General features: G+C 42.1%; 2 protein-coding genes and 2 pseudogenes across 7 annotated transcripts; 3 read left to right on the top strand and 1 right to left on the bottom strand.

The window, feature by feature from the left end:
- The first annotated feature begins 36452 nt into the window (after nucleotides 1–36452).
- MOSPD1 (motile sperm domain containing 1) lies at nucleotides 36453–61317 on the top strand. 2 transcript variants are annotated; one of them, XM_072744620.1, is made up of 7 exons: nucleotides 36510–36633; nucleotides 38384–38613; nucleotides 50077–50334; nucleotides 50445–50520; nucleotides 52207–52424; nucleotides 57301–57462; nucleotides 59695–61317. In XM_072744620.1, exons 3-7 carry the CDS (start codon nucleotides 50181–50183, stop codon nucleotides 59724–59726), a joined length of 642 nt encoding a protein of 213 aa, XP_072600721.1. In that variant the 5' UTR covers nucleotides 36510–36633; nucleotides 38384–38613; nucleotides 50077–50180; the 3' UTR covers nucleotides 59727–61317. The 2 variants fall into 2 exon arrangements, with proteins under 2 accessions (XP_025838957.1, XP_072600721.1); XM_025983172.2 differs by lacking the exon at nucleotides 38384–38613 and having other exon boundaries at nucleotides 36453–36633.
- A 936-nt stretch (nucleotides 61318–62253) lies between these two features.
- On the bottom strand, nucleotides 62254–139522 carry LOC112907855 (PABIR family member 1-like). Of its 5 annotated transcripts, XR_011998284.1 has the most exons (9): nucleotides 139401–139522; nucleotides 138982–139168; nucleotides 132727–132805; nucleotides 108124–108167; nucleotides 107948–108002; nucleotides 99411–99502; nucleotides 69963–70085; nucleotides 66615–66774; nucleotides 62254–64302 (listed from the first exon to the last, which is right to left on the bottom strand). XR_011998284.1 is itself a non-coding variant. In XM_072744621.1 (7 exons), exons 1-6 carry the CDS (start codon nucleotides 139411–139413, stop codon nucleotides 99416–99418), a joined length of 465 nt encoding a protein of 154 aa, XP_072600722.1. In that variant the 5' UTR covers nucleotides 139414–139522; the 3' UTR covers nucleotides 62254–64302; nucleotides 99411–99415. The 5 variants fall into 5 exon arrangements, 3 of the variants coding, with proteins under 3 accessions (XP_072600722.1, XP_072600723.1, XP_025838966.1); XR_011998283.1 differs by having other exon boundaries at nucleotides 62254–66774; XM_072744621.1 differs by lacking the exons at nucleotides 66615–66774; nucleotides 69963–70085.
- Nucleotides 87223–87600, top strand: LOC112907861 (ubiquitin-ribosomal protein eL40 fusion protein-like; annotated as a pseudogene).
- LOC112907854 (annexin A2-like) lies at nucleotides 121318–124232 on the top strand (annotated as a pseudogene).
- Nucleotides 139523–144179: the final 4657 nt, after the last annotated feature.

The raw sequence follows: 144179 nt of genomic DNA, 5'->3' as shown, positions 1-144179 counted from the left end.
TCATTCAAGTTATTTCCAAGTTGTAGGGCCTTCTACCAGAGCACCTATTCAGTTACAACAAATCACCCTTCACCGGTATAATTTTTTTTTAAGGACAATGTGATTATTATCATCAATGCGAGAAAAAAGATCCAGGATTGTTCTGTGTTTAAATATTAGAAGCTACTACTGCACCAACCAAACCAAAAATGAGGTTACCTATACGTATACCAGGTACAGCCCAGCCCGCCAATGAAACACAGGCACAGGACAACCAGCCAATGATACCCAGGCACAGCCTAGCCAGCCATTGAGAGAGAGGTACGGCCCAGGCAGCCAATGAGCGACAGGCACCGCCTACCCAGCCAATGACAAAGAGGCACGGCCCACCCAGCCAGTCAAGGAGTGGCACAGCCCAGCCAGCCAATGAGGGAAAGACACCACCCATCAAGCCAATCAGAAACAGGTGCAGGCCTGCCAACGAATGAGAAGGAGGCACAGCTCAGCCAGCCAATGAGGAACAGGCTCCACCCAGCCAGCCATTCAGAGAGAGCCACATCCCAGCCAGCCAAGGAGAGAAAGGCACTGCCCAGAAAGCCAAGCAGGGAGAAGCAGTGCCCACTCGGCCAATCAGAGACAGGCACGTGCCTGCCAGCCCATGTGAAAGGAGCATGGACCAGTCAGTCAAGGAAGGACAGGAATCCCCCCCACCACAACCAATCAGAGAGAGGCATGGCCCATCTGGCTATCAGGGAGAGACGTGGCACAGCCTGACAACCAGAGAGAGGCGTGGGCAAGCCAGCCAGTGAGAGACAGGCACCACTCACCTAGCCAATCAGAAAAAGGCATGGCCAGCCAGCCACTCAGATAGAGGCAAGGCCCCACCAGCCAATTCGGGAGAAGCACCGCCCACCCAGTCAATCATAGAGAGGCACTGACCAACCAGCCAATGAGTGAAAGGCACCACCCAGCCAGCGAATCAGAAAGAGCCATGGCCGAGCCAGCCAGTCAGGGAGAGGCATGGCTCCACCAGCCAATGAGAGACGGGCATGGCCGACCCAGCCTAAAAATCATTGGCACGGCGCAGCCATCCAGTGGCGAACGGCGCCACCCAACCAGCCAATCAGGCACAGGCACTGGCCAGCCAGCCAATCAGAGAAAAGCATGGGAGTAGCCAGCCCAACAGGGAAATACGGCCCGGCCAGCCAATCAGAGAAAGATATGTCTAAGTCAGCCAATCGGGGAGAGGTCCAGACCACCAGCAGCCAATGAAGGACAGGAATCGTCCAACCAGCCAATCAGACACAGCCCCTGCCAAGCCAGCCTGTCTGACAGGGGCAAAGCCCCGCAAGCAATTAGAAAGAGGCACTGTGCAGCCAGGCAATCCGCAAGAGGCAGAGGCCAGCCAGCAAATGAGGGCCAGGCACTCCCATCCAGTCTATCAGAGAGAGGCATGGCCCAGCCCGCCAATTCCAGAGAGTCACAGGCCAGCCAGCCAAGGAGAAAGAGGCAGGGCCAAGCCAGCCAATGAACGGGAGGACGCAACCAGTCATTGCGTAACAGATATCTTCCACCCAGCCAAACAGATAGGGGCACGGGCCAGGCAGCCAATCAGTGAGGGACAGGCATCACCAGGCAGCCAATGAGAGAGAGGTATGATTCTTCCAGCCAATAATTGACAGGCACAGCCCGCACAGCCAATTGGAGAGGGACAATGTAGCCAGCCAATGAGGGACGGGCACTGACCACTCAGGCAATCAGGGACGGGCAATGCCCAAGCAAACAATCAGCGAGAGGCACGGGGATAGCCAGCCAATGAGGGAGAGGCATGGCAATGACAGCCAATGAATGAAAGGAACAGACCACGGAGCCAATCAGAGAGTGCTACAGCCCAGCAAGCCAATCAGAGAAAGGCAAGAGTCAGAGAGCCAATGAGGGACAGGCAAGGGCCACCCAGCCAATCCAAAAGAGGAATGACCCAGTCAGCCAATGAGAGATAGGTGCAGCCTTGGCAAGCCATGAATGACAGGCTAAGACCTCCCAGCCAATAAGAGACCAGCACGGCCCAGTCAGCCAATGAGGGAGAGGCAAGGGCGAGCCAGCCAGTCAGAGAGGGGCATGAGGCAGCCAGCCAATCAGGGAAATGCGCAGCCCGGCGAGCCAATGAAAGACAGGCACCGCCCATGCAGCCAATCAGAGAGAGCCATAGCCAATCCAGCCAATCAGAGGAGGTACGGGCAAGCGAGCCAATCAGAGACAGCCACGGGACAGCCAGCCAATCAGGGGCAGGCACCGCCCACCCTGCAAATCAGAGAGTGTCACCAACCCTCCAGCCAATGAGGGAAGGCACCGCCCCCCTCAGGCAATCAGAGAAAGGCATGGACGACCTAGCCAATCAGAGAGGAAGTGACATTCAGCCAATGAGGGCACGGCCCGGGTGCAGTACCTCTCTGAGACACCGGAGGGCGCGTTGGTCTCTTCAAATGGGCCGCTGGACTCCCTGCTGGCGAGAGGACCAAGGAAGGGCGGCGGGCGCGTGGACCAGGACTGGCGCGTGGATGAAAGGCGGGTGCCTGGAGGAAGCAGAGGAGGCACATGCATGGATGGAAGACGCGTGGAGTGCGCAGGGACGCAGAAGGGAGGAGGGCATGTGGTGGGAGGACGGGCGGTAGACCCGGGAACCGAGGATGGGTGGCGGGCGCGTGGACAGAGGACTCGTGCCAGGGCGGGGGGGCGCGTGGACAAAGGACAGGGGCGAGGAAGAAAGATGGGCACGTGGATGATGCACAGGCGGCGGGCGTGTGGGCGAATGACACTAGGGGGGAGCGTGGACAGAGGACGGGCAGTGTGCACGTGGACAGAGGCTACCTGGCCTGCCCCTGGTAGCCTGACTCCCTTGCCGCAATCCGAGCGATCCGTCTGGGCCATCCCAAAGCCCCGCAGAACGCGAGCACCCTTCTGGGCACCGGGACATCCTGGTAGAGAGCGCAGCGAAGCGCACCCTGACAATCTCAGGAGCACGCTGGCTGCCTGCGGGGACAGGTGCGCCCGGGGAAAAAAGTCTGCGGGATCCAAGGGGCGGACGAAACCACAAACTGTCACTGGCCCAAGTCAGGTCTCCCTGAGACAATCAAGAAAACAGAAACGGCAAGTAAGGGGGATCCCTGGGTGGCGCAGCGGTTTCGCGCCTGCCTTTGGCCCAGGGCGCAATCCTGGAGACCCGGGATCAAATCCCAAGTCGGGCTCCCGGTGCATGGAGCCTGCTTCTCCCTCTGCAGGTGTCTATGCCTCTCTCTCTCTCTCTCTGTGACTATCATAAGTAAAAAAAAAAAGAAAGAAAGAAACGGCAAGTAAGAGTCCAAGGGCTTTCAGTCTTCGGGACCAACCCATACAAGATAACACACCGGTTGTGTATCTCCTGGGCCAGGAGGGCCAGGAAGTGCTCAGACACCAAGGGGCCTAGGACCCGTTCCAGGGTGCGCATCTCAGGCCGAAGTCACTGACGCTTGGCAAAGCTCCGGGAGCCCTTTGACACTTTCCCTGGGGCCCAGCGGTAGAAGACTCAGGGGCAGGTGGGAGGACATCGGGCAGCGCTGGGCTGGGCTGGGCTGGGCTGGGCTTGGATGGGGGCAGCTCCTGGCTGAGGGTGCACTAAATGTTGGGCTGTTGCAATGAAGAGCCCTTTGGCTCCTGGGAGCCCAACCCGGAAGCCAGGGCCAGGTTCCTAGACCTCGGGACCCTGAACGCGCCCCAACTACCCCCATCCAAGGAGCCTGGCACACCGAACAGGCGGGCGGGAGATATTAAAATGCAGGTACAGGCGGCAGTGCCCCGGGATCAAAGTCACAGCCCATTACCCCAGGTCCAGCCCCTGAGGGGCTGTATCCGAGGCCAGGGCTTCTATGGGTCCGGGCAGAGAGGCTCCCGCCCCCCTCGACCCGATTCTGCTCGCGGTTGGGAGGCCCCATCGCAGGCGGCTGTCTCCTCTCTGCCCGGGACCCACGCACCACTAGGCCCTGCTCCCACCAGGGAAGTAGCAGCAGCCCTCAAGTCTGGCGTCCGGACGCCAAGGGCTCCAGCCGGGGACCAACGCGTGCACCACTTGGCCTTGGCCTCAGTGACAGCATCTGCTGGCGCCGGCTCAGCCTTGAGGGAAAAATGGGAGCCCAGCCGCGGGGCGGGGCGGGGCGGGGACTGGCCCAGCCCGGCCCCGCCCCGGCCCGCCCCTGGGTGGCGAGGCCAACCCCAGCGCCCACGAGCCCTCTGCTGGCGGCCCAGGGCGGAGAGGAGAGCACCGGGCTAGCCAGGTGGAAGCTCAGGTGTTCAAGGGAAGAAAGTAGGAAGGTAGCTCAAGGCCACTGGGACCCGCCAGACCAAGATCAGAGGCATCAGCCCAGGAGAGCTTATGAAAGTGCCAACTGTCCAGCTCATGCGAGATGCGGTGCGTCAGGGTGTCGGGGTGTCGGGGTGTCGGGCCCCAGAGACGTGCAGGGCCTCCCAGGAAATTCTCCGTGCACTGGGACGTTTGACAATCAGCGACCTGGGCGGAAGAGTCCAAGGGGGTCCCCAGCGCTCCGGTTCCTCTCGGGTAGACGGCAGAGAAGGCCTCGCTAGGATCAAAAACGGGGGATGTGCCACCCAGGCAGCCCCTGGGCTCTGGAAGCGCTTCAGACCGGAAACGGGGACGCTTCCGAAGCGGCAGGAGGCCCGACCCACGTCAGCCTGGTGCGGGGCCCAGTCGGCGGGGCGGGAGGCTCAGGGCCTGCCAAGGAGCTGGATGGAGTCCGCAGGGCGGGCGGGCACTACTGGCCTGGCAAAGTGGTGCGCCCCGACGCAGTACCTGTCTGAGCCACAGGAGGGCGCGTGGGGCTCTGGAACGCGGCAGGCGCGGCTCCCCGCGCGCGTGCCTGGACCAAGGACCAAGGCCCCGGGGCGGGCGCGAGGACGGAGGACTGGCACGTAGAGGAACGATGGGCGCGTGCACCAAGGACGCGTGGCGAGCGCGGGGACAAAGGACACGCGGAGGCGCGGGGACAGAGGACAGGCGCGTGGAAGAATGATGGGCGCGTGGACGAGGCACGGGCGGCGGGCGCGAGGGCGAGCGACACGTGGGGGGCGCGTGGCCAGAGGACGGGCGCGTGGACGGAAGACGGGCGGCGGGTGCGTGGACCAAGGACACGCGCGGCCCGCCACTGTCCCGCCCGCCGGACTCCCTGCCGCCGCTCCCTGCGCCCCAGGCCGGGCCTTCCCGAGGCTGTCTGGGGCGAGGAGCGCCCGTCGGGGCCCTGGGACATCCTGGTGGGGAGGGAGCGCGCGCGCGCGCGCGGGGCCCTCGCCCGCACCCGCACCCGCACCCGCACCCGCACCCGCACCCGCACCCGCCCCGGCGCCCCGCGCCCCGCGCCCCGGTGCCCCGGCAGCTGCCTGGTAACCGGATTTTGGACGTTCCCGAGACGCGTCGCCCTCGCTTTTCCCCGAGTGCGTGCCCGCTTTGCACGCGGCCTTCTTTTCCCGGGGCCGAGTGAGCGCGGGCTCGCTCAGGCGTCTTTGGGGAGAAGCTGCGAGAGCTGCTGGCCCGGCAGGCCGGCCGGCCGCGGTGCGTGCAGTGAGGTTGCCCTGCGGGAGAGCGGGTGGAGGGACGGCCCCGGACCATCTGGGCCCTCCCTGGTGGTCGTGCTGGACGCTTGGGGCCCGTGTGCGGAGGGCTGCCAGCTCTGAGGCCCAGCACGGTCAGGGCACGTCCACAGCCCAAGCGGCCCGCTTCCTGGATGCCTTGGAGCCGCGAGGAAGGCTCGGGGCTGAGGGCGGGCGAGCAATCCCCCTGCAGGAGCGCTTCCTCTGGGCCAGGCCGGCCTGCTGCCCGTGGCTTCCGTGCAGCTGCATCCGCCGCCGCGGGAAACCTGGGGAAACTGGAGGCTCAAGGTTCAAGGAGAGACACTGGGCGTCGTTTGAGATACCTTCCGCGAGGTAGGGGGGGGGAGGGCAGAGGTGGAGCGGCGGGCGGGGCCTGCCTGAGCGGCTCAGTCGCTTGAGCTTGGGATTCTTGGGGTCAGCTCAGGTCCTCAGCTCAGGGTCCTGAGGTCAGGCTCCCGCTCAGCCGGGAGTGCGCGCTTGGCAGTCTCTCCCTCCCTCTCCCTCTGCCGTCCCGCCCTCCCTCAAGGGAAGAAATCATTCTTCGTCCAAAGAAACTTGCCCAGGGATGGGGTGGGAACAGCGCCGTTTTCCAGGACTGGGCAGGAAGACTCATGAGTCGTTTTCTGTTTCATCCCCTCCAGGGACGAGGCCGGGGACCCCAGGGCTGTGAGCAAAGAGAGGGAGAGCATGTGGGGGGCGCGGGTGGGGGGCGGTAGAGGTCTCGAGACCTGTGCTGACGTGCACGTGACCACCCCTGTGTCCACCAGCGTGGCCCCAGACGTTGCCCGAAGAACCTTTGGATGTTGGTACACGTGAGCATTGCAAGGGCTATCCACTCTAGCCGGTCGCCATAACCCTCTGGCATATTCTGTGTGACCTGGGACGAGTTAGTCAGTGCTCCTGAGCCACAAGCCTCAGGCCCCTCCTCTGTACTCCGGGCATGATCCTAGCCCCCACCTCTGAGCTTTGGGTGAGGCCTGGGGCACCTGACCTATGCATAGGAGGCTCAGAGCAGCACCTGGACACAGCAGGAGGAGCGTGATCTGATCGGTGTCCTTCGTCCTTCACGCAGCCCAGGTGGCCGGTGGCCCACCCTGTTGCGGTCTGTTTTTCTCTCCCCCGAGGGAGCCCCGCATGCCCTAGCAGGAGGCGGGTCACGCTGATGCTGGCTGAAGGACGAAGGACGCGCACCCCTTGAGCGGAGAGGCACGAAGGCTTGTGGATTTGCAGCCTTTGGAGGCATGGCTGCAGCTATGATGCCCGTGGCGGAAGGTGACCGAGGGTCACTCAGGGCCACCTGGACCTTCAGGGTTGCTCAGCAGAGCTGTGAGCGCTGCCCCCCACTTCTTCGGTGGCCCGCCTCTATACAGAAACGGAAGGCGGCGCACAGTAGACTGGCAGTGGGGTTACACGCCACCAGATGGATAGGGCTTCGCTTAGGGGGTGGGGTCCTTAGCCTTCGGCCCGTGGAGTTTCAAAGCCGAGCTGTGCCGTAGCACTTCCTGCCATTCCGTCTCTAGAGCACTTGAAATGTGGCTAGTGGGAATGAGAAACTGAATCTTTCGGGTTAATTAAACTGAAACTGCCACATGGGACGTGCACTATCGTATGGGGCAGCACAGTCGTAGAGGGTCCTTGGATGTTCATGAACATCGTGTAAACCTTTGGCGTGGGATGTGTGTGTGTGTGGCGTGCGTTTCTGGGAAGTGAGTCCATGGCTTTCATCAGCTTCTGCTAACTACCAAAGAGGTCTGGACCTGCAGTTTTATGCCTTTGGTGCGGTTGCTCCTTCCTGCTTTTTCCTTTCCTTTGATGTGGGTGGCTTCTCGGGATGAAGTCCTATGTTTTTGACTTCTTCATAGTGTGCTAGGAACCCTAGCCCAGCGGTCACTGGTGTCAAACTGAAACTCTCATACAAACTGTTTAATTTTTTAAAATATTTCTTTTCTTTATTCAGGAGAAGGATGAAGCGACCAGTAACAGATTGAGAGAATTGGAAAAACCTACTGTTGCATGTCTTTCCTTTCTGTTACCCAGAACACTCACACTTTCTGAAAGCAGAGACGGTGTGGTTTTCCCCTAGGTAGCAACTGCATCTGGAACCAGCTGGGTATCCTACAATTTAACTCAATTATGACAGCATCAACCCAGAGATGGCATTATATCTCACGGGTTAAGGGCTAATACCTGTAGGACTGCTCCAGTCCCATTTCAGATACTAATAGCAAGTCCAGCAAATCACCTGTGCTTCTGACCATTGGTTTATAAATTGGGGATGCCAAAGACCCCTCTCCTTGGGTTTGACTAATGTGCTAGAGTGGCTCATAGAGCATACGTTCAGGTCTGGGAGAGTCATGGTGAGCACAGTGGCTTCTGTCCCCCTGGAGTTGGGGTGTGTCACCCCCTCAGTATGCAGATGTGCTCACCAACCTGGAAGCTTCCCTAACCTGCTACTATTCGGGTTTTAGGGCGGCTTCATCACATAGGCATGATCAATCAGTATCTCCATTTCCAGCTCTTCTCCCTTCTCTTGATGGAGGTGGAGCTGAAAATACCAAGCTTCCAATCTTGGCTTGGTCTTTCTAGACCAGCCCAGATCCAGGAGCAGAACCAGAGTCCTCTCATGAGAATCAAAGATATTTCTAGTGCTCAGGAACTTCCAGAGCCCTGTGTCAGGGACTGGAGACAAAGACCAAGTATGTATTTCTTATTATAAATCACAATATCAGAGAAAGAGAGAGAGATTCATCATAAGGAATTGGCTTACATGATCATAGAGGTTTGTAAGTCCCAAGATCTGTGAGTTGGCAAGGTGGAGACCCAGAAGTGCTAACGGTTTAATTCTAGTGCGTGCACAAACGCCTGAGAAGAGGGGAGCCAAGGATAGAGTTCTTGTCCAAAGACCAGCCCGCTTGAGGCACAGGAAGAGCAGCTCTTCCAATTTGAGTCTGAGGTAGGAAAAAAGCCAGTGTCCCAGCTCAAAAACCATTAGGTAGGTATTTTTTATTGGTGTTCAATTTGCCAACATATAGAATAACACCCAGTGCTCATCCCGTCAAGTGCCCACCTCAATGCCCATCACACAGTCACCCCCACCCCCCACCCACCTCCCCTTCTGCCACCCCTAGTTCGTTTCCCAGAGTTAGGAGTCTCTCATGTTCTGTCTCCCTTTCTGATATTTCCCACTCATTTTTTTCCTTTCCCCTTTATTCCCTTTCACTATTTTTTATATTTGGGGTCAAGATTATAGAACCCAAACCAATCAACCAACCTGAGCTCAGCTTCTTGTTCTTAGATGCCACATCTAGGGGCACCTGGGTTAAGCGTCTGACTCTTGGTTTTAGCTCGCATCATGATGTCATGGTCGTGAGATCAAGCCCCACATCCAGCTCCATGCTCAGTGGGGCGTCTGCTTGGGATTTTCTCTCTCTCCCCATCCTCCCCTCTCTGAAATAATAGTATCAATGGCATATCTACTCAAAAACTTGGCACTGAAGCTCTGCTCTCGATAATTTGGTCCCTGTCCGCTCGTCATCTGCTCACGAAATAAGCAGTTCACGAGCACCTGCTCAATACCAGATACCATTCTAGATTCTGGAGGCACAGGAGTGATGTGACAAAAAGCTAATAGGGACTAGCTCATAGGTCTTGGAATTGACAGGCACAGAAAGCAGAGTGGGTGGAGGGATGGAAGTTGGAGTGGAACAGCTGGGACAGAAGGTGTAAGAAGTAGCATTGTAACCAGCTACCACCCCAGTGGCTGCTGGCTTAACAGAGCAGAAAAGTTACCTCGGGGGGGGGGGGGAGCCCAGAATGAGTACGGGGACGAGGGAGAGAGGCAGCACAGAGCCTGGGGTTCACTTCTGACCTCCCCAGTAGCCCCAGAATTAAAGAAGAAAAGAAAGCTGCACCCAGGGAGAAAGTGCACCAAGAATAAAGTTCACCTTGGGATGCCTGGGTGGCTCAGTGGTTAAGCATCTACCTTCGGCTCAGGGCATGATCCTGGAGTCCCAGGTTCGAGTTGCGCGTCATGCTCCCTGCATGGAGCCTGCTTCTCCCTCTGCCTGTGTCTCTGCCTCTCTCTGTCTTAATTTATGAAGAAACAAGTAAAATCTTTAAAACAAAGAATAAACTTCATCTTCCATTGATAATGGGGGTGTTGGGAGGATGACCCAAGCTGGCTTCTCTTCCCGTTACCCAAAGGGAAGCCTGCTTCCCAGGGCCCCCACTTACTTATACAGAGATGCAGTCAGATAGTCGAGAAAGATGATCTTGGGGTAAATGGTTCTATTCAAAGGCCCAGCTGTATCTCCTATTCATCAAAGTTCCCCAGTCATAAATATAAATGGCCAACCAAGGAACACCCAAGTATTTGAAGGAAACTGCAACAAGAGAAGTCTAAGGTGAACAAAGTAACATCTTGAAGGAAAAAAATAAATAGCTTGAAGGAAAGAGATCAAAGGCCTCAAAGGATCAAAATCATCTTTAAAATGATCCCTGGGATGCATGGGTGGCTCAGCGATTGAGCGTCTGCCTTCAGCTCTGGTCGTGATCCTGCAGTCCCGGGATCAAGTCCCACATCAGTCTCCCTTCATGGAGCCTGCCTTTCCCTTTTCCTCTATCTCTGCCTGTCTCACTCTGTGTCTCTCATGAATAAATAATTAAAATCTTTTTTAAAAATAAAAGTAAAAAAACAAAAAAAATAAAAATAAAATTAAAAAGATCCCTTATTTATCACCCCCAGAAAGATTAGAGAATATATCACATACATAAAACCAAAAAGAGCAATCAGAAAGTGAGAAAGTTCTAAAAAAATAAAATGAGAAAGTTGTCAGATAAATAATGATATGATTAGGAAGTACAATGAATAACAGGGTGCCTGGGTGGTGCAGTCACTCGGGTGTCCAACTCTTGATTTCGGCTCAGGTCATGATCTCAGAGTCATGAGATTGAGCCCTGCATGTTGGGGGGGGGGGTCCATGCTCATCAGGGAGTCTGCTTGGGATTCTTTCTCTCCCTCTGCTCCGCCCCTACCCCCTTGTACTCGCGCTTTCTCCCAAGCCTTTGTAGTTATATTATTATTACTATTATTATAGATTCCCACTTAAAGCGAGAATAATTAAGTACCTACCTCCTAGAATTGTTCTGGTAATTAGAAAAGAGAATGCAGTTTGGCAGGGTGTAATTGTTCAGTAAATGGTAGGAGCTATGAGCAGCAGTAGCAAGGTTATATCTAATGGGAAAAGTAGGCTGCAAAGCCAGCATGTCAAGTCAAAACCACATTAAAACTATTCCTGAGGGACACCTGGGTGGCTCAGCAGTGGAACTTGTGCCTTCAACTCAGGGCGTGATCCTGAAGTATGGGATCGAGTCCCACATCAGGCCCACTGCACGGAGACTGCTTCTCCCTCTGCCTATGTCTCTGCCTCTCTCTTTCTGTGTCTCTCATGAATAAATAAATAAAATCTTAAAAAAAATAACTATTCGTGAAAAGTCCTACAGATTTCCCATAAATCTCGCAGGCACACATGGTGAAATTTACACAAATCAAATACCATAGATGAGACATCTCTGGTTTATTAATACTAGGACGCTGGCTCCCTTCCGTGTCATCGACCTCAGAACCCTAGAATTTGCTACTTTCTTGTTCTCTGAGATGAAACAGACTGGAAGTTGTAAAAGGCCGACCATGAGAGTCCTTTCTATAGACGGCATGGAATTTTAGCATTGGAGACGTTCTGGAAGGGGTCGCCTCATGTACCGTATAGCTGAATATCAGAGTTTTGGATGTGAGTGTGCTACTTATAAGCCAGATGAGCCACTTACCCTCTCTGCCTGTCACTGTGCTCACAGGCGAGGTGACAGCCTGCCCATGCTGTCTGCTTTCTCAGATTGTGGAAAAGACCCTCCAAGACATTAACTATCACAGTAAGGTACCGGTAATAGCTAACACTTACTGAAGGCTAAGTTATCTCATTTAATTCTTATAATGCTCTTTATTTCTTTATTGTTTATTTTTTAAGATTTTATTTATTTATTTGAGAGAGAGAGAGTGTGTGAGAGAGAGACCTGGAGCAGAAGGGAAGGGCAGAGGGAGAAGCAGACTCCCCATTGAGCAGGGAGCCTGATGCGGGGCTCGATCCCAGGGCCTTGAGATTATGACCTAAACCGAAGGCAGATGCTTACCTGACTGAGCCACCCAGGAGCCCAATTTATTGTTTTTTTTTTTTAAGCTCTACATGCAATGCGGGGGTTGAATTCACAAACCCAAGATCAAGAGGTGCCCCGAATTCTCACAATACTCTCGAATGTGGTAGTGCCTGTAATTATCCCCAATTTACTCAGGGAGAGTCTGAGACTCAAAGGTCATGTAGAAGCACTTTGAGAACTTGAAAGTGCTCTACAGATGTAGTGGATGGCTCAGATGAAGACCCTGAGAGATAGAAATACCAATGGTATCTTGGGCAAACCTTATCCCTAAACTGGGCTGAGTTTTCTTATCAGTACAGGAGGAGGGTTGAAGTCTTTCAGGGTGCATCTCAAACTTCCAGGGCCTAAGTAAAATAGCCCGGAGGAAGGCCTACCACCTAGACACCATAAAGTAAAGTATTTCAAGACCAGACCTTGATGAAGTCACTCGTCCAGCTCTCTGCAGCAGCTCTCTGCAACCTATTAGGTTGACGTGTTGAAGCACACATGCCATCTCACCCATCGCCAAAGAGCCCCTTTCTTTGATGTTTCATTGACAGGCATGAATGCTTTGAAATGTTCTGCATATTTTCTCCTTAGAGCACAATAAAAGGACCAAGGAACGTTCCCAGGAAAGCCTGCTTAGTGCCGGATTACACTTTAATAATATATCCTTGGCTCCTTCGGAGCACCTTCCTGCAATATTTACTGTGCATTTATCTGCAAGACCAACAGGACACATTTATTTTCTTGTGTTTTAATTATAAACGTAACATTAAAATCAGAGAGAGAGACAGAAGGGAAGAAGGAAGGCACAGAGAGTGACAGAGACACAGAGACCCTCTGCTTTAACATGTTCCCAACATTTGTCATTCTGAGGTGACTCCTTCAGTCCTTGTTCGGCAGCTTCTAGATATTTCCACAGTTGATTTAGTCATTCCACAGGTATTTCTTGGGCCGTGTCAGGTCCTAGGCACTCAGTGCTCTAGGAACCAAATATGGAGCAGTGAGGGCCACAGAGTCCCACCCCTGCTTGCAAGCCCTGGGTCCATGTGCCTTTGTACCTCCTCACCTTTTCTGGGGGGTGGGGGTGAATAACATTATATCTTTTTAAAAAAGATTTTATTTACTTATTTTTAAAGAATTCATGTATTTATGTGTGTGAGAGATAAAGCACAAGCAGAAGGAGCAGAGGGAAAGGGAGAAGCAGACTCCTGCTGAGCAGAGACCCAGACGTGGAACTTGTTCCCAGGACCCTGAGATCACCACCTGAGCTGAAGGCAGATGTTTAAGCAACTGAGGCACCCAGGCACTCCTCCCTCCTTTTGAAAGATTTTAACATTGTATCTTAAGCATTTTTCACGTGTCTGCCTTCCAGCTGATTCTTAAGGATCTTTGATTTGGTTCCATTTCTCTGTTTTGGAGCAGGGTAGGGAATGGAAAATTATTTGCCATCGTCTTTTGCTCAATTCCATAACTACTTCCAGGTTTCAAAGGAGAGAGCAGTAGAGAGAGGAAAAGTCGCATGCAAGTTAGAAGTGAAAGAAACTAGTGACTCTTCTTTCTCATTTCTTTGCTCACCTGAAGCCTTGCCAGTGCATCATTTTTATTCAAAGAAACAACGGAGGAAATGGTACAGTGTAATAGCAGTGGCATAGAACACAAATTGCTAAGATAGGGTAATTCGACTCAGTGGTCAAGGAAGGCCAAGGACCCACGGCTGCATCGCATGCTCACACCAGTGATTGAAGAGAGGCCACCTTGGACCCTGGACATATCACTGAGGTAATAACAGCAACAAAAACAAAATTACAATAACAGGAATCCCCGGCTGGTCACTTTGCTTTTGCCAGTCTTCAACACCTGGACGGCAGTTTCTCAAATATGAACAATGTGTGGATGATTCCTTTTTAAAAAAATATTTATGTATTTATTCATGAGAGACACACAGAGAAAGACAGAGACATGGGCAGAGGGAAAAGCAGGCTCCCTGTGGGGAGCCCAAAGCAGGATTTGATCAGAGGATCCATGGATCGTGCCCTGAGCCCAAGGCAGATTCTCAACTACTGAGTCACCCAGGTGCCCCTGTGTGGATACTTCCCGTTGGATAAAAATTGCTTCAGAATACATTGTTGATCCTGATTATAATATTACTTAAATAGGACAGCCTGGGTTTCTCAGCAGTTTAGCACCTGCCTTCAGCCCAGGGCATGATCCTAGAGTACCAGATCGAGTCGCAAGTCAGGCTCCCTTTATGGCGACTACTTCTCCCTCTGCCTATGTCTCTGCCTTTCTCTGTGTGTGACTCTCATGAATAAATAAATATATAATCTCTTCAAAAATATTACTTAGGGGGGCAGGGCAAGAAGGCGGATGGGTAGGTTCCCCAACTCACCTGCCCCAAACAACTTACATAGATAACTTTCAAATCATCCTGAAAACCTATGAATTTGACCTGAGATTTAAAGAGAGAACATCGGAAATGCTACAGAGAGAAGGGTTTTCGCTTCTTACTAGTACAACTCATTTTTAGCCATTCTGCACTGAGCAAAATGACTAGAAAGAAGAACTCACCACAAAAGAAAGAATCAGAAACAGTAATCTCTGCCACAGGGTTACATAATTTGGATTACAATTCGATGGCAGAAAGCCAATTCAGAACCACAATTATAAAGGTACTGGTGGCTCTGGAAAAAGCAAAAAGGATTCAAGAGACTTCATGACTGAAGAATTTAGATCTAATCAGGCCGAAATTAAAAATCAATTGAATGAGATGCAATCCAAACTGCAGGTCCTAATGATGAGGGTTAATGAGGTAGAAGAATGAGTGAGTAACATAGAAGACAAGTCGATGGCAAGGAAGGAAACAGGAAAAAAAGAGGAAAAGGATGAAAAGATCATGAGGAAAGGTTAAGGGGAATAAGTGACAGCCTCAGAAAGAAAGATCTATGTTTAATTGGGGTTCCCGAGGGCACCGAAAGCAACAGAGGACCAGAAAGTATATTTGAACAAATCATAGCTGGGAACTTCCCTAACTTGGGGAGGGAAACAGGCATTCAGATCCAGGAGATAGAAAGATCCCCCCATAAAATCAACAAAAACCGTTCAACACTTCGACGTTTAATAGTGAAACTTGCAAATTCCAAAGATAAACAGAAAATCCTTAAGGCAGCAAGAGATAAGAGATCCCTAACTAATATGGGGAGAAATATTAGGTTAACAGCAGACCTCTCCACAGAGACCTGGAAGGCCATAAAGGGCTGGCAGGATATAGTCAGGGTCCTAAATGAGAAGAACAGCCAAGAATACTTTATCCAGCAAGGCTCTCACTCAGAATAGAAGGAGAGATAAAGAGCTTCCAAGATAGGCAGAAACTGAAGGAATATGTGACCACCAAACCAGCTCTGCAAGAGATATGAAGGGGGACTCTGTAAAAGAAAGAGGACACACAAAGAAATAATCCACAAAAACAGAGACTGAATAGGTATTATGATGACACTAAATTCATATCTTTCAATAGGAACTCTGAACATGAATGGGCTTAATGACCCCATCAAAAGGTGCAGGGATTCAGACTGGATACAAGGGCAATACCCATCTATTTTCTGTTTACAAGAGACTCATTTTATTTATTTTTTTTAAGAGACTCATTTTAGACCTAAAGACACCTACAGCCTGAAAAGGAAAGGTGGGAGAACCATTTACCATTCAAATGGTCCTCAAAAGAAAGCAGGGGTAGCCATCTTTCTATCAGATAAATTAAGGTTTATCCCAAAGACTGTGGTAAGATATGAAGAGGGACACTATATCACACTTAAAGGATCTATCCAACGAGAGGACCTAACAATCATAAATATTTATGCCCCTGAGGTGAGAGCTGCCATGTATGTCAATCAATTAATAACCAAAGTAAAGACATACTTAGATTTTAATACAATTAGGCTGGGAGACTTCAACCTGGTGCTTTCTGCAAATGACAGATCTTATTTTTTTATTTTTGTATTTTAAAATTATTTATTGGAGTTCAATTTGCGAACATATAGCATAACACCCAGTGCTAATCCTTCCAAGTGCCCCCCTCATTGCCCATCATCCAGTCACCCGAACCCCCCGCTCACTTCCCCTTCCACTACCCCTTGTTCATTTCCCAGAGTTTGGTGTCTCTCATGTTTTGTCACTCTCACTGATATTTTCACTCATTTTCTCTCCTTCCCCTTTATTCCCTTTCACTAATTTTTCTATTCCCCAAATGAATGAGACCATATAATGTTTGTCCTTTTCCAATTGACTTATTTCACTCAGCAAAATACCCTCCGTGTCCCTCCACATTGAAGCAAATGGTAGGTATTTGTCGTTTCTAATGGCTGAGGAATATTCCATTGTATACATAAACCACATCTTCCTTATCCATTCATCTTTCGATGGACACCAAGGCTCCTTCCACAGTTTGGCTATTGTGGACATTGCTGCTAGAAACATCGGGGTGCAGGTGTCCCAGCATTTCACTGCATCTGTATGTTTGGGGTAAATCCCCAGCAGTGCAATTGCTGGGTCGTAGGGCAGATCTATTTTTAACTCTTTGAGGAACCTCCACACAGTTTTCCAGAGTGGCTGCACCAATTCACATTCCCACCAACAGTGCAAGAGGGTTCCCCTTTCTCTATATCCTATCCAACATTCACGGTTTCCTGTCTTGTTAATTTTTCCCCATTCTCACTAGTGTGAGGTGGTATCTCATTGTGCTGTTGAGTTGTATTTCCCGGATGGCCAGTGATGCGGAGCATTTTCTCATGTGCTTGTTGGCCATGTCTATGTCTTCCTCTGTGAGATTTCTGTTCATGTCTTTTGCCCATTTCATGATTGGATTGTTTGTTTCTTTGCTGTGGAGTTGAATACGTTCTTTATAGATCTTGGATACTAGCCCTTTATCTGATAGGTCATTTGCAAATATCTTCTCCCATTCTGTAGGTTGTCTTTTAGTTTTGTTGACTGTTTCTTTTGCTGTGAAGAAGCTTCTTATCTTGATAGAGTCCCAATACTTCATTTTTCCTTTTGTTTCTCTTGCCTTCATGCATGTATCTTGCAAGAAGTTGCTGTGGCCGAGTTCAAAAAGGGTGTTGCCTCTGTTCTCCTCTAGGATTTTGATGGAATCTTGTCTCACATTGAGATCTTTCATCCATTTTGAGTTTATCTTTGTGTATGGTGCAAGACAGTGGTCTAGTTTCATTCTTTTGCATGTGGCTGTCCAATTTTCCCAGCACCATTTATTGAAGAGACTGTCCTTTTTCCAGTGGATAGTCTTTCCTGCTTTGTCAAATATTAGTTTACCACAGAGTTGAGGGCCCATTTCTGGGTTCTCTATTCTGTTCCATTGATCTGTGTCTGTTTTTGTGCCAGGATCACAGTGTCTTGATGACCACAGCTTTGTGGTACAACCTGAAACCTGGCATTGTGATGCCCCTGCCTCTGGTATTCTTTTTTCAATTCTTCCCTGGCTATTCTGGGTATTTTCTGATTCCACACAAATCTTAAGATGATTTATTCCAACTCTCTGAAGAAAGTCCATGGTATTTTGATAGGGATTACATTAAATGTGTAACTTGCCCTGGGTAACATCGACATTTTTACAATACTAATTCTTCCAATCCATGAGCATGGAATATTTTCCATCTCTTTGTGTCTTCCTCAATGTCTTTCAGAAGTGTTCTGTCGTTTTTAGGGTATAGGTCCTATTTGCAAATGATATATCAGATAAAGGGTTAGTATCCAAGATCTATAAAGAACGTATTCAAGTAAGTCAATCGGAGAAGGACAAACATTATATGGTCTCATTCATTTGGGGAGTATAAAAAATAGTGAAAGGGAATAAAGGGGAAAGGGGAGAAAATGAGTGGGAAATATCCATGAGGATGACAGAAAATGAGAGACACCTAACTCTGGGAAACGAACAAGGGGTAGTGGAAAGGGAGGTGGGTGGGGTGTTGGGGTGACTGGGTGATGGTCACTGAGGAGAGTACTTGAGGGGATGAGCACTGGGTGTTATGCTATATGTTGGCAAATCAAACTCTAAAAAAATACAAGAAAAAAGAAGAAATGGCAAAAAAATATTACTTAAATATATGCTAATGAAAAATGAGACAGCCTCCTTTTGCTTATAATAGTGAAAAAACTATAAAACCAGAACAGTTTTGCATATTAAATGCAAACAACACCACAAAATCAATAAAATTCAAAATCACTACCATTCACTTGATGAATCATGTTGTCTTGCTGAAACTAAATCACTTTCCCCAAGTGAATATTGGTATGTGCCTTATTTAAACACTGCCTCCGAATTAACTATGATATTAGCTGCCTTGATTTGAAGCAAATGCATCATTTATCCTTAGATCTCTGTATTTTCTCTTGTATCCGAAGCATTGAAAATGGTACACTTTGTGTTACTAGAATTGAAATTGAGATGCAAAGTTTGAAGCTGAAATTTCATGACAGAACCGTCGACCCTTGAACAACACAGGGGCTAGGGGCACCAATTCCCGGTACAGTATAAAATCCACATGTAACTTTTGACACCCCCAACTTTAACTGCTAATAGCCTACTACTGATGGGAAGGTTTCCTGAAAACAGGAAGGGTCGAGTAACACATATTTTGTATGCTCTATGTATTAGGTATTGTCTTCTTAGAAAAAAGTTAGCCAGAAAGTAGAAAATGTCATTAAGAAAGTCCTAAGAGAGGGCAGCCGGGGTGGCTCAGCAGATTATCACCAGCTTCTGCCCAGGCCACGATCCTGGAGAGCCGGAATCGAGTCCCACATTGGGGTCCCTGAATGGACCCTGCTTCTCCCTCTGCCTATGTCTCTCTCTTTGTGTGTGTCTCATGAATAAAGAAATAAAATCTTTTTTAAAAAAGAAAGGAAGTCCTACGAGAGAGAAAATACATTTCCAGCATGGCACACAGTGTTTATCAGGAAAAAAATATCTGCGATAAGTGGATCTGCGTTGTTCAAGGGTCAAATGTACTTGGTTTTAAGGTGACCTATCACCCAATGCAATTCTGGCATATGACCTGAAGACCCCCTGTTTGGAAATGCTAGCGCTTAAGAGCCTAAACTCTGGAGTCCAGCAGATCTGAGTTGTTAACTTTCTACTCACACAGATTATTCAACCTCTCCATTCCTCAGGGTTCCTTGTCTCTAGAACACAGATTATAATAATAGTACTTTAATTTCTTCAGCGGAGACAGACACCATGACCCACTTTCTAGACATGCGTGATGCAGAAGCCTGAAACTGGAGAGACACCTCAGAGCGGCTCTAACGTATTTCAGAACTCCTCTGTGAACCGAGAACCACACAGAGTTGCACAAGTAGAAAAATAAAAACAGTTTCTCTGGCCTCCCACCCTACCCTACCGGTACCTATATTTACTGTTCTGGCTTTACGCTTAGAGAGGGAGTGGGGACTGATGGGGCCTGAAAAGAGAAATAAGTAGCAATCCAGTACACAGACATTGAGAGTCAGTTGAAGCCAGGCCACAAGACAGCTATTTTTATCTGAAGCCCACCAATATGGGCATGCTTTTTGGCCTCCTGGCCTGGCATGAATCCCTTGATTATTAAGGCCCCCAAGGTTGAAAATAGCCTAGCCACCTGCCAACAGTTGGTATATTTTTAGGACCAGCAGGATTGGAAACAGGACTCTGTATGCTTGGAACTTGAGCCAGGCTCCTGAGGGGGGGGGGGTCTCTCACCTCCAGTGGGTTGCTGGGTTCCGAGCTCATGGATCAAATCCAGCAGCCAGTCACAGAAGACGAGAGAGAACTCAGAGAGGAGCACATCAGAGTAGTGAAAGGAGGTGAGTTTTGGTTGTTTTGGTAGAGAGAATACACGGAGAAGAGGGTGAGTAGGAGCCCATAGCTGGAGGGTATTTGGATAAAGCATGTAGGAAGGTTGTGTAAAGGGTAGGACCACATAACAAGCAAACTTCACAGTCCTAGACACTTCCTCTTTTTTTAAGATTTTATTTATTTATTCATGAGAGACCCGGGTTGGGGGGCGGGAGAAGGAGAGAGAGAGGCAGAGACACAGACACAGGGAGAAGCAGGCTCCATGCAGGGAGCCCGACGTGGGACTTGATCCCAGGACTCCAGGATCATGCCCTGGGCCGAAGGCAGGCACTTAAGCACTGAGCCACCCAGAGATCCCCCACTTCCTTTTTTTTAAAGGCTAGTTAAAATTGATCTTATTGTCTGTTAACAATATCTCAAACAAAAATCTCATTACATTTGAAATGATCCAAATACTGTGTATTTGTCAAATTATAACAGACAGATCTAAAGATCTTGTTCTCCGTTTCTTCTTATCTCCATCTCACTGAAGACAAAAATTAATTCCGGGTGCCTGGGTGGTTCGGTTGGTTAAATGTCTGCCTTTGGTTCAGGTCACTATCCTTGGGTCCTGGGATTGAGATTGAGTCCCACATCCAGCTCCCTGCTCAGCAGGGAGTCTACATTTCCCTCTGACCCCCAAACTCTGCTTGTGTACCCTCTCTCTCTCTCAAATAAATAAATAAATAAAATCTTTAAAAAAGAGAGAGTGACATTAATTCTTCTTGTCTCACTGTGGGTCTCACTCTCTTCCTTCTGAGTGATTTATTAAAGTCATTCTTCCAAATCAACATATTCCTCCTAAGCAAACACACTTAAAAAACAGAAGGCCTTGGCAGCCCCGTGGCTCAGCGGTTTAGTGCCGCCTTCAGCCTGGGGTGTGGTCCTGGAGTCCTGGGATCAAGTCCCACATCAGGCTCCCTGCATGGAGCCTGCTTCTCTCTCTGCCTCTCTCTCTCTCTCTCTGTCTCTCATAAATAAATAATTAAAATCTTTAAAAAAAAAAACAGAAGACATGAATAAATGAGAGAGCAGGACAGGAGGCCCTCACTTAATCTGGGAGACCAAAGCATTTCCAAGAAAGTAATACTATTAAAGCTAATTGTGTGTAAACGTTCATAGCAGCTTTATTTGTAATAGCTGCAAACTATAAACAGGAGAAATGTCCATCAACTTCCGAAGGGGTAAATGGGCTGTGGTGTGTACATACAATCAAATGCTACTTGGTAATAACAGTGAATAGACTGGGACACCTGGGTGGCTCAGTGGTTGAATGTCTGCCTTTGGCTCTGCTCATGTTCCCAAGATCATGGGATCGAGTCTTTCATGGGGTTCCCTGCAGGGAGCCTGCTTCTCCTTCTGCCTATGTCTCTGCCTCTTTGTGTCTCATGAATAGCTAAATAAATAAATTAATAAATAAATAATCTTTTTAAAAAGAAGGTGGATGGAGGAATGGGAGTAATGGAGAAAGGCAAGTTTTGTTCTTTATCCTGGAGGAACATGCAAAGGTATCGATGGGTTTTAAACAGCAGCGTGACATGATATTTGTTGCTGTGAAAGATCACTCTGCTTATGGAAAATAGAGTATAGAGCTGAGAAGACAGGTAGAAGGATATGGCAATGGTCCAGATTCGAGGTCATACCACCTTGAGCTAGGGCGGTAGGAGGGGATGGGATGAGGTGAATGGATTTAAGGTACGTTAAGAAAACAGAATCAATAGGATTTGGTGATGGATTGAATTCAGAGGGTGAAGAAAAAGGACAAAACAAGCCAGATGATGGTGTCATTCACCAGGATCAGGAACACTACCAGAGGACCTGGCCTGGGAGAGAGGATTATGAGTCTGATTTGGGATGCGCAGAGTGAAACGCCTGTAGGATGGGCAAGGGTAGATACCCACTGGTCCGTGAGCTATGTGGGCCTGGAGGTCAGAAGGAACACAGGGACAGGAGGCACAGGTCTGGGAATCAGCAACATAGAAATGGTAAACGGATCAACCATGCCAGGCAAGACGACGGTGTTTCTCTGCTCCATTTGCTCTCCCAATCCCTGCAATGGCAAGTTCACACTTTCTCCACCTTTTTCAAACCTTCTACTACCCCTGCTCAACCAACAGGAACACACCACCCCCATCATCAGCTGAGCCCCAGATCCCAACCTCTTCTCCTGAATCTTGCCCATGATTCTTTCTCTCTTGTGTATCTTCACTCAGTCCCTCTGGGTTTGCTCCGTCCCATCATCATTGATACACGCTCAAGCTTTTCACATGTTTAGAACAATGATCCTTCACCCTACTCCCCGCTCCTCCACCTATTATCCTGTTTTCTCCTTCATTGTTAAACTTTTCCTGAGAGTGGGTCTATTCTCACTGCCTCCGTTTTTTTTCCCACTCACTTCTCAAACAACCTTAACCTGTATTCCACTCCCACGATCCAATGAAGTCTTTCAAGAAGGTTGGCAGGACTTCCATGTTCCTAAATCTAATGGGTGTCTTTTGATTGTGATCTTCCCTGATATCTCAGATGCATTTGTAACAGTAGATGGCAGTTGAGAACAAAGGTGGTTCTCTTAAAGTTCCAGGCTCTCACCAGTCATTTCTAAGAAAAGTATCTGACAAATACTCAAGTCTAGATGACCAGATTTCGTGTGTCTTCATTTCAGGTGAAAGTGGAGGTCCATGAAAAAAGCAGCTAGTTCAGTTTATAACTCCACTGAGCATGTTATTTTTTTATTTTGACACTACCATCAAACTTTTTTAAAAAATTTATTTTGGTGCTCCCTCCGTGGCTCAGTGGTTGAGCGTCTGCCTTCAGCTCAAGTCATGATCTTGGGGTCCTGGGACCGAGTTCTACATTGGGCTCCCTGCATAGAGCTTCCTTCTCTCTCTCTGCCTATGTTTCTGCCTCTCCCTCTGTATCTCTCATGAATAAATAAATAAAATATTTTTTTTAAAATAAAAAGATTTTATTTTTAAGTCATCTCTACACCCAAGGTTGGGCCAAACCTACAGTCCTGAGATCAAAAGCCATATGCTCCACCGACTGAGCCAGCCAGGCACCTCTGATGTAGGGTATTGGTTAGGTCTCAGAGCCAATGGCCAAGAAAGAATTCTTGAGATGTCTGTGGTGCAAAAAGGTGGCTTTATGAAAGCACGGGGACAGAACCTGTGGGCAGAAAGAGCTGCACTAGGGTCATGAGGAGAGGCCCATTATAGATTTTCAAGTTGGGAGGGAGTGATGGATAGTACAAGCCTCAAAGGCATTTTGGAAAGGTTTCTAGGACTTTGAGGGGGCTAGCTGTTCTTGGGAAAGGTCATTTGTCACTGTTTAGTAAAACCTCAGTTATGAGACCCTTCTTCCAATGCTTCCAATGTATATTGGTATGTCATATACTTGGGGGATGATTGCCAACATGTATCTTGTGGCGGTAGAGATAAAAGAAGTAGAGATAAAAGGAATTTCTATATGTTAAAGTAGACTCACAGGGTCCTTGGGTCAGGCTAAGGTCGCCTTTTGCCCTTAGCAAAATGTCAACATTGAAGCAGCTGAGTCCCCTAAAGGGATGTTACTCTGCCTGTTTCAAGGACTTGTCAATGGGCTGTAGGGAGTAAGAAATCTTAATTTTTGCATTTGCCTTTGTTTCCCACATCATCTCTACCATCATACTGAAGCAGGAGAGCGAGGTTCTTGTCTCAGAGTCAAAGAATGAATCTCTCAGACAAAGGAGAGTGAGCAAAGCAATAGAAGTTTATTAAGCAAGGATACAAAGGAAGCTCTCAGGAGTGAGAGGGGACCCAAAAGAGTTGCCAACATGGCCCTCACTGATAGTCTTTTATTTAGAACCGGCCCTGGAGCTTGTGGTCTGCACATTCTTGTGACATCTTGGTCTGACTAAGGACTGGTGATAACATCTTTAATGGCTCACTTTTAAGGGTACTGGTCATTTTTTGTGGTCACAATGTGCCTGCCATAAAAAGACCCCACCTCTGAAGCCCAGGGTAAGGTGGTCTTGTTTGTTCCCTTAACTCTGATTTCCTTACACCTCAGCGTTTCTGAGATTTTTGGTGAGCCTGGTCACATAGCCCCCTACTTGAGCCTAGTCACATAGTCCCCTAGTCCCCTAGTCCTCCCTCGCTCCCTAGCCTTGTCTGGCCCTTACTCAATACTTTTTCAGACAGAAGTGCTTTACGCATACTTCTGTTTTGTTACATGGAATATTGAAAAGACCTGTACTTACGGGTTGAGATTTAATAAGATTAATACTTCTCACTGCTTCTTTTTTTAAGAGATTAAAAATTTTTTAAAGTAATCTCTATATCCAACATGGGGCTCAAATTTACAATCCCTAGATCAAGAGTCACATGCTCTACTGACTGAGCCAGCCAGGCACCCTGCCTCACTGCTTCTTCACGTAAAAGTGAATTTGTCTTTTGTCTTGAAGAGTGTGGTGACAGGGATGCCTGGAAGGCTCAGCGGTTGACTGCCTGCCTTTGGCTGGGGTGGTGATCCCAGGATCCGGGATCGAGTCCCACATTGGGCTTCCTGCGGGGAACCTGCTTCTCCCTCTGCCTCTCTCTCTCTTTCTCTTTCTCTCTCTCTCAGTCTGTGTCTATCATTAATAAATAAATCTTTAAAAAAAAAGAGTGGTGACAAAAAGTACAATGACTATTAGTGCAGCCTAATGCCACTCCCTAGATTCATGTCAGGGCACCAGCAGGTTTATCCACCAATGCTTTTGCACCATCATTGAAAATGTCCACACAGGAACAACAACAATAAAAATATTATTATGCAAAGGGTTTTGACCCTGTGGGGCCTTGGAAAGGGACCTCCAGGGACAACAATTGGAAAATCATCCCTTTAGATTCATCAATATTTACCCCTACCCTGATGAATCACATCCCTGAGATGTGGATAGTGGGAAAAAGTGGTGTTCTGTTGACATGGAGGAGGAACCAGGTCATGCTGCAAGTGTCAAAGAACAAAAACTCAACTGAGTAAATTCAAAGACGTAATTGAATTCCTTGAGTTATTTATGAATAAGACAGCATCCCTTCTAGTAAAAAGAAGCATGCTTAGAGTAGTTATACAAAATGGAAGGCTTTTATAGGTAGGAATGGGGTGGGAAAAGGAAGTTATTGGTAAATGAAAAAGAGAATTATTTTCTGGAAAAGTCACTTTTCCCTAAAGGGAAGGGTAGGGGTCTTATCTATGGTGCACATTACCTCACTAGAGCTGATCAGGAAATTCCAGACTGATTGGTTTAAACCTCCACTCTGAAGCTGCAATTAGGAGTTGAGTCTTAGGGCTTAAAGTAAGTGACTCCATTTTGGACCTTGGGGCATTTGTTTCTATTTAACAATAGCCAGTCAAAGGTCTCTTCATTCTCAAAACAAAGTGGATTTAGTGGGATAGTTAAGGGGGGAGATGGCATGATGAAAGGTTTGAATTCAGGTAAATTTTGCTGATTACAAGGGTTATCTAGAGTATAACCATTGGAGTGGGTGGCTGAGTGAAGAATATGGTCTTTGGAAACAAGGAGATCAAGGATAATGAGTGGGTTGACCGCGTGGACATTGAAGGCCCCTGGATAATGGCAGCAGAACTTAGAGCAGAAAGGAAGACTAAAAGCCTGTTGTTAGAGTCTGCACTGGATACAGAAGAGTGGATAGAAGTTCAATCAAACCAGGGACCAAGATGGGGAAGCATTAGCACAGCAAAACAGGATGAACTTGAAAGGAAGGAGTAATGGTTTGGAAGTGGTGTTCCTCAAAGTGAAGGACACTAACCCTCCTCCCATCCTATAGAATGTGGGGTGTTGAGAGATGAAGTCAACACTATTTGAGCAGGCTTCAAAGGAAATGGTGTTCTCAGAGGAAAATCAGATTTCCATTAAGGTAAGGAGATGGAAAAATTGTTCAGAAAAGATGATGAGGATATAAAGAAATGTGATGATTATGTAGCAGCCATTCCAAAATAGGCATGATGGAATTTTTTGGTTGCTGAGACAAGAATAGAACTTTGGGTAATGAGAAAAAATGGACTTTTATGGTGAGAAGTATATTTGGGAGATCGAGGAGCAGGAATATATGACTAGAAGGACTTAGAATTGGGGAAAAAAAGAACTCTGAAAATAAGCTTGTAACTACCCTAGACTTAGCCCTGACAGCCTCTGGGAGTAACAGACTATAAAAATTAATGGAGGGAAACTTCACTAAAATGGACTGGGGAGGCTCGACATGGAGAGCTCTCCACCCTACCACTCCTCTCAATAGCAATCCTGATAGGAAGAGAAGATCTTGCACACATACTATCTTTCTATGGCAGCAGGAGAAAGGCAGGCTTTCCGCCTCCCTCGGCAACAGCTCAGCCAATGAGAGACAGTCACAGCCCAGCCAGCCAATGAGAGAGAGAGGCACAGCCCAGCCAGCCAATGAGAGTGAGGCACAGCCCAGCCAGCCAATGAGATTATATCTGCAACTACCAGTTTACTCCAATGAACTTCTTGTTTACAACAGCCCTCCCAACTCCCCCACTCCCTCTATTAAAGAGCCTTCCTCTACTTTGTTCTCTGGACTTGCTTACGATTTTACTGTAGTTTGATTGTTCCAGATTCCAATTGCCCTCTATTGGGGAATAAACCAATTTTTTGCTGGCAAAGTATCTGGCAGTGTATTTTTTAGGGTAACAATGTAGACCTCCAGAATTCAGCCTAGATTTGGGAGGAAAGGTTATGAGGTAATCAAGTCTTGAGGATACTGGGGCAGGATGGAGCGGGATAGTTGGGAACTAACCATCTTGTATTCTGTTAGACCATCTTGTATTTTGTTAGACTAAAGGACACTTCCCTTGTTTTGGGTTTTTTCCTTCCAGACAAAGGAGTATCTGCCTGGAAGTACGCATAACCATACCTCTTAAGAGATGGAAATGCTTCCATCTTTGACAGGAACTTCTCCAGGTTCTAACAAGCTCATTCGAGTTATTTCATGTTGTAGGGCCTTCTACTAGAGCACCTATTCAGTTACAACAAATCGCCCTTCACCGCTATAATTTTTTTTAATGACAATTAGGTTATTATCATCAAGGGGAGGAAAAAGAGCCAGGATTGTTCTCCATTTAAATATTAGAAGACGGACGCCTGGGTGGCTCAGCGGTTGGTTGAGCGCCTGGGTGGCTCAGCGGTTGGTTGAGCGGCTGCCTTTGGCTTAGGGTGTGATCTGGGAGTCCCAGGATTGAGTCCCACGTCGGGCTCCCGGCATGGAGCCTGCTTCTCCCTCTACCTGTGTCTCTGCCTCTCTCTCTGTGTCTCTCACCAATCAATAAATAAAACCTTTAATAAATAAATAGATAAATAAATAAATATTAGAAGATACTGCACCAATCAAACCAAAAAATGGGGTTTGTCACCTATACCTAAATAATCTCTATAGTTTTTTTTAAAGATTTTATTTATTTATTCATGAGAGACAGAGAGAGAGAGGCATAGATACAAGCAGAGGGAGAAGCACGCTCCATGCAGGAGCCCGATGTGGGACTCGATTCTGGGACTCCAGGATCACAACGTGAGCCGGAGGCAGCTGCTGAACCACTGAGCTACTCAGGTGCCCCTGTCATGATGTTTTTAAGGTGTGACATGACTCCAACGAATTACTTCCACAGAGGTCAGTTTTACCTAAAATGCTGCAGCACTGATAAATGACCTAAAGGCATGGACCTGGTTAGAGTTTCTTTTGAGTAAATTACCCTAGCAATGTTTTCTTGCCTATTTCCAGAGGCTTACTAATGTGGCCACAGATGAGTAGCACTAGTCCCAAAACTCCTTGGTCCTTTGCAACCACAAAGGGACAGGCAATCATGGGCTCTCGATCACTGCCAAGACTGTACAGTTACGCAAGCTTATGCAAGCTCAAATACGCACTGGCCAATCAAAGTGTACTTTGATGAAGTAATCACTTGTACTTTAGTTTTTATGAGTTCAACACGGTTTTATTTGGAGGTTTTGCTTCAAAGACGAGGAGCTTGTTTGGGTGTGCGCAATCTGATTAAACCAGAACTGGCTTCTTTTTGATTTTAAGATTTTATTTATTTATTCATGAGAGACAGAGAGAGGCAGAGACATAGGCAAAGAGAGAAGCAGACTCCATGCAGGGAGCCTGATGTGGGATTCCATCCCAGAACTCCAGGATCACCCCCTGGAGCCGACGGCAGACACTCAACTACTGAGCCACCCAGGCGTCTCATGAGCCATCCAAATGTCCCCAGAACTGATTTCTTAAACATAGAGTTTAGGTGTTTTAAATGTTGGCTTTAATTTTTTTGGTGAAGTTCCTGACCTCAATATACATCTCACCTCTGATTGATTTTACCGCAAATGCCAACATTAAAAAGGACTTTGTAGCGTTAGATAAAGAACTTCCACATGTATATAATCACACTCTCATTTTACAGATAAGGAAATTGAGGCTACAGGAGGCTAACTTGCTCAAGTTCACACACGGCTAGTAAGTGGCAAAGATCACAATTTAACTCAGATCTGAATGCTTCTTGTCAATGCTCTTAACATCTGCATGGCAGTATAGTGTACCTGCCTTTGGCATTGGACCTTTGGAAAAATACTTAAAACTGGATTACAGGGCTGTCACTTTTGAAGTAGGAAATCCTATGGGTTGAAGTGAAGTCTAATTATATACAACCTCCATCTTAAGTAGCTGTTATTGCAAGATCCCCCTGCCATGGTCTTACTCATCCTGATCATTAAAATCATCTGCGCCTCTGTGATGACATGTTCCCAAATGTGCCGTGGTGTGCATGCTTACCTTGAAAATGTGGTTTTCAGGTATATTAACTTTGGTCTGCCTTCCAAGTTTGCCCATGAAATGAATTGATAAGTAGGTGAGCGTGATGAGTTATACATCCTGGAAGCTTAATGAAATTTTAGTGCTGCCCCTTGGCCTGTTTCTTCAACAGGGTATCCCCAAAGTCTAACTGCAGTTTAAAAAATAGAAATATACTTTAAGGAGCACCTACCAGATTCTCATAAAAATCCCAGGTCGGTGGTGCCACTGATGATATAGATGCAAGGAGTTAATTGCGAAGGGTTGAGTCATCCAATATCCCAGCATTGGAAAGAGTGAGAAAGAGTGAGGACAGCAGGATAGCAGGAAGCTACTTAGAGTATGATGTGGAGGGTCTTCATGAGAATCCCTAAAATTTCCAGGAAAGTTACCCAACTTAAAAATGGGAAATGGTGAGCCTCATCTGGGTTTGATGGGGGACAGAACCAAAGTGGCCCTCACAAATGTCAGAGAGTGCAGAGGTGCTAAAGTATGAAGGGCAAAAGCATAAAAATGCCCTGGAGAGTACTGAGCAGAAGGTGGAATCAGGGCTGACCCAAGCCAGTGCCTGGGCTACACCACCATAAGGTATATGGACTGCCCTTGTGTTTTTGTGGTCCAGTTGACCAGTCTCAGTGGCCTGGGGTCTTTCTGTCTTTCTTTCATCAGCTCTCAACTTCTTCATAATAATTATCATGTCCCGAGTGCCTTCGATGTTGTAGTCTCTTTTCAAGCATGGCATTATTTCCTCTCTTCAGGCCATCATTTGAAGGAAGGCTTTCCAAAGGATGGATCCGAGCCCAGGGAAGTTAAGCAACTTCCCCCACTTTCCACCTCTCATGACTCTATGCTCCTTCCCATAAACCACACTGCCTCACACGCCCTGTCCCGTAGTCCTCTTCTATAGTCAAAAGGAATTCCTGACCTTTGCTTCTTTCCCCTGACCACTGTGCCTCGGACCATCTTCCTGTTTTGGTCAGTTTTCTCCAGGGTGGCAAATAGCCCTCTGTAACAGTGCTGTAACCCGACAGATGCAAAAAGTACAGGTGCCCTGGTTACCACAACAGAAGGTAACAACCATCCTGGGCTCTGCCTACAGGCTCACTGAGGCCACCTCAAGCTCCTGGAGCATTAAAAATGCTCCCACCTAAAGAATAAAACAAAACCATTCATACAGAGTGGTGACATCTAGCCAGCAATCCAGTAAATGTTCTCCACTAATTGGCAATTTAGCCATTTTTATTTTTCTAATATGGGTCATTGGGTGAAGTGGGTGAGAACTACAGAACTGCATTTCTGTGGTTGATTCTGTAAGTTTGGGCGACCATCTATTGGGATGTTGACCAGCTATTTCTGGCCAGGCCTGCCACAGACTTGTGGTAGTCCAGCCACCTCATTGTACTGATGGATGAGTTTTGAGGCCCAAGGGGGAAGAAAGGGTTTGCCCAAGGGTCATAACGGCTAATTGGAGGCACAATGGAAATCAGTTCCTTCTTTTGCAAAAAGTAGGAAATTCAAACCATCTCTCTTCTCTGCCACCAGATGCCTGCTATTATGATTCCTATTATTTCCCCCAAAAAATGAGCTATGGCAAAAATTAATTCCTTTTTTAAGATTTTATTTATTTATTCATAAGAGACATACAGAGAGAGGCATAGATATAGGCAGAGGGAGAAGCAGGTTCCCTGCAGGAAGTCCGATGTGGGAGTTGATCCCGGGACCCCAGAATCACGTCCTGAGCCAAAGGTAGATGCTCAACCACTGAGCCACTCAGGTGTTCCCAACAAGAATGAATTCCAAAAGGAACAGCAAAAAAAAAAACAAAAAAACAAAAAAACAAAAAAAAAAACCACACACACAAAAGGAACAGCAATGCAGTATGTCTGAAGAGTCTAGACTTAAAGACACGACCTCTGATACCTTTGTAGGCCTGGGTTCACCACGTGTCCGGTTTGTCAGCTGATGAGAAGCCAGTTGAAGCTGTGTTGATGTCTGGGCCCCTGTCTCAAGGTAATGGGAGAGCTCAGCAATAGTACCCACTCCTTTCAGAAGTCCCTTCTCCAACTGACCTGGGATCACAAGGAGCAAACGTGTATAAAGGCTACGAGAATATAAAAAATAGTGAAAGGGAATAAAGGGGAAAGGAGAAAAAAAATAAGTGGGAAATATCAGAAAGGGAGACAGAACATGAAAGACTCCTAACTCTGGGAAACGAACTAGGGGTGGTGGAAGGGGAGGTGGGCGGGGGGTGGGGGTGACTGGGTGATGGGCACTAAGGTGGGCACTTGATGGGGTGAGCACTGGGTGTTATTCTATATGTTGGCAAATTGAACACCAATAAAAAATAAATTTATATAAAAAAAAAGGCTACGAGCAATCACTTCTCCCTGGGCCCTAGTCCCAAGGCTGTCAGCAGGGACACCTCGCAGACAGCCTCCCTCCAAAGGAGCTAACAGGGGCTCTACCAAAAAGAGGGATCATTCACTTTTCAGTAAACTACCGACCCATGACCCTGCATGGCATGAGGCAATGACAGGAGGATACAAAACTGACCTGTGGTTGCCCTGGGTGTGCTTCCCAGTCAAGCAGGTGAAGCAGACAGTCGATAGCTTCACAGATCAGCTCAACAGGAGTGCTTCCATCTAATGCACCAGGTGCAATGCTACTACTCCGGGAAAATGGGGATGGACAAGACCTAATCCAGCCCTCATGGTTGCCTTCAACACAAACAGGAAAACAATGATGATAACAGGGTTTACCTGTCTCGAAAGAGGTCTGCTTAGGAGGGGAGGCAACTCGGCAGACAGGGATCTAAAGGGAGCCTTGGTCACGAAAGGACTGCACCACCAAGAAAATCCTGGGAAGCCACCAGCTGGATTGAGAGGGCAAAGGCCTTAAAATGAAAGGTTAAACACTCTTTGTCTGGCCAGGAAGTCAGATGCTCGCCAAGCCACCTAGCCTCAAGCCAGTTTCTGAGAGCTTGGGGCAAGGGTGAGGAACTTCAAAGGGAAGGTTTTGCCTGAAGGGGTTGCAGACTACAAGTTGTGACGCAGACTGGGATGTGTCCTCCTGGAGTGTTCTCCAAAGTTGTGCTCCCATGGTGATACCTCCTTGTCCTGTGAAGGCCTTTCCAGAAAGAATCTTTTTTTAAAAAAAGATTTTATTAGAGAGAGACTAAGTTAGCACAAGCAGGCAGAGTGGCGGGCAGAAAGAGGGAGAAGAAGCCTCTGGGCAGGGAGCCCAATGTGGGACTCGATCCCAGGACTCTGGGATCATGACCCAGGCCCAAGGCAGATGCTCAACCGACTAAACCACCCAGGTACTCCTACCAGAAAAGGTCCTAAACAAATTCACTCTGATAGGTGAATGCCTTTTTTAAACTGGAATGGCAGTGTCTCCCAGGCTCGCCTGAAGTTAAAAATCACCTGTGTCCTTCCTTTTTTCTAAGATTTTATTTATTTATTTATTCATGAGAGACACAGAGAGAGACAGAGACATAGGCAGAGGAAGAAGCAGGCTCCGTGCAAGGAACCTGATGTGGAGCTTGATCCCAGGACTCTGGGATCACCCCTGAGCCGAAGGCAGATGCTCAACCGCTGAGCCACCCAGGTGTCTCACCTGTGTTATTCCTTAATCATGCTGTGGACCTTGTTTTTCTCCGGTGGGATATTGTGAGTCAGAATAAGAAAAATATGAGTGGTCTTCCACCCCAGTCCTGGCACAGGGCTCGTAAAGCCTGGAATTTCCCAAGCGATGAGAGTGGTAAAGGTGGCTTGATACTTATAACAAACCCCCATCATGTAGGGGCTTATGTTAATAAGGTAATCTAGGGGAAAGCACTAGGATGGGGACTACATGCCAGGGGAGCTAACCCTGTGATTGGAAGTTTGAACCTTTCAGTCCTGCCCCACAGACCTCTCAAGATGAGAGAGGCACTGGAGGTTGAATCAATCACCAACAGTCAATGATTTAATCAACCATTGATGCGGGAGAGCGAGGTTCTTGTCTCACGGAATCAAAGAATGAATCTTGCTCAAAGGAGAGTGAGTAAAGCGATAGTTTATTAAGCAGCGATACAGAGGAAGCTCTCAGGAATGAGAGGGGTCCTGACGGGGTTGCCACTGGGGGCTTGTAGGGTTGGTCTTTTATTGAAAGCCAACCAGGGAACCTAAATCCTTTTAGCTTTATTGATAAGGACAACTAAAGACTAGTGGTAGCATTTTTAAAAAATACTTTATTTATTCATGAGAGACACAGAGAGAGAGAGAGAGGCAGAGACATAGGCAGAGGGAGAAGCAGGGCCCATGCAGGAAGCCCAATGCGGAACTCAACTCCCGGTACTCCGGGATCATGCCCTGAGCCAAAGGCAGACAGACGCTCAACCACTGAGCCACCCAGGCGTCCAGAGTGATGGCATTCTTTTTTTTATTTTTAAAGATGCAAGAATTCTTTTTTTTTAATTTTTATTTATTTATGATAGTCACACAGAGAGAGAGAGGCAGAGACACAGGCAGAGGGAGAAGCAGGCTCCATGCACCAGGAGCCTGACGTGGGATTCGATCCCGGGTCTCCAGGATCGCACCCTGGGCCAAAGGCAGGCGCCAAACCTCTGCACCACCCAGGGATCCCGAGTGATAGCATTCTTAATGGCCCATTTCCCTGTTAGGGTCCAGTAATTCTCTATTGGTCGCAGTATCTGTTATAACAAAACCCCACTCTGATAGCTAGGACAGGACGGTCTGGGTTGTTTATCTCTGTTTTCCTTTCATCTCGATTTTTGTGAGCCTGATCCTATGGCCTCCTACTTATCTCTTCCTACCTATCCCCACATGTCCTTTACTCACCATGCCTACGTAATGAAGCCTCCATAAAAACCCAAAAGGAGGGAGTTCAGAGGGTTTCCAGGTTGGTGAACCAGAACACTTCTACATGTCACCATGCTGGGCCTCAAACTCCAGGGGTCACCATGCTGGGCCTCAAACTCCAGGGGAACAGAAGCTCCTTTGTTGGGGGACCTCCCCTTATGTGTCCTTTCACATCCTTTTTAAGAAGCTGGGAATCTAGTGAGTAAACTGGTTTCCTGAGTCCTGTGAGCTGCTCCTGCAAATTAACTGAACCCAAGCAGGGAGGCATAGGCACCTTTGATTTATAGCCAGTTAGTAAGAGTATAGTAGGTAACAATCTGGACTCCCAATTGGTATCTGAAGCAGAGGACGGTCATAGGACTGTACCCTTACCGTGGGGGGATCTGGTGCCATCTCCAGGTAGATAGCGTTACCCTTAAAAAATAAAACTACCTATTATTTTACCAGCAAACAGGGGACTTATTCAAGAATAGCAGAGAATTGCAACCCAGGAGAATCAAACTACAGCAAAACCATAGGTAAGCTTAGAGATGAACAGGACAGTTGTAAACAAGAAGTCCATTGGAGGAAATTGGGAGTTCCAAGTATTGTGGCTTCTCAGTGGCTGAGCTGTGACTGCCTCTCATTGGCTGGGCTGTTGCCAGGGGGAAGAGGAAGTCTTCTTTCCTCCTCCAGGCTCAGTAAAGCAGTAACCATGCGCAAGGTCCTTCTCTTCCTGTTGGTTCAGTAATTCACTAGGACTCGTAGGGTTTGAGAGCCACCCCTGCCCAACCTCCTGACTCCATTTTACTGAGGTTTACCTGTATCGATTTTCACAATAGTGTCAGGATTGAGATGAATTGTAGGACAGTGTCAGAGAATTGCTTTGGTGGTATAGAAAAAACCTACACTTTAGAACTTTTGGAACTCAGGGATCCTGGGTGGCTCAGCGGTTTTGTGCCTGCCTTGGTCCCCAGATCGAGTCCTGCGTCCGGCTCCTTGCATGGAACCTGCTTCTGTCTCTGCCTTTCTTTCTCTCTCTCTCTCTCTCACATGAATAAATGAATAAAATCTTAAAAAAAAAAAAGAACTGCTGGAGCAGAATCTTAACCTGGAAATGTTTATTCAATGGGTCTGGGGAGGTTCCGGGAATGTTTCTAACAAGGGCTCCAGGTGATTATTCCCTTCAGGCAAATTTGGGAACCATGATAACATTACCCCAGGAATTTGCAATGAAGGCTCTGAGTCCTAATGTGGAATCTCAAACACACATACTAAGTAGTAGAGTGTAAAGACTTTTAATAATAAAACAGACCTTATGTTTGAAGAGCATCCTATAGTTACATTATCAAGTATACTATAAATATCACCACATTAGAACCTCCTAAAAGCCTAGTAAACTGGGTAAGCCAAGGATTCCTGTCCCTATTTTAGGGGTGAGGAAACCTGTCAGAGTGTAGTTTGTAATATAATTGGAGAAAAAACAAATATGTATTAAATGATGCAAGAACAACATAAAGCAAGATGCCTGATTTTGAAACGAATACTGTGTAACACAGCATACAAAGTCTGAAGGTATATGGGGCCCAAGGGTATAGCCTGAGGCAAATAGGAGCCCAAAACCTCCCAAAGGAGGAGATATTTCTGCCTTGGGAAACTCAAGTCATTTTCTGTGTCACCATGAAATCTGTCTACATTGGATTTTCATGTGAACTGTACCAGTTACATTTTCCACAACCACATATTATACCACAAACCAGTCTGACCTGCAAGGTAAGTACAAGCTTTGGGCCTTTTGCAATTGCAATGCTCTGCTGTCTAACCAGTTTGTTTGCAAAGTGACATGTGGCTGGGTCAAGATGATGTCCTAGTGAAGCCTTGCCTAGGCTCCTTTCTGGGCCTACTTAGGGCTCCGGATACAGTGAAGATGAAGGATTTCATTTCACCCAATTATACTGATGGCCTTTTCTGGATTAGGCATCGTGCTGGCAGCTGTGGGTCACTTTGAGGAATTCACTGTCTAGGTAGGAGAGAAAGGAAGACATAATACACAACTGGTCATTAAGTCAGGAAGAATTGCAAAGCAGAATAAGCAACATTCTATGGTGATGGAGCTGGAGGTGATAGTTCTCGTGGAAGATCCTGGAAGGTTTATTGGAGGACGTAGCATTTCCACTGGGCCTTGAAAGATGGGTAGGTATTCCAAAGACAGAAAAAATTCCATGAACAAAGGCATCAGAAGCCTGAGCCCAAGGGCGATCTATTGGCAGCCCATTGCTCATGTGGGGCAACCAGGGAGAATTCTCTGGGCCGTTCAGGGAGGGCACCTGTGGCAGCGGCAACTTACTCTGCCTTTCTGAACAGCATTAACTTTTAATTCTCAGTATCCCATCTTTAATGATATTTCAAGGAGCCTATGAACATTACAGACAGTGCGGCTTCCTTTCAAGGGGGAGTATTTGGGGCCAGCGTTGTCCCTGGCCCCATTGCCTTCCAGGGATGCCTAGTATATTGGGTTAGAGTATTGGGTGCATCATAAAGGGATTACAGAGGACCTTTTATACTAGGCTGAGGGGCTGTAGGCACTTCTGAGGCATCCAAAGGTTTTAAGTCGAACAGTAGCAGGTCACCTTTACGTCGTAGATAAATCCCTCTGGTTGCCGTCCGGGAGATGAGATGGTGTGGGCAAAGGCTGGAGTGGAGGCAGAGAGCCCAACCAGGAGGCCACAAAAGTCATGGGGCCTATGCTGAGCCTGCGGCACTGAGGAGGGAGTGGCGAAGGGTGGGCAGTAAGAGGTGTCTCAGCGATAGAATCGGCCAGCTCCGGGTACTCACTGCCTGTACTTGTGTGCGCGCCGCGTGCACGTAGGGGAGGAAGAAGGGGGAACGAATGGAAGGTGCTGCCTGACAAGTGCAAAGAGAGATGACCCTCAGCGTCTCCGGTCTCCTCGAGGGGAGGCAGGAGGAGAGGGAGGGGAGAAGGGAGGAGGGACGGGCCCTGGACAGCAGGAAGAAGTTTGGAGCACAGAGGAAGAAACCCGAGAGGCCAGGTGGCAGGCAGGAGGCCCCGCCCCCGGGCCCCGGCCCGCCCCCCGGCTCCGCCTCTTCTCCCTCTTCCTACCCGCCCCCAACCGCAGCTCATCCTCGAGGGCGGGGAGAGGTGGCATTTGAGTCCTCCGGTATCCCAGCAGGCAGTGCAGCCTAGAGACGCTGACAAAGGACCGGAGGAGCAGTCGCAGCTGCTTTCCGAGGAGCCGGTGTTGCCGAGGTGAGAGTCCCCCTCCCCCCGTCCCGTCACCCACTTCCTCCGACTTCGGGAAGACGTGGAAGTTACGTTACCGGGAGACCCCGCGCAAAGAACGAGCCGTACCCAACCCCCGAGCTGGGCTCTGTGACTGGCAGCGGGGCTCGGCGGCGCCGGGCTGTGGGTGGAAGGTGGGGAGCGGGCAAGAGGGAGCCGTCTCTGCCCCATCTCTGACTGTCAGCTGCCCCGCCGCCCGCGGAGCCCGGCCCCAGGGTCCGGCCGGCCCGTGCCTGCCTTTCTCGTGCCCAGGCGGAGGCAGCGGGCTCGGGATCCTCCCGGTGCCCGCCCGGCAGAGTTCGGTTGCCCCGGGGATGAGACTCCGGGGACAACTCTTTGGCGGATGTGGCGAGGAGGGCTAGGGGAGGGAGGCTGACTCCCCCTTCGAGGTGTCACCGTCCTCGCCCTAACTCTTCCTTTCCCCAACCCAGCCAGTTCCTCCGGGCGATCAACTGGAAGGAGATCGGTGGGGCTGGAGCGGGGCGTCCCGGGATGGCTGGAGGGAGGTGAAAGTGGGCTGGAGAGGGGGAGCGAACGACTTCGTGGAATAGTGGCGGGGGGTGGCGGGGAGACGTGGCCTGCATCCGTCCCCCTTCCTGGACCTCCGCACGGATCCTGATGGTTGCACCAGCTGCTCGGCTGTAAACAGGCTCACATGACCGGTTTCACATGGAGCCGGCCGGTATGGGGACGAAGGCTGGAAAGGCTGGGCCCCAATCAGGTGGAGCTCCAGTTCCAGGACGGACCGTTTGATACTCCCTCTCCTGCCCTCCAGCCCTTAATCGATGTTCTGCGGTTTCCCCTCTGGGTAAAGTAACTGACATCTGCCCTCTCTGACAGAAGTCGCTTTTCTGCCCTGGTAGAATCCAAGAGACCTCACATCGGGGAGCGAGAGGGCGAAATATTAAATGAAAATGGCCCCGGATTTTTGACCTTTGAGGGAAATAAGAGATGGACGCAGACCTGGAAAATGGGATCCTTTGGATCTTGCCTAAAAAGCAGTCCTGTTCTGTTGGAATGCGTTGCATTCTTAATGTGAATTCCAGAGAGGAGAGGAAAAGTCTACTTTTTTTTTCAGCAAAGGCACACCTGGAATTGAATATATTCTCATTGACGAAAGCCTTGTCCATGTTTCCTTTAAGTACTTGGAAATCTGCCTATAAAGTGCTATATACAGGATATTGACCAGGGAGTGGACACCAGCTTCTAGGTTACCTATGTATTTGGTAGAAAGCAGTGGGGAGTTTGGAAAACAGGAAACCGAGCCACATGTGTCTTTCAAGTTGTTCATGCCTACATACCCAAACAGGATACCAGATAAAGTAGTTTCTGAAGCATTTCTAGAACTCTCAGAATACAAGGTTTACTCAAATCCTGGGATATTTGAAAATTTGGAGTTTCTCAAATCTGTAAGGAGTAGTGGTGATAGAGTCCCTTTACATGTAATATATAATTAGATGTAATGGACAATATTCAGTATAAAGTCAGCCTTTGTATAAAGTCAAAATAGCTTATAAAATAATGCATGTGTCTCCCCTTAAATTGTTCGTGCACATTTTCTTCTCCAATTTTTTATTTTTAATTATTTTCTCCTGAAGCTTTGACATTTTAACTCTAATCTTTCTTTCTTTCTTTCTTTCTTTCTTTCTTTCTTTCTTTCTTTCTTTCTTTCTTTCTTTCTTTCTTTCTTTCTTTCCTTCCTCTTTATTTCTTTTAGAGGGTAGGGGCAGAGGTAGAGGGAGAGAGAATCTTAGAAAGGTTCCATACGCGGCAAGGAGCCCAAGTTGGGGCTTGATCCCACGCCCTTGAGATCATGACCTGAGAGCCGAAATGAAGAGTCAGATGCTTAACCAACTGAGCCACCCAGGTGCCCCTTAAACTCTAATTTGTGAAAAGAAGTTAAGAAACTACAAGAAAAGCTTCCCCATCCTGTAATAGCCCAATAAAGTAAGTTATTTGCTACTCTTCTTTTTCTGTTTTTAAAACGTTTAAAATGGAAAATAGCGGAATTTTAAATATTGTCTAAAATTTAAATGAGATTATCTGTGTTGCTCTGAATCTTGTTTTGCCATCTTGTAGTATTCTACAGAATCTTGCCCTGCAATAAATAGATGAAGTGATTTACACTTTAAGGCCCTCTGTTTCCTTATCTATAATATGAAAGTTTTGTTTTAATCTCCAGGGTCCCTTAGAGCTCTCAAATTTCATAAAATAGTGCAATAATTGATTGTGAATTATTCTTGGACAAAATAAGGTGGTCAAATAGGCCAAGTTATTGGTATCAGCTGGAAGAACATGCCATGCATAACAGGAAGTATCCAGAGTCCTAACAGAAATAGGGATTGTGCTTTACAAAATTCTCATTAAGTAAATTAGCCAGATGGGTTGACCTGTACCCCTCTCATCTCCATCAGGAAATTGAAGATTGCTTCAGCTAAATCCTACCTCCAAAATTAGAACAGTTACGCCTGACTTTCTTGGCCTTCAGGGCATAGTACAGGGTGATTCTTTTCATTCATTCCAGCTTCTTCCTGAATTAAGTGGGCTATGTGATCAGTGATGAAGTGAGGAGGAAGCGAAGGCTCTAGCATTGAGTCTTACCTTGGCAGTTTCTTGGTAAGATCTCCAGAACCAATGCCTTTTTTCTGCTCTCCAGCATTTGAGATTTGATTTTGCCAGCACATCCTCAAAATTGTATCAGTGTCAAGGTTTGATTCAATCTAACCAAACTCACAAAAGGTTATTATGTTAATATGAATGCCTGTTGACTAACTTCCAGTGAGAAGTAGAAGCTGACCAGAAGATTCAGGGGTAAGCCTGGGCACCCCTTGCTTTTGACACTGGAAACACAGACGTTGTGCTCCATCTTGCCTTCTTTTTCTAGGGACTGTGTAGAACACTCCTTCCTTTTTTTAAAAAAAATTATCCATTTATTTGACAGAACACAAGCAGGGAGGGGGAGCAGCAAAGAGAGAGGGAGAAGCAGACTCCCTGCTGAGCAGGGAGTCCCATGCAGAGCTTGATCCCACTGGGATTGTGACCTGAGCCAAAGGCAGACACTTCCCCACTGAGCCCCCCAGTCGCCCTGGAACACTTCTTTCTTAAAACACCTAGTGGTTGATACCTTTGACAAGGTTACAGCTTTTATGTAAAAACCCTTTCAGTCACACTTTTGTATGGATCTATCTATCCTACTCACCTGATTGAATCTGGGCCACCTGGAAAACCTCTCTAAAATCTGTTTCCTTCTGTTCCTCTTGACTTCATCTAGGCCCTCATTCCTTCATGCCACATTGATTCAAGACTTACACTTGGATTTTACTGTAACTTCTCTGGAGTCTGGTGGTGTGCTTGACTGGTCAGCAGCAACCAGTTTCCTACTTCTAGATCTTATCCAGTCCGTTCTGGGCCTAAGACCTCTCAGAGGTTTCCCATCGTCAGATGCAGTGGTTCTCAAAGGACAGTCTGCATTAGAATTATCCAGAGGCTTGTGAAAATACAGATGACTGGGCCCCAATCCCAGAATTGTGGGGGCAGTAGGTCCAGCCTGGGATCCAAGAATTTGCATTTCTAACAGGTTCCCAGGTGAAGTTGCTGCTGCTGCTGCTGCTGGTCCAGTACCTCATTTTGAGAACCACTGGCAGCCAGAATCCAGCCTCCACCCCCAAACTTGGATTGCAAGATTTTTCACCATCTCTTGCCACTCCCCCATACATGCTATTTTTTAACCATGTGCAGTGCCAAAGCTCATCTTAAGAGTCCCTTTCATGCTTCTACACATCTTCTTCCTGGAAGTCACCCCCCTCTCCACTCCTACTGCAACCTCCTATTTAAGGCAGACCGTCACTTTCTTTATGCTCATAGAGCTTTTTTATCTGCCAGCATTTTAACACTTGTCACATCATATCCTAATTACCATGGATATATGTTTTTCCTGCCAGACTTAGTTTTTCAAGGGCTAAGACCATGTTTTCATCTCTTCTGCATATTCCTCAGTGCAGGGCCTAGCACATAATAAGTGTTCAGTTAATGTTCCGTAAATGAATTTGTGATCTTAAAACTCTGGAGAGTGCCATATAGGTAGCAATATGTGTACTTCATATAGTGAGTTAATATAGGTTTTGCTTTGAGAATCGCACATACATCTTAAAATACCTGAAGACATTGAGATACTGTAAAACAAAGATGGGAAATACCTAGCTTTAAGAAAAACGGTTTTAAAACACGCTGCTAGGCATCCTTATTTTTCAAAATCTTAAATGATACACGACTCAGCTTTTCCAATTTGAATATGTAATAGCCCATCACCACATTATTTATAGCAGGTAGGTCCCTTTGGAAAGGCATCAAATTACACACACACACACACAAAAACAACCCAAGAAAGTGTGTAGAAACAAAATGGCCTCATATTGTGCCATGAACAGTTGAACCTATAAAGTGGACATTAGGACATTGCTTGTGAAAGACTTTAGGAATATACCAGCCAGGGCAGCCTGGGTGGCTCAGCGGTTTAGCAACGCCTTTGGCCCAGGGCGTGATACTGGAGACCTGGGATCAGTACCACGTCGGACTCCCTGCATGGAGCCTGTTTCTCCCTCTGCCTGTGTCTCTGCCTCTGTGTGTGTGTCATTAATAAATAAATAAAATCTTTTTTTTTAAAAAAAGGAATATACCAACCATTAAAAATCCTAATGGACAGTACTGGAGATATATGGAGGAAGAGAGTCAAGCTAATGAAATGGAAGGAAAAAGAGGCTTGGATAATAGTGAGACTAAAGCAAAGAGAGCTTATCGCTCATAACTGTTCAATATTTTCCCTGCCCATTGGCAGAGTGTGGCAGGTATGGAGGAAGGAGATAGATAGCCCTTGTGCCCAGATAAATGGGAGCTGGCCCCGAGGTAGAGCTGGGGACCCTAATCAGTATAAACACAAGCGAGAGACAGGGAGAGGCAGTAAGGAGCTGGGGCACTGTGGCCAAGCAGATGGGTCACCAGTTTCTGTGGAAGTCTGTACCCCCCAATTATCCTTAGCAGTTTCAGACTTTAAACCACTTAAGTACAAGCATCTCCAAGGACCACTTACTTTATTTGATTTTCTCACAGCCTCCTCTTTCCAAAAAAAAAAAAAAAAGGGGGGGGGAGAGGGCAAATGACAATATGCTTTTATTTTTGTAGAAGTTCTTTCTTTAAATAATTTATAATGAGAGACACAGACGTAGGCAGCGAGAGAAGAAGGCTCCCTTTGGGGAGCCTGATGTGGGACTCGATCTCAGGACCCTGGGACCACAACCTGAGGCAAAGGCAGACATTCCACCTCTGAGCCACCTAGGCATCCCATGACCATATAGTTTTAAAATGGTTTCTGTTTTAAATCTCCAGTTTGAATCTGTGGTGAGCAAAGGTATTGAAACTCCCACGTTATCTCAGTCTGATCTTTTCCTCCTTCTGGTCAATCTAAAGTGAGGAAGACAAAAAATAATCCCACTTCTGGCCAATGCTCTCCCAGGACTGATGGTGGAGCGTGTGAGGACTTCACATGTTTAGGCGTGTGTGTGTGTGTGTGTGTGTGTGTGTGTGTAAGAGTAGTTTGCAGACTGGTCACAAGGTGGTGTACACACATAAGGTTTCCTTTCAAATTTCATTCATGATTGCATTTCTGGGCCTTTGGTACAGAGGAAACGGACAAGGCAGTTCCTGCACTACCAGCTGCCAGCTGCATGGTGTCTCTGTAAGGTCAGGGCTGTGCCGGAGCCTAGCTGGGCACCTAGGAGCCAGGCTAGTGATGAGAGGGAAGCAGGTGGGAGGGGGTGTGGGAGTGGATGGGGAGAGGCAGCTGGAAGTGCAGATTCTCTGTTCTCCACTCCCCCCGCCCCAGCCCACGGTAAGCAGCTACTGTAGATTTCCTGGTCCTTTAATGGGGATTCTTTTCTTGTCTTTTATTTTATGGACAAAGTGTGTTTAGCCACGAGGAAGAGGAATGCTCCTAGATGGAGGAGACCATTATTAGTAAACACCTGTCGGCAAACTGATCAGTTCAGTATCTGCTAAGTGCCTAACACCGAGCTTGGGTATATGCAGGGTGAAAAAAAGCCAAAAACCAAAACAAAGAAACAAACAGACCCCACAGAAAAACAATATGGCATTCTGCTTGACATCTGGGGAGTCCAAATTAATCCACACAAAGCAAATGTTAGAATATTCAGTCAATTTGGCAAATACATTAAAAGACCATGTCATAAACTTAATGAGGTCACATAGATCAGAGAAGTAGAGGAAGACCACAAAGAGGGGAAATTTGAACGAGGCTTTGATGGATGGAGGGACATTTGCATTCCAGAGAGGTAGAATAAAATAAACCTTAATTACCAATGCCCTAATGGTTAGCTCCTGATAGCCGTCGGTCGTCTTTCCGAATCAGGAAAAGAAAGCATGCCTAACTTAGTAAGTGAAATTGTCTCTCAGTTGTTGTTCTTCATAAAACTGAAAAGGCAGCACATGCATCAAGACTTGGAATTTTAGGGCAGACCGGGTGGCTCTCCGGTTTAGCGCTGACTTCAGCTCAGGGAGCGATCCTGGAGACCCAGGATTGAGTCCCACGTCAGGCTCCCTGCATGGAGCCTGCTTCTCCCTCGGCCTGTGTCTCTGCCTCTCTCTCTCTCTTTCTCTCTCTGTCTTTCGTGAATAAATAAATAAAATCTTAAAAAAAAAAAAGACTTGGAATTTTGGATCATCCTTTGAGAACTTTTCTGGAAAGCAGGGACCACTTCTAGGGATGAGGGCATGTGTGACAGTGAGCCTCTGAGGCAGGACTTTTGAAAAGGACACAGAAGAGATGGTAGGTACCGTATAGGGAAGGGTGAGTCTGGAGACCAGAGATTTGTCTCCAGTATCTTGTGCAACCTTGGATAGTAAGTCCCTTAACTATCCTGAGCCTACTTTCCCATAGGTACAATGAGAAGGGCTGGGAGCGCACATTCTTTGACTTCATGTTATGTTTGACTTTTGGAAAGCAACCTCATAAACCGATTTGTAGTAAGGTTTTACTGGTTTAGTGTATAATCTCTCCCCAGAATTTTTGCACTTTATCATTTTGCAGTATGGACAGGAGCAAAGAGAAAGTGTTATTATCCGGAAGACCATCAATTAGAGGCAGGTGTTCTGCTTCATTATGTTTGTTGGCAGAATCTTGGATATTGCTCTGGTGACCTGCTGCTAATTCCTCCCTAATGGGACACCCGGTGGCTCAGTGGTTTAGCACCACCTTCAGCCCAGGGCGTGATCCTGGAGACCTGGGATCGAGTCCCACGTCGGGCTCCCTGCATGGAGCCTGCTTCTCCCTCTGCCTGTATCTCTCTCTCTCCCTCTCTCTCTCAGTCTCATGAATAATTAAATAAAATCTTTAAAAAAAATTCCTCCCTAATTTCCATTGGTCGGAGTTCAGGAGGCAATGTATCTCTTAGCCGAGATAAGTGAGAAATGGGAACAGGGGTACAAAAAGAAATAATAAACTGCTAAAACCAATGAAATGCTTCTGTAGCAGTGACCGGGGGTAGACAACCTATTTATTCACAATTCATGGGGAAAAGTGTACATACTCAACTTGTAAAAGGAAAGCTTCAAAATAAAAAACAAAGACTTCTACTAAACCATTACGTAAAGCAAGCGAAATTCCTACTCTGACTTGTGCCAACTAACCCCCTCTTCAGGTTGGAACCAAGAGTTTAGTGCTTGTTCTGGGTGCTTAATTTTGACTTCCCAGCTTGATTTATAAAATGTCATACTCCTTTAAAACAAAAAGTTGCACATTTTCATCAGTTTTCCAGTCCTCTTAAACCTTTGTTTTTCTCACTGTAATGAGTTTCTGTTGCATATAAAATGATTTTAAAGAATTGAAATCATAGTATTTAAGACATAGTTTAAGATTTTGGGTGTTAGGGATCCCTGGGTGGCGCAGCGGTTTGGCGCCTGCCTTTGGCCCAGGGCGCGATCCTGGAGACTCGGGATCGAATCCCACATCAGGCTCCCGGTGCATGGAGCCTGCTTCTCCCTCCGCCTGTGTCTCTGCCTCTCTCTCTCTCTCTCTGACTATCATAAATAAAAAAAAAAAAGATTTTGGGTGTTAGGAAAAGATCATGAATTGGAAAATGCAATTAACAGAGGTTTTTCACACATTGTTTCTAAATTTCTTCCTGAGTTTCAAAACTGGCACCTTTTTCAGATCAGGCCCTGGAGGAGGAGTTGTTCAGTTCCACTAGAAAAACAAACCCCACACAAAACTTTTGGTTTTTAAAAAATATTTTATTTATTTATTCATGAGACAGAGAGGCAGAGAGAGAAGCAGGCTCCATGCAGGGAGCCTGACGTGGGACTCAATCCTGGGTCTCCAGGGTCACACCCTGGGCTGAAGATGGCATTAAACCACTAAGCCACATGGGCTTCCCTACACAAAACTTTTGAATAGGTATTCATAGGGTTCAGAATTTGAAAGATACAAAAAGGTGTCCAGAGGAAACTACCCTTCTACCCCAGTTCCTGGCCACTCAGTGGGTTTCTCTGGGGCCAGCCCTGGCCATCCTTCCACAGATCGTTTACCCAGAGCCAGGAAACCTCTGTCTCCCACACAAATGGTGCCGTACTCCCTACTCTGCATTGTACCTTGCTTTTCTCACTTAACACTACACTTGACTATCAGTCTGTACCCATACTACACAAAGAGCTTCCTCTTTCTTCTTGACAGATACCTGGTGTCCCAACGAGTGGCTACATCATACTTTATTTCATCAACACCCTGTAAGGGACAGTTGAGCTGTATCCAGTCTTCTATTGGCCACAACAGCTAACCCTTACTGAGCACCAGGCTTTGTTCTGGGTGCCTCCCATAAATCATTTTATTTAATCCTCAGAACTGAGATTAAAACAGTTCCGCATACATACTTCTACACAAGAGGAATATTTATGCTCAATGAATTCCTCGAAGTAGCATCTCTAGATCCGAGGACATGCGTGTTTACTTTTGGCAGGTAGAGCCAGTGTGCCAATTTATATCCCCGTCAGCAATGTTAGGAACATGCCTGGTTGCTCCCACTGTGTGCTGTCAGAGTTGTTGATTTTTGCCAATCTGGCAAGTAAAACATGTATTCCAGTATAGCTTTAGTTCTTCTCTTGTGAGATTACATCTCTTTTGGTAAGTTTAAAAAACAATTGGCCCTTGTCTATAAAATATTATAGCATTTGCTCATTTTTTTCCTTTTAAAGATTTTATTTATTCATTCATAAGGGACACACAGAGGCAGAGACATAGGCACAGGGAGAAGCAAGTTCCCTGGGGGGAGCCTGATGCAGGACTCCATCTCAGGACTCCAGGATCACCACCTGAGCCGGAGGCAAATGCTCAACCACTGAGCCACCCAGGTGTCCAACATTTGCTCATTTTTATAATGAGTGCTTTTTCATAATAATTTGTATTTCCTCTACATATAGTAGGGAAATCAGATCTGGCCTGTGATTGAAAAAGTCATTTTGGTTTTGCTTAAAAGTTTTTGTACCTGGCATTTTAAGTGTTTTTATATAGTCACATTTAGCAATACTTTTTGGTTTCTGGTTGTTAGAAAGCCTCAGATTCTGTAAGAGAAAAAAAGATTTCCCATAGTTTCTAGTATTTTACAGTTTTCTTTTTCTACACTTAAAACTTTGATGCATTTGGAATTTACCCTTTAATAAACTGTTGGAATTTTGTAAGGAGTAAGGGATAAATTCAACTTTCTTTTCCCTAGGTGGATACCTGGTTTTACCAACATTTACTGACTAAACTATTTTCCAGAAATCAGAGATGCCACGTCACCTTTTATCCTAAGCCGAATTCTCATCCTAATGTTTTATTTATTTTTTTAAAAAAAGATTTTATTTATTTATGAGAGACACAGAGAGAGAGGGAGAAGCAGGCTCCATGCAGGGAGCCTGATGTGGGACTTGATCCCAAGACTCCAGGATTACACCCTGGGCCGAAGGCAGGTGCTAAACCGCTGAACCACTCAGGGATCCCCTCATCCTAATGTTTTAGAATGAGATGTTGATACTATTTAGTAATGGCAAACTCGGATGTTGTGTTTCTATAGCCAAGCTAACTAAGAAAGTAATAGAGCTAATTATTTTCTACTGAAAAAAAAAACAAAGTTCTTAGAGCACATTATCCAAATAGCAGTGTGTATGGCCCTTAGCAAAAGAAAGAAATTTGTGGCAAATAAAAACTCAAAATTAGAATGATTTTGTCAGATGCTCTTCAGAATAATCTTAGTTTTATTGTATTACAACAGACAGTTTGCTAGAGTAGAAATGCTGGATTGCACGCAGGAGGCCTGCTGACATTATTTGTCTCTGTCTCTTCCTAATTTAATAACAACAGCAAACACTTAGAACACTGCCTGGTCTACAGTAAGTGCTAAAGCATTGCATGTATTAATTAATTCTGTATATTTAATTAATAAAAAGTTTGTAATCTGTTATGACTGATATACATATTAAATGTTGTTACTAATAAAAATATCAATAGGCCCTTTCAGCTCGGTCAAAAAAACAAAAACCAAAACCAAAACCAATCCAACACTGTCATGAGCTACATGTGTGCATGCTGTAAAGTGTATGGAAAGGAAGTAGAAGGATGATCTGGGATAGCTTGTGGATTATGATCTTCCTAGCATTGTCCCTCACCTTCACATTTCTGTTCCTTGGCGTATGCTATTTCCTAGGTCAGAATGCCCTTCCTTGTGCCACCCACCCTGCCCCAGGAGTGTATACCTTTTTTTTTTCCCTTTAGGGACTACCTCCGGTGTCATCTCTGGGCCTCTCTTCCAGGCAGAATTATTCATGTCATCTTCTAGTTCCCTAGCACTTAAATATATATATAGTGGTATGCATTATAATAGAGGTAGCTTATTTTTTTAAGATTTATTTATTTATTCATGAGAGACACAGAGAGGCAGAGACATAGGTAGAGGGAGAAGCAGGCTCCTCGCAGGGAGCCCAATGCAGGACTCTATTCTGGGTCCCAGGCTCACGCCCTGAGCCAAAGGGAGGCGCCCAACCGCTGAGCCACCTAGGGTCTGATGGCTGAAGCATCCACTTCGGAGATTGCCGGTCACAGGACAGAGAGCCAGGTCCCCTCCCCCCCAGTGTTTTAAAGATTTGGTTGATTTCAGTAACTGATCAGTTGGGTCATTTGTTTTGTTGTTTTTGTTTTTGTTTCTCTTCCTACACTTTAAATTTCCACTCTGGGGATCCCTGGGTGGCGCAGCGGTTTGGCGCCTGCCTTTGGCCCAGGGCGCGATCCTGGAGACCCGGGATCGAATCCCACATCTGGCTCCCGGTGCATGGAGCCTGCTTCTCCCTCCGCCTGTGTCTCTGCCTCTCTCTCTCTCTCTGTGACTATCATAAATAAATAAAAAATTAAAAAAAAAAAAATTAAAAAAAAAAAAATTTCCACTCTGATGTTCTGAATCCACCAATAAAGTATGAGCCCACAAAATCCTCAAACCCAGTAAAAGCAGAGCCCCAGGGGAAAAAAAGTATTTAAGCTTCCTAGAGGTAGCTTAAATATTGTTTGAATTAGATTTGAGTCTTTTAAAAAAAGATTTTATTATTTAGAGAGCAAGCACAAGCAGAGGAGAGAGAATCTCAGGCGGACTCTGCACTGAGTGCAGAGCTTGTCACAGGGCTCAATCTCATGACCCTGAGATCGTGACCTGAGCCAAAACTAAGAGTTGGCCGTTCAACCAACTGTGCCACCCAGGCGCCCCTCAATTTGAGTCTTTCAAGAGCAGGGTGGTCGTGATATCTCTGCCCAGCTCCTGACATAGTTCCTGGCTTATAATAGGTGTTCAGCTGAAAGAAACTAACAATTTGCATACATGATTATACCCTATCATATTTGATAAAAGTTGGAAAGGCCTCAAGCAGAATCTGCACAGCAGCCCCTTCTAGCTGGTAAAAGCAAACAGTTTAATCTTGTGTTCTATTGCTTTTTGCAGGTGTGGGAACTGGGACACGAAGTATTAAATGGTTTATGGCTGGTTTTAAAGGTGTCATCTACAGAGAGAAAAATAAAACATTTTCTGTGATTGTATTGTTTTAGCTTTTGCATTTTCAAAAGCCACATTCTTAGGATGCAGGCTAAATAACAATGTTGTTGATTAAAATTAGCTTAGGAAATAAACATAGAAACATCACACCTATCAGACAGACTTCTCCCAGCTACACTATTTAGAACATATTCAAGAACCCCAGAAGGAATCCAAAAGGTCTCTAAGTTGGAAGAAAATAGCTCTCATGTAGCCTGTGTACTTGATGTGGGGGGAAGGCACGGTGCCACTTGCATGCCAGAGCCTCCTTATTGACTTTGAATTCTCATAGGAAGCTCCCAAGGACTCCTTCACAAGTGGGGATATTCAGCTTCCCTTCGAGACATTTTTGCTTGTCTTGGGTTTTTGGTAGGAAAAAGATGAAAAGCACTCTTCCACCCATGCTGCCAGAAGACACTATTAAGGCATTGTTGAAATGAGTGCAAAAGTCAGTCTCATGGTTTTTCTCCCATAACTCATGGAAACTTACTTTGTTTTATATTTTCTAGTCTTTGAGAATACCAACGAGCTCACATAAAATCAGTTGTGACAATACTTAATCTTACTTTATAAGAAATCCAAGGTTTTATTCTTTTTAATCTGTTTCTTATTATTTATTTGGCAGAGAGACAGCAAGAGTGCACAAGCAGAGGGAGTGGTGGGCAGAGGGAGAGAGAGAAGCAGGCTCTGCGCTGAGCAGGGAGCCCGACTTGGGCTCGATTCCAGGACCCTAGGATCATGACCTGAGCCAAAGGCAGACGCTTTACCGACTAAGCCACCCAGGCACTGGGGTTTTAAAAAAAGCCATGTGCCTTTGATCTCACCTCTTTGAAATAGGGTGATTAATTTGAGGTAGAAAGACTTCTTTATTCTAGTATTTGTGTGATTTGTCATAGGTTGAAATATTTTTTATAAAGATTTTATTTATTCATGAGAGACACAGAGAGGGGCAGAGACATAGGCAGAAGGTGAAGCAGTCTCTCTGCGGGGAGCCCAATGCCGGACTAGATCCCAGGACCCTGGTATCACAACCTAAGCCAAAGGGAGATGCTCAGTCACTGAGTCACCCAGGTGCCCTATCATAGGTTGAAATTTTGAATGTGAAATGAGCATCTGTAAATTTCTTTGCATAGTTTTGTACAACCTGTGCAAGTAAGCCAAGAGGAAGAATCCATAGGCATCTTTAAATGACTTGGGGACCTGTTTTAATGCAAGCTGAGCATGCTTTTTGTTGGAGAGATGACCAATGAACACGGGTATCATTCGACCTCCTTCTCTCTTCTTCTCTTTCTAGATTGCCAAAATGCTTTGGAGTTTTTAACTAACTGACTTAAGGAAAGTCCAAAATAGATTTGAGACTGTAAAAACAGAAGCTGCAGCAAGGGGGATTCAGAGCCAATGCATCAACAAAAAAGACAGCCAGAGTTAGTGGAAGGAAATCTTCCCGTTTTTGTGTTTCCCACGGAGCTAATATTTTATGCAGATGACCAGTCAACACATAAGCAAGTGTTGACGCTATATAATCCCTATGAGTTTGCCTTAAAGTTCAAAGGTGAGTCTCCTAGGTCTCTCTTATGGATTGTAACTAGTCCCTACTAATTGTTTACTTGTAGAAACTAATTTTTGAAAGACACTAATGGCCATTGTGACTTTTTCTTTCAGTTTTGTGTACTACTCCAAATAAGTATGTTGTCGCTGATGCTGCAGGTGCAGTAAAGCCTCAGTGTTGTGTGGATATGTAAGTCAAAAATCCCTTCCTGGTAACATGTTTTAAGTGTGTTAATATTTATGTGTTTAACTTGTAAAGAATCTCTTGAAGCCATTCCCCCATAGGCATTTATGCCATATTGAATCTTTTGCTGGAAGTTTGAGTCTCTCCCAATTTTTATTTTCTTTATTTTTTTTAAAAGTTGTTGGTTTCTTTGAGAGCAAGAATGCACAAGCAGGGGGAGTGGCGGGCAAAGAGAGAGTGAGAAGCAGGCTCCCCACTGAGCAGGGAGCCCGATGTGGGGCTCAATCCCAGGACCCCAGGATCATGACCTGAGCCAAAGGCAGATGCTTTACTGACTGAGCCACCCAGGAACCTCAGTCCCTCACAATTCTTAAAGAAGCCCCTAAGATTCCAAACAGGTCGACCAGATACTTAGTAGTATTTCATGATGCTGGAGCTAACGTGTAAGTTAATATTTCTGTGAACATCTCAGTTGTTGTACTTGTCATTATAGCGGGGTCGCTTATGAAGGTCAAGTTCTAACTCATTCCTTTAAATTTCTCTAGCTGTAACAGGGACTCTAGCTTTCTTTGGAACATCCTATTATAGTGACATTTGGGAAACTAATAATACTACATTCACAGAACAATGGTAATAGAAGTTCATCTGAAATGATTCAGCTAATAAGCCTGGAAGTTAATCTCTGCAAACAGGAAGCAAGTGTGTAACTACTCATCTGTAAAAGGTTATCTGAGCTCTTCCAGATAATTTCGTCTTAGAGTGTCAGATAAATGGTTGTTTGTTCAAGCTGTTCATATTTAATTTTCACTTTAGAGCTAGTGGTGACCAGATGGATCCATTGACCAGCTCTTAATTTAAGCTACCAAGTAAACTGTATTTGTTTAAATCTTCCATGAGAATGAGAAGCAGAAGTTTTTTCCTCTGAATATATTTTCAGCCTCCCATATCCATGAAATGATATATCTTTAGAGGACGTGTTTTCACAGGTTTGATTTCCATTCAATACACAATAAGCAAGAACTATTCCAAAGAAATGTAGTCTCTTGCCAAAGAAATGTGTTATCTTTGGCCTAATTGGTTTGTGTTCTCTATTACGAACAAAGTAAGATACGTGGAATTGTAGATAACTCTCATAAAATGTGAACTACTTTATACTCTTTTCAGAGGAATACATAAATGTATTGTTAGCCTTCCATGGCATTGGTCATACTGGTTACTTACTTACTCAATTGCTTGTTTTTACCTGTGTGCACGGCTTTTGATTTTGAGTCTAGGTGAGGCTCGTTAGTTGCATGATAAATAAGTGGCCTAGAAATCCATGATATTTTTGTGGGGAATAAACCATTTCATATATCCTATTTGGTAACTGTTGTTGCCTGCAGATCCCAAGGGGGAAAAAACCTCATTGCTCAAAGGAATTTTCTTTACCTATCGTCCTTTTACTTCAGACTTTTATTCTATGTTGTAGAGTATGTGGTTTTCATCAAATATTTTAGAATCACCCATTTCCTTTTGGGTTATGCTGTGTTTTTTGTTGTTTTCTTTCTTTTTTTTTTTTTTTAGCATCAGTGGCAAATTTCTCTATTTGGGTATTTGGTTACAGTTCATGTTCTCCTATATGAAATCTCTGGCTGAATTCTGTTTGACGGGTCCCCAGAAACCTAAACAGCATCTATTTTTTAATGTTTTCAGTGTGATTCGTCATAGAGATGTTCAGTCCTGTCACTATGGCGTGAAAGACAAGTTCCGTCTCCAAGTGTCCGAACAGAGCCAGAGGAAGGCTTTAGGAAGGAAAGAGGTTGTGGCTATTCTTCTCCCATCTGCAAAAGAACAACAAAAGGAAGAAGAGGAAAAAAGAATAAAGGAACATTTAACTGAAAGTTTCTTTTTTGAGCAGTCCTTCCAACCAGGTAGTTTGGGGTTGCTTGGAAAGCCCTCTGGCGGTTGTCACGCATTTCTAACTTGAAAATAATCAAGGACTGAGGATAATTACTAGAGAAATGATCTGCCACTTTCCCACCTAACCTACTGCTTCAAAATGGAACCTAACTAGAGATCAGGTACCTAAAATCACACCAGGAGGCCTAGAGCTGGACCTGAAGTGGGGAGAAAAGCTCTCAGCCACTGTGTTGCTATAAACCTGGGAAATGTGTAGACCCGAGAATGCAGCCCCCTTACTTTTGTTTCTGTGACTTTCCTGTATCCTTTCTCATTTAATTAGTTCGAAGAAGGAAAGAGATTGTGTTTGGCAATAGGCCAAGCCTGGTGCACTGTTCATATTATTTTGAAAAAAAAAATCTCATTAAAGTTGAAGTTAATTAAACTAAGTAGATTATAATATCCCCTGTGGGCTATTAATTGAATCCCTCTCCATTCCTCATTTCCTTCCAGCTTAGATATTCAGAAGTGTTATGATATATTCTTTCAACATTGACACTATCCTCATATTCAACCCTTTGGACGTCATTCCTCCTCCCTCTTAACGTCTCATTATCTCCTTCCAACCCCATTATAAGGGGAGGAAGATAAAATTTTCCATAGAAAAACATGGAAACTTTTTGATAGTGATATATGAATGTGATAGCAGCTGTCCTTGAAATTGCAACATTATCTATGAGGAATTAAAAACAAATCTACTTGTCATTACATGAATTCACATATCCCTATCAGTTTGTTCATCTTAGAGTATTTATTTGGATAACACAGGGAGTAATGCCTCTTTGATTGCTGTGGGCAAGAGTCTCCTCCGTCTGTGTAGGGAGTACCCAGATTTTCTGGTGACACTAAGACGAGGGCCTAGCTAGTAGCCAGTAGATTGCTTCTTCTCAGCAACTCTTATTGCCTGATAGGACCAGATTTTCCTCTTTAGAAGCTGAAAGAGAGAGCTTCTGGTAAATGTCACTTTGATCTCTGATCAGTATTGTGAGGTTGGCTTATAAATGTTTATGGAAATGATTCTCCCTTAATGCCTCCTCTAGAATAAGAAAAGTGATTAAATGAGTATTTGTTTTTTGATGTTAAATTCATACTTTAAAGAAAAATGGTCACTGGCTAATTTCTGTATTTAACAGACCAGTTAAAGAGTCCCTCCCCAAAAGGATTAAAAGTTTAGTTTTATATTTTTTTCCTTTTTTTGTTTTTTATTTTAATTTTTAAAAATTTATTTATTCATGAGAGACACAGAGAGGCAGAAACACAGGCAGGGGGAGAAGCAGACTCCCTGTAGGGAGCCTAATGCAGACTCGATCCCAAGACCCCCAGGATCATGCCCTGAGCTGAAGGCAGACACTCAAACCACTGAGCTGCCCAGGCATCCCTCCTTTATTATTTTTTTTAATTTTTATTTATTTATGATAGTCACACAGAGAGAGAGAGAGAGAGAGGCAGAGACACAGGCACAGGGAGAAGCAGGCTCCATGCACCGGGAGCCTGATGTGGGATTCGATCCCGGGTCTCCAGGATCGCGCCCTGGGCCAAAGGCAGGCGCCAAACCGCTGCGCCACCCAGGGATCCCTCCCTCCTTTATTTTAAAATTTATTAGAATTCAGGTGAAAATCATCCTAAAAGGATAAATAATGACAGTTGTGTTAATTGAGCATTTTACTCTTACTTTACTTTGACAGTGAGCATTTGGTATCGAAAGTATATTAGTGAATTCTTCTAATTGTAAAATCAAAGTAGGTTAACAAATGAGGTGATTTCTCTTTTGAAAAAAAAAAAAAAAAAACAACCAACTCTCTAAGCCATCCATGTCAGGAAGCTCAACAAAAGCACATCCCTTATTTGTCTGGTTAACTCTCATGTCCTTGTCCACTAGTGCAGAGTGCCCAGCACAGAGTAGTGTATGTGTGCGTTTCATCTGGTAGGGTCTGTTGGATTGATTTTCTTTGTCTTACAAGGTTTCCATGGCTCTTGCCACTCTTGAGAGCAAGGGCAACAGCACAGTAGAGCACGTCCAGTTTACAAGTAGTTATACCCCAATGTTTCTAATAATGTGGCCAGAAACTGAGTAAGGTATTCTTCTGTAATACAGTAGGAGGGTGACTGATTTAGCCTGTGTTGACAAACTGATATTTTTCACTTCCGTTTTTTGAATTAATAGTAAGTTATGTGTGATTGCCAGTATGTAGAATTCTCTGGTTTGTTCATCAAGTTTCTCTGAACTAAAATGTTGAAGCAAATCGAGATTGTTCGGGGGTGTGGGGTTTGAAATATCATTATTTTTGCCCATCTTTAGCTTGGAGAGATGATTATTAGATGTAACACGAGCGCAATGTTGTACGGCTATGTGAACCAGCCAGAAAATGGTCAGAGGCTAGATCGTGAAAGATTTTATAAATATATTTTTATAAATGTATCAAAAGCCAGGAAAATAAGAAATTTCTTCTCGACTTGATTGTACTATAAAAGACATAGCAGTAACAAATTCGGAAAGGAAAGCAGCACCTACAATCCCACACACTTAACAGATCTGCTTATGTAAGTGTTCCATGTTACTTTCCAGGCCTTGTCTGTGTGCAGAAGTATGTGTATATATATATATATTTTTTCATTTAACAGAAATTTAAGAGAAACCCACAAAGCATACTTTAACAAAATACCAAAGCCCAGGTTATTAAAAAGATGTTTTAAAAAGACGCAGCTGAATCGTAGTGAGTTTGTCTTAATTACATTACTAATGAACTGCTGTGTTGATGCAGTGTCACAGTCCGTGCCCTCTGGCTTAAGAAAATTACACTCTTTATTATTGTTTATAATAAGAAAAGATTGAAAATGACCTAAAAGTCCATCAATTGGACTGGAGATTGGATTAAATTATGAATATTCATAAGATGGGATGCCAGGCAGGCATTTATTTACAAAGATCTGATAGAAAGATAGATGGTTGTGCATTGACGTAGAAAGAGGCACAAACATATTTCTGAGAGGAAAAAACAGTTATAGAATAGTACGTATATTGTGGTCTCATTTATGTCAAGAAAATTTTTTACATGTTTATGTGGGTCTTGTAAAATCTGAAAGGATCTATACCAGCCTAACTGTTATGTCTAGGAGAATGAGACTGATCAGGAAACTTTGTTTTCTATATCTCCATAAAGTTTTTACAACAATCTTGTAGTATCAGGAGAAAAGCTATTTCCATTTTGAAAAATTGCAGGCATCTATGCAAATGTATTTGGAATTTCTCTAAATACTAAAAATTCCTTGAAATTATCTTTATTGTGGGTCTGCAGTCAGCAGTGTAGTAATCATAAATGTTTTCCTTAAAAGCTTATCTCTGTAACAAATACAAAGATACTTCACTTATTAAATGAAATAAGACTTTCTTTTAGATATTTATACTGTTGTTTCATCTCAAGCAGTAATTACTATAAAATTTGAATTTGTTTTTACCTATCTGGCTTTGGCAAGGCTCAATTAAACTTCACACAACAGCTAAATTAATAATTTAGAAAAGTTGCATTTAATAATAAAATGAACAGTGTTATTTCATTAATAAAACACAAGATTATGTTGCTGTTGGCTATTCCTTTTAATGAAAGAAGGGTAGTGGGAACAACTATAGGACAGAATATGCTGTTGGGTTTCTTAAAAATATGGGTATGAATATTGCACACATACAGCAAGAATGGTAGAATAGCAGGCCCGATGACGTTTTTTAAATTTTATTTTTCTGTCGTAAGAACACTTAACGTCCGATCTACTCCACTCACAAAATTTTAAGTGTACAATACAATATTGTTAACTATAGGTACAGTGTTGTGTAGCAGATCTCTAGAACTTACTCATCTTGCTTAATTGAGACTTTATGCCCATGACTAGTAAGTCCCATTTTAAACATACCCCCAGTCCCTCGTAACCACCATTCTACTGGCTGGTTCTGAGTTTGACTGTTGTAGATACTTCATGTAAGTGGATTCATGAAGTATTTGTCCTTTTGTGACTGGTTTATTTCATTTAGCATAATAGTTGCCAGATAGTTTCTGCTTTCTTTGCTGTAAATGGGATAGAGCAGAAGATAAGAATTTTCACAGGTAGCTTTTTAAAAAAGATTTTATTCATTTGAGAGAGAGAGAGGGAGAGCACAAGTAGGGTTGAGGGGAAGGGAAAGAGGGAGAAGCAGACTCCCCATGGAGCAGGGAGCCTGAGATGGGGCTCGATCCCAGGACCCTGAGATCATGTCCTGAGCCCAAGACAGACGCTCCACTGACTGAGCTGAGCCACCCAGGTGCCCCCATGGGTAGCCTTAAAACACTCAAGTAGTGCCTTTCTGCAGCTTTTAATATTTTCAGAAATGGTAGCAGGATGCTACAGTTATTAGGACCAAACCTATGTACCTAAGCTCCTCTCAGAAGGCACTGGGCTCTGAAGTGGAGTAAGACACAAGCCATCCCCAGAGGTACAGGAGGAGAATATCAGGACTTCAATTTCTATTTCTAGCCCCTTTAAAAATTCTGTCTGTTTATCTTAGAAACCTATACAAATGTTGCGTGCTTGAATACTTTCTGCAGATGATGGTGAGGTGGGGGGAGGGGGAGGATGGTGATCTTTCAGTAGGAACTTGCTACCTCACAATGCCCTTTCAACATTACATTTCGTAATGACTCCGAGGAGTTATGGGCTTCCAGATAAGTCCAGCAGATACAACCCCATGGAATGGAAATGATGGGGAAAGAGAGGAATAAGACAAAACCAGAATCCTGGTGAGTGGTAGACAGTAAATGTGAGTGAACTTGGTCTTAGGTCATTTTTAGAAACAAGCTCAGGGGTTTTTCTCTTTCACAGAAAACAGAACTGTCTCCTCAGGACCTAGTTTACTGACTGTCTTCCTGGGAGTGGTGTGCATTGCAGCTTTGATGCTTCCTACGCTGGGGGATGTGGAATCGCTGGTGCCTCTCTACCTCCACTTGAGTGTGAATCAGAAATTAGTGGCTGCTTATATCTTAGGTGAGTGTTTTAGAGCTGCATTTGGGGCCCATGTGGGGCATGTGCGTAGGCTCAGGGGTGGTATTGGTGTTACATGTGTATGGGGTTGATAATGGTGGTAATGGTGCTGGTGCTGGTGCTGGTGCTGGTGCTGGTGCTGGTTTCTTTATTTATTTATTTATTTGAAAAACAGGTAAGATTGCTTCCAAAGCATGTGTTGAGGTAAAGTGCATTTCAAGATTTAATTTTTGGCTTACATTTATTTCTTGTTGTCTTTGTAAGTTTATTTATTTAAGTAATCTCTACTCCGCCCCACGTTTGGGGCTCTGACTCACGAGTCAGAGCAAGAGTCACATGCTCTACCAACTAAGCCAGCCAGGCAACCCCCCACCCACCCAACTAGTTCTTTGTAGCTTATTGATCTAGCATCTGATCCTGTATTCAGTTGTTTTCCTTTTGCTGACTTGGATGGTATACAACATGTATAAGAATGTAAAAGCTATGTTCCACGATCCAGCATTTTTACTTGTAGGAGTCAATCCTAGGGAGACAGACAAAGCGCCTACAGTGAGTGACAAAGGTGAACAGTGTGTCCTGGTTTAATACGGTGAACATCTCTCTTTAAACCCGTTCCCATACTTCCTGTTAAATCATTCTCTCAGGCATCCTGGCTTGGAATCTTCTCATTAGTTTAACTGAACAGTTACTCAGTGCCTGCCATGTGTCAGGGATCAGGGCTCCAGTCATGACTGACTCTGTCTTCTAGTCTCCTGTCACCTCTTCTGAAATGCCAGCTCTTTTCAGGATTCTCTCAGTACTCCTTGGTATACTCTTTTTTTATTTTTATTTTTTAAAAGATTTTATTTATTCATTTGACAGAGAGGGTGGCCGGGGGAAAGCATAAGCCAAGGGGAGAGGGAGAGGGAGAAGCAGGCTCCCCACTGAGTGCAGAGCCCCTCTCAGGGTTTGATCCAGAAACCCTGTGATCATGAGCTGAGCCAAGACAGACGCTTAACTAACTGAGCCACCCAACTGCCGCTATGCTCTCTTTTCTTTAATTTCAAAATTCTCGGGCAGCCCATGTGGCTCAGCGGTTTAGCACCTGCCTTCGGCCCAGGGCGTGATCCTGGAGACCCGGGATGGAGTCCCACGTCGGGCTCCCTGCATGGAGCCTGCTATTCCCTCTGCGCCTGCCTCTCTCTCTCTCTCTCTCTCTCTCTCAAGAATAAATAAATAAAATATTAAAAAACAAAATTTCAAAATTCTAAATTTGACTTCGTACCTTCTATATGTGTCCTTTCTCTTCCCATTTCCCCTACCCCCTACCCCGTCCCATTATTTTAACCCTCCAAATGCTCCATCATATTGCTGTCAGATGGATTTCCATTCTGGTTTGGTTTCACCACCGCCACTGCCTCCTCCAGAGCCATCAGAGCCTCCCCATAGTCCACAGAAGGAAATGTGACTCTGTAGTTGGGCATCTCCAGCTCTTCACTCTGAGCCCTCTTTGAGCCAATCTCGTCTAGCTGATTCCCTCTATAAATCCTTGATCACAGCCTGTGAGATTATTTATTCACCTTGAAAAGCTCAAGAGTCTGGTCCACCTCCTTGTCCTGGCTCTTGCCATTCCCGCACCTGAAATGCTTGCTGACCTCATTGTTTTTTATCATCCCTGTCCATCTTTTAGGCTTATTTCAACTTTACCTTTTGGGCCATCTTTTCTACCTGTCCTGGTCCTATGTGATTGTCCTCCTTTTCTGTACTTTATCACTCACTTTTTTTTACACCACTTACTTAGCACTGAGCATATTCTTAATTTATTAAATTTTTATGCTTTCATGTATGGAGTCTCTTCAAAAGAGACAAACCAAGCAGGAATACTATGCTTCTCTTTGTGGTTCAATGTGTTTTTGTTGAAGTTGGCTGGCTTTACTGACACTTTAAAGTGCCATGTCTGCTATTATCATAGCTGATGTGACTGGGTAAAGTGGGAGGGATAGTTGATAGTTAAAAAATTAGCTATGGCCAGACATTAGTGATTTAATTAAATCTATCCAGTGACTGTCCATTGCTATAAATTGGATTTCTTCTGTATAATATCAACTGAATTCAAACTGACTTTGAATTCTTGGTAGAGTGCCTGTCTATGTGCTCTATTTTATTTGCTCATCGAGACCTAAACAATTGCTTATCGAATGGAAGATTTTGTAAAATGCAGGACTTTAACTGTTCTCCAATTTTTTTTTCTTTCAGGTCTTATCACAATGGCTATACTTAGAACATGAGCAAGAAATTCAGTTGGCTTCTGAAGTAAATTTATCTTGCAAATATGAATGTGGACTGCCTTTTATCTCTCCTTCACTCCATTAACATGCTACAAACTATTGAGTGATTTATAATACTTGCAAATGTATAATATATATTTTAAATTACTCTCTAATTTTATTGGAAGGACTCTAGCACATTATGTTACAGACAGCAAGGATGCTTCTGAGTGACACCTAGGAAATTATCTGAAGAAATTCTTTTTATATCTAAAGCTATTGTGCAAAAGACTTTAATTAAAACATCTGCTATTTTCTCACATTTTTTCTAATTTATCTTGATTATTAAGGTCATATGTCCTTCCAAGTGAAAGGCCTGAAAGAACAAACTGACCAGCCTAAACATAAAATGACATTTATTTCCTAATTACAAACATCAATGTTACTATGTAAATTATACCTTGTCTTCTGTCATTATAAACAGTTGCCATGGTGTTTCTAAAATGAGTTTTACAGTTAATATGTGGAGGGTAAAAAAAAAAGCATAAAGTACTGAGGGATCATGCTTATCCTATCCTAGGATCTCACAGAAGACCAGACATACTTAATTTATCTGGTGAACTACAGAATAGGTAGTGGTCCAGATGCCAAGCATGTGGGGTTTTTTTTTTTCTTTAACCCTCATAGAAGTAGCATGACTTCTCTATTTGGTCTAAGAATTTGAAAGGAAGGTAGGCATTTATTTAGTTGTTCGATTCACCCTGGCTTTACCTCTGGATCATGCTTTATGTTAATAGGAAGAGAAAAATCACTTATTTCTTCCTAGCCCTTTTCCTGACTGTAAGCAACTAGCCCACACTGGGATTACTAGATGCTGGGTGTTTTATGTGGAGATGTTTTTCACCTTTAAACTCTAAGCCAAGTATAGAAAATCCTTGATATGTGTCTATTTTATATTAGTCACTGAGACATTTTTTAAGTTTATATTTATTAAAACAACTTTACCAAAAAAAGTCCCCAAAGCACAACTATTTACATTTCTTTATAGCCTCTTCTGATCTTTAACATATATATGCAGTTTTAACTGTTATTGTCATAATAACTGATCTTTTGACTTAGGATTTTTATCTGAGAGCACAATGCGTTGAGTCTCTTGAAAATCATCTTTCAGATCTTTTTATAGAACGAACTTATGCACTGCTACTGTAGTGTTCTCAAGGAATATACATAAACTTAATATATATGCCTGAGGTTTGTTTTTGCAGGAAAATAGTGCTTTAGCTTTGAAAGTAAAAGCTTTTATGTATACTCTTTCATAGAAAATCCTCATTGTTTACCAATTTGGGGAGGATGAATCATTAAATGGATCATGTCTGTACATTGTGTAATGACTGAAGAGCACAGAAATGTAATCTATTTTAAACTTTGTAAAAAAAAATATGTTTGGAGGCTATCCTTGTTTCTCTGTCCCTTTCAAGTCCTCTGTGTGTGTATGTGTGTGTGCAAGTGTGTGTACGTATGCTTGTGAGGGCACGTGTGTGTGTGTGAGAGATAACATATTTGTAAAGGAGAGAAATCACTTTAATAAAAGAAAATGGAGGCCTGAGTTTTACACTGACTTACACAATTTATTATGGTTACCTCTGAGGAACTCCCTTTTCGTTTCCTGCTTCCTAGAGCTATCTCCTATTCCTGTGAGTTAAACAGAAAAAATAAGTGAAATAGATGCACTAAAATGCCTTAAGTTCCTTAATTTACCAAGGGAATTAATTTGTTTAAATTTTTGAATAGGTAATAGTCACGTGCTTCAAAAATCAACTATAAAAAGGTATACGGGGCACCTGGCCAGCTCAGTTGGTGGAGTGTGCGACTCTTGATCTTGCGGATTGTGAGTTTGAGCCCACGCTGGGGTTAGAGATGACTTTTTAAAAAAATAAAAGGGTTACAGTAAAAAAACAAAACACTGCTTGCCATCCCCTCTCCACCCCCATTCCCTGTCCACTCAGGCCCTTTCAAGTGACCACTGTTGTTGATTTAAATATGCTTCCATTGTTTCTTACATATTTTCATTTTTATGGTTTTTTATATATATATATAATGGTAGCCTCTTCTATATATTATACAGCACCTAGTTCTTTTTCACTTAACACTATACCCAGGAGAATTTTCTAGATCAGTAGTTGGAGAGTATCCTCATTCTTTTCCTTACAGCTGTGTAGTGTTTTCTTGTGTGGCTTGTAGCCTAATTCACTTAGCCATTTCCCTCCTGACCAGTTTTACCAGCACTGCAGGAGAATGCCTGTGCTTCCAGTCTCATCAACCATTCATCAGCCATGTGTTTTGCCAATCTGATGGATGAGAAATGGCATCTCAGCGTACTTTTTTTTTAATTAACTCAAAAGTGAGGTTGACTACCTTTTCATAGAGCTATTTATTCATATCCTCTGTTGCCCCACCCCCTGCTTTCTGGTGACTGGGTGGTTTTTTCTTACTGGCTTGTGGGAGCTTTTTGTAATATGAGCTGCAAATATTTCTTTCTAGTTTCTCATTTTTCTTTTTGCTTATGTTATTTTTACCACATAAAACTTAATCTGGGGTAGTTAAATTTATGAATCTTTTATGGCTTCTGGATTTTGAATCCTAGAAAACCCCAGACCATTGCAAGATTACAAATCATATTTAAACATATACATACAGACACCAGTTTAAAGATCAAACAGAATAATCCGTTACAATAGCAAAAAATGGGAAGACATCTTATTGTTCTTGTACATACAGTTTTGACATCATTAGAACTTACCTTGTTTCTTTTTTAACAGTTTTTTAAAAAAAGATTTTATTTATTCATGAGAGACACAACAGAGCGAGGCAAAGACACAGGTTGAGAGAGAAGCAGGCTCCCTGCAAGGAGCACAATGCGGAACTTGATCCCAGACCCTGGGATCATGCCCTGGGCCAAAGGTAGATGCCCAACCACTGAGCCACCCAGGCATCCCTTAATAGTTTTTTTTAAGGTAGGCTCCTTGCTGGGTTTGGAGCCCAACAACGGGGCTTGAACCCACAACCCTGAGATCACGAACTGAGCTGAGATCAAGTCAGATGCTCAGTGGTCTGAGTCCCCCAGGTGCCCCTCCCTTGTTTCTAAGTTATATCAATAATATGGTTCCAATAATACCAGGAGGTTTTGGTGTCTCTTCTTAATTTAGACAAGTTGATTCTAGATGCATATGGAGATAGGCACAGCCAGGAAAACTCTAAAAGAAGATTAATGGGAGAAATTCTTCCAGACATTAAAACATTTATATAATCCCAGTAATTCTGTGGCATTGGCCCATGAATAGACTAATGGAAAAGAATTGGAAGTACAGAAATAGACCCAAAAGCATCTAGGAATGTATTATATGCTAGAGGTGTCCTCTCACAACAGAAAAACACTGGTCAATAAATGGCATGAGAACAACTGGACAGCCATCTAGAAAAAATTGAGGTTGCACTGATGCATGCTACCAGGATAAACTCTAAATGGATCAACAGTTTAAATGCAAAAAAAAAAAAAAAAGCCCATAAAGGTGCTAGATAACAGTATGGGAGAATTTATTCCTTTATCCTCTTGGAAGGGTTTTTTTTTCTCGATGACTCAGTAGCAGGATTTCATACCAAAGCCTAAATTCGTAAGCAGTGTCTCTCCCAGGCAGCTTTCCTCCTTTTTGTAATGTGTGATTTCCCAGTTTTGTAAAAGGGCCAAATGAGTTTCTGAAGTAGATTCCCAGAGTCACCAAGCAGTTGGGTCTTCCCTGTTAGAGATTCCTTCATTCAACTGCATAACGTCCTTCCCTTTCCTTGGAGACCTGTCACATTTGGACGGGCTGTATTCGCCAAGAACTGGGTGACCGGCAAGTGATTGGACAGCGTGTCTGCAGCGCCCGATCTGCAGGGCACATCGGGGTGGTGGCACGGGGCAAGGGCGGGAGCGATGCGCCTCGGACAGCTGGGACCCGGGTGGCACACCCCGCCTGGGGCCGCAGGAGCTGGGAGCGGTCGGAGCTGACTTTTCAGGGGTGGGCTTGGGTCGGATACAGAGATGCTGGATTCACAAGAAGAGGCCCAGGGTGAGCATGCCACGAGGGGGGCAGGTTGTCTTCAAACTGTTTCTAGGGTGCTCTTGGAGACTGGGAGGCGTGTTGCCCTTATTTCCCATCTGCCACAAACAAAGCATCCTCCGTGCGGTGATGAGCGGGGCCCAACGCGGTCTGCCACGGGTATTACAAAGTTTAATCGGGAACCAGGTAGAGAAGGGGTTGTCACCACGCAAGCAAACATGATTCATGCTGCAAGCAGCCCACAAACAGGAAATGCACCACCAGAGGCCTGGTGAGCGCTGTAATTATCTGTCGCTGCAGGTGTTTCTGTCACCTCGAGATGGTGAGGCCTGCACAGCCCTGCCACCCAAGTAAACTTCAAAAGGAGCTGGATGAAGTCAGCATGTCAAGTTTTGGGTTTCTAGGAGGGATTCTGGAGACGAGCGTCTCTCCTGGATATTTTCCTTCCCAGAACACTGGAGCACAAAGATGACAGGGCAGCTGCCCAGGCGACACACCTACGGGTTTCGGCATGCACAGAGAAACAGAACGCTGACATTTCAAAACTTTATTATTATGGAAAAGATTGAGGATTGCCAGTAGCACTGAAAGCCCTGACATTTGGAGAGAAGACAATTAATGGGATCAATTTAAAATGGACCCAAAGGACATTGGAGGGAGTGGGGTGGAATTGGAAGCCCGCAGTCCCACTAGAAGATTCAGATGGAGAACTCTGCAGAGCCTGGTTGTGTTATCCCAGCAGGAGAAGGCCAAGTTAGTGATTATTTCATTAGGAAAATATTTGCTACACCTATAATCTGGAAGTGATAAACAACATACCAGAGCAGAACATAACTCTCCAGGATTAAATACCAAACAGAATAACAAAGGGTTGACCCAGCTACAGGCCATTGGGATGAGGCTTCGTCCAGTTACCACATCAAAGACCCTTTAAGTAAGCCATACGCAGAAAAGAGAGGAATCGATTAGGACAGTGGTTTAGAGAGGCTTTATATAACCAAGAGAAATAAAGAATTGCAAACAGACTAAGCTCAAGCTGGCCATGTCCTTACTGTGTTCATTTTGTTTCTTTTTGACTTGCCCCTGTCACTTGGTTAATCAAAATATGTCCAAACGTTTGATGACACCCATCCTGAGCTATGTCAATCAGCTCAGTAGCTAATAAAAACTGGGCCCAGTTCAAGGAAGATGATGATGGGGAATGTCCGGCTCACTAAATGCATTTTCCAATTAGCTTGGCAATTGCTTTGTGAATCACTGGCTTAATGAACACACAAGCCAGGCAGATCAGGATGTGATCCAGGTAGGTGGAGGAAAGCCCTGATTCAACAAAGTGAAAAGAATAAATGATTTTATGAGGATGTGGATGGATTTTAGTCCAGCATGGCAGAGAAAAACAACGCGCAAAGCATTGTGATAAAATGAAGTGTGAACTGTGCTAATGGTAAGGGAAAAACTGTGCTAAATCCTGGGGTGGATGGGTCAATTACTTTTATACAATCATAGGTCAGAGAAGGCAAGGTTGGGAATGGATTTATTTGCAGAATCGAAATGAAAGCTTTTTCTCTTCTAATGAACATGCTTCGGGAGGTAATCACTGTACTAGGTAACCTGTCCCCCGCTGTTCTCAGGCTGTTAGGAAACAGGTGTTTTTTGTTTGTTTGTGTGGTTTTTCTTAATAGACTTTATTGTTTAGAACAGTTCTGGGTGCACGGCAAACATGAACAGAAAGTACTGAGAGTTCCCATATACCCCTTTCCCCCCAACACATGCATAAGCCTCTCCCCTCTCTGTATCCCCCAGCTGTGGATTTGTTACAATGGCTGAACCTCCACTGACAGGTCATTATCACCCAAAGTCCATTGTTTACATTGGAGTTCACTCTTGGTGTATATCCTGTGGGTTTGGACAAACATATAGTGACACGATCCACCATTGCAGTATCATACAGAACAATATCTGCCCTAAAAATCTTCCATTGGGGTTTTCTAATTTAAAAAATGTATTTTGGAAAATGTTAAACATGTACAGAGGAAGAGAGCATAGTTATAATGAACCCTTCCCATGTACCTATTCCCAGCCTTCAGAAATTACCAACCATGGCCAATCTCAAAGAGCCATTTTGAAAAGGCTATGGGAACATAGCTACAGGCAGACCAGTATTACATTTGAGGAAAGAGGAAATTTTGAGGAAATTTCATCTCAGTAATTTTTAAGTGAGCTGGTTGAATTATTTGGGGGATGATCATGTATTAACCACTAACTGTGCTGGACACTTTGCAAACGACATACTTGCAACTCTGAGTATGGTCCGTGGACCAGCAGCATGGGCATCACCTGGGAGCTTACTGGCGATGAAGAACCTCCGGCCCCACCCCAGACCCACTGAATCAGAGGCAGCAGTTGAACGAGATCCCTGCGTGATCTGTGTGTACATTACAAGTTAAGAAATACTGACTGCCTGACCCAGGGTGGACACTTAAAATAGCCTCCTAACAATCCTGCAACAACACTTCAAGGCAGATATAAACTTGCCCAATTTACAGATGAGATAACTGAGGCTCGGGTATATGATTTGGCCTTCCTGAGATCTCACAGATAATACATTTAGATCCGTCTGGCTTCACAGTTGATGATTTTATCACTTATACCATGCAGCCACCCCACTAGGAAGCTCACTTTTGGGGCAACTCAGTAACAACAACAAAAAAGGAGATAGTATGTATTTACACAACATAAAACAACCAGCTACTTCGGCAACAACAGCAACAGAAAACCACATGCTGCTATCATGCAAGCAATCACTTACTCCATTGAAAGACCTTTTCACTTTTCAATCCATTATTATGGCATCAGGTAGACAGCTCAATTATTTCAGGGGAAAAAAAACTGGAGCAATTATCAGAGTAACTCCCTCTTGACAGTGACCGTCGACCCAAATATGAACCAAACTGCAACCACAGGCTCTCCTGGAACGAAGGGAAGATGTTACAGATCCGAAGAGCTTGGGCAACGCATTTCAAAAATCAGCCAGACCGCTTTGACATCACCTGGCCAGAAAGGGTAGATGGTTGACCGCGATTTCACTTTCCACGCAGCTGGGTGGTCTGAGCCTACAGCTCTGGGAAAGAGCACTGCTTACGTAGAGAAGGGACCTTTCCATGCTGAGCACTGCTGGGCAATGCCACAGGTCCTTCTGTTTTCTGAGTAGCATTTTCAAAGGAATATTACAGGAAAAGGTAGAAAAAGCATAATCCTGGATCATACCCCCAGTTTAGCAGGGACTCATCAGATCTTGGGAGCTGCTCCCCTGTAATCCTGGGAGGAGATTAGGCCATTTCCTTCTCTTTCTGCTGTCCTAACAACTCTGGAGACCTGCATTAATGGATCAGCATGGCTACTTGGTTTTGCAATGAGTTGATTTGATGATTAATTAGCCAGTAGCAGGATCCTGATGAAGTTCTCAGCTCAGAGCCCTAGGGATCCAGTTCAGGGCAATCTGCCCTCACAAAAAAAAAAAAAAAAAGACCAGGTGAAGAGGCATACAAACTGGCCTGCTGATAGACACCACAGGAGTTACTCTGATTGACTTGGCATTTTACAACCAACTGGCTCAACAAAGCTAACTGTCTTTATGCACGAGATCAAATTCCTAGTGTTTGGATCACTTTATCCCACACTTTTTTTTAAACCCCACATCCTTACAATTTCGTAATATTTTATAGCCAACCTCACCCTCATACTAAAAAATATAATGAATGGTAAGAATTGAGTCCAAATAGGCCAAAAATCCTGGCCTCAGGTAAAATAGATAAGAATGAGAGTTATTTTAAGAATGCTTTTCTAGGGACGCCTGGGTGGCTCAGCGGTTGGGCGTCTGCCTTCAGCTTGGGGTGTGATCCTGGGATCCTGGATTGAGTCCCCCATTAGGCTCCCTGTGGCAAGCCTGCTTCTCCCTCTGCCTGTGTCTCTGCTTCTGTGTGTCTCTCATGAATAAATAAATAAATCTTAAAAAAAAAGAATGTTTTTCTAGGGGCACCTGGATGGCTCAGTCAGTGGCTCAAGTCACAATCCCAGCGTCCTGGGATTGAGCCCAGAGGCAGGCTCTCTGCTCAGTGGGGAGTGTGCTTCTCCCTCTCCCTCTGCCCCTCCCCCTACTTGTTCTCTCTCTTTCTCTCTCTGAAATAAATAATCTTTAAAATAAGAATGTTTTTCTATTTCAAGATTGCTGTGGCTATTCAGGATCTTTTGTGGTTCCATACAAACTTTAGGATTGTTTGTTCTAGCTCTGTGAAAAATGCTGCTGGCATTTTGATTGGGATTGCATTAAATGTGTAGGTTGCTTTGGGTAGTAGAGACATTTTAACAATATTTGTTCTTCCAATCCATGAGCAAGGAATGTCTTTCCATTTCTTTGGGTCCTCTTCAATTTCTTTCATCAGTGTTTTATAGTTTTCAGAGCATAGTTCTTTTACCTCATTGGTTAAGTTTAATCCAAGGTATTTGATTATTTTTGGTGCAATTGTAAATGGTATTGTTTTGGTAATTTCTTTCTGCTGCTTCATTATTAGTATATAGAAATGCAACAGATTTCTGTACATTGGTTTTGTATCCTGTGACATTACTGAATTCATTTATTAGTTACAGTATTTGGTGAAGTCTTTAGGGTTTTCTATATATAGTATCATGTCATCTGCAAATAGTAAGTTTTACTTCTTCCTTGCCAATTTGGATGCCTTTTATTTCTTTTTGTTGTTTGACTGCTGTGGCTAGGATTTCCAGTACTGTGTTGAATAAAAATGGTGAAAGTGCACATCCTTGTCTTGTTCCTGACCTTAGGAAAAAGCTCCCACAAAAGACCCCAAATATCCAAAGCAATCTTGAAAAAGAAAAAAACTGGAGGTATCACAATTCCAGACTTCAAGGTATATTACAAAGTTCTAGTCATCAAAACAGTATAGCACTGACACAAAAACAGACATATAGATTAATATAACAGAACAGAAAACCCAGAAATAAACCCATAATTATATAGTCAATTAATCTTTGACAAAGGAGGAAAGAATATGCAATGGGGAAAAGCAGTCTCTTCAACAAATGGTGTTGGGAAAACTGGACAGGATGAAATTGGACCCCTTCCTTCCACCACACACAAAAATAAACTAAACATGGGACATGAAGTCATAGAAATCCTAGAAGAAAGCACAAATAGTAATTTTGTCTGACATTGGTTGTAGCAGCATCCTTCTAGAATGGGTCTCCTGAGGCAAGGGAAATAAAAACAAAAATAAAGTATTGGGATTACGTCAAAATAAAAGGCTTCTGCTCAGCGAAGCAAACAATGAACAAAACTAAAATACAACCTACTAAATGGGAGAAAATATTTGCAAATGACATATCTGATAAAGGGGTAATCTTAAAAATATATAAAGAACTTATGCAACTCAACACCCCAAGAAACAAATAATCCAATTAAAAATGGGCAAGACATGAAAAGATATTTCTCAGAAGACCTACAGAGGGTCAACAGGCACATGAAAAGATTCTCCACATCACTCATCATCAGGGAAATACAAATCATAACCACAATGAGATATCACCTTACACAGGTCAGAATGGCTAAAATAAAAAACATAAAAAACAACAAATGTTGGTGAGGATTTGGAGAAAAAGGAACCCTTGTGCACTGCTGATGGGAATGCAAACTGATGCAGCCACTCTGGGAAACAGTATGGAGGTTCCTCAAAAAATTAAAAATAGGGATCCCTGGGTGGCGCAGCGGTTTGGCACCTGCCTTTGGCCCAGGGCGCGATCCTGGAGACCCGGGATCGAATCCCACGTCAGGCTCCCGGTGCATGGAGCCTGCTTCTCCCTCTGCCTATGTCTCTGCCTCTCTCTCTCTCTCTGTATGACTACATAAATAAATAATAATAAAAATTTAAAAAAAAATTAAAAATAGAACTACTCTATGATAGAGTAGTCAAACTCCTGGGTATTTCTCCCCAAAATACAAAAACACTAATTCAAGGGGATACAGGCACCCCTATGTTTATGGCACCATTATTTACAATAGCTACATTACAGAAGCAGCCCAAGGATCCATTGACAGATGAATCGATAAAGATGTGGTAGATATATACAATGGAATATTACTCACCCATAAGAAGGATGAAATCTTGCCATTTGTACCAACATGGATGGAGCTAGCGAGTATAACGCCAAGTGAAATAAGTCAATCAGAGAAAGACAAATACCATGGGATTTCACTCATATGTGGAATCTGAGAAACAAAAAACATGAGATGGATAAAAATATATATAAATTTTTATATATAAAAATAAGCAAAAAAAAAAAGCAAAAAAAAAAAATAAAAAAAATAAAAATAAGCAAAGGAAAAAACTGAAAAAAGTTAAAAAATGAGAGAGGGAAACAAAGAAACAGATTCTTAACTCTAGAGGACAAACCAATGGTTACCAGAGGGGAGGGGGGGATGGGTAGAATAGGCAATGGGAATTAAAGAGCACACTTATCATGATGTGCACGGAGTCACGTATAGACCTGTCAAATCACTATATTGTACACCTGACACTCATAGAACAGCGTACATTAACTATGCTGGAATTAAAATGAAAAACTTGGTAAGAAAAAATAAAGAAAAGTAACCATTTGAATTACAAAAAAAATAATGTTTTTCTAAACCATAAGAACATTTTAAAACGTTAAAACTGTATTGGAATGTTTCAATCACTACATTTTCCCTCTGAAACTTGCACAAAGATGCTGCTAATGTGTTTATCTACATGACCCCCTTCATCAGGTTAGGAGAGCGGCCATTATTTATCTGTCCTTTGCAGATGAGGAAGCAGGAAGTTACCTGCTCTCCACCAGGAGGTGTCCCAGCTAGCAAGAGGCAGAGCCATGAGCAGATTCCCAACCATGAATGGGCCCTGGGGTCTGTGCATCTGCCACAGGTTGAATTAATAGCTGGAGAGAAGCCACAGAAATTACCCCCTAAAAAAACCAAAGCAGCTAAGCACATGTTGGGATTATTACTTTTTTAAAGATTTTATTTATTTATTCATGAGAGACACACAGAGAGAGAGAGAGGCAGACACAGGCAGAGGGAGAAGCAGGCCCCCTGCAGGGAGCCCGACGCAGGACTCGATCCCAGGACCCGGGGATCACAACCCAAGCCAAAGGCAGAGGCTCAACCACTGAGCCACCCAGGCGTCCCATGTGTTGGGATTATTAAAGCAGCTAGAGATACGTTTTCACTTTGGAAATGACAAATCACACACACAGGTTATTTGTTGCAAGGGGAAAACCGGGAGCTGTGAGTAGCATTCACCATGCATCCTGCAGGCCTTCAGCCTTTGGGCAGGAAGCCATGATGGGGACACAGAGCAATGGCCCTTGGGGATGGGGAGGTGGGCACACAGCAAGCTGTGGTCTCGCTTTCTCTCCCTCACTGCTCATACTCTTCCCCATCTAAGGATAAGTGCAGAGTCTTCTCGAAAGCAGGAATCCCCCACTTTCTGAGTGGGGGGGGGGGCGGAGCAGGGGTACTGTTAGCCATACTTCAAGAAGGAGGGTGTTCATTAGCTTGCAGTGTTTCCTAGCCTCAAATCAGGCGCCTGCCCCACCTCTACCCTTGAAGTCATTTCTTCAAAGAGCACGTCCTACGGGGTCTGAGTCTGGCTCTGTGCATGCGCTGCTCTTCAGTTGAGAACTAGCTGCTCTTTGTGAAAAGAAGTTCAGTTTGTGAAAAGTGGACAGATTTCAACAGTCCAGGGGAAAAGAAGTGGGGGATCCAGAGTAATCCTAGACATTGAACCCTCATGGGTTGACTTCTGCTAACCCCTTCTGGTTTTAGCCTGATTTTGAGTCATTATTTTCTGACGCAGCAGGCTGTAGAATGCCCTGTAAAGCTCTCTTACCCACCACCAGTGAGTCCTGGGGAGTTGGGCTCCAGGGCAGCTGGGCTCCAGTTTGGATTTTATCTCCCCAGGAATGACTCGCAGATGTCATGGAGATAACAATCACAGTCAGCCTGGGAAATAAATTCCACACAGGCACCAATTATATTTGAAAGGCCCCAACTGCTGGAGGCCAGACTATTTAATCTATAGTTAAGGAAGGGATTTCTGGAATTTTCTGTGAGCCTTCCGGGCCTCCTGCATCTCATCCCTCTCACTAGGTAAAAGAATGGAAAAAAGGAGATGCTAGCTTGGGATAGAACATATGGGAAAATCAGCACATGAGAGAAAGAGAGCCTTTCATAATATTTAATCTAAGGGTAAGAGTTTAAACTTCCCCTGAAAACTGATAATTATAAGTTTGTAGGAGGAAATGATGTCCTTGCTCTAAATATTTATATCACACACTCCAAGATCCCAGAGAAGCTTCTGGTTTGCACCTTGTAGCGGGTGGATGGATGCTTGGAAGAACTATAGGGGGAGTTTGTGCACAGGGTGGAAAATGGGGCTGGAGAATTCTGTGAAATTCCTTCAAGCCAGAGATTCTGTGAAAAACTGGAGATGCCAGTCCATTTTCTTAAGGGAACTGTAGTGTTTAAAGTACAAGGTTATAGAGATGGGAGAACAAATTAATGGTTGCCACAGATTAGTGATGGTGGGGGGTAGGGTGAGGGGCAGGGGAGTGTGACTATAGAGGGATACACCAGGGAGATCTTTGTGGTGACGGAATAGCTTTTTATCTTGATTGGGGTGGGGGGTCACATAAATCTACACATGTAATAAAAAATACAACTATATACACACATTGTACCTATGTCAACTTTCTGGGCTTTATATGGTACTATAATTACATGTGATGTAATCATTGTGGGAGATTGGGTGAAGGGCAATGAACTGTGAATCTATCCTTATTTCAAAATAGAAAGTCTAGGGGCTCCTGGGTGGCTCAGTCGGTTAAATGCCTGCCTTTGGCTCAGGTCATGATCTCAGGGTCCTAGGATCGAGCCCCAGATTGGGCTCCCTAGTCATCGGGGAGTCTGCTTCTCCTTCTCTCTCTGCCCCTCCTCCCCACTTCTGTTCTCTCTCTCCCTCTCTGTCTCAAAAAACTAAAATCTTTAAAAATAAAAATTCTAAAAAATCTGAGCACAATTCTGCATTTTTAAGTGACCTAGAAAAACTTTCATGTATCCCATTTTTCTTTTGAGAGAAGGCCAGCCCCATACACCATAACTCCTTGACTGTTGAGAATTAGAACTACAGACTTAAGAAATAACTTTTCCTTTTCTTCATTGGGGGAAAAAAGTCAGAGAATGAATGTGCCCTTCTTTTATTTTACTCTACAGATCTGATGTTTCAAATGGAGGCTCTTTGATTGGTAATGGCTTGAGCAGACTGGGAAGATTCTATATCTGACTAGGCCAGATCTTCTCCCTGCCATGGAAAAAAAGCAGAAACATGTTAAATTCCTTTCATGCCTTCTCTGTGAACAAAAGCAGAAGGGTAGGAAAGGAGGAAGAGGGCAGGCCAGGGGGGTGTGGGGTCTCGTGGTTTTCAAATGAGAGGCTCCTTTCAGCTTTGAGGGAGCTATGCTTCTGGGTTGACAAACATGGAGAAACTGCCCCAGGAGGTCAGGCACTTGGAACAGTAACAGTTCAGCTAGCCTTGGACAGGGGGTGGTTTGTGTTGAAGGTAGAAATGTGACCTAGCCTCTTCTCCCTACTTTCCCAAATAGACCAGAAGAGGAGATGGACAGAGCCTGAGCCCTTCAGTGGGAACAGGTGGTTGTAATGGGCAGGTTATAAAGGGACTTGGCATGAAAGCACCTGCTGCAGGCAGTCAGTTTCCTGACACACTCTATCTCCCAGAGGCCCCATCTTGGCCTTCCTAGATTCCACACAGCTCACTAAAACTTCTTGCGTGCATCTCATCTGGCCCATGCAACCAAATGCTTGACTATAAGTTGTCTCATCTTATTCTCTTATGTTGAGTCCCAGGCCTGCTGGGTTCAAATCCTAGTTCCATCACTTACTAGCCATGTGATCTTGGGTGAGTTATCTTAAACCTCTCTGATCCTCAGTTTGCTCATCTGTTAAATAGGGATAATACCTGCCTTACAGTGTTTGTCAAGTGACTGGCCCCTAACAGGTGCTTAGCAAGTGTCAACTTCTCTTTGCTATTTCCCATGGGGATGGCACATGTTTCACTAGCCTGGAATCTCTTTGGGAGAGCTTCCTTCCCTTCTTCCCCATCCCTGACCCTAGCACCTAGCATATGGTTGGGCATGTAGCACAGTGTTAATGAGCCCTTGTTGGCTAGGTTGAATGGAACTTTCCTGGCTACCTCAGTGATCCAGATGGAGACCCAGAAATGGGCACAAGGTAATATTAATATTCTGTTTCAAAGATATGAAGGTAACATGCTGAATTCCTTACTTCCTTGATATATCATTTCAGTAAAACTGTCTATGTGCTAAGGCTTGCCTTTAGTGCAAATATAATTTCATAATTTATAGTTTAAAATATAAAAAATATAATTTTTAGACAATTATGTAGCTCAAGTAAAATTAAAGCCATTGCTCAAGTATTTTGACAAAATAGCATCATAATCAGTTCATCAGAAGTGGATGAAGAAAAGAAATCAACTAGACTGACATGCTCCTTACCAGAGAATTCAGAAGGTTCTTAAGTATAGCAAAAGAACTTGAAATTGACCCAGTCACATCTATACTCCATTGTCTTGGGACCACACCTTAGTCTGCAGTCATTTTTAATGAGGGGAAGAGGAATGGATCAGGAAATGAAGACCAGAGATACTGTCTCAGATCTAGTCATTCATTCACTCATTCAGGCAACAAATATTTACTGAGTGCCTGCCATGATCCTGCCCTGTACAAAATTTACTATCATCAGCTGTGTGACTTTTGTGAAGTCACTTCATCTCTCTGGGTCTCATGCTCCCCATCTGTCAAATGGTAACGAATGAGAAGTCTAGGAAGGAGTGCAGGGGCCAGAGTCTGGCAGACTGTTAATGTCCTCTACTGTTGTCCTCTATGTAATGGCCATGTGAATAGCTTGCGATCATTTGAAAATTATGTCCAAAGTCTATTTCAAGGGGTGCCTGGGTGACTCAGTCAGTTAAGCATCTGCCTTCAGCTCAGGTTATGATCTCCAGGTCCTGGGGTCAAGCCCCACATCAGGCTCCCTGGTCAGCAGGGAGTCTGCTTCTCCCTCTCCCTCTCCTTCTGCCCCTCACCCCCACTTGTGCTCCCTCTCTCTCTCTCAAATAAATAAAATCTTTTTAAAAAAAGTCTATTTCAAGGGGGCTAAGGATGATCTGCCTATCTCATTTGCCTTCCTTACCTGTTGGCAAGCCAAGACCAGAGTGAGCATGAAGGACAGAGAGCTCTGTTATACTGGGCTGAAGCATTATAGTGAATAGCACTCCACTTCCTGTTCTCAAATGGGTCGGATTTCAGGCATGGTTCTTGTTATGGGTTGAATCAGGTCCCCCCAAAACATATGTTGAAGCCTTAACCCTGGGTACCTATGAGTGTGACCTTATGGAAATAGGGTGTTTGCAGATGTAAGATGTTAAGATGAGGTTATTACGGTGGGCCCTATTCCAACATGACTAATGTCCTTTATAAGAAGAAGGAACTTTAAACACTGATACAGACACAGAGAGAATGCCATCGGAAGACACACACACAGATGCAGAGGGAAGATGCTAGAGGAAGATGGAGGCAGAGATTGAAGCCGTGCAGGCAAAAGCCAGGAAACGCCTGAGGCTACCAGAAGCTGGGAGAGGCAAGGAAGGATCTTACCCTAGATGCTTCCGAGGGAGCATGCCCCTGACACACCTTGATTTCAAGCTCTAGCTTCTGGAACTGTGAGAAAAAAATTTCTAATGTTTTAAGCCACCCTGATTGTGGTAATTTGTTACAGAAGTCCTAGGAAACGAATACAGTCCCCAAACAAAACACAGCTCCACTCTCCATGTAGTCATGGTGACTTACCTTTTCTAAAGGAACCCACGTGAAAATGATACCTTGATCCCAGTGCCTAAAAATGTGGGCCACCAGAATGGCAGAAGAGGTTGAGTGGAATCCTGAGTTCTATTTTATGTTTTTCAAATAAGTCAAAATGGAAGGCAAGCGTGCTCCCTACCTTTACGACCTCTCTGCCCTCAAGTTTGATGGAAAATACGAAGAATAGGCAGCCATGGGTCCTGTAGGCATAGCCCTGACTGAGCAGGCAGCTGCTGCTGGCCTTCAGCATGGAGAGACCATCTTGGGAAGGCCATGGAGTCCATTTTAGGTTCTGATAAAAGCCAGAGGGGCTTAGAGGAAAATAGGCCTCATTTAAGGTTTCCAAGCACTGCCAGCTTGTCTCTCTCTTTTTTAAAGGATTTGGTTTTTTTTTAATTTTTATTTTTTTTATTCATGATAGTCACACAGAGAGAGGCAGAGACACAGAAGGAGGGAGAAGCAGGCTCCATGCACCGGGAGCCTGACGTGGGAGTCGATCCTGGGTCTCCAGGATCGCGCCCTGTGCCAAAGGCAGGCGCTAAACCGCTGTGCCACCCAGGGATCCCTGCCAGATTGTCTCTACCTAGACTTCACTCGTGCAGCCAATCAGAGGCTGCTGTCCTAGCAAAGGAGGCATCCCTTCTGTAGGACAAATGAGCAATTCATTTAACCAAAGAGGGGATCCCTGGGTGGTGCAGTGGTTTGGCGTCTGCCTTTGGCCCAGGGCACGATCCTGGAGACCCGGGATTGAGTCCCATGTCGGGCTCCCGGTGCATGGAGCCTGCTTCTCCCTCTGCCTGTGTCTCTGCCTCTCTCTCTCTCTCTCTCTCTGTGACTATCATAAGTCAAAAAAAAAAAAAAGACTTCATTTAACCAATGAATAGATGTTATTTTGAAAATTACTATCTGGCAACCACCATAGTAAAAACTGATTCAGGCAAGAGTCATCAATGGATCCTAAAACTAGAGAGTGAAAGTTTTATGAGAAACATGTTATTTACATAGTCTCAAAGTATCTCCTTATACATTAGTTATTAAATATGAAAAGAAAGGTCTTATCTTTTTTTTTAGAGAGGGAGGTGGGTAGAGGGGCAGAGAGAGAGTGAGAATCTTAAGCAGGTTCCACCCCCAGCACAGAGCCCAACATGGGGCTTGATCTCAAGATCCTGAGATCATGACCTGAGCTGAAACCATGAGTTGGAATCTTAACCAACTGAGCCACCCAGACGCCCCATGAAAAGTCATATCTTTATAGTGGAAAAACATGGCGGGCATTTAACTAATTATTTAAAGTTAACATCCACAACAATCATTGTATGCCTTTTTTGTTTCACGCCTGCCAGAAATACATAACCTCTCATCATGAGGACACATCAGGCAAACCTCAACTGGGGAATATTCTACAAAATAAGTGGCCTGTACTTTTCTAAAAGGTTTATGTCATGAAAGACAAAGAAAGGTTGGGAGCTGTTCTAGACTGAAGGACACTTGAGAGAGTTAAGAAACATGACAACTGAATACAATGTGTGATCCTAAACTGCATCATGGACCAGAAGAAAAATAGCTATGAAGGATATTCTTAGGACAATTAGCAAAATTCGAAAATGACCTGAAGATTATATACTAGTATGCTGTATCAGTGTTATATTTCTTAAATTTGCCAACTCTACTTTGTTTATCTAACAGAATGCCCCTGTTCTTAGGAAATACGTATTGAAGTACTGGGGGCAAAGGGATATGATGTCTACAACTCACTCTCAAACGCTTCACACACAAAAATGTGTGTGTGTGTGTGTGTGTGTTTGTGTTTAGGGAGAATGGTCAATTTAACAAGATGCTAACAGATGAATCTTGATAAAGGGCATGTGAAAGTTCTTTTTCCCATTTTTGGGTACAATTTTCTGTACATCAAAAGTATTACAAATTAACATTGTAAAAATGTATTATTTTGAGCATGTAACTGTGTGTCCGATGCTGTGCTCAGTGTGAGATATTCAAGGGAGCATAAAGCATGATCTTGATCCTTAGCCCAGGAGCTCACAGTCTGGGATGGACAGGACACAAAAGGAGACCAGCACATTCCAGCATGATAAAGAAAAGCTTTGAGAGCACAAGGAAGGAAGGTAGGCTAAGGGCAGACTGCCTGGGGAAGGGGGCCGGGGGAAGTAGACAGGAGGCCTCAAGCTGGGGGAACTAATTAAGTCTGGGGTGCCGGTGGGATATGCAAGCAGAGCTGAATGACAGATCGTGGGACATCGGGAAGATGCCCAGGCCTGCAGGCAGCAAGGGGAAGCCACCTGACTCCTGAAGACAGACAACAAGGCATGGATTAGCAGGTGTTGGGGGCCAGGCCAAAGTCCCCATAGCTCCTGAGGTAACAGAAGTAGTGCAGACATAAGCAAAATAACTTAAGACTGAAAGGTTGAACATAAGTGGGCTTACTGATGGCATAGGATGAACTTTGCGGTGCTGTATACTGAGTGTCCCAGAGACATCAGCCTCCAGATTGATAAATATACGTCACCTGGATAAGGGCATGGCCCCAAATTAGTTAGGCTTGCTATTAATAGACTGTGAGGCAGGAAGAGAACGTCAAATGATCTTAAGAAACTAAAGAAGTGATTTTTTTGAGAACACAATGAGCTTGACCAGCAATAAGGGGAAGGTGGTACCCAATTAACACACAACAGGTTGTTAACAGGAAAAACCCTGAGAATAGTACTGGGTCTCAGAATAAAAGGAATCAGGGAGGCAGTACTGCTGTTTCAGAAGTTGATGGGGGAATGGGAATTTCCACTCAATTACAAGATATAAGGGCTGGGATGAGAAAGAATATGAATATTCCTAGCAAGATCCTGGTGGGAGCTCATTTGTTTTCCGTTCTTTGAAAACTTTTATATTATGGAAAATTCACAAAAATAATGAGAACAGCATTAACTTAACCTGCATGAAATGGTTGCAATGTGACCATTTTTACCCAACCAAAGTGGCAATTTCACGTTTCAGATGAAAATGAACCCCCAATATACTCGTTGCCCAGGCTCAGCAATTATTTTGACGCATGGTCAATTTCATCGCACCCAAAATTCCCACCCATTACCCTGCAAACGTACTGGTTTGAAGCAAACTCTTCAGTGGGAGTTTTTGTTGTGCTTTTATTTTAATGATTTAATATCTAGAAAAGAGATCCAAATTATACATAGATATATGTATGTCTACATATAATGTTTTTAGTTACTTTATTCTTTTTTTTAAATTTATTATTTATGATGGTCACACACAGAGAGAGAGAGAGAGAGAGAGGCAGAGACATAGGCAGAGGGAGAAGCAGGCTCCATGCACCGGGAGCCTGATGTGGGATTCGATCCCGGGTCTCCAGGATCGCGCCCTGGGCCAAAGGCAGGCGCCAAATCGCTGCGCCACCCAGGGATCCCTAGTTACTTTATTCTCTCAGTAAGTAATATATCCACATGGCTCAAGATTCAAAAGGTACATCACTTTGTATACCTTAAATATACACAATTTTTGTCAATTACACTTTCATAAAGTAAAAAAAAAAAAAAAGCCACAAAACAAAAGGACAAGTGAAAAGTTGCTTTCCAAACACATCCTATCACCCAGCCAACCGCTGTGCCTCCTCAGAGGCAACCTACATGAACAGTTTTTATGTATGCTCCTGGAGATGTTTTACGTATGCGTCAGCAAATAGACTGTGAACTATCCCCACGGATCTGTACCTTGCTTCTTCCACTTAATAAGAGAAACGTCCTCCTTTTTCCAGCTACCTAGCATTCCATTTTATGAACCACGATTTAAGTGACTAATGCACTACACTATGGACGGACTTCTAGGCTGCTTCCAATCTGTGACTGTTGCAGACAATGCTGCAGTGGCTCCCCTTACACATCCATCTTGCACAAAAGCAAGTAAGTGTATCGGATAAGAAACTCCTCAAAGCTGAATTGCTGGATGATAGGGAACGTGCATTTGTAATTTTGATAGATACTGCCAAACTGCCCTCCATCAGCTAGGTGTTATTTTAATGCTCTCCTCACCCTCTTTTTAAAAAGATCTTATTCATGAGGCAGAGAGAGAGAGAGCGCAAGAGAGAACAAGCAGGGGTGGGGGGAGAGGGAGAAGCAGGTTCCCTGCGGGGAGCCTGACACAGGGGCTCCATCCCAGAACCCCGAGATCATGAACTGAGCTGAAGGCAGACGCTCAACCACTGAGCCACAGGAACACCCCTCTCCTCACCCTTTTATCCTCCTGCTTTCCTTGCTGTGCTTCCCACTTCCTCCCAGGGCGCCACAGGAGAGGCTTCGCCATCTCAGACCCAGAAACGCCACTCTGCCCTCAGCTTCCTATGGGTCTCCCTCTGTACTCTCAGCCCCCAGCCTGTCCTTCCTCCCTCCTCCTTTCCCAGCCGCCTTCAGGAGTCTGCTGGCACCCCTTCCTCCTTCCGAGTCAGCCCCACAACCAGCCATCCAGCCATCTAGCTCTGACCCCTGGACTCACTCTCCCAGTGACCTTCTGCAGCACCTGCCCTGCCAATCTGCAGCCCTATGAAAATCCCACCATCCATTCCCTCCACCCCCCACTCCCAGGCTGCTAGCTATTGCTGGAGAAGGTCATGAAGTTGGCTCCGCTACAAAGCCAGCCGGCCAGCCTCTGCAGGGCCCCAAGGGCTGTGAGGCAGTCCTTTTATGTATCTGTATCAAATTTCTCTCCGTGATTGTTCCAAATGCTCTCCCTCTCCTCAGATCCCCTACCTGGCCCCCTCAGCCCAACCCTTTAGTAGAGGGCCAGCTCTGGATTTCAGTGATAGGATACAGGTCATTGGGCAGACACTCCCCCACTTCTCCCTCTTTTCCTTGCCCTCCTCCAGTTTTCTGCCTTTTCCCCTCTGCCTGCTTGTCCCCAACCCTTCAGCTTCATGGGGACCAGGGACTTCCTCCTTAAGTTTGCCTTTTCCGCCGCTGGTGCCCTTGACACTAGGTTCTCTCACCCGTCTCCTGCACTTGGCGCCAGGAGCCATCCTCTTTCCCTCTGGGCAAGCTCTCCCTTCCTGCTGGTGTTTCTCCTCTCACTCTAGAAACACTTCCCACAAATCTGTGTCACTGTTCCACACTACCACCAAACTTTTGAAATGTTGTCATCTTTAAATTTACACAAGTAATTCATGCCTCCTGGCAGCACTTCCTCCTGTCAAGTCAGCCCCCAAATTTAGCAGAAAAATCAGAAAATTATAAGCAAAAAGAAGAAAAGAGAAACCACCCCAAATCACATCAGCCTACTGTTAATATTTTGATATATATCTTTCCAAGCTTTTTACATGCACATCTATACATTTATCTATATGCATTTTTTCTTACAAAAGTGGATCACAGTGTACATATTGTTTTGTCATCATAATATTTCAAACATCTCAGCTTTGCTACTTATTAGTTGTCTGACCCTGGATAAGTAAATTCACTTCCCTGAATCCATTTCCTCCTGTGTAAATGAGGACTATTATAGTAACTACCTCACAGGGCTGTTATAAGGATTAAATGAGATAAAAATATATAAAAAACACTTATCACAGTGCCTGAATTAATGCCAGCTATTATGATCTTCCCACGTCAATAAATACAGTTCCACATAATAATTCAATGAGCTCTGTCATTGTTGTGTCTAATAGGAGTGACGAAAGCACCGCAGTGAGTCACCAACATGCATTCATTTGGTATATGAGCAAGTATAGCTGTGGGATAAATTCCTAAAAGCAGAATTGCTCATTCAAAGGCTATGCGCATATGTAATTTTTGTAATTTTGATAGATGGTGCCAAATTGTCCTCCATGAAGTGGGAGTAATCATGATTTCTGGAACTTAACTCTGATTGATGGATATTGAGTCTGTTTCAAATTTTTCACTGATACAAACTCAGACAGTGATGAACATTTTTAAAACCAAATCTTTGTATAGATCCATGATTATTTATTCAGGGCAGAGGAAAGAATGTAAGTAACGCACAAAGATGGAGGAGCAAATGGCGTGCACAGGATACTGCTGGCATCAGTAACACACAGAGAGGAGGATGACAAGAGGTGAGGTCAAAAAACAGTGGAACCAGATTATAAAGGATGGAGAATGCCATGGTCATTCATTTCATCAGTCATCAAGTATTTAGTGATGGTCTCCAACAGGCCATGTGCTGTTTTAGGCACTGTGTTCACTTAAACAAAACCAGAAAAAGATTCCTGCCCTGGAGGAGCTTACATTCCAGCAAAGAGAGATAAACAATAAAGATAATGAGTAAACTACAGAAAATGTTAGAAGGTGGTTAAGTCCTGGGGCGCCAGGGTGGCTTGGTCAGTTAAGTGTGTGCCTTGGCTCAGGTCATGATCCCAGGGTCCTGGGATCGAGTCTTGTGTCCAGTTCCCTGCTTCTCCCTCTCCCTCAGCTTGCTGCTCCCCCTGCTTGTGCTCTATGTCAAAAAATAAATAAATAAAATCTTTAAAAAAAAAGAAGGTGATGAGTTCTATAGTACCTATAGTAAAAAGAAAAAGTACATCAGGCTGGAGGGATCAGGAGTGCTGGGAGTTGGGGAGGTAGTAACAATAATAATTAGTATTAATATTTCACACTACAGTATTAGAGTGGCCGCCCCACTACAGAGTTTGACCTTACTCACCACCATCTCTGCCATATCCACATACCACCATCAAGATACCTAATGATTCTGCTTGAATCAACTTACTTCTTCCCACTCAAAGTTATTTTAAAGGAAGCTTTATAATACCAGTATAAGTGGAAACACAGTATAGCATGCCACAAATGTCTACAAAGGGAGACTGGGAGATACCTAGCGTTGGCCTCTTCCTTTCCTTTCAGACGCCAGCTAGTAAATAAATAAGAACAATCATAACAAGCACTTTTAAAATCGCATGCTTTGAATTTGCCGGGTAGCTCAGTGTATTGCAGACAGCACAGAATTGTGTCTTCACAATAACTCTGTGCTATAGGTGTCACTATTGTCCCCAGGATGAAACTTGGATGCTGAGTAGCCCTCCCAAGTCTCAGCTTGCTCCTAAACAAATGGGGACAATAGTGGGGATAGAGGAGAGAAGGTCCCTGGCTTCTGCCCAGTCTTCATTGTGCTAGGGGAGGTTGGAGAGGGGACAGGAAAGGGCCAGAGCTCCCAGCTACATCACCCCCTGACCACTGCCCCCTCAATTCCAAAGACTGAGATTAGAACTAAATTGCTGCTTGAAAACACAAACAACCCTCCACAGGATTAACTTCATTGGTCACTTTAAATTTCCTGTGAAGAATATTAATCAGAATATCAACACTGATTTCAGACTTGTTAGGATGGGAGATTTGCTTTTTTATTCCAGTAATGGTCAGTATATGCTGCTATATGAATTTCAGATGTACAATAGAGTGATCCAGCACTTCCATGCATCCAGGTGCTCCTCACCACAAGTGCCCTCCTTCATCCCCATCACTTCTTTCCCCCACCCCCCACCCACTCCTCTCTGGGAACCACCAGTTTGTTCTCTAGAGTTAAGAGTCTGTTTCTTGGTTTGTCTCTTGTTTTCTTTGTTCATTTATTTTGCTTCTTAAATTCCACATCTGAGTGAAATCCTATGGTATTTGTCTTTCTCTGACTTATTTTTTTTTCTGACTTATTTCACTTAGCATTATACCTGCTAGATCCACCCATGTCGTTGCAAGTGGCAAGGCTTCATTCTTTTTTTATAACTGAGTAATATTTCTGTGTGTGTTTATCCATTCATCTATCAATGGACACTTGGGTTGTTCCCATATCTTGGTTATTGTAAATAAAGCTGCTATAAACATAGGGGTGCATGTATCCCTTTGAAATAGTGTTTTTTTATTTCTTTGGGTAAAGACCCAGTAGCAGAGGTATTGGATCATAGGCTAGCTCTATCTTTAATTTTTTTTTTATTTTTTTTATTTTTTTATTTTTTATTTTTTATTTTATTTATTTATGATAGTCATACAGAGAGAAAGAGAGAGAGGCAGAGACACAGGCAGAGGGAGAAGCAGGCTCCATGCGCCGGGAGCCTGATGTGGGATTCGATCCCGGGTCTCCAGGATCGCGCCCTGGGCCAAAGACAGGCGCCAAACCGCTGCGCCACCCAGGGATCCCTATCTTTAATTTTTTGAGGAACCTCTGTACTGCTTTCCACAGTGGCTGCCTGAGTTTGCATCTCCACCAACAGTGTGTGAGGGTTCCTTTTTCTCCACATAGGATGAGGGTTTTGATTAGAAGAGGGAAGAAGATGAGCTTCTGGAGCATTGACCCTGGACCCTTGTGGAAGAGGGCAAACCTGGGCAGACACCAGTGGAGGGGAGGCTGGCACCTGGACAGCTGGGGAGATATGGGCAGCAGAAGGCAAGGTGAAAAGAAATGGAGACAGACTGTATCAACTTTAAATGTCTCTACTTCAAGTCCTTTGGGGAAAGAAGCAGAGTACAAATACAATAAATAACACATTGGTAGAGACACTATGCCTAGGTTCTCTTAACCTGCTACATCTTTCAAAGCATACTCCTGCTATTCAAACTTCCTGAGGAGTGTGCTTCATTTCTAAAAAAAGCCATTTCGTTCATAGGAAACAATATGGGACTCTGAGACATGCAATCGAAGAATTTGAACCAGAGATGTCTTTCCCTGGTTTCAGTTACCGTTGAATAATAATTCCACAAAGCCACACAGATGAATCCAGGCTCCTTGAAAGGCTTACAACCAAGAAGAGTATAAGGTGGTAACCCTGGAATGTGAGCATCAGTGCAATTCTTCAATATTTGATTTATAAAGGAGAGATGAACTCTTGCGCAGAATAAATATATTTTTAAATGGCTTAGAGAAAATTGGAGATTAAAGAAAAGTTTCTCATGGAAACAAAAAAGCTAGGAGCAGAAGGGGTCAATTATCTGGTGCAGAGCAGGTGTTGCCGGATGACCCCAAATAGCCCACAAATGTGATGTGTTAATGCGGGTCCTGTATCACAGAGGAAAATGTCATTAAATCTGTTTTGTGCAGATCAGACCATCTATCATTGGATAGAAATCTCTAGAGGCAAGCACACTACTCCTGATTTCACAATGTAGAAAAGGAGATATCAAAATCCTTTAGTCGACAGTCTGGTGAATGTGGCACCACATTTTCTAGCACATGAATGGCTTCCTTCCCCCTGCCCAGCATTTGAGGAGTCCCAGACAAGACCCAAACAACCCTGGCACTTACACTGGAGTTCCTATTTGCTAAAGTGAGATTAGCGAAGCCTGTTGCTTGGTAACATGTGCTCTATATAAACCTCTGAATCTTAGGCAAGGTGAAACAGACCAAGTACATCTAGTGTGTTGTTTTATTTTTTTAAAAATTCCTTTCTTGTCGCCAAGATCCAAAGGCTGATACCATGTTTCATAGCTTTCCAGATTACCTACAGCAGGACACTGGAAAACATTTATAAAGTCAGACTCTTCTCTTGCCAGTAAGTGAGGGAGGTTGGGAGGCCAATACACATTTACTACGTTACTGGGTGCTTAGCATGCCATAGTTTCTCTCTGAATATAATTTATTTATGAAATTATCGTGAAGTTAAATAAAATAAGTAGGAAGTCATATGAAGCTATTTCTAAGAATTTTAGAAAACTGGAGAAAGTCAGGTCAGTTTATTTTCTAAATCAAATGGGATTATCTTTTGAAAACAAACATAATCCGATTAATATTTTTAAATAAGCATATTTAAATTATTTAAATAATTTCCTTATTTTCACTGATGGCTTTCCTATCTTAAGCAACTTTAACACAACAAATCCTTTAGAAAAGCAGAATCTCAAAATGAAAATACTGTTTAAATGAACCACACACATGAACTACTTACGTGAATATGCATTGCTGGTGGGAATATAAAATGGTGAAATCACTTTGGAAAACAGGCTGACAATTTCTCAATAAAGCTAAACATGCACTCGTCATTATAATATAGCAATTCTACTAGGTATTTACTCAAGAGATATTAAAATATACATCCACACAAAAGTTAAAACACAAATATTCATAGCAGCTTTATTCGTAATGGCCTCCCCATTGGAAACAATTTAAGTGTGCATCAAAAAGTGAATGGACAAATTGTGCCTTATATATACAATGAAATATGATTTAGCAATAAAAATAATGAACTACTGATACAGGAAGCAGCATGGATGAATCTCAAGGACATTCTTTTTAAAAATATTTTATTTATTTATTCATGAGAGATACAGAGAGAGGCAGAGACACAGGCAGAGGGAGAAGCAGGCTCCCTGAAGGGAGCCCAACGCAGGACTCCATCCTGGGTCTCCAGGATCAGGCCCTGAGCTGAAGGCGGCACTAAACCGCTGAGCCACCCGGCTGCCTCTCAAGGACATTCTAAGCAAAACCAGTGGACACAAAAGAGTACATATTATAAGATTATATATGTATATGAAATTTTATAAAAGAGAATCTAATCTATAGCGATAACGAAAAGGAGATCAGTGACAGCCTGAAGCCAGCAGTGGGGGTGGAGATTAACTATAAAGGGGCATTCTCGGGCAGCCCTGGTGGTGCAGCACACAGTTTAGCGCTGCCTGCGACCCAGGGCGTGATCCTGGAGACCCTGGATCGAGTCCCACGTCGGGCTCTCTACATGGAGCCTGCTTCTCCCTCTGCCTGTGTCTCTGCCTCTCTCTCTCTGCATCTCTATGAATAAATACATAAATAAATCTTTAAAAAAAGGGGGGGGCATTCTCTGTGGCAATGGAAGTGATCTGTATCTTGAATGTAAACTTAAAATGGTTGCAATCTGTGATAAGCATGTAAATTTTAACTCAATAAAGTATATTTTAAGAATTAGTGTAAATGGAAAACTTCAAAATGTGAAGACTTTAAAAAATATTTTATGATTTAAAAAAATTTTATTTGAGAATGAGAGAGAGAACACACACAAGCAGGGAGGGGCAGAGGGAGAGGGAGAAGCAGGTTCCCTGCTGAGTAGGCAACCTGATGTGGGGCTCCATCCCAGGACCCTGAGATCATGACCTGAGCCAAAGGCATATGCTTAATCAACTGAGCCACCCAGGTGCTCAAAAATATATTTTATGATTTTTAATTTTTTGTTAAATAATCTCTATGCCTAATGTGGGGCTCAAACTCACACCTCTAAGATCAAAAGTCACCGAACTAAGCCAGCCAGGTGCCCCCAAAAGCTGATTTAAAGTTACTTCTGCTTAGCAAGTACATGTATTAAACATCCTGTGTAAACTATGCCCCAAAATGCAGTCCCTACAATGAAGAAACTACTCTCTTAAAAAAATGAAGCACACAGAACAAGGTGGGCGAGTGGGGGTGGTGGCGGCAGTCTTGAGGACATAGAAATGCAGAACTTTGTGAAGACTCTGATGGGCAAGAGGATCACCCTCAAGGTCGAGCCCTATGACATCATTAAGAATGTCACAGCCAAAATCCCAGACAAAGAGGCATCCCACCTGACCAGCAGCAGTGTGATTTTTGAAGGCAAACAGCTGGAGGATGGCCATACTCTCTCGGGTTACAATAGCCAGACAGAGTGCACTTGGTGCTTTGCCTGTGGGGTGGCATCATCAGGCCTGCCCTCCACCAGCTGGCTCAGAAATACAACTGCAACAAGGGGATCTGCCCCAAGAGTTATTCTTGTCTGCACCCCGGTGCTGTCAACTGTTGCCAAGAAAAAGTGAGGCCACACCAACAACCTGTGCCCCATGAAGGTCAAATAAGTCCCCTCTGCTAGTGTACTTTGCAGGGCAGCCTTCTGCCCAAGCATCAAGACCCTGTGGCCTCAATAAAGCTTCCCTTCCACTAACCAAAACAAAACAAAACAAAACAAAAACAACCAACAAACAAAACAAGTATACAGGCACATATGCCTGGTAGAAGGCAATGGGCTGCTATATACAGTTTACCAGGATCTTTTAAATAGTGCCCCCCATGTGGGAGGCATGGCAAAAGGGATAAAAGGCAAAGGATTCATTAGGCTGAAAAGAAGACCCATGCATAGACTAGGTTGGTTAGGGGAACTGGGATTAGATAAAGGACAAGAAATGATATTCTACATCAACATGAACCCTGGCTTGTCATTGTCATCTTGTTAGGTGCCTCTTAATAGAGAGGCCAGTCAATCTGGATGCAGCTTGACCTCCCAAAACTGGAACCAATGGCTTGGAAAAACAGTAGAAAATGGTATAAGACAAGAGGTTCTTCACATTCCTTGGCCAAACTGCAGGGACTCTTCTGCCTTCCTCAACAGTATGAAAGCTCTTCCCCATGCTCTTTTCAGTGCTTGATAAAAAGAGTTCTACTAAGATTTTAATAAATGCAGGAGACTGGATGAGGAACTGAACTGGAATATTTTATTTAGCTACATAGCTTAGAAACTAAAAGATGGGGACAGCCCAGGTGGCTCAGCGGTTTAGCGCCGCCTTCAGCCCAGGCCTGATCCTAGAGACCCAGGATTGAGTCCCGCGTCAGGCTCCCTGCATGGAGCCTGCTTCTCCCTCTGCCTGTGTCTCTGCCTCTTTCTCTCTGTGTGTCTCTCATGAATAAATAAATAAAAATCTTTAAAAAAAAGAAACTAAAAGATGGGAAAATAGCTAATTGAGTATCTCTCATATATAATCTTATGATAGAATTCCAAGTACAGTCACATTGAACTGGGAAGTATTCGGAAATTACTTTTTAATTAGAGAAATCAAATACCAAATTTCTTAAGGAACTGATAACGAGATGTGAGAAGAAATGTGTGGAGTGTTGTGGTCATTTCTGGGTACCACACTTGAAGGATATTGACAAACTGGAAAATGTTCAGAGGCCAATAGCTAGGATGAATCAGGTCTGGGAACCATCACATAAAGACTAGAGTGGAAACTTAGAGTAAAATGATGATTGCTGTTGCCAAATATCTGGTGATAGATACTTGGGTTGTTGTCACCTTTTGGCTGTTGTGAATAATCCTGCAAGGAATATTAGTATAAAGTATCCGTTTGAGTCCTGGTTTTCAAAGAGTGGAATTCTTGGATCATGTAATAATTCTGTTTAATATTCTGAGGAACTGCCAAAATGTTTCTCACAGACATTGCTTTATTTTACATTCTAACCAGCAACGTACAAAGGTCCTCTATTTCTCCACATCCTTACCGATGCTTGTTACTAGGAGATGGATTTTGTTTATTTTATGGCATTCCCTATGACAAATTAGGACCAAATGATGGGAAGTAGATTTTGGTTCAATATCAGGAAGCAAAAAAAAAAAAATCAGTAAGCATTTTTGAATTAGTATTACTTCCTAATAGTTGAAAGGCCCTTTCACTCTCCTTTAGTGAAAGTTCAAGTAGAAGTGAAGCACCCAATAAGCGGTAAGGGAGTCCTGATCCTCTCACCCTCTCCCTCATACAATTAATAATTGCCCATAGGTTTCTAAAAAATATTTATTTTAACTTCTATTATTTCTTGATTATACAAGTAACCAATATTCCATATGGAAAAATATGAAAATACAGACAAGCAAAGAGAAAAACAAATGAAAACAAAATCATCCATCTTCCCACCACCCAGAGACTTAAGCATTTGGCATACAGCCTTACAAACTTTTTTCTTTTATATATCTGTATAAAATATATACATATACTTTTTAAAAACAAAAATGAAATCCCATTAATCACACTGCTTTTTTACTTAACAATATAGTATAAACATCTTTCCATGTCAAGTGATATATGACCGTGTCATCATTCTTAATGGGTACACAGATTTCCATGGAACGAATGTACTCTTATTTGTTTAACCCAGTGTTTTCCAAAGGGTCTACATAACATACTCCCACAAGATGACCCTCAAAAACAAGAACTTAAGTTAAACAGTTTAAAAATGTTTCATACCATATCTCTTTTCTTGGGCTTTCACAATGTTTAAGAAATGATTTTAACTTATTTTCCTAAACTTACTTGACCATAGATTGCCCCCTCCCCCATGGCCTTCCCCTTCTTTCATTCTTCAGGACACGTATTCACATTTTATAAAACATCCTGAGAAATGATGGCTTAGCTGATCTATTCATGTTAAATACTAGGGCTTTTGTTTGTTACATAGAACTTGCCATTTTAATCACTTTTAAGTATGCAATTCTATGGCATTGATTACACTCACAACATGTAACCATCCTCACTATCTAGTTCCAAAACCTTTTCATCATCCCAAGCAGAAACGCTATATGAGCATTAAAGAATAACTCTCCATTCCCCTTCTGCCAGCCCCTGGTAACCTGTAATCCACTGTATGTCTCTATGAATTTGTCTATTTTAAGTATCTCATATAAGTGGAGTCATGCAATATTTGTCCTTTTGTGTCTGGCTTATTTCACTTAGCATACTGTTTCCAAGTTTCATCTCTGTGGTAGTATGTACCAGAAAATCATTCCTTTTTATAGATGAACAACATCCCATTGTATGTATAGAACACATTTTTAACCATTCGTCTGGTGATGGACACTTGGGTTGTTGCTACCGTTTGGCTATTGTGATTAATGCCACAAGGAACGCTAGCACACAAGTATCTATTTGAGGCCTAGTTTTCAAGGAATGGAACTGCTGGATCATATGATAATTCTATGTTTAATATTTTTAGGAACTGCCCACAGTAACTGCATTATTTTATATTCCAACCAGCAACCAGGACAAGGGTCCTCTATTTCTCCACATCCTCACCAAAACTTGTTATTATCTTTTTGATTCTAGCCAACCTAGTGGGTATGCAGTGATAGCTCTCTGTGGTTTTGATTTGCATTTCCCTGATGATTAAAGATGTGGAACACCTTTTCATGTGCTTATTGGCCATATGTATATCTTCTTTGGAGACATGCCTATTCATAAAGTCCTTTGCCCATATTTTAGTTGGGTTGTCTTTTTGTGGCTGAGTTATTTTTTTTAAGGTTTTATTTATTTATTTATTCATGAGAGACACACACAGAGAGAGGCAGAGACATAGGTAGAGGGAGAAGCAGACCCCATGCAGGAAGCCCAATGTGGCACTTGATCCCAGGACCCCAGGATAATGCCCTGAACCGAAGGCAGACGCTCAACCGCTGAGCCACCCAGGCATCCCTGTGCCTGAGTTATAAAACTTCTTCACATATTCTAGATTAAACTCATCAGATATGATTTATAAATATTTTTGTCACTCTATAGGTTATCTTTTTCACTGCCTTATTAATGTCCTTTCATGCACAGAAGTTATCAATTTGATAAAGTTAAACTTACCTATTTTTTTCTTTTGTTGCTCATGTTTTTAGTGATATATCTAAGAATCCACTGCCAAATCCAAGGTCATAAAGATTTACCCCTGTTTTTCCCCTAAGAATTTAATGATTTTAGCTCTTAATATTTAGGTTGTTGATCTATTTTTGAGTTAATTTTTCTATATGGTGTGAGGTAGGAGTCCAACTTCATTATCAGTCATGTGGATATTTACTTACCCTAGCACCATTTGTTGAAAACATTACATTTTTCACAGCTCCAAATAACATTACAGTAAACATCCTTTCCAAACTGTCCCATATTTTTCCCTAAGAAAAATTTCTAGAATTGCTATACCAAAAGATGTGCACATTATGAAGGTTTCTGATACAAACTTCCTCCGAAAGGACATTAAGAACCCACCACAGTGAATTCAAACACCACTTTCACCAAACTATCAATAGCTATGTATACTACAAACAAATTTTAAATCTCTGCTCATCCATATGGCATGGGAATGTATTCCAGTTAAAGTTTAAGAGAGTTTTAGCTGAACTTGCCTTGATAGCCCCAACACACTAGCCTCAGCAACTGCCTTTCCAAAGGCTTCACACTTATGAAAAGATTATCTAAGAATAGGACTCAATGTAAAGTACTGCAGAGCTTAATATAAGTCTAGTTGAGGAAGCAAACTAACCCCACCCCCTCTTAAGAGTTGGGCTAGAAATGGAAAGTATAATTAGGTTCCTCCACAGGATAATGTAATTTCAAAATATTTCCTTCCTCAGCACAAAGTCACAAACCAGCTGTTGGCGACTTTCAAGTGTGTCCTTTTTTGTTTGTGTTCAGTAGAGAGTTACCAAGCATGAAAGCCAGGCCATGAAATCAACTAAACAGAAGTTAGAGGGTTTTTCTTACAGCCATATAATAATTAACAAGGAAAAAGAAAAACTATTTTGCTGGTCGTTAGCATTTTAGTACTAGTTAAGTATGAATGTGAATTGTGGCCAAGTTTTTATAGTTGATGTAGCTTTTTTGCCTTGTCTCCTTTGCTTCTCTGAAGCAAACATACCAAATGTATCTTTATTTTGTTTTGTCTCAAGCTGTAGTTACTAGAAAGAAAATTTTATTGTGCATGCTTTGTCAGTGGGAACTTGTTATTAATATGGAAATCCTGAGAGGACCATTTATCCACACAAAACAAGAAACCAGGGGGAAATTAGCTTTCCACATTTCATCATAAAACATGCATAATTCATAGAAGAGAGGAAACTATTGATGAGGCTGAACAAAATGAATTTCTTGTTTCCAGAAAGAATAAAAATATTTGGCATAAAGCCCTCTAATTTCCTAAATATTGTCTTAAAGTCTTCTGAAGTCTAGTGTCACTATGATTTTCACTGTTACAGTAGCAAAGATGAAGGCAGATGCTTTTACAGAATCAATAAAATTTTAAGAGGCAGAAAGAACCTTGTAGATACCTAGTTCAACTCTATTTTACAGATTGGAAATCTGAAGCCCAGATCGGTGAAGTGACCTGCAGCAAGTCACACAGAGAGAGTGACAGAGTTAGAGCCACAAGTCAGATCTCCTGACTCCTGCACTCATAATGTAGCCTGGTCACTCCTCTAAGAGGTTGATATAAATAGTTAGGTTACAGTTTACTTTGCTATCAGTGATGCCACAGAGATTGCCAATTGCATGTATATATAGGTTATTGGTCTGATAATAACTGCATTAATTTAATGCATTTCTTCTGAGAGGCCATGGTCATTAAATTTCCCACTATTAAGAAAGTTGAGGGACGACTGGGTGGCTCAGTGGTTTGGCACCTGCTTTCAGCCCAGGGCGTGATCTTGGAGTTCTGGGATCAAGTCCCACGTCAGGCTCCCTACATGGAGCCTGCTTCTCCCTCTGCCTGTGCCTCTGCCTCTCTATCTGTGTCTCTCACGAATGAATAAATTTTAAAAATCTTAAAAAAAAAGAAAGTTGAACAAGTTTCCAAGATTCCTATATGATAGATGGCTCTCTCCACCCATACATTATAGACATTTAAAAAAAGAAATCTCATTTACTCTTGGGTTAAGAACCACATTGTAAGAAATCTGTGAGATACCATGGAACTTAAGGGAAACCAACTACCTTTTTGCCAGAGTATTTATTGTTCTTTGGCCTTTTCTAAATGCACAATTTCAACTATCTGACAGTGAAGCCTACCTATATGATAGATTTTTCAAGCTCAACTTTTAAGATCTAAAATATTTAAAAACACTTGAGGCAAACTGTAATTAGTTTTCTCCATAGATATCCAAAGTACCATATATGCATTTTCATCATGGATATTTATATATAGTTGCTTCTAGGTGAATTTTAAAAATTCATTTAGGAGATGAGATTAAATATATCCTGTAGTGGGAGTAGTAATAATTCAAGGAGCAGGGACAAAGATTAATGCAGAATTAGAATCTTAACTCATCTGCTTTTAATAGCTCATTTGATTTGTCTCAGTTCTAAAGAGCCAATGAAACAGGCCACCTAGATACAAATTCTCACCCCATCCCCCCTTTTAACATAAGAGCTTTCTGATAGTGAGAGTTGTCCAACAGCAGAATGAACTGTCGTGTGAGAAGAGTCAGTTCATTACTACAAGATTTCACACTAAGGCTAAAAGATCATTTGTCCGGAACTCTTAAAAGGATTTCTGCATTGAGAGTTAGACTAAAGGGCTTCTAAAATCCTATCATCCCAATGTTGTCTTTCTTTCTTACTTTCATAGTTTAGAGGTTCTTTCATATGTGTGTATCTGTAGTCATCTTACACTGCCTGGTATCAGTATTATTTTTGTACTTATGTTATCCTGCTTGAAGACAGAGATGGTATTTCACTTATCTTCATATATACTACAATTTTAAGTATAGTTTCCTGTACAGAGAAAGTATTCATTAGATACTTAATTGAATATGCTTGAAATAACAAGCTTGATTGGTTGATTTAGTCATTATAAATCTTCAGAACCATATTCTTCCCCTGACCTGATAATCTTAATTATTACTACAGTGAGTCTTCATGTCAGGATGAATCTGGAGTGCTGGTCTTTTATAACAGTATAAGTAAAACAGGAATATTTGACTGAACATAAATACATTTTTAAGGCTTAACAATGATGCCTTGAAAATATTTTAAAAACATACTTTCATTTTCATTTATCCTTTTATTGACAGTGTGAAAACTAATATGTCTGTACATAAACATACAGATACAATAAGCATATATTTATGATATATAAACATTATAAACATTTATAACATATGTTATATATTCAATATGATCACCTCTTATTCTCATATTTTTAAAAAATGGGTTATAAAATAGATGGTTTAAAAAATTAACTTAAGAAAAACAAAACAAGCAAAATAAAAATTCCAAAAGTATCCTACTGTGGGTTGAATTGTGTACCCTAAAAGATGTTGAAGTCCTAACCACCAGTATCTGCAAATGTGATCTTAAATGGAAATGAGGTCTTTGCAGATGTAATCAAGCTAAGATGAAGTCATAATGGATTTGCTTGGGCCCTAAATCCAATGACTGGTGTCTTTATAATAACCACATGAAAACACAGGAACACAAGGAGAAGCCCATATGATGACAGAGACAGAGACTGGAGTGATATGTCTGCAAGGGATTTCCAGCAACTACTAGAAGCTAGGAGAGAAACATTAACAAATTCTCCCTCAAAGCCTCCAGAAGGAACCAACTCTGATGACACCTGATCTTAGGCTTTTAGCCTCCAGAACTGTGAGATAATCTATTTTGATTAGTCTATCCAGTTTGTGGTACTTTGTTATGGTAGCCCTAGAAAACTAATACATGTCTTTTACTATGAAAATTGACATGATGATTCCTTGGCATATTTAGGATGCAAAATATAGTCTTACCATAACTAGAAAATAATCAACCACTCTGACAAGTGTGAGGTGATATCTCATTATAGTTTTGATATATATTTCCCTGCCCAGCAATTGTACTACTAGGTATTTACCCAGAGGATACAAAAATACTCTTTCAAAGGGCACATACACCCCAATGTTTACAGCAGGATTATCAGCAATAGCCAAAATGTAGAAAGAGTCAAAATGTCCCTCAACTGATGAATAGATAAAGATGTGGTGTGTCTGTGTGTGTATGCATACATACATACATATAATGAAATATTACTCAGCCATTTGCAAGTACATAGATGGAGCTAAAGTATATTATGCTAAGTGAAGTAAGTTAGTCAGAGAAAGGGACACGTGGGTGGCTCAGTGGTTGAGTGTCTGCCTCTGGCTCAAGGTGTGATCCCAGGGTCCGGGATTGAGTCCCGTGTCGGGCTCCTTGTGGGGAGCCTGCTTCTCCCTCTGCCTGTTTCTCTGCCTCGCTCTCACTCTCTTTCTCTCATGAATGAATACATAAAATCTTAAAAAAAAAGTCAGAGAAAGACAAATACCATATGATGTCATTCATATGTGGAATTTAAGAAACAAAACAGATGAACATAAGGGAAAAGAGAGAGAGACATACCATAAAACAGACTCTTAACAATAGAGAACAAAGTGAGAGTTGATGGAGAGGAGGTGGGTCAGAGATGGGCTAAATGGGTGATGGGCATTAAGGAGGGCACTTGTTGGGGCACCTGGGTAGCTCAGTGGTTGAGCGTCTGCCTTTGGCTCAGGTCATGATCCTGGAATCCTGGGATCAAGTCCTGCATTGGGCTCTCCAGAGGGAGCCTGCTTCTCCCTCTGCCTATGTCTGTCTCTTTCTGTGTCTCTCATGAAAAATAAATAAAATCTTAAAAAAAAAGGAGGGCACTTGTTGTGATGAGCACTGGGTGTTAAATGTAAGTGATGCATCACCGAATTCTACTCCTGAAACTAACATTATACTTATGTTAACTAGAATTTAAATAAAAATTTGAACCAATGGGGGACCTAGGTGGCTCAGTTGGTTAAGCAGCTGCCTTGAGCTCAGGTCATGATCTCAGGATCCTGGGATCAAGCCCCACATTAGGCTCTCTGCTCAGTGGGGAGCCTGCTTCTCCCTCTCCCTCTGCCCCTGCTTCTGCTTTCTCTCTCTCACTCACTCTCAAACAAATAAATAAAATCTTTTTTAAAAAATTGAAACAAAAAAATCAGCTACAAAAAATATCATGTAAAAGAACTACTAAAAGCCACTTAAGAAATGGAAAATCATTTAAGAAACAGATCCTCCCAATACAAAAGCTCAAAAGTCAGCAGACTGGAAAACCAACTACAAAGTCCTTGATTCTGAGCATACTATACTAAGCTGTGGCATCCTGGAGTGCAACCAAAACAATAAACACTAACTGAGTAGAATGAAAGGAATTGTCTGAGTTGAAAGAAATGCATTCAGATTATCAACGTTACCAAGATTTATTGAGTAAAAGCTCCTTATACAACTCAGTAGTAGTTCTGCACCCATTGTTCACTTTCTCAATCCTTGGTCTTTGTACCTGAATATTTCACAAAACTTTTTTTTTCTTTTGCTGAAGTGTCAGTAATACATGAGGACACTTTGTCTGTCAATGATGTACAATTTCAGCAAGGGACATTACTGCAATCATACCTCATCCCATGAGGGCCTGTGTATATGCTCACAATTGGTCCACTAAGGGTCTGGCAAGTATAGAAGCTTAGTTACAAAGGCAATATTGATAGTTCACTTGTCCTTGGTCAACTTGTAGAATACTGTCCTAGTTTCCAAAGACCATCATGATCCCAGTCATCTCATAAATATTCATTTATTCATAGGTGAACAGAATCTTCCCCCACATATCTAGCCATGCTAATCAATTCCACTGGGGCCACTGTCAAACCATTTTTTTAAAGATTTTATTTATTAGTTTGGGAGAGAGGGCGTGTGAGCGAAAGAGAGAGAGAGAGAGAGAGAGAGAGAGAGAGAGAGAGCACCAGCAGAGGGAGAGGCAGAGGGAGAGAAAGGGAGAGGGAGAAGGATAAGCAGGCTCCCTGCCTCAGTGGGAGCACAATGCAGGGCTCGACCCCAGGACTCTGAGATCATGACCTGAGCTGAAGGCAGACGCTTAACCAACTGAGCCACCCACGTGCCCTGTCAACGATACTTGGTGTGACAGTCTTTTTCCCATGTGGGGCATACCTATATCAGATTTTCCGTCATTCTGATTATTTCTAGTGACAAGGAAAAACTTTTTATAAATATTTTACATAGCCATTCGTATTTCATTAACTGAGGAAATTTAAGCTAATTCTGAACTTCATTGCATGAGGATACATTTCTATTTTTCAAAATGCTAATGTTATCCTCAATTAAAGTACGCACTTTAGATTTTAAATTTTTAACACATAATTTTTCTTATTCAGAAAACCCTTCAGACTTTTGAATAGAAAATTGGGGTTTAAACAAACATTTGTAGCCCTTAGGGAACAACTGGATGTATATGATTCTTGCAGAAAAACCCTAACATACTAAGCCTTATTTAATCAAATCAGTAGTCATGATGATGAATAAAAAGTAATTCATAGAAATGTAAAGGACCACAACTTATCAATAGTGACTTTTTTCCCACACTTAATTAGAATACAAAATTGATCAGGGATAATCAGGTTCAGTACAAATTGAGTGAAGCCCAATTACATATTATTTTCTTGCTATTCAATAGCCTTTTCATCTTATTTTCCCTACCTATTCCTTCCCAACAAATTAAACATCCAAGGATTCATGTGCAAAATGGGCAATCCTTGTATCCTTGTATAGTATAACTAGCTTAGTTTTAAAAACTACTCTAAGATAGGTAATTTTTCCCTACCAAGAGGAAACTAGCAATTACGAAAATACCATTAAGAACTAGCATGGGGAAAAAAGAACTAGCATGGGCATTCAGCAACATAATTCTAAAAATTATTTCACTTATTTATTAAATGGAACAATTATATTTCATCAGAATGTATAATTTTATCTACTTATTCATGTAAATAGAGTTCTCAATTATGTCTTTAAAAAATCAAGGTGCAGCATGTTTCTACACACTAGCAGCTTGAAGATATACGGTTTATCTTCAATATAGTTCTTATTTGGAAAACATCTTTGAAAGTATCACTATATTGCTTTTAAGGGCATACAGAGGAATTAGATATGCAAATTCTATAGATAAACAGAATTTTAGAAACTTGAGAAAATAAGGTAATAAATAGTTGCTCTAACTTGTGTGTGTGTATGTGTGTGTGTGTGTGTGTGAGAGAGAGAGAGAGAGAGAGAGAGAGAGAGAGAGAGAAAGAGGGAGAGAGAGAGTAACAAATGTGTTTCTCCACTGGTGAGAATGTCTTGGGATGGGTGAATCACTTAGTTGAAAGTTCATCTACTACAACAAATGGAGAACGGAATCAGAAGATGATATGGAAGATTGTGACAGTGTTGATTCTAACTGATAAATTACAAGAAGATCCTGTACTGCTAATGTTTCTATCAAGAATATCTGAAGATTGGAGAAGAAAGTGCCAGTTGTCCATAACAGAATTCAAAAGATCTCTGTGCACTCTGCTTTGTCTACAAATGAACACAAAATATATGAAGCAAAGAACTGGCACTAGTTACAAGAGCAATTTCACAAGAGCAGTAAAACAAAGCCAACAGTAAAATTAAATAAAACCCCATTCACTGTATTTCCCATATTGATTATTAAAACATGCTTTCTTGGCACGCTTTTCAATAATATGATCAGCCTAACAAAGCATATAAAAATCCAAGGAAGAAAGGATGGGCAGAAGATGAATTTTTTCCAAGCTTGTATTTTTATATATTTCTCTAATACCTCTTTTAAAATATTTTATTTATTTGAGAGAGACAGAGACAGAAACAGGGTAGAGGAGCAGAAAGAGAGGGAAAGGGAAGGGGATATCAAACAGACTCCATGCTGAGTGCAGAGCACCTTCCACTCTGGACAAGGGGTTTGATCTCATGACGTGAGATCATGACCTGAGCCAAAACCCAGAGTTGGACACTTAACTAAGTGAGCTGCTCAGGCACCTCTTCTCTAATACCTCTTAATCAAATGCCAAGACGCCACTTCTAAAAATGTATCCAGCATATATTAATGTCACACATAAATGTTAGGGAGAAGAACTAAAGTCAATAGCATTCATTTGGGATATTTTATAACTTCTAAAAATATTTAATAATACTTCTGAATATATACAATAGTAAGAATAGATTTAAAAACCAAGTGAAAAATGGCCAGTGAATGTTTAAAACCTCATGTTAATACTCACCACATTCATATCAGACTGTTGGGTAGTATCAGAAGAAACCACGTTGGTTGTGCCATAGAAACTCCTCTTTGGCTGATCTTCAAATATTTCACCTATGACAAAAAAAAAAGCAGGTCAAAGTAGATATGTTTTATCTAACATGTGTTTGCTTTTAATTGCAAAAGTAAAACTTGCTCATTGCAAATAATTTACAAGATACATAAAAACACAAAGGAAAAAGTTTTATATTCCCACTATCCAGAGATAATCACATTCCAGTAATTCCTAAATGTGTGTATACATGATTGTTTTTAAACAAAATTGGATTTGTATCATATATAATACTGATATGCAATCTACTTTTTGTTTCTAATGATTATAATTTCCTCATATTATTAATTAAATTTTTCAACATGATTTTATAGAGCTATGTAGTAAGGCCACACAATAATTTAATCTCATTCCTTATTTTAAATGTTTAGGTTGTTGCTATCTTTTTTTTTGCCAAGCATATACAATAAACTAAATAGACCAATTCTTTTATAGCATACAATGAACAAAATACACATATTTTTAAAGATTAAGGAGACATATCTAACCTCAAAAACTGCATTGCTATAATCGTTACCTCAAAGTAAATGCTAAAATCTGTACACTGTTACACCATCTGGATGAGAGAAAACTGATGTTCAAGCCCATAACTAATAAGGTGGAACATAAGACCACCTACTCATTAAAAAATATCCCTAGGAATAGGGGTGCCTGGCTGGCTCAGTTGGTAGAGCACGTGACTCTTGGTCATAAGTGCAAACCCAACGTTGGGCATAGAATTTACTTAAAAATAAAATAAAATAGGGGCAGCTGGGTGGCTCAGTTGGTTAAGCGTCTGTCCTCAGCTCAGGGTCCTGGGATAGGGCCTGGTGTCAAACTTTCTGCTCAGCGGGGAGCCTGCTTCTCCCTCTTCCTCTGCCACGCTTTCTCTCTCAAATAAATAAAAATCTTTAATAAAATTTTTAAGTAAAATTTTAAAAGTTTAAAAAATATCCTGGGGCGCCTGGATGGCTCAGCCTGTTAAGCATTGGCCTCTTGGTTTCAGCTTAGGTCACAACCTCGGGGTTGTTGTATCAAGCCCCTTGAGGGGCTCTGTGCTTGGCACAGAGTATGCTAGAGATTGCCTTCCTCTCCCTCTCCTCCCCTGCTCCGCAATCTCTCTCTCTCTCTAATAAATTTTAAAAAACTTTAAATATGCATATATCTTTAAATATATTTAAAGATTTTAAAAATCTATATATTTTTAAATATATATATTTATATATATCTCATTAGAAATTCCACAGACCTTCCTTAGGAGTATAATCATGGCTCATAAAGCTCAAAAGAGGTCTGGGTATCTTGTCCCATGCCAGATTACAATTACATCGTTATGGAAAAACTATTCACCTTTCTTTTTGGGTTTAAATTAAAAGCCAGACAAATCAAGACAAATTCATCATATAAAAAAATTGAAATCTTCTTTGCTGAAACCATCATTACTGGTAAAATGCTCTTTATAGCTGTCTGATTTTCTGCAGATTTCTTAGAATTTCCACTTGAGGCCCTATTTGCCCTTGCCTATTTCTAGTGGAAGTAAATGCAGCTTATCATTATACAATGTACCTCCCTGTGCTTGGATATTCTAACTGCTATCTCATACTCTCTCCCATTTTATATAGTCCTCGTTCTTTTTTCTCCCCCACCCAGGACCTCTTCGGATTTTTTATACCTCTTCCCCCCACATTTCATTTGTATTAATAGGCTCCAAATAAGATATCATTTATTATTTCCCAGTGGATATTCATATTTCCAAATAGATAAATGAAATTAAATTTCTGTTTAATCTGTTACTGTATTTAAAACTCCAAATGAATTCTGACCAAACTTGTACAGGCTATGCTTGGAAAAGTCTGACTTAAAATATAGACTGTGTAGTAGATACAGAATTTGCTTTGGCATTCTTAGGGATAATTCAAAGAAAAGAGGTAGTCAGCCTCCAGAGCAACTGAAAACCAGGTACAAGATGGTCGTGTGAGACATGCCACATCCACCAAAACACTGAGCAGAAACTGAGTGTATTATGTCAAAATTTTAATATAAAAACAATTTTTAAAATCATAAATTCTAAGAAAATTCCAGGAATTTTCAATGTCATAAAACATTTTATGCATAAATGTCTTAGAGAATTATTTTATTTATTTTTTTAAATATTTATTTATTTATTTTAGAGAGAGAGGGAGTGAGAGAGCATGAGCAAGTAGGGAGAGAGGCAGAGGGAAAGGGAAAAAGAAAAGCAGACGCTGTGCTGAGCATGGAGTCCAATGACGTCTTCAATCTTAAGACCTTGAGACCATGACCTGAGCCGAAATCAAGAAGTGAATACTGAACTGACTGAACTACCCAGACACCCCAAAAGGAGAATTATTTTAATTTAGTAAAACACTGACTTCCATTTAAGCATATTTTATTTCACTGATTTTTTTTAAGATTTTATTTTTAAGTAATCTCTACACCAACATGGGGCTTAAACTCACAACCCCAAGATCAACAGTCACATACTCCACAACTGAATCAGCCAGGTGTCACTAAGCATATTTTATTTTAAATACTCAAGTGACCCCAACTTTCTAACAGCTCTTACACTATTAGTATATTTATTCATTCATTCATTCATTCATTCATTCATTCATTCATGAGAGACACAGATAGAGAGGCAGAGACATTGGCAGAGGGAGAGCAGGCTCCCTGGGGGGGCTGGAGCCTGATGCCGGACTAAATCCCAGGACCCCAGGATCAGGACCTGAGCCAAAGGCAGATGCTCAACCACTGAGCCATCCAGGTACCCCAAACTATTAGCATATTTAAATGTTTTGTCAACAGGAGTTCTTAACTTCACAGCACAGAGAAAATACCCTTAAGCTAGGTCATTGATCTATCATCATAAAACAATGCTTTGTTTGAAAGAGTGTTTTCCTGAATTGATCTAGTCTTAGTCTTAGAATATAGTAAGTACAAGCTGAGTTAGATGTGTTGTTAGGACAACTGCCATTAATTAATCCAAAATACCCCAAAGAAACAGATGCAGTGAAATGTTGGAACACCTGCACCCCGATGTTTCTAGCAGCAATGTCCATAATAGCCAAACTGTGGAAGGAGCCTCGGTGTCCATCGAAAGATGAATGGATAAAGAAGATGAGGTCTATGTATACAATGGAATATTACTCAGCCATTAGAAATGACAAATACCCACCATTTGCTTCAACGTGGATGGAACTGGAGGGTATTATGCTGAGTGAAGTAAGTCAATCGGAGAAGGACAAACATTATATGGTCTCATTCATTTGGGAAATATAAAAAATAATGAAAGGGAATAAAGGGGAAAGGAGAAAAAATGAGTGGGAAATATCAGTGAGGGTGACAGAATATGAGAGACTCCTAACTCTGGGAAATGAACAAGGGGTGGTGGAAGGGGAGGAGGGCAGGGGGTGGGGGTGAATGGGTGACGGGCACTGAGGGGGGCACTTGACGGGATGAGCAATGGGTGTTATTCTGTATCTTGGCAAATTGAACACCAATAAAAATAAATTTATTATTGAAAAAATAGTGAAAGGGAATAAGGGGAAAGGAGAGAAAATGAGTGAAAATATCAGCGAGGGTGACAGAACATGAGAGACTCCTAACTCTGGGAAACAAACAAGGGGTAGTGGAAAGGGAGGTGGGCAGGGGTTGGCATGACTGGGTGATGGGCACTGAGGGGGGCACTTGATGGGATGAGCACCAGGTGATATGCTATATGTTGGCAAATTGAACTCCAATAAAAAAATTAATCCAAAATACAAGCAAGATTAAAGTACATTTCAATTTTAATTTCTTTCCCTATAGTTTTTCTCTCCTTCTTCCCCTTCTCCTATTCTTCTCCTTTTCCTTCCTTTCTTCTTCTCCTTCTTCTTTCCTATCTTAATGGGTTTTTCACAAATACACATCTTAAAAGTTTAACCTTCTTTCCTATCCATTTTCCCTCCTTAGTTTTTAAAAGATGTATTTATTTACTTGAGAGAGAAAGAGTGCACAAGTGGGGAGGAGGAGCAGAGGAAGAGGGAGAAGCAGAACCCCCACCAAGCAGGGAGCCCAATGCAGGGCTCCATCCCAGGACCCTGGGATCATGACCTGAACCAAAGGCTGACACATAACTAACTGAGCCACCCAGGTTACTCCTCCCCTATTATAAACTTTGTACTAAGCTTTTTTCTTTTTTTAAAGATTTAATTTATTTATTTGAAAGAGAACAAGAGAGAGCACAAGCAGGGTGAGGGGCAAAGAAAGAGAGAGAAGCAGACTCCCCATTGAGCAGGGAGTTCGATGTGGGGCTCAATCCCAGGAACCCAGGATCATGACCTGAGCCAAAGACAGATGCCCAACTGACTGAGCCACCCATGTGCCATTGTTGCCTTGCCTTTCCTTTCTTTTCCTTCTTTCCTTTCCTTTCCTTTCCTTTCCTTTCCTTTCCTTTCCTTTCCTTTCCTTTCCTTTCCTTTCTTCTTTTCTTTCTTTCCTTTCTTTCTTTTTCTTTTCTTTTCTTTTCTTTTCTTTTCCTTTCTTTCTTTCTTTCTTTCTTTCTTTCTTTCTTTCTTTCTTTCCTTCCTTCCTTCCTTCCTTCCTTTCTTTCTTTCTTCTTTCTTTCTTTCTTTCTATTTAAATTCAATTTGCCAACATATAATACCCAGTGCACATCTCATCATGTGCTCTCCTTAATGCCTGTCACCCGTTACCCTACCCTCTCACCTCCCCTTCCGCACTTTTGTACTAAGTTTAACTAACTCAGTAGTGGTATTAACAAAAAAGTAAGAACAACCTAGCTTAGTGAGGCAGGTTTGAGAAATGGGATCCAGGGCTATGGGAGTTAAAAAAAAACAAAGTTCTGTTTTTTTCCAACACCTTTTTATTATTGGGTAGGTGGGTCATTTTCCATATATTCGACCAAATTAACCCCCATAAATAAGAGAACACACACCTTAGCATATATTTTTGCTAAGTGGATCTGATTTGTGTCAACTTATTCATATGATGCCAATAAGTAGGTGTGGCAGCAGGCCAGGCAGGGGTCAAGATTCAGTGGAATACTAGGACTGATTCATTCTGTTTGTTCATTCACTCATTTATCTTGTTTCAGAAAGTATTTAAGGCAGCTAGCTTCGTGAATTTTGTAATGAAAATCATAATAGATGACTAAACTTAAATTAAATTTCTCAATTCACATTTATATGGCACTTTAAAGCTTTTAAAGTTGTCTTTACAGAGTTTTGTTTAAATAAAATGAAAGGCCTCTAGTCACTTATCAAACATTTAAAATAAATCCTTTAAAATGAATTTCTTATAACACTTGATTTTATATGATATTTTATAAAAATAATTCGAAGTTATATTTGTTTTTGCTGGTAGATAAAAGTACCTTTTCTTTTTAAAGGTCCACAGATACTTGGTCTAATAGTGTTGCTGGGGCTTTGACTTCTTCTAAAATAAAATCATCACAATCATTACAAGAAAAAATTTGAACAAAACCAGCTATGACTATTTTATTATAATTATCTAAGGAAATACACTAGAAAAAGACTGTAGTATTACATCGTTTTATTGCTTTTCTCTATATATGGGTTAAAAACAGGAATGCTCAGGATAGCAAACTGTCTTGTAATTTATAAGGATTCATGATTTTCTGAAATTGTGAGGGAAAAAAAACTAGAAAGATCTACAGTTCTGGTTGTGACATGCCTTGATTCAAGGTGAAAATCATAGGTAAATGATCAGGTACAGTTGTTATTTTTTTAAATTTTTTAAAAGTTTTTTTTTTTAATTTTTATTTATGATAGTCACACAGAGAGAGAGAGGCAGAGGGAGAAGCAGGCTCCATGCACCAGGAGCCCGACGTGGGATTTGATCCCGGGTCTCCAGGATCATTCCCTGGGCCAAAGGCAGGCGCCAAACCGCTGCGCCACCCAGGGATCCCCAGGCACAGTTGTTTATGTTCAAGAATTAGCTCTTATCCTTATTACCAAGCTTGGAGAGGAAGACTGTGTTCAAACAGGGCTAATGAATTACTGATTCTTCGAATGTTCATATGTTCTTACATGTTCTTAGTCACTTGATTCTTTTTAACATACAAAATAATAAAACAATGACATTTTAATTTAGCTAAAACATGACTTCTTTGGTTGTCACAGAACATGGAGCTATAACTTCTTTTAAGTTTCTAAAATTCTTATTTTTTTTTTAATTTTTTTTTTATTTATTTATGATAGTCACAGAGAGAGCGAGAGAGAGGCAGAGACATAGGCAGAGGGAGAAGCAGGCTCCATGCACCGGGAGCCCGACGTGGGATTCGATCCCAGGTCTCCAGGATCGCGCCCTGGGCCAAAGGCAGGCGCTAAACCGCTGCGCCACCCAGGGATCCCTAAAATTCTTATTTTATAAGCAATTTGGTATTTTCATATAACATGAACTTACACAGTAAATCGTTGTGTAGGATTAGGAATAGGACTTGGAGGCAAAGTGGTGCAACCCACACAAGTTTGTAACGATGGAGGCAAACATTGCTAAAACCAAATTAGAACAGAGGTTTTAAAACCACCACTCTTCTCAGAAAACAGATCAGTGGTTTCCTAGGATGGGCAGGGGGTGGGGAGGAGGATATCACGTGCAAAAGATCACGAGGACATTGTTTAGAGTGTGGGAACTATTCTATATACTGATTATGGTTATGGTTACAGGATTGTACACAATTACCAAAATTAATCAAATTATATACTTAAAAGCTGCTGACTTTTGTTACATGTTAATTAATAGTTCAAGAAATTAAAATGAAGGGAAAAAATGTCCTTTAGAATCAGATGTACTATGACAAAATATATCCCCCAAAATGTGTGTGGTGAAACATTAATATTTTATAAATATTTCAAGGGACACAATTTCTTAGGCTCTCCTTTCTTACCTTCCCAATTCCCTTGGTAGGAGAAATTGCTGGGGATACTGGAATTAAATCAATGCACTTTGAAGATGGTTTCTCTAAATCACCGTCACTCTGTGTCAGCAGAAAGCAGTGTACAATTGTAGCACCAATTGCTTACCTATCACAGACTTAGGGAGAGAACTGCTGCATGGGGAAGGGAATCTTTACTGAGTCATGGTCGTACCATGGTGAGAAGCTCACACTGTCCTAAAGCAAGCAGGGGACCCAAGATTCACTTCATTTTCTCTTTTTGGCATAGAGAGCTCTATGGCAAGTCTAGGAGCTTGCCTAGTGTCCCCAAAAGGTCTAGAATGTGAGTACTTGATATTGTGTGATACTTACCATATATATACAAATCCTAAATTAAAGTTTTTCTCTTTGCATTGGACCTGTGCTCTGTTATTGAAAACTACGATATTATGTCAAGGAAACAATCAAAAAGGATTTGGTTAGAACTAAGATACAAATGGAACAGCAAAAATTACTGCAGCTATATAAAAACTGTTGATAGATTTTATGTGGATAAAATCAGTACTGCATAATTCAGGACTTTAAAATGTGCTCTTTATTTTCTGAAACACAGTAAAATTATGTTACATATTCCCTTCGTTTTCCTAACACATTCATAGGTTCACTCACTTGTGCCAACACCTGAATAATTAAAATTGGGTCAGTTAAGAGAATCGAACAGTATATATAAATTGTATTAGCACCAAACATGAAAAGGGATAGGCTCCAGAGGTTATCTACTCATTCTTTGGGACCTACTCCTGAATCAGGGATAGATGTCCATCTAATACACTCAGGGCTCAAAGGAAAATAAGATGGTACTGTTTCTGCTGATGACCCATTTCCTAATCTAATAACTCCCAAATCTGAAAGCTGAATCTCTTCTATGCAAATTTCAGCTCAATTCTATCATTATCTGAGATGTCCATGGAAAAAAAAAACTAAACATCATTCAACTTCCACAACTAAGTAATCATAATGTGTACAGAGACATTAAAAATGCTAGCAGGCGATGTAACTAAATTCCAAATATGTTCAAATTAAAAATGGTATGTTAAAATTTTAGTGGGAGTACATGCATTACAGGCATAAAAATGTAGTATTTATCCAGGAAAACCATTGTCTGTGGTTTAAAACCCTAATATCTAGTTAATAAATTCTGTAGGAAAGAGTGAAATCATTTATTGTTTTGTCATCTAAGCAATGTGACCAGCAGACCTGAACTTTTCTTAGATTCACCAGGACAGAGACGAAGCTGATCCACAACAATGACAGTTTTGTATTAGACAACTATTTACTTTGAACCTCACTTTCAAATGATGTCAGTTATTTTTATGAATAAGTCATCAACTGTTTCTTAAGGAGAAATAAAAAATTACTTACGAGGCATATAAATTTAAGTTTCAAATGAGAGCTTACAATTCTAGAAATTACAACAAAACTAGGTAAGGCCAACACTGAAAAATCAGTAAAAATTTCAAATTTTCTATAAATTGAAGTGTTAATATCATACCAGGTTCAAACTTGCTTCCCAAGACCGACTTATCTGTATTGCAGTTTGTACCTTCCTGCAAAAGAAGAGACATCAGTAGTGGAAGAAAAGATGTGACTGAATATAGAGTTGCTCAGAATGGTAATTCAAAGTACATTACTCAAAAAAAACAAAACAAAACAAAGTACACTACTCACCATTCATGCATTGCTTCTCTATTTGTTAAATCCATACCTTCTTCCTGAAAGGCAGAATGTAAGAATAAATGAATATCAGATCCTATGGCTTTACAAAATTATTTCATTTGGTTGTACCTTTATTATTATTTACTGGGCTACAGAAGAGCTGGAGTATAAACAAATCTCTAAACAATTGTGTAGTTCTCTACTTTTCATTGTTGCAACTTCTACACCAAAGGTCTATTACTAATGTAGTACAGTACATCAAATATGCAGAAACTTTTCAGATGAAAAACTTCATAGCTTTCTTCATTTAAAAGAGTAAACATCAAACATTCATTATTATACTATTTTTCTTACCGTTAATACTGTGATATTAATAAATATTACTCACAGTCCAAAGCAAACTAAATGTCTATCAGTATCAGTTTGTTTAAGTAAATGATGGTGCGAACATGATTTAAATCTAGTCATTGACAAAGAAAAACATGTATTACATATTAAGTAGAGAAAAGCTCAGATGCTATTTATGTAAAATTATAAACAAGAGGTGTTCAAAAGGATGTTCATCAAAAATCTTATCAATGAGTAGTGAGATTTAGAGTAATTTGTTCTTTGTTTTTTTTTAAGATTTTTTTATTCATGAGAGACACAGAGAGAAAGGCAGAGACATAGGCAGAGGGAAAAGCAGGCTCCCTATGGGAGCCTGATGCAGGACTCGATCCCAGGACCCTGGGATCATGACCTGAGCTGAAGGCAGATGCTCAAACACTGAGTTACTCGGGTGCCCCTCTTTCTTTCTTTGTACTTTACCACATTGTTTGAGCTTTTTAAAAAATAAATGCAAATATTACTTCTCATATAGTTATTTAAAAAATAACCCACATATACAAAGATATATGATGTTCATGGATTGGAAAACTTAGTATTTTTGAGATGGCAATAGTACCCAAAGTGATCTACAGATGCAATGCAACCCTCATCAAAATCCCAGTGGCATTTTTTGCAGAAGTAGAAAAACATCCTAAAATTCAAATGAAAAAAAAAAATTCACATGGAATCTCAAAGGACCCTGAATAACCAAAACAATCTTGAAAAAGAAGAATAAACTTGGAGGACTCACACTTTCTGATTTCAAAACTTACTATAAAGCTACTCATCAAAACAGTGTGGTACTGGCATAAGGAGAGACATATAGACCAATGGGATAGAACAGAGAACCCAGAAATGAACACCCACACATAGGGTCAATTGATTTTCGATAAGGGTGCCAAACCATTCAATGGGTAAAAGATGGTCTTTTCAGCAAATGGTGCTGGGAAAACTGAACATCCACATACTAAAGAATGAAGTTGAATCCTTTCCTTACACCATCTATACTTGAAATGGATGAAAGACCTAAAGGTAAGACCTAAAACTATAAAGCTCTTATAAGAAAACATAAGGCAAAAGCCTCATGAATTGGATTTGGTAATGATTTTTCAGGTATAATACCAAAAGCACAGTTAACATAAGAAAAAAATAGATAAATTGGACTTCATAAAAATTTAAAACTTTTGTGCATCAAAAGACACCATCAAGAAAGTGTAAAGACAATCATGGAACTGGAGAAGATAGGGGTACCTGGGTGCCTCAGTCTGTTAAAACCGTTCAACTCTTGATTTTGGCTCACATCATGATCTCAGGGCTGTGGGATCAAGCCCCACATCTGGCTCCATGCTCAGCGTGGAGTCTGTTTGAAGACTCCCTCTCTCTCCCTCTGCCCCTCCCCACTGTGCTGGTGCTCTTTCCCTCTCTAAACTAAATAAATTAACTTAAAAATATTAAGATACACAAATGGTCAATGAGTAAATGAAAGGATGTTCAACATTCATCATTAGGGAAATACAATTCAAAACTACAATGAGCTAATACTTCACACTTGTTAGGATAGCTATTATTTAAAAATGTGGAAAATAACAAGTGTTGATGAGAATGTGGAGAAATTATAACTCTCATATGTTGCTAGTGGGAATGTAAAGTGGTGCAGACTCTGTGGAAGACAGTTTGATGGTTTCTTAAAAAGTTCAATATTGAATTTCCATATGATCCACCAATCCTGGTCCACGTATATACCCGAAAGTATTAACAATGGACTCAAACAGGTACTTGTACACCAGTGTTCATAGTAGCACTATTCACAACAGCCAAAAGGTGGAAACAACCCAATTGTTTGTTACTAGATGAATGGATTAAAAAATGGAGTTATCATTTGGCCATAAAAAGGAATGAAGTTCTGATACATGCTACAGCATGGATTAATACTGCAAACATAATATTAATTGAAATAAACACAAAAGAACAAATATATTTTTAATCTTTTTCTTAAGATTTTATTAATTTATTCATGAGAGACACACAGAGAGAGGCAGAGACACATGCAGAGGGCGAAGCAAGCTCCTCATAGGGAGCCCAATGCAGGACTTGATCCCTGGACCCGGGATCATGACCTGAGCCGAAGGCAGACACCCAACCACTGAGCCACCCAGGAGTCCCAGAGCTACTCAGGCATCCCTCCCACAGTCAAAATTCATCCTGGTATTCTTAAAAACATATTTCACACATAATAAAGTACCTAGGATAGTGCTGGGCAAATATAGTGGTAAATATTATGGAGAACATCAAATAAGCAGATGAGCTTTCCCTAAATGGCCTAGAATCATATTAGAGAGACAAATTTTATACACATTAATTTGGTGTTCTCCAAAGTAAGCATGATCCCAGGAAGTATACAATGAAGTATACAAGATGATCCACCAAGAAGCAAAAAGAAAACCATAGAAATTCAATTTATATATTTTAAAATCTAAGATAGTAAGAAATGAAAGTTTGCTAATAGTATACAGATTGATATAGGTGCCCTCATTCAGCCCAGAGGGTCCAAAGATCTTGCAAGGGGATCCCTGGGTGGCGCAGCGGTTTGGCGCCTGCCTTTGGCCCAGGGTGTGATCCTGGAGACCCGGAATCGAATCCCACGTCAGGCTCCTGGTGCATGGAGCCTGCTTCTCCCTCTACCTATGTCTCTGCCTTGTCTCTGCCTCTCTCTCTCTCTCTCTCTCTGTATGACTATCATAAATAAATAATAAAAAAATTAAAAAAAAAACAAAGATCTTGCAAGACACCAGCGTGATTTTGGCCTTTAGCTAAATTATAACTAATTCCAGGTTAGATGGCCATATGGATATACTATTTAGTTTTAATTAAACAGAGTTCCACAAAATAGACAAGTATCTTAACAAGATTTCTATAAAGAAATGTTGGACAGAAGATTTGTAATACAAGTCTAAGCGAATGACAGGGAAATGACAAAGGTGAAGCTCCTAGCACAGCACACATCATCTGCCATCTGCTTGTGAAAACACAATACTGAGCTAATCTCTATCAAGGAGCTGTCTAAAGTAATTTTAAATCATGAGGACTATTGGAAATATGAATTCATATTCACTCTCAATAATGACCTATAGTTAATAAAATATTTAAAATGTTCTAAAACCATAATTTTATCTTTATCTTATCCTTTTAAAAAAGATTTTATTTATTTATTCATGAGAGACACAGAGATAGGGGCAGAAACATAGGGAGAATGAGAAGCAGACTCCCTGTAGGAGAGTCTGATGTGGGACTCGATCCCAGGATCCTGGGACCACGACCTGAGCCAAAGGCAGACACTCAGCCACTGAGCCATGCAGGCATCCCTATTTCATCCTTTTTATATTAGTATTTTGCATATATTCAATGATTCATATTATATACTAGTTTGGTAGTACATGCCCATCATGTATTGGAAGGATGTGCTAAAACATTTTGCATTGGGATCCCTGGGTGGCGCAGTGGTTTGGCGTTTGCCTTTGGCCCAGGGCGCGATCCTGGAGACCCGGGATCGAATCCCACGTCGGGCTCCCGGTGCATGGAGCCTGCTTCTCCCTCTGCCTGTGTCTCTGCCTCTCTCTCTCTCTCTCTGTGACTATCATAAATAAATAAAAATTAAAAAAAAACATTTTGCATTGGTGCAGCGTATGATTAGAAGAGTTTAAATAGTATTGTCTACATAAACAATATATGTTATGGGTGGTCTGGAATAGAAGAGTGGCTTGTGTTGTGTGAATTAAAATGTGACCTAGGCCTTGAAGGTGGTTTCAAATCTGGCAAGCCAAGGGTGGAAGATATGCCAAGCAGAAGGAACCATGTGAACAGAAGCTTAGAGGCAGGAAAGCACGTGGCTGGTTTCAGCTAGTGAGGCTAGCTTGACTGAAACAGTCTGTACTAGGAAGTCATGAGAGAGAAAACTGGAGAGGGAAAATAGGGCCAGATTTCCAAGATCTTAAATAACTGAAGGGTTTGAGCTTTAAGAGTTTGGGCAGAATAGCATAGTTAGTTAGGACCAGGCTTTGGAGCCAAACAGAACTGGGTTGAATCTCAGCTCCGTAACTTATTACCTGTGCAACCCTAGGCAAGTGACTGAACCTGAGCCTCAGTCTCCTTGTCCATATGAAGATGATGATAAGACTTGAGGCTAACAAAGCAGGTGTACAGTTTCTTTTCCACAGTGCCTGGCAACCTATATAAGTAAGTACTTACTACAACCGAGCTATTCTTATTCTTATTTTTAAAGATTTTATTTATTTGACAGAGACAGCAAGAGAGTGAGCACAAGCAGGGGGAGCGGCAGGCAGAGTAAGAGGGGAGGGAGAGAAGTAGGCTCCCTGCTGAGCAAGGAGACTGATGCTGGGCATGATTTGAGCTGAAGGCATACGCTTTATTGACTGAGCCACCTAGGCACCCCTCTTATTCTTACTCTTATTCAATAGGTAATGGGAAGCCATTTTAACATTTTGCACAGGGAAGGAAAAGGTGAAAATGAAGTCTTCAAGAAGTTATCTTAGTGGTGGTTGTAGAAGTTGGATTAAACTGGCAAAGATAGGAAATCTCTTAGAATATTATTATAGTAATCTGGACCCAAGGGACAGAAGGAAGTGGGAACAGAGAGGATGTTGTCAAGGAAGAATTAACAGGATTCAATGCTTAATTGGATACTGTAGAAAAATAAGGAAGAACTGAGGGTGAATCTAGAGCTTTGAGTTATTCTAAAGTCATTATGGAAAATGAGGGAAATTGGGAAAGGATGTTTAAGAAGCTAGTCTTTTAAAACAGTGGAATAACAGTAAATCTTTTCAACAAAATGTGAGGTTAGTATAGTTCTTCCATTTAATACTTATGTAGGTGTTTTCCTGTAGTGAGAGGCTCAAAGTATTTTGTAATTTACTACCCAACAAGAGTAATTTTTCCCAAAGTAGGTTAGGATTTTGCCTATTGTTCCTCCCATTGAAAGAGCATTAGCCAACATCAGCTATTTTGAGGGTTGTTAGTAAAAGCAGGTTAACTCTTTTATTGTTTATTCTTGCCTATTTCCAAAACGGATATGAGATGCTTATAATGAAATAAGATGGTTAAGGATAAAAGGTCAAGAGCCACATAACTGGAAATCCAGGTTAAGGAGAGTTGCTGCACTTAAGCACTAAACTTAGCTTTCAGGTTTTTAGGATCCAAGGTAAAAATGGAAATGGTAAGTTAGACACTTGTGCTCTCTGAAGGTGAGGATGCCTGAAAGATTTTAGTTGCCCAGCGCCAGCACGCTGCTTAACAAATGCTTGCTGAAAGAATGAAACAGTTTGTAAACTGTCATATAGTTTGTAAACTAAGATCATATTAAATGTCTTTTAAAATAAGCCAGCCTATTCCCTTAAAGAACATCTTTTCATAAAAAAAGACTAGTAGGTTTCAAGGAAGACTGAAAGATGTATCACTGAAATCTAATGTCCTTGCTTTTCTAGACTAGAAATGATAGCAAAGTCCATAAGACAACCTATCAAACTGTGGTATCTAAATGGTCCTTATCAAAAACATGCCCTGCACTCCAGCTGGCATTATCTGTTTTATTTTTTTAAGATTTTATTTATTTATTTGAGAGAGAGTGCAAGCATGAAGGAGGGTGCACAAGCAGGGGGGAGGGGTAGAGGGAGAAGTAGATGCCCCACTGAGCAGGGAGCCCGATGTAGGACTCAATCCCAAGACCCTGGGATCATAACCTGAGCTGAAGGCAAATGCTTCACTGACTGAGCCACCCAGGCACCCTGGCATCATTTGTTTTAAATGGCTTCATTTCATGGAGTTCCTTTACATTTGTGTCTAAACCCAGCTTAATTTATCCAAGCCAGGTAAGATAAAACGACTGTAATATGTATTGGAAAGTTTACATTTGCAAAGATACAAAAGGAGGAGATGCTAGAAATACAGGGCTAGCATGTAAGTCGATAATTTAATGGATGCTACTTAAGGTACTGCAGAAAAAAAGTTACGTTCTAGGTATCAATGATTTTATATCCTATTTAACAAGTCAGGGAATAAAGGTAAAGCTAAAGACCATATACTGTGAACAAACTGTTATGGTTGGAATTGTGCCCCCCACCTAAAAATCCAGTATGTTGAAGTCCTGATCCCTAGTGTGTCAGAATGTGACTTTATTTGGAGATAGGGTATTTGCAGAGGTAATCAAGTTAGGATAAGTTTATGAAGGTGGGCCCTAATCCAATATGTCCTTATAAAAAAGGAGAAATTTGGAGACAGACATATGTGTAGAGAAAACATCATGTGAAGGTAAATATGGCTATTTATAAGCTAAGGACAGAGGCCTGGAACACACAGACACTTCTCTCATAGCCCTCAGAAGAAATCAATCTTGCCAACACCTTGATTTCAGATTTCCAGCCTCTAGAGCTGTGAGAAACTAAATTTCTGTTGTTTAAGCCCCCTGTTTGTGGTACTTTGTTATGGCAGCCCTAGCAAACTAATACACAAGCTATTTCAGCAGGGTGGTTACTTATGTTTAGGGCTCTGGGATAAGAAGCTAAAAGCTGAGTGCTTTCAAACCTCTTAAAACATAAACTCAATTGTTACTAGGAAAGGAAAATTACATAAAAGGAATAGTTCCTGAACACTTAGGAATTGCTATGTATTTAGAAAGTTAACTTCCATGGTCATCACCTTACAATATGTACATAAATCAAATCATCATGTTGTGCACCTTACACTTAAATGATGTTGTATGTCAATTACATATCAATAAAGCTAAGGGGGAGGGAACAGAACATTAACTTCCAGCTTCATTTTCTCAAGCTCCCTAATACCTAGAAAACACCTAGCAGCCCCAACTGAGAAGAAATTATCCATTAACTGCCTGCAAGGGAAGGGGCAACTTTTTTAAAAAAAAAGATTTATTTATTGATTGATGATAGAGAGACAGGAGCGGGGAGAAGCAGGCTCCATGCCAGGAGCCCGACGTGGGACTCGATCCCAGGACTCCAGGATCGTGCCCTGGGCCAAAGGCAGGCGCTAAACCGCCGAGCCACCCAGGGATCCCAGAAAGGAGCAACTTAAACCATACATTGACTTAAATGTTGACCCAGAAGCTAATATTGACATGAGCTGTGGGCTTATTTAAAAGTAAAGGAAAATGTAATCAAATCAGTTTATAGGAAATGCAGTGAACAAAAAAACATGAAATACCACATGTAAGCAGAATCAGAATATGGGTCAGTCTACAGGACAAATGGCCTGGTTTCTTCAATAAATAAGTGGCATTGAAGAAAAACAGGAGGGGAAGGCTGTTTTAAATAAGAGAGACCTGAGAGGCGCCTGGGTGGCTCAGTTGGATAAGCAGCTGTCTTCGGCTCAGGTCATGATCTTAGGGTCCTGGGAATGAGCCCTATGTAGGGCTCCCTGCTCAGTGGAGCATCTGCTTCTCTCTCTGCCCCTCCCCTGCTGCTTGTACATGAGCTCTCTCTCACTCTCTCAAATAAATAAATAAAATCTTAAAAAACAAGAGATCTGAGAGATCATGGTTGGAACATGTTTGAATCACTAAAAAAACATTTTGAGAACAGTAAGAATTTTAACATGGACTGGTTATTAGATGACATTAAAGAATAACTTAATTTTGCTAGATGTAATAATGGCATTGTGATAATGTAAGAAATCTCTCAGAGATTCATACTGAATGTTTACGGGTAAAAAGAGATCAGAGATTTACTTTCAGGCATCCTCCTGCCCAAAAGGTTAATAAGTTCAATAGCCGGGGATCCCTGGGTGGCGCAGTGGTTTGGCGCCTGCCTTTGGCCCAGGGCGCGATCCTGGAGACCCAGGATCGAGTCCCACATAGGGCTCCCGGTGCATGGAGCCTGCTTCTGTCTCTGCCTCTCTCTCTCTCTCTCTCTCTGTGTGTGTGACTATCATAAATAAATAAAAATTAAAAAAATAAGTTCAATAGCCAAAAGTAGAAAATCATGGTTAAAGAAAGCATATAAAGAGGGACACCTGGGTGGCTCAGTCAGTTAAGCATTCGACTCTTGATTTGGCTCAGGTCATGAACTCAGGGTCATGAGCTAGAACTTTGCATTGAGCTCTACACTGGGCATGGAGCCTGCTTGAGACTTTTTCACTCCTTCTTCCTCTGCACCCTCCCTGCTCACTCTTTCTCTCTCTCTCTCTCAAAAAAAAAAGATGCATATAAAGAAATATGCAATTTAAGATATCTATCAGACCATTAAGCTGCTGAAAATAAATCTTGATTTTTCCATTCAATCAGTGCCCAGATTGAAAGCTAATATTATTTCTATTTTCCCATTTAACTCACTTTCTACTTGTGTTTCATTTTAAATGTTTATAACATATATTCTGTCACTATGGAAATAGATTGCTTTACAATTTATATTACTGACCAGTTAAATTTATCTTGATTTCAAGCTTAATAATCAAACAACAACATGCAATCAATTTTTTACGTATTAATCTCTTTTAGAGGAAGCACAAAATAAATTGCACAGATAAACCAGAGGTCATCTTACCTACTAATTTTAGGTTCTTTCACTAAGAACTTCTAAAAGAGCTCCAGAGTCACAAAGACAGTTAAAGAATGTTTTATCTACTGAAAAGGAAAAACATCTTTTTACCATACTTTTTTGCTACTGGATGACAGGCTGGACTTTAGGGAAGCCATGGTGTGAGAGGGAGAGAGGGAAAGGAAGTAGGAGTTGGAGTCCTAAACACCAGTCTTATAAGATACTATGGCTTTGAACCACTGAAACAGGAAAAGGGTAGCTGGAAAGGAATCCAGTAATTTGGGGCTAAACCTGGCTCTGACATTCACTACCTCTGGACATTGGTTAAGTTACTAAATTTCTCTCATCGTTAGTTTCTGACCTTATGTTGTGAGACAAAATGAGAGCACAGTTGTAAAGTACCCATTATAGCACTAAGTGAATAATAGGTGCTTCATAACAGTTAAGCCCCCCTTGAACAAAAGTCTGCTTGTACTTGGGTCAGAAAAATCCCACCACCTGTGGCAGACTGGTGATTTGATCTTTTGAGTTCTGTGGCTAATCTTTGGATAATTAAAAGGTTTAACTGTGTATTAGGTGTTTGCTATTAAACACACGCGTGTGTGCGCAATCGCCCACACACATGCACACATACGCACCAGCACAGAACATAAGCCAGTGAGGTACAAAGTGTCCCTTAGATCACTAAGAAATGAACACAAAATGATAGCATACAGGCCATTTCATCTGTCAAAAAAATTTTCTCCATCTGATGGTTTAAAAAAACATAGTAATTATGGTCATTACGAACCTACAAATTAATATTTTTTTTCTTTCAGATCTTTGAAAGAGGCCAGACTAAGGTAGAAGAGTATACAGTTTTTCTGGAAACTATCATTTTATTAAAATAGGTAATAACTCAAAGAAATATAGGACTCCGTAATTGTTTTTCTTTTAGAAAAGCCATTCCTGGAATTAGAAACAGAATCACATGTGATCTCAATTGGAATTACGGAACAGGCATTTTTTAAAAGAAAAATAAGGTTTCCCTTTATTATCGGTTATCGGTTTTGAAAGTCTTTTTACCTGTTTGATTTGATGAAGGTGACCAAAGGAACCATGCATGGGAGTGGGGATGGAAGGAGGTGTCAAAAACTGAAATTTAAAGAAGTCAATACTTGAAACTAACATAACATTGAATGTTAATTATACTTCAATAAAAAAATAAATTGAAGTCAAGCTGGCTTTAATGTTTCTGATTAATTATTTCTAAACATTAATTAAGTCAATGTTGAAAGTTATCTAAAATATCTGAGTGCCTAATGCATGTTAGCAACAGTATTAGTTAAGTTTAAAATTAAAGAAATAATAAAAAATCCAATTGACTCATGACTGAGAATTATGCTAATCATAAGCATATATATAACAGAACAAAATAACTTAATATAAGAGATGCCAGGCAGAACATTAAGAGAACATTTTATCTCTACTTTCCTCTTCTCAAGGCAATGGATCTTAAAATCACCTCATTTTTTCTTGCCAGTTTTTTCTTACAAGAAACAAAATAACCCCATCAAGTATCTTAGAACCCAGGTGAGGAAACCACACTTTCATAATATATAATGGCTTAAGGCAATAGTTTTCAAGTATTTCAGCACATTTTACTCTTGCTTTTTCCAATACTTGTCATATAGACTACTTTCTCCTTTTTTTTGGTCTTATCTCAAAGCATATGAGGACCCACACAAGAGGAAAATGAAAGAATGGGGGGATTTAAAGCTAAGTGTGAAAATGAGGCTTGAAAATTGCCTTGAGAACTCATCCATTCTACCTGTATCCTGGTTCATTCTTGAAATGCCAGATAATGAATCTACCATATCTTACTTTTACATATCTTAAGACCACATTAAGTTGTGCATTCAGAAATATTTAATGAGGTAAACCACTGTGCTAGGCCCCGAGGATCCAAAGAAAAATAAAACATTTTCCTGTCCTTGAGAAATTCAAAGTGTAGCTAGGGAAAATTAGGCCATACGTCAGTGCCAGAACACGTTATGATCTGTGGGAAGTCAAAGCACAGAGACTATACCTCGGCCTGGTGTTCCTAGGGAAGGCTTCACAGAGGAAGGTAGGAATTCAGTAGACAGAGAAGAGGAAGCAGGTATTTAGGGAGTGGGAAGAGATGCTCGGCCAGAGGCATGTTTGGGGAACTGAGAGATTCAGGGTGGCTGATATTTGGTATATTATAGGGCATGAAAGGAAGCAAATTTGGGGAAATTTAGCTGAAAACAGATTATGGATTTTGGACATTAGCCTTTGAGCCCGACAGGAAACCTGAAGCATAGATCCTTCTGAGTTCTTAAAACTCAAAGGCATTTTAAACAAGATCATATCTCTTTTAGAAAGGCAACCCTAGCACCATATACAGAACAAATTGAGGGTGGAGGGAAGAGGGACTAGAAGCAGGATCAAAGGCCAGGTAAAAGATAATGAAAGTCTGAATGAAAAAGGGTGGGAGGAAGAGGAGGAGGAGGACTAGAAAAATGATGAGAAAGTGAGAAGAGGGTCACCTGGCTGGCTCAGTCAGTGGAGCACGGGACTCTTTTGATCTTAGAGTTGTAAGTTTGAGTCCCACATTGGGAGTAGAGATTACTTAAAAATAAAATCCTTAGGAGTGCCTGGGTGGCTCAGTCAGTTAGCATTCAACTCTTGATTTTGGCTCAGGTCATGATCTCAGGTCATGGGATCAAGCCCTTCGTCTGGCTCTACCCTGAGTGTGGAGTCGGCTTAAGATTTTCTCTCACTCTACCCCTTCTTCCCTAAGCTCACATGCACTTCCTCTCTAACATGATAATAAATAAATAAATAAATAAATAAATAAATAAATAAATAAATATCTTTTACAAAAAATAAAAAAGGAAGATAGAGAGCAAAGAGCTCCAGATTGGTCTGAGGTTCCTAGCTGAAACCCATGGGTGGGTACTAGCCAGGAAAGGCAGTAAGAGGAGTGAATTGGTGTGTGGGGAAATGAGTGTTCAAAAGGTATGTTGGATAAACACGTATTTTTATGAAGTAACTGGTCTGAATTTTTATTAGATTTTTAAATGTATCATATGACTCTTTAAGGAGCATTTTCCCTCACAAGTTATATTTTGCTTAAGAAAGCATTAAAACCAGTTTGTTTTTTCTAATCATTTGCTAGAAGGTAGAGGAAACAGCCAATGTTATAGAATAATAGAAAATTCATATGGGGATCACTGAAAATTCACTACATCTAAATTACATTGGACAATGAGTCATAATTACTTATCATAACAAGCCACTGTCAGAAAAATAGGGCTAACTCTTAAGTATTTCAATATTTATTGGGCCCTTACTATGTTTAAGGAACTGTGTTTCTGCTCAGAGGGGAAAGGGAGATTAAAACAAAAATAAGCCGGGCAGCCCGAGTGGCTCAGCGGTTTAGCGCCTGCCTTCAGCCCAGGGTGTGATCCTGGAGACCCAAGACTGAGTCCCACATTAGGCTCCCTGTATGGAGCCTGCGTCTCCCTCTGTCTGTGTTTCTGCCTCTCTCTCTCCCTCTCTCTCTCTCTCTCTCTCTCATGAATAAATAAAATCTTTAAAAAAATAAGCCATAGTTATTACCCACAGACACCTTACAGTCCAGACATGAGAGCAAATTATTACATAAGAGACAAGGAAATAAGTGTCAAATGGAGGCAAAGTGGGGTGGGGATAAAAAGCAAAGATTAAGGGAATGGGCACAGGGAGTGGGAGATGGGAGACAGGTAAGGCATAAAGTGGCAGTGTGAGTTGGGCCTCGCAGGGTGAAGAGTTTGACAGCATAAGCAACAGAAAAAGTAAAGTTCTGGGTATGTTTTAAGAAACATGTTTTAAGAAAGTTGTTTTAGGAAACATGTTTTAGGAAAGGTTGCTAGTCCTGTGTGAGTGTAATGCAAGGTATCTCTGGAGAGATAGAAGATTCTGAGGATGAGGGGGTGAAGATGCTGGAAAGCCTTGAATGGCACACTTAAAAATTTTTTTTTGAACTGTGGCGAAATGATCTACTTTGGTATACACAGATGAGCAGATTATACCTAATAGCACTGTCTATTTAACTTTGGAAGAGACACAGTCCATATTCATTGGTCTGAGCCTGGTTCAGTTTCTATCCAGAGGATGACTATGAAGAAGGAGGTATCAGACAGCTAATGACTGCTCACTGGCCAGAAATTCAGACTAGCCTGTACTAATCACGTTCTAGGGTTGATAGTTCAAGAAAATTCCTAATTCAAGGAGCATGGGTGGTTCGGTCAGTTAAGCATCCAACTCTTGATTTTGGCTCAGGTCACAATCTCAGGGTGGTGAGATCGGGCCCATGTCTGGCTCCATGCTGTGCATGAAGCCTGCTTAGGATTCTCTCTCTCCCTCTGCCACTGCTCCTTCCCCTGCTCTCTCTCTCTCAAAAAAAAAATATAGTTAAAATAAAAATTCCTAATTTAAATCAATAAGGCTACTAGCTGACCCTTCTCACAAAAGTCAGGAAACTCTTCTCCATAAACTTGTATAAAAAGGGATATATTGGACATATTATTTGTTGCTATATGGAAGTGTTATATGCAATGTAACAAGAGTTTCAAGTGTCTATTTGTATGAAATGTGATAATGGTGATAATGCATGTAATGTTTCACATAGCACTGGCACATAGTATGCGCTCAGTAAATAGTAACTATTACTACCACTACCACCATTATCACCACCATCATCAAATATTTCTAGAATTAAATGTTTAATGACATATAAACAACAACTAGAATTATATATGATAGTTTTATAAGACTTGGATATCTATTCCTTGCTACCCTGCATTCTTCATTCATTTTCCCATCTGATCTTTTAATTAATTTACTTTTAATAGATTTTATTTTTTAGATAAGCTTTAGGTTCACAGCAAAATTGAGTGGAAGGTACAAAGATTTCCTCTGCTCTCACATAAGCAGAGCCTCCCCTGACTATCAAAAGCTGAACAAAAGTGGTAAATTGTGGGACGCCTGGGTGGCTCAGCCTTTAGTTCAGGGCGTGATCCCAGTCCTGGGATCGAGTCCCACATCAGGCTCCCTGCGGGGAGTCTGCTTCTCCTGTCTATGTCTCTGCCTCTCTCTCTCTCTGTCTCTCATGAATAAATAAATAAAATTTAAAAAGTGCTAAATTGTTATAAGAGGTGAACCTACACTGACACGTCATTACCATGAAAAGTTCATAGTTTACATTAGAGTTCACTCTTCATGTTATACATTCTATAGGTTTGGATATATGTATAATGATCCATATCCATCATTACAGTATCATAATGAGTAGTTCCAGTGCCCTAAAAACCCTCTGTACTCCATCTACTCATCCTGATCTTTTTTTTTCAACAGAAACTGACTCACTTTTTTCTCATTATAAAGCACAGCATAAAACGTAATTAATGGGAAAAAAACCAGCAACACCCACCATCCAGAGATGACCATAGTAATAATATCTCAGTGTTTATTTTTCCAGACCTGGATCCTACTGCACATACTATTTGCAGTTTATTTTTTTCTTTATAATTTTTTAAAGGTTTTATTTATTTGGGAGAGAGAGAGAGCACAAGTTGGGGGAGGAGGAGAGAGGGAGGGAGAGGGAGAGAGAATCCCTCAAGAAGACTCTGTGCTAAGCACAGAGCCAGACATGGGGCTTGATCTCATGACCTTGACAATATGATCTGAGCTAAAATCAAGAGTCAGATGCTCAACCAACTGAATCACCTAGAAGCCCCATTTTTTTTTTTTTATTATTTAACACATTCTGGCTCTGCATCTGAGGATGCTTGCAGCTTTCAGCTTATGGGCCAGCATCTATCAAAATGTCCACTGTTCATGAAATTCTTTTTATGTTTGTTTGTTTTTGTTCTTTTTTGTTGTTTTTCAGAAATTCTGTGCAAACTCCACTTGGAAGGTGAAGACTCTACACCCCTATATGCATACAGGTCAATCAAAATATAAATAATAGTGAAAGGGAATAGAAGGGAAGGGAGAAGAAATGGGTAGGAAATATCAGAAAGGGAGACAGAACATAAAGACTCCTAACTCTGGGAAACGAACTAGGGGTGGTGGAAGGGGAGGAGGGCGGGGGGTGGGGGTGAATGGGTGACGGGCACTGAGGGGGGCACTTGACAGGATGAGCACTGGGTGTTATTCTGTATGTTGGCAAATTGAACACCAATAAAAAATAAATTTATTATAAAAAATTAAAAAATAATGAATATATAAAAATATATATATACACCTACTTTGATGCTAAGTGGAATGCTTTCAACATTGAAATGGCATCAAGACTAAAGGTGTGGATGAAGTCACTGTCACCAACAAACTGACCAACCGCAGCAATGAGGGGACAAGCATATTGCCTTCACCTACCAGACAAGGACCAAAAAGGAATTTGCATCGGCACTGAACTCAGCCGTGCCTGGCCACCTGGAAAAGGCGATTTGGAGCCTACTGAAACACCTGCTCAGTATGAGGCTTCGGAGCTGAAAGCCTCCCCCATGAAGGTGCTGAGGACTGATGAGGACTCCCTCACTGAGATCATCTGCTCAAAGACTAATTAGGTGCTAGGGGAAATTAACAGTCTACAAGGAAATGTCTAAGACTGATTTGGAGAAGGATACTGTTTCTATCACAACCTGTGAGTTCTCCTGACAGTTGCCCTTGCAAAGGTAGAAGTGCAGAGGATGGCTCTGTCATTGATTATGAACTGTTTGAGCCTAGATACTATGATCTCTAATGCTGAAGTGAAGAGGAAAGGAACTGATGTTCCCAAGGGGATCAGCATCATGACTGAGTAAGTGTGTATCACATCCAGAAAGAATTTGAAAGGTACAAGAGCTATAGCCCTTATGATCAAGGAGGAGGTCAAAAGAGACCTGGAAAAAGCTTTTCTGACCCTAGTCCAATGTATTCAGAACAAGCTCCCCTATTTTGTGGACTGACTTTATGATTCCACGAAGGGTAAGGAGGCTTGTGATAAGATCCTGATGAGAAACATGGTTGCCCACAGTGAAGGAAAGGTACATGTTAAAAGTTAGGTCTGAATTCAAGAGAATGTATGCCGTGTCTCTGCACATCTAGAAAGACAGGAAGGGCAACTACCAGAAGGTGTTGCTGTGCCTGTGTGGTGGAGCTGAATGAAGTGTGAGCATCTAGAAGTGGTGCTCCTGTGCTTTCTGCTACCAGTTCTAGAAAATCAGCTTGTAAGGAACAGCCCCTTGTGGCCATCCCTGTGAGAATGATGTTAGCGTTGCCCCCTACCCCAGCTTTATTTTAGTAGCCTAGGCATTTCCTGGCTTTCCCCACTAGTCTCTCCTTTTAGCCAAAAAATGAACAGTTCAAGGAATTGGAAGTGAAACCTATGATGTGAAACACTTTGCTTCTTGTGTATTGTTATTTTTTAAAAACATTTTATTTATTTGAGAGAGGGACAGTGAGAGAGTAAGGGGAGGGGTAGAGGGAGAAAGACAAGCAGATTCCTCATTGAACAGGGAGCCCAGGGCAGGAATTTATCCCAGGACCCCTAACCAACTGAGCCACCCAGGCACCCCTGTACTGTGTTATAAACAGATGAATAAACTGAATTTTTACTGTAGAAACAAAACAAAACAAAAATAACAATACATTCCACATATGTTTCCATGTTAAAATTTACCTGCAACACCATTTTTATTTATTTTTTAATTTTTATTTTAAGTGGGCTCTATGCCCAATGTGAGGCTTGAACTCATAACCCTGAGATCAAGAGCCACATGCTCTACAGACTAACCCAGCCATGCATCCCACCTGCAACACCATTTTTAAAGGCTGAATATTCTATTATATGAATGTACCATAATAAGAAGCTCTCATTATGTGCCAGGCATGTTTTATCTGACTCAATTCTCACAACAACCCCATGCTGTAAACATTATTATTGTCCCCATATTAAAGATCAGAAAACTGAGGGTCAGAGAAATTAGGCAAGTTGTTCAAGTTCATACAGCTAGTAATTGCTAGAACCAGGATTCAAACACAGATAATGAAGACTCGTTCATTTAACCTATTCCCTAACCATTATATTGTTGCCACATTTTTTTTTTGCTCACTCATAAATAATGCTGTGACAACAACATTTAAGCTCTTCTTTGCACATATCCTTAATGAATTCTTTAGGAGAAATTCATAGAGATGGAATTTCTTGGTCACAATGCTATTAAAACACATTGCCAAATTGCCCTCCAGAAAACTTATACAAATTTACTTTCTAGCAGTGTATGAGAATATCAATTTCCTTCTCTCTCCAACATTAGATATTATGACTAATTTAAAAAATTGTATGCCCATTCTTAAAGCATATTATAAAGTCCAAAGCAAGTAGAAAATATTGTGATTTATCCACAGTTTTGGATATTCTCCCCAAGCTTCTCTTTATTAGCATCGATCACTGAGAAGTTGATATACAGTGATATGCACCAAATCTGAAAAATAAAGGTTTTCCCTTAAAAAGATCCATCAAATATGTATACACACACATTCATCTTTGAACAAACAGAATTTTAATACATTTAATTCATACTAGTGATGCGTGTATTGTTATCTCTCGAATGCCAAGAAAGTTCACAGTATAAAATGTGAAATACTCTAATTGGAAAGACATGCTAACCTGAACTCAAATATGTACATATGCTCAACAAAGAAATTATGGTACTTTAGCTGTATTATGATGACATGTTATAAAAAACAAAAAGAAGAGAATTGCATGGTGTGGCAAAATGTCCTAAACTAACTATGAAAGACTTCCTGGAAGAGATTATTTTTAATTGATATCTAAGGAATGGGAAGGAACTGGTTAGTTTCAGGTAAAGGCTTAGAATTTCCTATTGGAAAACTTTATCTAGGAAATCCTGAGAAGACTGCCTGACTAAAACTGATGAGATCAGCAGGAATGTAGTGTGAAACATCTGGGGAAGGTAAGATTTGACCTTGAGGTAAAAAATCATAAGCCACAATATATGGATTAAATATTGGACCTGGCATTTTTTAGGAATGATTTGAAAAACTAATTGGAGAAAAGAAGGCTTCTGGAAGAGAATCTCCCATAGGTTAAGTATTATAGGTGGTGTTTGCAAGGGAATTACCTAAGATAATTTTTCTACATGAAACAAAGTATTAAAATAGAAACAAAGCATTTCTGATATGTCAATAAACTTCACTGGGTGACTTTTGTGTAAATTTCTCATTGTGCCTTTCTTTCACACTCTGGAGGTGGGAGGTGGAGGAAGGGAGTCCTTAGAAAGAAGCAAGAGTGCCAGGACCAAGGAACAAGGTCATGGGGGTGGGGAGGAGTAGAAGGTGTTGGGCAGTATGGTGGGCGAAGCAATTCCCAAGCATTAACTGCAAGGAAGGAATTAAGATAGGAAAGATCAAGCTCAGTTCCATTTAAAAGAGAAACCACAGAAAACTGATATTGTAAAGACATTAAATTCTTTGGAAAGAATTTTAACTTTACTACGTTTGCTATTTTTAACCCATTGCTTCTGTAGTCACTAGAGATAAAGCACTTAGAAAATCCTGAACAAGAGCTGTATGCTATGTTTATCAATGCCTCTGCCTAGTTCCTGCAATGACTGATCCTGAACATGAATTAAATGTAGGCTAGCAAGACAGAGCATAAAGCAGGGCCAGGAATGTATTATGCACTCACTACTGGGTGGGCTGTAAATTAAATTTAGTTTGTAGCTGCCACATGAAAAGCTAAACCTAATCAGATAAATATCAGTAGCCATAAAATTAAAAGGGAAAAATTGTTCAAGAAGAGCACAAACATTTCTGACAAGAAGACGAAACACTTCTCCTGCTTTTCTTGGAGTAGGAGGGAGTGGAGACAGAAGAAATGTGGCCACATCCAATTCAACAGAGGTGCCAGGAAGAGAATTCCTCGTGGAAGAGAGGGGAACAGGTACACCAACCCTAGAGTTCTTTGGATATACACCGAAGTGATAAGATGGGGGGAAAGCATTGTGCCTACATCAGAGGAGGGCCTTGAGTTTCTGCTCATCAGAAGTGGGGTGGAGTGATTTTCTGAGAGTACAGAGGAAAATATTGGAGCTTAATTAAATTGTGAGAGAACAGATTTTTACAAGGGTTGGAAATGTACATTTTTATCTGCATGTTAAATTGCATCCATGGTTCTTCAATGCACTCTACCACTGCAATTTTTTCTAAAACCCTTTTACCTACATTGAAATATATGAAAAGCAGTCCTGATTTTGAAAATTCTTAATTGAGATAAGATACACGTAGAATTTTCCAACTTAACCATTTTAAGTGTACAGTTCTGTGGTGTTAACTATATTCATATTGTTGTGCAACCAATCTCCACAACTCTTTTCATCTTGCAAAACCAAAACTCTATACCCATTAAACCCCCTCTCATTCCACCACCATCCCCAGACCCCAGCAACCACCATTCCAGTTTCTGTCTCTATGAATTTGGCTACTCTAGGTTCTTACAGTACCAATTTTAAGGACAGTCTAGTATGAGATAGGACCCTTACACCTAGGATTCATGTTATCACTCAACAATATATGTATTTTTTCAGGAATGATATTTCTTTTTTAAAAAGATTTTATTTATTCATGAGAGACACAGATAGAGAGGCAGAGACACAGACAGACAGAGAAGCAGGCCCCATGCAGGGAGCCCAATGTGGGACTAGAACCCGGGACTCTGGGATCACGCCCCGAGCCAAAGGCTCAACCACTGAGCCACCCAGGTGTCTTAAGAATGATATTTTCTATTTTGTAATGTGATATACCAGGATTTTGTTACGTCTGCGGAAACATCCTAATTATCACATCATTCTCCTAGACAATTCAGCCTATTTATACTGAAAGCAAGTATCAATATACATAGGTCTTAAAATAGTGAAGTGATACTTTGAGCAAAATAAATACATTATGCTGTTACAGCAAGCCAAACCAGTAAGTCTTGAAACTCCCATCAACAAATAAGTGTGAATGATGTCAGTTATGCCAAACATGACTATTCTTTAAAATGGTTGTTTTAAACATGCATTATATTACATTGAACCTTATGCAAATTAAGAGCCTAGAATGCCTAAGGAAGATTATGCATTTTAAAAATTGCCAGGTACATGTTTGCTCTCTATATGTACTATTACTATTAAAACATCTAATACTTATTAAGCACTTAGTATGTGTCAGTGCTGTGCTGAGTGATAACTTTTTATATGCTATAGGCAGTTTTCCTTTATTTCTTAAAAGATTTTATTTATTTGAGAGAGAGAGAGAATAAGCAGCGGGGAGGGGAAGATGGAGAGGGAAAAGCAGGCTCCCAGCTGACCAGGGAGCCCCAAGCAGGGTTCGATTCCAGAACCCTGGGATCATGACCTGAGCTGAAGGCAGATACTTAACTGTCTGAGCTACCCCGTGCCCCACATTTTTCTTTCTTTAAACTGTGGTAAAATACACATAACATAAAATTTACCATGTTAACCATGTTTAAATGTACCAGTTCGGCGGTGTCATGTATATTCACATTGCTGTGCGATGTGCTCTAAGTTTTTTTTCTTCCAGTTTTTTTTGAGATATTTTACACTGATTAATGTACTCACTTCAACAAACCTATGAGGCAGATACTGTCACATTCCCATTTTGCAGAGGAGGAAACTAAGGCATAGAATGGGTAATGTGCAGGCTAAATCTGTATGATGCCACTTGTAGGTCCTCACTTCTCAGGCATTCATTCTTCAACCCAATCCAATCTGGCTTCATCTCACCCCACCCCTCTCTCCATGGAACTTGCTTGCAAATATAAGAAATTCATGAATAATTTCCATTTTAGTAACTCAAAGGACACCTTCAGTTTTTATCATGTTTGACCACTAGATAGCGTATGACTTAATACTTTTCCTTGTTTTTTCAAGGTACTACTGGTGATCTTTTAAAGCTGTTTCCTATGGGCTTCTAAGTGGCAGTCAGTTAAGTGGCTGTCTTTGGCTCAGGTCATGCATGATCCTGGGGTCCAGGGATCAAGACCCATACAGGGCTTCCTACTCTGTGGGGAGTCAGCTTCTCCCTCTCCCTTTGCCAGCCACTCCCCCTGCTCATGAGGTCATTCTCTCTCTCTCTCTCTCTCTCTCTGTCAAATAAATAATTAAAATCTTTAAAAAAATAAAGCTGTTTCCTAGAGCCTCTTTTCTCCTTTTATATTCTCTCCATACATCATATTATTCATTCCCATAGCTCTAAATAAGGATCTATTGATAATGCCTAAATGTGTGTCTCTAGCCCAGATCTCTATCCTGAGCTTCAAACTAGTACAACTAACATTTCTGTTTAGAGATCTCAGAGAACTTCAAACTGAACATGTCCAACACTAAACTTGTTTTCCCTTCTTTATCCACGTTTTTGCCAAAGTTTCCCCTCTTCTGTGGCCCCACTGGACCCATTAGTTGCCCAAGCCAGAGGCCTAGTAGTCCTCTTTGCCACCACCATCACCTGCCCTCCATCAAATCTATCAGCAACTGATTCTACCTTTCAAATACCTCATGAATCTTCCACTCTTCTTCACAGCCACAGCCATCACAGTAGCCAGGGTCACTGTACTTGTCTCCTATGCAATTATCCCACATCTTTGCCTACTCCTAATCTACTTACCACTCTGCAGCCATCTCTCAAAGATGTGAATCTAGTCATGTCAATCACAGACTTAGAATTCTTCAATGGCTTCACACTGGCCTTAGGAGGACAAAGTGAAAAATCTTTTTTTTAAAAAAAGTGAAAAATCTTTAGCATGACTTGGAAGGCCCTACTTCCACAGATCTTACACTACTCCACATCTCCAATCCCAACTCTTATCACTTCACCATTTTTAAATTTTTATTTTTAAAAAATATTTTATTTATTTATGAGAGAGAGAGAGAGAGTGCACAAGAGAGAGCAGCAAGCACAAGCAGGGGCAGAGGGAGAGGGAGAAGCAGACACCCCAATGAGCAGGGAGCCCAACGTGGGGCTCGATCCCAGGACCCAGTGATCATGACCTGAGCTGAAGGCAGACACCCATCCCACTGAGCCACCCAGGCGCCCTTATCACTTCATCTTTACTCCCACCCTGGCCAGAATGCACTTGTTTTAAATTCTCTATACACTCTATTCTTGACACACTATACTCCTTTTAGTTTCCAGGCCTTCACATGACATTTTTTTAATCTGGAATACTTCCTGTCCCTATGATCCATATCCCAAGCTAGCTAACTCCTACAAATCAGTAAGATCTCAACTAAGGGAGGTCATTCCTACTTCAGCCCTCCTACTAGGTTAAATATCTCTGGCAACTAGATCAGAACTTAATACATAGGAGGTTCTTAAAAATATTTGTTGACTTAGGTGAGTAGAAAAAAAGAATGACTAGGTATACAGGTCTTTGATAGACAAACAAGTGCTCAATAAATATTATTAAATGAATGAGTAAATGAGTGAATGAAGAGAAGAAGAAAGATTTATTTAATGAACAATTCTAATTTTTTCCCAGTAAAATATTGCATTTGTGGAATTTATACTAGATATCATTCTACTAAGAAGAAAATATCCAGGTTCTTTTTTATATATAATTTCTTAAAATATTTATTTATTTATTTTAGAGAAAGGAGTGGGGAGAGGCAGAGGGAGAGGGAAGGAAAGTCTCAAGCAGACTCTGTGCTGAGTGCAGAGCCCAGCATAGGGCCTGATCCCACGATCCATGAGATCACGACCTGATTTGACACCAAGAGTTGGACACTTAACTTACTATGCCACCCGGGCACCACAGAAAATATCCAGTTTCAAGATTAGGAAGCAATAATTTAAAATGACTTCTAAGCTATAATATTTCACTAAAAATCATGTAAGAGAAATCTATGAACAACTGTATGTCAACAAATTGGATAATCTAGAAGAAATGGGCAAATTCCTAAAAAACACACAAATTACCTAATCAGCTCAAGAGAAAAGAGAAAATCTCAACAGATCTGTAAACAAGTATAGAGACTGAATCTGTTTCAAAATCCTCCCAACAAAGAAAAGTCTAGGACTGGATATGGTTTCACTGGTGAATTTCACCAAACATTTAAAGGATCAATACCAATTCTGTTCAAACTCTTCCAAAAATAGAAGATGAGGAACATTTCCTAATATATTCTATATGAGATAGCATTACCCTGATATCAAAGGCAGCAAAGATACTATAAAAAAACTACAGACCAACATCCCTTATGAATACGGATGGAAAAGTTCTCAACAAAATAATAGTAAGCCAAATCTAATAGTACATTAAAAGGATTATACAATAGGACCAAGTGGGATTTATTCCAGGAATGTGAAGGTGGTTCAATATGAGAAAATCAATGTAATGTATTTTATTAACAGAACAAAGGGGGTAAAAACACACGATCATCTCAATTAATGCAGGAAGCATTTGAAACAATTCAACATGCTTTCATGATAAAAATACTCAGCAAGTAGGAATAGAAAGGAACTTCCCTAACATGATAAAGGGCATTTACCAAAACCTATAGCTAATATTATACTCAATAATGAAAATCTGAAAGCTTTCCATGTAGGGAACAAGACAAACAGGGATGTGTTTTTTTTTTCTTTTTTTTCTTTTCTTTTCTTTTCTTTTCTCTTTTCTTTTCTTTTCTTTTTTTTTTCTTTTCTTTTCTTTCTTTTCTTTCTTTCTTTCTTTCTTTCTTTCTTTCTTTCTTTCTTTCTTTCTTTTTTTTTTTGGGAGGGTGGAGAAGGTAGAGAGAGAATCTCAAGCAGGCTCCATGCCCAGCACAGAGCTGACACGGGGCTTGATCTCATGACTCTGAGATTGTGACCTGAGCCAAAATCAAGAGTCAGATGATTGCTCAACAGATTGAGCCACCCAGGTGCCCCAAGATGTCTGCTTTTTGAAACAAGAGAGAGGTGGTAGTTGAACAGCATTGTAAATGCACTAAATGCCCCTGAATCATATACTTTAAAATAGTTAACTGTGTCTTATATGAATTTCACATCAATAAAAAGATTCATAGAGTGAATCATTTGTTCATTTTGGTTTACTGATCTATAAGCATATTTCCTATGTTTACAGGATAATTGGTAGATAAGAGTTATAATTTAGAGATTACATTATAACACCATGAAAAACAAACTTTATTTTCAATTCAAGATAAATGTGAGATAAAAGTCTAAGTAAAAGCCTAAAAACTACTCTTAGGAGAGCTTGCAAATTTTTCTCTCAAAATTAGAATGTTCTTTTAAAAATTGGAAGCCAGATGGCCCTATAGATAAAAACAAATCTCAATGTTAAATCCAGATGGGATTTAAAAGTTAATTCTGCTGCAGCTGCAGCAAAGCAATCATACTGTAGTCAATGTGTTTATTTTTCCTTCAGTGATGTTTAGAGCACTTTTTCTCAAATTGGGAACTTATTGGAAAGGCAAATTTTCAGGCCCTACCCCAGATCTCCAGAATCAGAAACTCTGGGGTTGGGGATCAGTAGTCTGTTTTAATAAGCCTTCCAGGTGCATACTCAAGTTTGAGAACCACAAGTTGAGACCAATAGCACAAGCCTTGGCCAGTGAGGCTGCTACAAGCATTTTCTTACCAGACAATGTTGTGTCATAAACGTTGTGCTATTTCTTCGAGTTGTTAATGTGTCAGCTTGGAATACCTGTGAGTTATCACTATGAAGGAAAAGAAAACATTTGAAATCCATTACGAAAAAAATTTTTTTAAAGAAATAAGATTTCAATTACTTAAACAGCAATGCCATTAATGTAAATGCATTCTTTGTGGAGATAGCTGTGTAGATGGAGAAATTAAAACACGTGCACACACACATGCATGCACACATACATGCACACAAAGCCTTAGTTGGCTAAGCCTAACAAACGTCCATGTAAGGGAAGGAATTCTCAAGTATGCCACTTTACCACTAATCATGCTACCAAGAATAATTTATCATGACCTTGGAAATGCATCATTTTTTGTGCAAACCTGTAACTGATTTATGGTTGAAGTTTATGGTTGAAGCTACCATGTGTAGTACCAATTCCCTCTCAACTCTATAAAGTTTTCACATGAACAAGAGGGATAATCAAATAGCAGAGGTTAACAGAACTGAGATTTTCACAGATATGTTTTGACCTATTCAGTATTAAAATATTTTAAGTTAGTTGCACACCCTCGAAACACTGAGAGGTTTCACATAAATAATCTAGATTCCAGATTTCTAGCTTCTTTTGAAAATTTGCAAGCTGTGGCCACACTGGGCCACATTTTCACATGGCAACAACAGACCAAAGCTAAGCAACTGTTGTCTGTTAAAGTGGGGGCTAGTCTTCCTCAGCTTTGATGGTGTCTCAGCCCTATATGAGCTTGGGACCCTGAAGAAGTCTTTTCCTTATGATGTCTTCTTTTCATTTTAACTTTCTATTTTGAAGCTGTTTAAGACTCAGAAGATGTTGCAAAAAATACAGAAGGTCCCCATGTACCTTTCATCCAGGTTTCCCCCTTGATGGTAAGAAGTCATCCTTAACTTCCTTCCCTCCCCTCCCCCCATATCCAATCAGGTGCTAGGTCTCTCTTACTGCCATCTTACTCTTTTCATGCTCCTTGCCAAAAACCAATTCAAAGCCTTTTTACTTTCCTACAGACTCTGCAATAGTCTAATTCGTCCTTTCATTTCGCTTTTATCTCTACGGCAGTCTACGTATCAGACTGCCAAGTCGCCCTCCTGAAGAACAGGTTGCTCTCCTGCTCACAACTTTCAGTAACTCTCTTCATTGTGAGCTGGATTCAGTTACATTCTTTTTACTATGACATTCAAAGCCCTCCACCATTTAGCTCTAGGTTTTTGGATTTCATGGACTAGCAAAATTTCACAACAAAATCCTGGCACAAACATATAGTTGCTCACCATCTTTCTTTTCCCAAGTAAGGTCATTTAAAAAATCCTACCATCGAGATCCCTGGGTGGCGCAGCGGTTTGGCGCCTGCCTTTGGCCAGGGGTGCGATCCTGGAGAACCGGGATCAAATCCCATGTCGGGCTCCCGGTGCATGGAGCCTGCTTCTCCCTCTGCCTGTGTCTCTGCCTTTCTCTCTCTCTCTCTCTCTGTGTGTGACTATCATAAATAAATAAAAATTTAAAAAAATCCTACCATCTACCAAAACCATCATTTCATTTATAAAAGGACATTTTGGAGGTGTGCCTGGGTGGCTCAGTTGGTTAAGCATCTGCCTTTGGCTCAGGTCAGGATCCTGGGGTCCTGGGATCGAGTCCCACATTGGGCTCCCTGCTCAGTGGGCAGCCTGCTTCTCCCTCTGCCTCTGCCTGCTGCTCCCCCTGCTTGTGCTCGCTCTGTCAAATAAATAAATTTTTAAAAAGGACATTTTGCTATATTAAAAAATTATAATCATCACAGGGTAAAATACAGCCCTGCCCAGGAAAGGACAATTGACCAACTACATCACAACCTATTTAAGTACTCTGCACTTTTTTTAAAGATTTATTTATTTATGAGAGAGAGAGAGAGAGAGAGGCAGAGACACAGGAGGAGGGAGAAGCAGGCTCCATACCGGGAGCCCGACGTGGGACTCGAACCCGGGACTCCAGGATCGCGCCCTGGGCCAAAGGCAGGCGCTAAACCGCTGAGCCACCCAGGGATCCCCACTCTGCACTTTTTTTAAAAACAGGGGTTGGTGAAAATGTCACCTAGGGTCAGCACTGGTCAGCAGATGAACATCTGGGAGCCAGTGACCCGGGCAGAGTTGACCAGCTCTCTGGAACACACCTATGTTTTCCTGTACCCAAGCTTGTTCCATATACTTGGAATGCTATCCCAGCTCTCCAGCTTCTCTCTTCCTGTCTGCATCCTATCAATCCATCAGGACCCATTTCATATGCCTCCTAAGAATATTTTCCTATCCCTCACCAACTCTGCTCTCATTTCTCACTCCATTCTTCGAATCTCCCTAGCACTTTCTTTCCCTCCTTAAGCATATATCTTATCCTATCATATATTTAAGTCCTCTGATTATTTATTTGCCCTACTAAATTAAAAGCTTATTGAATCAAGACACATCTTTGCAGCATGGTCATTTATATATAACAGGCAGTAACTCAATATTTTATGAGGATATATATGTATGGGTCTAAGTTTTACTCATTTTCCAGTCATTTTCCTTTTTAAGAACAGGAATATATTCTAGCAGTCACTTATAAGAATGTTGGAGAGACACTAATGGGTTGCATATTTCCACTTTTTTGTATGGTGGGGGGGGAGTAATTCTTAAAGCTGGTAATTATATTTTCCCCTAAATTTTTGTCTGTCAATTTTAATAAGACTATAACTGAAAGGAATCATGAGGAAGTATATATTTTCAACTGGTAGGAGTGATTCAACATGAATTCATAAAATCCTAGGTGATATCTACAACTGAGTTAAGTGCTACCACTTAGACAAAGTGAAAGCAATATAACTAGATATATGTTCAATGGTCCACATTAAATGATCCATAAGTAGCTCTGTCGAAAAATCTAAGCTACAATATGTTTATTCCAGTTATATTCCCAAAGCAATCATTCTCTATGGCCACTGTTCTCCTTCCAGGTTTGTAAGAATTAATAAGCCAGATGGTTGGCAAACTTCTTCTGCAAAGGGCCAGACAGCAAATATTTTGGGCTTTGTGGGACATCTAATCTCTGTGGCAACTACTCAAATCTGTCACTGTAGTGGGAAAGTGGCTGTGGACAATAGGTAAGCAAATGGGCCTGGCTATGTTCCAATAAAACTTTATTTACAAAACCAAGTGGCAGGCTGGATTTAGCCCAAGTAGTTTGACTTTCAAGCAGTTTAAATGCAGAGTCAAGCTAGAGTATTTACAGCAGGAAGGCACTGGCAGAAATCCCAGAACTTACTCTCTAATTCTCATAAGGGCCAGAGAAGTAAAAAACAAAAACAAAAACAAAAAAACTACTACCTTCAAATAAAGTTATTGACACCAGTAGTGAAGTCAGCTAAGCAGAGGGCTAACGAGTATAAAGAACCAAGAGGTTCAAAACTTTTGACATTGGTATCTTTATTAATACAAGATGTACACAAAACAGTACAGGAACTCCTTTAAAAACAATTAATACTTGTATTAAATATGATATTTAAGGAACAAATTCTGCAAGCGTGGGTGCGAGAGAGGTTGTGTTTATATACAAGCATCAAGCAGAACTGGAAAATTACTTGACAGAAGTGCAACAATTATTTAGTGATCAGTGCAAGGGGCGAGTTTTAGGGGTTCAAATAAGTGAAAGTGAGGGAGGTGAGCAGTGTACACATGCAACCGAGGAGAATGGAGGTGAGCATGAATTCAACTAAGGCGTAGTGTAATTCTACTCTAAACTGTTCTCGCTTCCCTGTCCCTGACCACATGGTAAGCTGGCCACAACAGCACAAAATCTGCCCTCAGGAGATCATTTGGCCAAGTTCCCTGCCCTCAGGCATATTATGTAGCACTTCGATGCTACTTCTTTTTGACAGACAAGAGTCCCTGGACCTGATCCACCTTGCAGTTTCTCTCTCTCTCTCTTTTTGTTTTTAAGATTTTATTTATTTATTCATAGAGACACACAGAGAGAGGCAGAGACACAGGCAGAGGGAGAAGCGGGCTCAATGCAGGGAGCCGGACCCGGGACTCGATCCCGAATCCCCAGGATCACGCCCCGGGCTGCAGGTGGGGCTAAACCTCTGCGCCACTGGGGCTGCCCCACCTTGCAGTTTCTTTATCTGTAACTCCTACTAAGTAAATATGCAATCGCCTCTTACCTTTCTGTACCAATTTCACTTCATGTGTCAGGAGCATAAGTGATAGAATTTGACACTGTAACTATGCTCTAATATGATAAAAATAAAAAAAAAATAAGTCCTTTGCCAAACAAAACAAAGCATGAAGGGATAATGGCCATCACTCTCCTTGCTTCTAGGGCTGTTTGCAATGTGTTTTTTTTTCACTTCATAAAGGCTTCAAATAAAACCAATATTTGCCCTGAGTGTTTTCTTCTAGCAGCGTAGGTTCACAATTCATGTTTTCATACAACAGGATTAGAGTCAATACTGAATTTATAGAATATTCTTGTTTTCTGTCCAACTTGTACAGTGCTGCCCCTTTATTTCTCTGCCTATTAAAAAAATATTACATTGGGACACCTGGGTGGCTCAGTGGTTGAGCATATGCCTTCGGCTTGGAACATGATCCTGGAGTCCTGGGATCGAGTCCCACATCAGGCTCCCTGCATGGTGTAAAACTGGGGTCCTGGGATTGAGTTTTGATCTGGCTCCCTTCAGGTGACTGCTTCTTCCTCTGCCTATGTCTCTGTCTCTCTCTGTGTCTCTCATGAATAAATAAAATCTTTTTTAAAAATTATGTATTTTCTGTTTAATCTTAGTTTGCATTTCCTTTTGTCCAGTATATTCTTCCTTTCATCAAATGACCAAAAAGCTGCATTTGGTTAGAGTTAATAAGCTTAGAAGTTGACGGGTGCCTGGGTGGGCAGTCAGTTAAGCCTCTGACTCTTGGTTTTGGTTCAGGTTGTGATATCAGGGTTGTGGGATCAAGCTGGTGTCAGGCTCCGTGCTGAGCACCGAGCCTGAGTTTCTGTCTCCCTCTCCCTCTGCTCCCCCCCTCATGCTTGCACTTTCTCTCACTGTAAAATAAATAAACAAAACTTTTTTAAAAAGCCTAAAAGTTGATTAGTAGTGGACAAATCACTAAGCATAGGAATCAGGAGACACAGGTTCCTAGTCCTGGCTCTGTTACTATGTCATTGTAGAGACTTATGGGCCTTGGTTTCCTCATATGTTAAATAAGGAGGGTAGATCTGGTCTCTGTGTTCACTTCTAACAATTGTGATTTATACCTATTGATTAGAATGATGCTAGCAAAAGGAAAGAGCAAAGTTACTAACACAATGAGCGAGTGCATTTTCCAAACATTTTTACAATACTGATAAAACTTTATATGCCCCTGGGATATGAGATCCAAGATCTTACTTTCAAATTCTATATAAAGAAATTATAAGCATGTGTCATGCCAAACGTTTGGATGCATCCAGAAAATAGTTAACAATCAGGACAGTGTTTCTAAATCTTATGCTTTTCACTATCAGCCCTCTAAGGAACCATTTTCAACATTCCCCCCGCCCCCAATTACTCCCTCTTGAAAAGTCTCACAAAATTTTTATGTATAGTTGCGACTTATATATAAAAGGAGCCAGATTTTTTCGCACACCCCCAAGAACCAAGTTGGGGGCAGTATCGGCCATTGAGAATGCAAAATTTATGAGGTTAAGTTTTTGTGGTACCTAAATTTTTTGTTCAAATAAAAACTAGGTGTAAAAAAGGTCTGAGCTTATTCGCTTGGTAACCATTTCCATTTGCTGGAGGTGAAGGTCAGAGGTGACAAAGCAGCTGAGAGAATGACAAAAAATTACAGTCATCACAGAAGATCTGGAGGCGAGGGTGGGGAATGCTGTTTCTTCAAAGGAGTGGGTAAGAGATGGGGTGAAGTTAGAAAAGTTGTGCTCCACACCAATAGGTTGCTGCTTTTTGGTCCTGGTGGACTGTCAGAAGAAGACGTCCAGGTTCACATGCGTGTCAACCTCAGGGTAGGTGTGTGCTCTCCCTCCGGCCAGGCCAGCCCATCCCACTCCCCCCAAGTGTGAGGGTGAACTCTCCGGACAGCAGGAACAAGGGAGATACCTGTAGAACCTCGATGGAGAAAGGCATGGGAATGCTATTGGAAGTAGCTTTCCCCACCTCCTGCCACCCACCCCCAGCTTGCCTCCTCTAATATCTCAATCCTGCTCACCCAAGCCCATTGATCAAAGGGGCGCTGTTGGATCTTCTCAGCGTGTTGTCTGTGGTGGCTGAAGTTGGCAGCAGCTCCAAGTCTAGTTCCATTTTCTCTTGTGCCATGTCCACGTGGAAGAAGAAGCCACTCTTTGATTCCAAGTTCTCAAGGTTTTCTGGCTCCCATTCACATAAGGACAAGTCAACTGGGTGAGGAGATGTAGGCAGAGAGGAAAAGGGGAAAAAGAGAAGAGAGGAGGAACCTCTTAGAGGAGTGAGGTACTCACCTCGACAGCCCTACCATCCCTAATACCAGTGGGCACAAAGTGGGGTAGGGTTGACTCCGAACCTCCCACCCTCCAAGCTCGAGGTTCCTAACGCTGAGAAGATCCTCCACTTCCAAGTCTATAATGAAAATGAGGAATTTATCTTAGTCACCTCCGCGAATCATTCTCTATTTCTCTCAGCAAAGGAAAGCCCAGGTAAGCCTTTCCGGCCCAAACGAAAACTACAACCTGTCGCCTTCGAAAATCCGTCGGGTGCCGCCCCTCTGCGCCTGCGCCCCGTCCCGCCTGCTGACGCATGCTTATTACGCAAGCAATGAGAGTCAATAAGGGCGCCCTTTGTCAGCCTTGCCTGGGGAGCACGCGCAGTCTTAGGAGTCGCTTTTTTACCCCAACCCAGGTCCTCTCTTAGTCTCTTCTCGGGGGCGATTCGCCGTGGTTGTTCCTCTGCTCCTATGTGAACCCTGGGATGGTTTCACTCACCGTTATTTAGGAAAGAATGGGTGGGGAGGAGTAAGGTGTATGAGAGTGCCGTCCTTTATGCGCTATATCTAATTAATACTCCCATTTTCTCAGTTTTGATTAGCCTGTTATCCCCTTCTAACTGAGGCCAAGAAGCTTAACTCCCACGATGAATTTTTCCATCCTGTTATAGCCAATACGACACATTTGTAATTGAGAAAAATGCTATATGCCGGGGGGGGGGGGGGGGGGGACCAACCCAAAACCTGCCACCTGTTCCCAAAGTGTCTTGTGTCAATTGCTAACCCAATTGAACCAATCGTGCAGACGAATCATTGTTTTCCAGGTGATCTCATTGTCTTTTTTTTTTTTTTTTAAGATTTTATTTACTTATTCATGAGAGACACAGAGAGGGAAAGCAGAGACACAGGTAGAGGGAGAAGCTGGCTCCATGCAGGGAGGTCAGTGTGGGACTCCATCCCGGGACTCCCAAGATCACGCCCCAGGCTAAAGGCCCGCGCTAAACCGCTGAGCCACCCAGGGATCCCCTCATTGTTTTTTAACCTTAATCGTAAGTGTATTTTTACACTAAATAAAATTTAGCTTCTCAAAGCTATTCGTCTAAGAAAATGATTTGAGTTAGAGAAGCTTATTTACTTAAATATCTCAGAATTTTGTATCCATCCAAATCAGGGTTTCCTTTTTTTTAAAGATTTTATTTATTTATTCATGAAAGACACAGAAAGAGAGGCAGAGGGAGAAGCAGGCTCCATGCAAGGAGCCAGATGCAAGACTGGATTCCAGGAATCTGGGATCAGGCCCTGAGCCAAAGGCAGATGCCCAACCACTGAGCCACCCAGGTATCCCTCCTTTAAAAAAAAAAAAAAAAGATTTTATTTATTCATGAGAAACACAGAAAGAGGCAGAGACATAGGCAGAGGGAGAAGCAGCCTCCCTGTGGGGAGCCCAATGCAGGACTTGATCCCAGACCCCGGAATCACAACCTGAACTAAAGGCAGACTCTCAACCACAGAGCCACCCAGGTGCCCCAGGGGTTTCATTTAATGATGCTGTCGTGGCTCAAACATTTTAAGAATTGCTCTTTTAGAATTTTTCACCACCAGTTAATGAGCCACACTGAGTACTGAAATCCTAACTCCACACTAATAATTTTGTAAGACCATACCTTTTAGGAACCATATACAGGACTGGCAGAGAAGGTAAGTGAAACTACTGAAATGAGAGTTATGAATTAAAATAATCATTACATGGTATAGCACTTTAACGGTTTAAAAAATGTCTTCACATACTTATCTCAATTGGTTCAATCATGAACCCTGCTCAGCTAATCAGTGGTGAACTTAAAATAATGGGATTATCTTGAAACAGTTCATGACAAGTTATGACATGAATGATCATAATCATTCCTCATTCATTCTGAGAATAGAATAAGAAAAGCTTAATTATATCAGGCAGAATTGGGTTATCTAAATCCCAGACACGAGAACGATTTGGAGTCTCCTTTCCTGATATAAGACAGGTTAACAATAGCTACCATTTTTCATGCACTTAATTATATGCCAGGCACTGTCCTAAGCACTTTAAATATGTGATTGCATTTAATACTTAGAGTAACTCTGTGAGGTAGGCACCATCACAATGCCCATTTTTTTAAAGGAGGAAACTGAACCCCATAGGGGTTACTCAAATTATAACTGCTAAGTGGCAAAGCCACTCTGCCCTTGTATGTGGGTGAAAAGACAGATGAGGTGCCTCTGGATATTTCTCTAGATACTATTTCTGTACTCAGAAGCACTTGATAAATACTTATTATTTTACGAATAGATGCAGTTTTAAAAACCTGTCATTCACAGCTATTTTGTAAAGTAGGCAAGTCTACTTCTATTTTACAGTTGATAAAATTCCAGAGAGATTAATGGCACATTTAGGTAGCAGTAGAATCTGAGCTGGTACCAAGATCTCCTAAAAATCACTGTTAAAGTTCCCAGGATACCTGGAAAGTTTACAAAAGATGGTAGTTAAAGCTGAATAAAGTCAGGGTGAATGTAGATGGCAGTGGTTAAATACAGAACAGGGGTCAAAGCCAAACTAAATATCAGAAAAATAGGGGGTACACCAGAAAACAAGTAGATCTTTGCTCCACTCTACTGCTCATTTTACTTCTCAAAGAGTTTGTTAATATTCGTGGCAAGTAATAAGGTTTAATGGATATATATTGAAAGAATAGATCATCTCATCATGCCTAAGCATCACAGATACCAATTTTTAAAAATCTAAGTATAATAACACTAAGAAAATAGATAATAAAATGACAAGGGAGGAACAACTGTGAGACTTTGAAGAAAAGGGGTAGTAATATGAAACGATAACATGGATAACATGCTCAAGATGGCAGGAAGTTTGCAGCTATTACCAAAGAAGAGGAATTCTCTAATTAAAGTGTAGCTGAATGCCAGGAACTCAGAGTACATATGCAAGTTAGAATGTCAAAAGGAACAAGTACTACAAAAACAATTCTGTATATCACAGGGGCAAACACAACATTTAAAGAAAATATTTTTACTTCTTCCCATTTCTACTCACGCACTATTATACCAACCTAGCTGTGTGTCATCATCAGCTTCTGCTGTTCTGTAGCAATATGCCATGATCTCAGATTGCTGGTTTGCTTCTACCTTGCCACTTATGCTACTCTTGTCTTTGTCCCAGTCTGCTACCATCTGTGTCAGGCCTCTTACTTATAAAAGGTGTCCCACAAATATGTCATAATCAGTTGTTTACTAGTCGTCATGACAACTTTAAAGCAAATTTTCCTTATCACAAAAGCAAATCAAAGGCAAGCTGAACCCAAGCCCACAAACCACAAATACCCTAAACCTCCCAAAAGATTTATATGAAGGGTAAGAGAAACTAGGTAGGCAAGAATGATATGAATAGAATCTGGAAATGATGGCCAAGGTAGCATCCATCTTCTAACATGTCTTTGAGTTTCTCCTAATTGTTAAGGTCCTGAAAGTTAGGGATTCTACTAAATCATTTGACTCCTCAGAGTTAGGAATTCTACATGTAGCCAACAAATGATTGTTTAGTAGCTATTGTGAACAATAGAATGTACTATGTTGTTTTGAGCAGATGAGGGGGTTGCTGAGACCTTGAGATAAAAAGAGCTACATAAATTGGTCAAAAACAGAGCTTGCTTTTCCAATCCAGTTGGAAGAAAAATATAGGGAATTTAAAGGAAACTATCTAAAAGTGCTTTAAAAACTCTATATTACAAGCAGCGAATATTAACATTGAGGAATAAAATGATTGGATTTGGCAAGTTTAATATGGGACAACTAAGTTGAATAGGCAGGTAAAATTATTTTTGCTAAATTTTTTTTAAAATTTTTTTTAAATTTATTTATGATAGTCACAGAGAGAGAGAGAGGCAGAGACACAGGCGGAGGGAGAAGCAGGCTCCATGCACCGGGAGCCTGACGTGGGACTCGATCCCGGGTCTCCAGGATCGCGCCCTGGGCCAAAGGCAGGCGCCAAACCGCTGCGCCACCCAGGGATCCCTATTTTTGCTAAATTTTTAAAAAAACGTTTAATTTATTTATGAGACACACACACACAGAGGCAGAACCATAGGCAGAGTGAGGAGAAGCAGGATCCATGCAGGGAACCCAATGTGGGGGACTCAATCCCGGAACTCTGGGATCATGCCCTGAACTGAAGGCAGATGCTCAACCACTGAGCCACCCAGGCATTCCTATTTTTGTTAAATTAAAAAAAATTAATTTATTTGAGAGAAAGAGCGAGCACGAGAAGAGGGGCAGGGCATAGGGAGAGGGACCAGCAGACCCCCCTGAGCAGGGAGTTCCACGCCCACATGGGGCTCCATCCCAGGACCCTGGGATCATGACTTGAGCCAAAGGCAGATGCCCAATGGACTGAACCACCCAGGTGCCCCTATTTTTGCTATATTTTGAAACCAATTCATGACTATTAAATTTTCTGTATGATTAACACAATACAATACCATCTTTATCCCATCGTTATTCAAGTAGCGAGGATTAAATGAGTTAATATTTCTAAAGCTCTTAGAATGGTGCCTAGCACACAGCAATTGCTACGTAGGTATTTGTTAAATAAAATAAGTAATTCCAGGCCTCACACATGCTGAATGACTATTGTTAGGGTCTCTGTAAATCCTAGGAAGGAAAAAAAAAATTCTGGTTCTGCTACTTGTTCTTCAGGACTTTTCCTAATATCGTTGAAGCTGACAATGCTTGTAAAATGAAGATGGTGATTGCCACTCGCTATATGAACTCTTATTCAATTCTCTTTATTTTTACACCATTGCTTTTGTTTTTTCACTTCCCTTTTGTCTAGTGCATCCAAACGGATTATCTGAAAAAAAAAATCAGCCCCTCCAAACACCAAACAAAATCAAGGGATTTAAGAA

Source organism: Vulpes vulpes, chromosome X (assembly GCF_048418805.1).
Source record: "Vulpes vulpes isolate BD-2025 chromosome X, VulVul3, whole genome shotgun sequence".
NCBI lineage: Eukaryota > Metazoa > Chordata > Mammalia > Carnivora > Canidae > Vulpes > Vulpes vulpes.
Note: the sequence above shows the minus strand (reverse complement) of the source record. Positions and strands in the feature narration are given on the sequence as shown.

Bases quoted from the DNA above. Each gene is read 5' to 3' on its own strand.
- LOC112907855 (XM_072744621.1), bottom strand. The intron at 132,806-138,981 runs GTGAGCAGGATT...TTTCCTTCATAG, and splicing joins CCTTTGATCAATGGGCTTGG to TGATAACTCACAGGTATTCC. The intron at 108,003-108,123 runs GTGAGTAGTGTA...CTTCTTTTGCAG, and splicing joins AGAGAAGCAATGCATGAATG to GAAGGTACAAACTGCAATAC.
- MOSPD1 (XM_025983172.2), top strand. From the start codon at position 50,181: ATGCATCAACAAAAAAGACAGCCAGAGTTAGTGGAAGGAAATCTTCCC. The intron at 50,335-50,444 runs GTGAGTCTCCTA...TTTTTCTTTCAG, and splicing joins GTTTGCCTTAAAGTTCAAAG to TTTTGTGTACTACTCCAAAT. The intron at 57,463-59,694 runs GTGAGTGTTTTA...TTTTTCTTTCAG, and splicing joins AGTGGCTGCTTATATCTTAG to GTCTTATCACAATGGCTATA.